Here is a 144,179-nt window from a genome sequence, read left to right as displayed (position 1 = left end):
CTTAATCATACAGTAGTATTGATATAAGAGAAACCAGGACATATTTTAATCAAATTAAAAATGTAAATGGGAACAATATAAAACACAATGAGAACTATATTGAATAACTAAAGAAAAAAAGGGGGTGAGGGAAAAAAAGGGGGGGGTGGGAGGGAAGAAAATGGGAGGGCGGGAAGAAAATTGGAGTGGGGGAGAAAGGGGGAAGGTTACTGATGTAGAAGTGGGACATGACTGTTGATGTGGGGGACATAACAGTTCCAAACCATCACGTGGCTAAAAATAACAATACAAAGGCACACCAACGCAGGATCACAACAGTTGTCAATGAGTCAATCTTACACAAAGTCACATAAAATATCCAGAATAGTATCCAATAAGGGCCCAACATCTTATAACATGAAATCTGATAATATGTATGTATATATACAGTTGTGTGAAAAAGAAAGTACACCCTCTTTGAATTCTATGGTTTTACATTATCAGGACATAAAAACAATCATCTGTTTCTTAAAATTAGGTAAATACAACCTCAGATGAACAACAACACATGACATATTTCACATGCCATGATTTATTTAACAAAAATAAAGCCAAGATTGAGCAGCCTTGTGTGAAAAAATAAGTATACCTTATGATTCAATAGCGTGTTGAAACACCTTTTGCAGCAATAACTTGAAGTAATCGTTTTCTGTATGATTTACCAGTCTCTCACATCACTGTGGAGGAATTTTGGCCCATTCTTCTTTACAACGTTGCTTCAGTTCATTGAGGTTTGTGGGTATTTGTTTATGCAGAGCTCTCTTAAGGTCCAGCCACAGCATTTCAATCAAGTTGAGATCTGGACTTTGACTGGGCCATTGCAACACCTTGATTCTTTTCCAGCCATTCTGTTGTAGATTTGCTGGTGTGCTTGGGATCATTGTCCTGTTGCATGACCCAATTTCGGCCAAGCTTTAGCTGTCGGACAGATGGCCTTACATTTGACTCTAGAATACTTTGGTATACAGAGGAGTTCATGGTCGACTCAATGACTGTAAGGTTCCCAGGTCCTGTGGCTACAAAACAAGCCCAAATCATCATCCCCCTACCACCGTGCTTGACAGTTATTATGAGGTGTTTGTGCTGATATGCTGTGTTTGGTTTTCGCTAAATGTGGTGCTGTGCATTTTGGCCAAACATCTCAACTTTGATCTCATCTGTCCAAAGGACATTGTTCCAGAAGTCTTGTGGTTTGTTCAGATGCAACTTTGCAAACCTAAGCCATGCTGCCATGTTCTTTTTAGAGAGAAGAGGCTTTCTCCTGGCAACCCTTCCAAACAAACCATACTTGTTCAGTCTTTTTCTAATTGTACTGTCATGAACTTTAACATTTAACATGCTAACTGAGGGCTGTAGAATCTGAGATGTAACTCTTGGCTTTTTTGCAATTTCTCTGAGCATTGCACGGTCTGACCTTGGGATGTATTTGCTGGGACATCCACTCCTGGGAAGATTGGCAACTGTCTTCAATGTTTTCCACTTTTGAATAATCTTTCTCACTGTAGAATGATGGACTTTAAATTGTTTGGAAATGGCCTTATAACCCTTCCCAGATTGATGGGCAGCAACAATTGCTTCTCTAAGATCATTGCTGATGTCTTTCCTCATTGGCATTGTGTTAGCACACACCTGAATGCTCCAGAACAGCAAACTGCTAAAACTTTGGCTTTTATAGAGGTGGTCACACTTGCTGATGATCAATTAAACAAGGGCATTTGATTAGCAGCACCTGTCTGCTACTTCGAATCTTAATTCCTATGGAAGCAGTAAGGGTGTACTTAGTTTTTCACACATAGCTTCTCCATTTTGGCTTTATTTTTGTTAAATCATGACACGGTGTAATATGTCACGTGTTGTTGTTCATCTGAGGTTGTATTTACCTAATTTTTAGACCTGCTAAGGAACAGAACTTATGTGACAGGAAGGCAGAAAGATAGTCTGGATAAGCAATGCTATATATATATATATATATATACACATAGGAAAAAAAATAACAAATCCAAAAGACATATGTGGACCCAAGAAAAGGGGTCAAAAGTGGTCAACTCCACGTAGTCATTTAGACCCTCAGGAAATGTGGTTTTAGGGGTGATATCCAATATTGTTCCCTTTTGGATAGGAAGAGTTATTTGTCTCCTGCTCAATAATTTCTAATTATCATCTCTATGCCCATAAATTTGACATGTTCAGAGCTTCACTGATGTATATCTCTAAAATGTTTTTTTGATTGTTCTTGTAATTTTGGAATATTGGTAATGTTTCTTAGGTGTTCCATTATACTGTACGTATTTTAAGATTCCTTTCAGTTCTTCCTACATATTGTAGTCGGCAGTTACACTGCATGACATAGACCACATATGTGGACAGACAATTAATGAAGTTGGTGATTTGATATTAATTGCCTATAACAAAGGAATTAAAAGATTTTTCAGTAATCATCTTATTGTTCAAATTCCAATTCTTCCATACAGATCTGTCTTAAACAGAGAAATGGACTATCTGGAATATTATCAATGCATCTTTGTTGATGATTGCTAGATGGGTGCTGAAATGAATTTACATTCATAGTTTTTACATGTGTTTTAGTATATATATGGTTAGAATCAATATATATATAAGGAGATCGAGGAAACTTATGTGATCTGAATTATTTTATGGTGAATTTTAAATTAGAATCATACACATTGATCTGGTGAACAAAAATATTAAATGACTCCTCGCCACCATTCCAGATAACGAGGATATCATCGATGTATCTCCTCCACCGCATGTTCGGTGGAGGAGACATATCAATTTCCCATATGTGTAAGGACTCCCACCATCCCATGTAAAGATTGTCAAAATAAGGATTAGTGGGCAACAGAAAACACTGTCACCAAAGCTTTTCACAAAAATACTTGGACAATTGTTCAAAACATTGAGTTGGAAAAAAAAAAGGATTTCAAATCAATGGGGAATACTTGAGTCACCTACAATTTGCAACATTATTTTTGCCACAAGTCCAAGACCAAAATGATGTGTCAATTTTACAAGCAACGAAATTAATGAAATAAACTAGAAGTCGAAAACGATGTCTATCTTGGCCAGCAAATATCAATGGATAGGAACCTTTTAAATGAAATCAATAGGATAATTAACATAGTATAGGGCTCATTTGTAAGAAACTAGACAATTTTTCAAGGGAACCTTCCACGGTGCCTCAAGAGGAAAGTGTTCTACAAGTGTATACTACCTGTGCTTATGTATGGATGTTAAACTTGGATCCTAAATGCAAAGATAATTCAGAAGCTTCAGACAGCCCAAAAAAGTATGGTTAGATTTATGTGTGCTGGGAATTACCCGAAGAGACAGGGAAAAAAATGAATGGTTTCAAAAGCAAAAAAAAAGTGTGTTTGTGTGTGCCGAGCACGCACATTTTAAGTGAAACTTCTTTGTCTTTTGTCACTGTTTTGTCACAGAAATTGTATTTGTGATGGTGATGTTTTTAATTAAAAATCAAAACACAATTTCAGTGCCAAAACACAAAGAAGTTTGACTTGAAAAACATGTTTTAGCTGTTTGCACTTCTATATTTAAAGTAACTCTGAATTCCTCATGTGCACATCAGTGTGTGTGTGCGTCAGTCAGTGTATTTAATAAACTTAAATCAAAGATATGATCACTTAACGAAAAAATATATCTGTTTACAAATAAATGGAAGCACTAAACAAATACATCTAAAGTTAGTACTAACTTTAGATGTATGTTTAGTGCTTCCATTTATTTGTAAACAGATATATTTTTTCGTTAAGTGATCATATCTTCATATCTTCGAGTTTATTAAATACTGTATTTCAGTCTCTATTCACCTTGGGTTTGGAACGTGTTTACATTATGGTTAGATCATGTCATAGTCTTTATGAATATTTTTTACAAAATGTATACATACTTAATATATAATCAAGTTCCATACATACCCTTACAAATACTATACAATTCATTATGAAGATCTATTGGATAATATATTTCCCAAGGTTGTTATCTAATTGTTGAATAATTGTTTTTAAATTTTGTTTTTAACTCATTTATTATTCTTGTTTTATCCATATAGTTGTTCATGGGGAGTGCTTTTGTTAAGTTTTAATAAAGTTGTTTTTGTATTGATTCATTCTTTCCTCAAGCCGCATGGAGTCTTGTTGCTTAGCAGCGTGATGCATTGGGCCGCTTTGGTCACATGCCATTTGACGTGATGACGTCACGCGCTTATTACGATCCAGGACCCAGATGGGTTAGCATTGGTGGTTGTTGTGGTCTGTTTTGCAAAGATGCCTTGCTTCCCCGGTTTACCTCTGCGTAGTGATGTCGCGCGTCGGTACTGGCTATGCATTACTATTGCGGTCTCCGACGGGATGGTGTCACAGGTTATGGGTCGTGTACCCGCGTCATGTGACGTACCCGGAAGTCACCGCAACTGGTCCATGCGGTTCTGGGGTAAGTATAAATCGCACTCCCTTTGTATATTGTATATTCACCTTGATAAAGGACTGTATAGGTCCGAAACGCGTTGGTGTGTTTTGTACCATATATTTTTGATCCAATAAATAGCTTTATTATTGGGAACGCACGCCTGGTGGTTTTATAGCTTTCATAGCTGTTACAACAGCACTGGATATAGTGCTTCGTTTTTTCTCCTGTTTTTCTTCTGAAGATTGTCTACAAACGGAGGCACATTCAACCCAGGGGTGCTGGATATATTGGACCTGCTGTCAATCATGGATAAAATATCCCAAGTGAGTCCATTCCAACTCTACCTCATTTATTTTGTCCAGAAGTCAGAGGATGTTTCATGTACTGGTCACCGGCAGGTGTCTTTGATTTATCCTTACCTCCTTGCAATATGGGATAATTCTTAACCAGACTACATCCATTGGGACATTTATATACTATACGGTTGTTTTTCCATTTACAGATATTTACAATTGTTATACACTACAGTTTTGTCTTTAGAGCATTACGCATTTTTTTCTATTTTTCTTTTTTTCTATGTGTGTATCACAGTGTGTCAGTTTGTGTCTAGCAGACTCTCCAAGTGCTATCCCCCCTCCCCCCCGGCGGTGCTCCTGCGGGGACACGATGCGCTGAGCACTCTCTCCCCCCTCCTTCCGGCGGTGCTGTGGGGACACAGGGGGGGAGGGGTTCGGCATATCACTCGGGGGGGGGGTGTTCAGCGGATTACTTGGTGGGGGAGGAGAGGTCCAGCATCCACCATATCCAGTTGCGGGGACACAGCTGTGTGTGGGTCTTCTCTCCCCCCTATGGATACACTATGGATACAGCACTGGTGGACGGATTTTCAGTTTGCCCTCTCTCTGCCCCATGATGGATCCAGCGCTGCCTTCATCCTCAATGTGGTGTGTGTCCTTTCCTGTGACTGTTGGCGGCGCACTCGTGAGAAAGGGGGGGGGGTGTTTGGCAGCTCCCTCTTGGAGGGGGGGTTGTTCGGTAGCTCAACTCGTGGAGGTGTTTGTGTGTTTCCAGCGCTGCCTTCCTCCTCGTCGGTGACTCCTTCGGGTAGAAGCTGTCAAACACTGAAGGCTTCTTCTGCCAGCAGTGACATCACTTCCATCACCAGTGATGTCACTTCCGTCATCATCAACTCCATTTACTGCCAGGGAATTTTTCTCATGAGGTACTGTAGGTGTGCCCAAAGAAGTTTCACTTCAAAAAGTACGCAACATCACATGGGTGAAGCAATTGAATTATCTGTGGACCGGACATATCACAAAAATAAATTACCATTGTTGGACAAACATAGTACTTGACGACCAAATATAAGATTGGGGGATGAAATCAGAAAATTTGCTGGAACAACATGGAAAAGGGAGGCTTGCAACCACAGCACCTGGAAGATCATTGAAGAGGCACTAATACAGCAGTGGATTGACTAGGACTGTAGACTGTGTGTGAGTGTGTGTGTGTGTGTGTGTGTATGGTAGGTTGTTTCAGACGCGAGCTGCACGGTAACTTATCTTTTATGTATCCTGTGATACAAAAGCTATAATGTTCTGTATTTTCTAAACATGACTAAATGTCAGTGATAGTGATCCTCCACCATGACAGGCTTCCGTTCTTGCAGAAGAGAATCTCATTGCTGGTGTAGCCCTGTGTGGTTTGGGCTATAGGTCTGCCCTCCTCCTGGCAGTAATCCCTGCGTAAGGGCATGTTTGCCAGGACCAATCATGGGTTTTCCCCACTTGAGGCAGTACACTGAAGCAGGGAAGGCAGGTCATCAGGCTCTGTGTCCAATCAGAAGAAACAGGGGCGGTGCCTGTTGGAGCTACTTAGGGTATTGCCATTTCCTATTTAGTGTGAGTCTGTCCCTGGAGTGACAGGGACAAGGGTGACAAAGTCCGAGCTGCCAGGACTGGCAGGCTTGAGGCCTCCCTCCGGAGAGTGAGAGTGTGCACCCCATACCACCTACCCTGCCTAGAGGGTAGGGGAAGAGCTAAACCCACTCTTAGTGCCCTAGGCCGGGAGTGAGGTCAGGGACATCCTGAGGGAAGATAGCCTGCAGTGCAACCTGTCTACTGAGAAGAGAAGGGACAAATAAGGATCTTTCGATTTTACCTATAATCCTGCCTGAGAGTGAGGTGTATCGGGAGGAGGGGAAGGAGAACTCTCTTGTAGGTACTTCACCCCATATAGCTGGGGGCTGCAGGAGATGCACCACACCAGTAGAAGAGATGGAGGCACAACCCCAGAAGCCTGTCCTGTTCTTCCCCATGTCATCGCGGGAGACTCAGGGCCCCCTGTTGCCAGCAGGTACGCACCACACAGAGACATGTAGCCTGAGCATTAGACTCCCTAGGAGACCCTATCTGAGATTGGATGGGGGTGGGGAGGGGGTGGGGGGGTAGAGTGACGATTACAATTGGAGGCGCTGTTGAGAGAATCAGGACAGGTTTTCAGCGAAGCAAAACAGACAGAGTTATGTATGCTTCCAGAGCAAGTGCTGAAGAAGGAAGGGCATTAGAAACTACTGGCAGTCAGGAGAGGAAGTCCGCTCGCAAAGCACACCCTAGGTGCCCTGAGAGGGTGATGTAGATCTGGATACAGGGCTATAGCTGTCCTAGTCACCTTGAGGCAGATAGTTGTAGGATGCCTAGGGGGTATCCTGGTTAACTTGGAACAGGAACTTCTGATAGGATCTGCACTATAAGTGCCCAAAAGTAGGTTGAAGCCAAGTACTGCAGGGATGCCCGAGTACACTAGCCAGTGACCAGAATACACACCGCAGAGTACTTGTATTGGTCTACAATTGTTTGCAGTATGCACATAAGAGAGAGTTTTGCCTATCCTGGGGTATGCCATGAGTTTTATCACTGGTTAGAGCTAAAGTTGAGTGTAGTATGTACCAGGGAACGAGTTGCCCTGAAGGCAGTGAGAGTAGCGCTACCGTGAGCTTAGTGAGTTCACAAAAGATGGTGGCTGTAGGTACATGTGCCCCGTGCGGCATTGAAGAGTTTAAAATGGCGACTGCTATGCAAGATCATGCACCGCGTGGTGCAGAGAATCCAAAATGGCGACTCCCGCCATGCCTAGATCGCGCACGTGCTGCATGCCAGCAGGCTGTGCGACAAATGTATGCAGAGATGTGCAAGGGTCTGGTGCCAAAACCAGAACCCCACCTAAAGGAGGGAAGTGGCGCGAAAGCCGTGGCCGTGCCCCCCTGTGCAGTGACTGGCCAAAAGACGAGCCCACGTCACGCAAAGAAATTGAGTACCATCCACCAGAGGGAGGGGGCACGACAAGAGCCAATCACAGTATTCCACCCAAGCTGAAGGAGGAACAGGAAGTGAGCCACAAAACACTCACTCTTGTTTGGCTGGCGACAGAGAAGGAGCAAATTGTCGAGCAAGCAATCTGACTGAATCAACCCCTGCGTAAAAGTTGGTTGATCTGAGCGTATCTACATACCAGCTTCCAGGAGGCTTCCTGGATGTGGAGTTTGAGGGCCGCGAGTACCTTCGGTGCCTGTGTCTACAATGCAGGTCACCTGGGCCTGCGACAAGTGCTACAGCGAGATGCCAACAGTGTGATATATTCTATCTGTGTCCTGCAGAGCCATTCCCCACCATTGTGACTCCGCGAGAGGGATCTCAAGCGACACTGATTGAGGAGGAGGAAGCGGATGCGAACGCTGCCCTGGTCCCATATATCACCCAGGTGGCGCTATCCAGAATTTCCCCAACGTAGAGCGGGAAGCACCCGAAGTGGAGGTATCGGAGCAGTCCCGCTTTATACCCATACCCACTAGTGGTGCAGCAAAGACAAGATGTGGCTCCCCAGCGGAGGTGCCATTGCCGTCATCGTCGGACGACGAGAGAGACAGCCTGTCATCGGTGGTGATGCGCCAGCCGGCGGCCCACCCCAGCGGTGAAAGACAGACGAGTCCACTTACCAGAGAGATGGAGCGGATGAGTCCAGAGACCCCCCCGACAGAAAGCGCTGGTGCAGCCTGAGCCCCGTAGAAGTCCCACGGCCGTGGCGACTCCCAGTGTGGCGGAGATGGGACACGAGACTGCTCCTGGAGAACCGCAGAGTATCGCAAGCCAGCGGAATGGTAAGACACCACCACCCCCTTGCCTGAGCATTAGACTCCCTAGGAGACACTATCTGAGATTTGGGGGAGGGGGGGGGAGAAAGGGAGTGAGCGCTACACTGGTACCAGGATAGTTTTGTGGTTAGACCTCCAACAGATCCCAAGACAAAATGCAAATATATCTCTTTTATCTTCTTTCTGCTGTATTGCTGTGCCCACTGTAATGTGATTGGTTGATTTTACTATAATGCTGTTTTTTTCACACCAGGCAAGTTTATTGTACTCATGTACTAGTTATTAGGAATCCAAAAATTATAATTAAAATCTTCTGCCTTTAACAGTAAGACCTTTTATTAACTAATTTTCTGCAGGGAGCAGTCTAAAACAAAATCATTTTTTTTGTTAAGGGCAAGTTATTTCATTCTTTTAGCACAGACCTGGCATGCTGTAGGTGCCTAGCAAGTAAAATATTGAGAATTACACAGATGATCACTGGGCAATTATCTTCACTTTTAAGTGCATTAAATGAAAAAAAATCATTTGAGTTGGCATTGTGGCTTGTAATGTGCTATGGATATTGTAAGAGATGTGTGCAGAGGTACATTTAATGGAGACCGATTAGGGTGAAATTATATCTTGACTTTATTGAGCCTGTTCCTTTATCCAGGCAAAACATAAAAAACAACAAAATAACAAACCCCTATCTCTTTGTAAGGGCTAACTTACTTCCCCAGACACTATCTGCAGGACTGGAGGGATATTCCCATTACCTGACTATCACCCCAAAGTCTCAGGAGGTACCTTAAGCAGGTGGCCCTCCATGTCAGTCTCTGGCAGGTTCCTGGGTCCTCCGTGTCCAGGAACTATAGGTCTCTGGGTGTGTCTGGATGTCTTGATCTCAGCACAGCCTTTGTGCTCAAGACAGTGTCTGTGTGCAGGCTTCTCTGCTCTCCTTCTGTCAGCCCAAATGTGAGCTAATGAATCTCTCCTGTGTCTCGCATGAGGCTTTTTACAGAACTCTCATTAGTGCAGGTGGAGACTAGTTAAATGAGTAGCTGCAATCAACTATCTCTCTGTTGGTTTCTCAGAGCTCTGAGGCTGCTTTATTTAAACAGGGATATCTGTTACAGATATGGATGGCACTAGCTGTTATAAACTAAGACAAAGGGCCTCATGCAGAGAGCAGCGCTATTTCAAATCTCGGCATTTTTTGGGGAAATTCGCGCAGAAAACTGCCGAAAATGTCGAGTTACGGAAAACGCGCCATTTTTTTTTTCTATTTCAATATCTCGCTTCGTGGCTGGCGAGAACCTACATCTCGCCAGTTTTAAAAATATCCTAATTCAGAGAGCCGCGAACGGCATGTAGCGGCTGTTCGCGCCAATAAAATGGCGCGATTTTCTACTATTTGCCTCGCCAAGAAAAGTTGGCAAGTAGATGGAGCTCGCCGCCTATAGGAAAGGGGAAAAAAAATGCGCAATTTTTTTTAACACATTTCTGCAGCGCGCATCTCCAATTCAAACTCGCCACAAGCATTAATGCCAAACATTGCAGAATTCGCACATTTCTGCATATGGAGAATAAAACTCTCCAAAAAAGCTACTTTTTATTAAACTCGCCAATTTTTAAATTTGCTGCTCTCTGCATGAGGCCCAAAGTGAGGTCAAGTTGTTTTCATGATAGAGCACAAAGGGAAAGCCATGCAGCAGTGATTTAAATAGCAATTCAGTGTTGTAACAATGACACACAAGACTGCATGTGAACAGCTTGTTAGTGAAAAACGATTCTGTTCTGTAGCATCAGCAACAACTCTGGTACATTTTATTCCAGATTAATGCTGAGATTTAAGGAGGGGCAGAGAAGAGAATTTTGTAGTGAATGCAGAGTTTAATAGGGAGTTATCAGAGAGTTTTCAGGAGGGGAGAAGCAGAGACTAATCAATAGGTGAGTGAGGCTATCCATGCAGCAGCATTTTGAATAGATTTATGGGCAGAAAACTGAGAGGCAGAGAGGCCAGTAAGAAGAAGGTTGCAGTATTCCGGACGGGACAGAGTGAGGGCTCACATTTACAGTTTAGTAGTAGAGAAAAAAAGAAAAGGTTGTATTTTAGAAATGTTATGGAGAAAATAGCAGCATGATTTAGCAATAGATTTATACCTTAATAAAAATAGTTACATGATCGCAGGCCACTCTCTGAACATGATGGCACATACAGTATTTACCAGGGCTCAACTGACAGCCTGGGAGCCATATTCTGCCACAAAATCACCTGTGAAATATACTAGTCATATATGCTAAGGTCTCTTATTACATATTTTTCCAGTGCACACTTCTACTTGAAGAGTTCTGATGCACAATATACCACGGGTTTATCTAATAATGGATAAGCAGAGATAGCCACTCTTAGCTCAATGAACTGCATGACAATACTGGAACAAACAAAGTCCTGTAGTGTAGTATATATTTGTATATACTGGGTAATACCAGCAGCAATGGAAATGCAGGTGTGCAAAGTAATAGGAATGTTACACAAGAGAATTGCTTTTGTGCCGGAATCACAAACTGTCTTTGAAGTAGATATCTGCACCTGGATACACATTCCATTGAGATGCAAGAAGTGAGAGAAATTGACAAACAAAAGGTTTATTTACTCCACAGGAAAAAACACTCCAACGCACAGCCCTGAACAGAGTGGGTCCCACACCAAAAAGACTGATAAAATATGTATTATCCTTTATTGATCCATAGTATTAAAAAAACGGAGGTAAGTACTCTCCTACGCGTTTTGGGCAATCCACCCTTTATCAAGGAGTAATATGCCCCCACCAATGTCGGCATTTAAATACCCATCAGAGCAACCCCAATTCGCGCCGAAATCGCCACCAAATGTACCCGCCCACAAACGCAGTGACGTCACACGCAGTGCGTGATGACGTCACGCGTCACGACGAGCTACTACACCGCCCCCCCCGACACAGTCAAGGCAACCAGCCCGCTTCCCATAGCGCAGGAGAGGCGGGCCGTCCCTCGGGCAGCTCAATTCCAGTCCCCGGAAGAAGGGGGTAGGATGGTCCGTGGTTCACAGCAACTTCAGCAGCCAACGCATGGATGTCTAAAAAAACTTTATTGATCGCTAGCAGCAAACATCAGGCAACCACTCTAACATGTTTCGTCCAGGCTATGGACTTTTTCAAAGAGTGCTGATAGTGTATGGCAGCCAAATAGATATAGGAAGTGGTGAGTGTATGCCACCAATAGAAACAGGGAACGTATTTAAACCTCACCTGTGGTAGATTAATCATTAAAGTGGATAACTATCTACACAACAATCCCCATAGCAATGGCTGCACAACAAGGTATTTACAACATACACATGAAAAATCTTAAAAACAAAACAGAACATATAATGGATAAATTTAAAAACACAACTACTGATGTTTTAAGTTACCAGCATCATTATTATTATATAAAGCTGTATCAATTAATGGAAGTATACAGATGTATAACAAAGGATTTCATATATCTAGTACTTATAAAATCTTTTCAGTACTTATAAAGCATTTTCAGTATCAAGATTCACCTTAAAGGGATATAAACATTTTATCAATTTATTCACATAATTCATATCCATGAATACAGTGGCAACCGCATGACAGACAGTAACTTAATATGTCACCTCCCAGATCACAATGTAATTGGGTGAACACTGTGAACCCACCCCAAAACTTAGCCATTACCCCATCAGGAAGTGTTTCAGTTCCCACTCCTGATTGATGCCGGCCGGATGGAGTGTGTTCAGAGTGTACACCCAATACATTTCCTGTTTATTTAATACCCCCTCTCTATGGCCTCCTCTAGCGTTACAAGGGATATGTTCAATTGCCATATAGGAAAAGTTGGCTATTCCCCCTTTAGGGCATCTGGAGAAGTGTTTGGGAACTGGATGAGATACATCATTCTTTTTAATAAGCCTGACATGCTCGGCAATGCGGGTCTTGACTGGCCGAATGGTTCGTCCCACATACAATTTTTTGCAACCACATCTCAAAAGATAAATGGTATAGGATGTATTACAATTCAAAAATTCTTTAATAAAATATTTTTTTCCATTGATGTCAGTTTGGACAAATTTTGTACTATGAACATATTTACACATGGAACAATTTCCACATGCATAAAAACCTTTAGGAATACTACCAATTCTTTTAAGATCAGTTTTAGTTTGAAAGTGACTTGGCGAGAGGTGTGATGCTAGTGTCTTAGCCCTACGGAATGAAAATTTTGGTCCCTTCAAGGTAAACTCAGCAATATCCTTATCAAGGCACAGGGTGTGCCAATGTTTATGCACAATGTCGCATATAAGCTTGGATTGGCGACTATAAGTCGTGATGAATAATGGACTCATATCACTATACTTGCTCTTAGATTGTATGTACCCCTTATGATGTTTGTCTTTTTTCTTTTTATCGAGGATTCCAGGGCGATCCAAAGTCATAGCGTACTCGTATGCTGTCTGGATATCTGTATATTTGTAACCCCTGGCTTGGAATCTCTCAAATAGTGCTTGTGACTGCAAAGAGAAATTCTCGTCATCAGAACATATCCGTCTCAACCTTACAAAATGGATCAATTTATAAAAAACGACAAAACCCTGCTGACTAATATTGAGACCATAGAGGACACAATAAGTGACAAAAAACACAGCAAGTTCGAACGAGACCGTGTAGATTATATAAAAGGACAAATTTATTGTTGGCAGAAACCTCAAACAAGAGAGAATGTGGGATCCAATACAGCAAGGGGGTTTAAACCTCAATCCAAAGGATGGTCTAAAAGCAACCCTAATAAGTCTATCTTAAAGGGAAGATCAGCTGACAACTAAGGTGTGGAGTTAGAATACTCAGAGTGCGAATTGAGATCTCACTCTATCTTTTGAAGGTTCTACTGAGAGTATACGGGATAACCATGGGAGATCTAGGAGCGACAGCAGGTCATCCATCACATCTAATGGGGCCAGATCAAAAAATCAGGAACAGGCTCCCTCTTCGTCTTCTTTTTTATCCACAGGAACACGATCACGCCGCGAACCAGACGATCGCGGGGAAAACATGGAAACTCGCGGGAGACCAAAAAGAAAGAAGTACACATAGATGAGTGTGATAATAACGTCATTAATCTCTCAGGAGTGGAACTCTCCCATGCACAATTATCTCTACTAAATAAGGGACTGGGTTTTGCCCCGGTTCTGGACTTCCACTTGTTCCAGACTGTGATTGACCTCCAAAGGTTTACTCGCAAATTATCCTTAAAAAAGTTTTTTATATCAAGAGGACATTTTCAAACTAATAACTTGTCTGACTCTGATAATGATGTTGTATTACCCAATACTGATGATGAACTACCTAATATTGTTACTAATGATGCATTAACTAATATTTCTCTTTATACCTTTCAGGAAACCTGTGTATTATCAGACTTGGACGCATTACTTGAGCAGCAAGGCGAAGAAATCAATGCTTTCTCCCAACCTTTCTTTGGCACCCACTCCTCAGGATTTAAAAAGAAGTCTATCTTCTGCCCCAATGCCAATAGGGGGCCTTTCATTACGGCATTTGAAAGGTTGGTAGAAAGAGACCTTCAAATTTTATCTAAAGGTTTCTCCTGCTCATCTATGCATGCCAATAACCTGACATACACGGAGATTCATGAACTAGACACCTTGAAGCATAACAAAGACATCATGTTTAGAAATGCTGATAAAGGTGGAGCCCTTGTGGTTTTATCCACCCTACAATACAAACAGGAGGCATTACGGCAGCTAGGGAATCCGGATCAGTATAAACTTCTTAAAAAGGATCCAACACAGGACTTTATTAGTCAACTAGATGAAATTATTGAATTTGGAAAGATACTTTGTACATTAGACAAACATGAGATTGAATTTTTGAGAAGTCCACATCCCGTGATTCCGGTATTCCACCATCTCCCAAAGATCCATAAGTCACTGGTCGACCCTCCTGGTCGTCCTATAGTGGCAGGTATTGGATCTTTGGGAGATGGGTTATCGCGGTATGTGGACTCTTATCTCAAACCATTGGTACTGGCATTATCGTCATTCATTAAGGATTCCATGGACCTCATGGTAGATGTAAAGGATCTGGTCTGGAAAAAGGAATACAGATGGGTCACCCTTGACGTGATCTCTCTGTATTCCATCATTAATCACGATCACGGGTTATTAGCTATCACGCACTTTTTACATTTATCACATCTGTCCACTTCACTTTGCACTTTTCTATTAGAATCTATTAAATTTTTATTAACTCACAATTATTTCTTATTTGATTCACGTTTTTATTTACAATTATTAGGCACTGCAATGGGCACAAGTTTTGCACCATCATATGCAAACTTATTCATGGGGTTATGGGAAGCACAATATATATATCACAGTAATAATTCTTATCGTTCACAAATTATTTACTATAAAAGATTCATCGACGATCTCATTATTATATGGGACGGCGATGAATCATCACTTGTAGCATTTATAAACACACTTAATATCAATAATGTTAATATCAAATTCACTTATGAACAAAATATAAATTGCATCAATTATCTGGACCTGCTCCTTTACATAGACCATGACATGCTAATCCAAACTGACATATTTCGCAAGCCAAACTCCTGAAACACACTACTGTCAGCCAAAAGTTGTCATCCACAATCTTTAATCAAAAGTATTCCGAGGGCCCAATTTGTAAGGTTGAGACGGATATGTTCTGATGACGAGAATTTCTCTTTGCAGTCACAAGCACTATTTGAGAGATTCCAAGCCAGGGGTTACAAATATACAGATATCCAGACAGCATACGAGTACGCTATGACTTTGGATCGCCCTGGAATCCTCGATAAAAAGAAAAAAGACAAACATCATAAGGGGTACATACAATCTAAGAGCAAGTATAGTGATATGAGTCCATTATTCATCACGACTTATAGTCGCCAATCCAAGCTTATATGCGACATTGTGCATAAACATTGGCACACCCTGTGCCTTGATAAGGATATTGCTGAGTTTACCTTTAAGGGACCAAAATTTTCATTCCGTAGGGCTAAGACACTAGCATCACACCTCTCGCCAAGTCACTTTCAAACTAAAACTGATCTTAAAAGAATTGGTAGTATTCCTAAAGGTTTTTATGCATGTGGAAATTGTTCCATGTGTAAATATGTTCATAGTACAAAATTTGTCCAAACTGACATCAATGGAAAAAAATATTTTATTAAAGAATTTTTGAATTGTAATACATCCTATACCATTTATCTTTTGAGATGTGGTTGCAAAAAATTGTATGTGGGACGAACCATTCGGCCAGTCAAGAACCGCATTGCCGAGCATGTCAGGCTTATTAAAAAGAATGATGTATCTCATCCAGTTCCCAAACACTTCTCCAGATGCCCTAAAGGGGGAATAGCCAACTTTTCCTATATGGCAATTGAACATATCCCTTGTAACGCTAGAGGAGGCCATAGAGAGGGGGTATTAAATAAACAGGAAATGTATTGGGTGTACACTCTGAACACACTCCATCCGGCCGGCATCAATCAGGAGTGGGAACTGAAACACTTCCTGATGGGGTAATGGCTAAGTTTTGGGGTGGGTTCACAGTGTTCACCCAATTACATTGTGATCTGGGAGGTGACATATTAAGTTACTGTCTGTCATGCGGTTGCCACTGTATTCATGGATATGAATTATGTGAATAAATTGATAAAATGTTTATATCCCTTTAAGGTGAATCTTGATACTGAAAATGCTTTATAAGTACTGAAAAGATTTTATAAGTACTAGATATATGAAATCCTTTGTTATACATCTGTATACTTCCATTAATTGATACAGCTTTATATAATAATAATGATGCTGGTAACTTAAAACATCAGTAGTTGTGTTTTTAAATTTATCCATTATATGTTCTGTTTTGTTTTTAAGATTTTTCATGTGTATGTTGTAAATACCTTGTTGTGCAGCCATTGCTATGGGGATTGTTGTGGAGATAGTTATCCACTTTAATGATTAATCTACCACAGGTGAGGTTTAAATACGTTCCCTGTTTCTATTGGTGGCATACACTCACCACTCCCTATATCTATTTGGCTGCCATACACTATCAGCACTCTTTGAAAAAGTCCATAGCCTGGACGAAACATGTTAGAGTGGTTGCCTGATGTTTGCTGCTAGCGATCAATAAAGTTTTTTTAGACATCCATGCGTTGGCTGCTGAAGTTGCTGTGAACCACGGACCATCCTACCCCCTTCTTCCTGTGTCATCATTTCCGGAGGAGCACGCTGACACCAGCTACACCAGAGGAGGAAGCCGCTGCAGAATTCCCTGCACCAACAGGGACGGCTTTTTCGTGAGTACTCCTAACCTCCACGCGGTATTTCAGGGAGATTATTGAGGCGGTTAGTGCCGGGCTGTGATTTACTTGGGGGCGCCCCTTAGGGAGGTGTCCCCCTGTACCTCTATCCGGCTTACTATTACCCAACTCCCTGTTTTCAATACCGGAGGCTTATTGTTTCATTAATCATTGCTGGGTCTCTCTTCAATCAAGTTGCCATAAAGTGTGTGCACTACCTGTTAGCAGCCTCGGTATACTGGGTAATTCCAAATTCTCTAGCAATTCCAGTCCCCTCCTGCACTGCAAAGCAGTAAAACAGAGGAGGAACCGGGCTATCGACGCAAGTCCAGGTGGCCCGCCCCCCTCACCACGGAACAAGATGACGCAGGCATGTAGACACATGGGGCAAGGACAAGCTGCGCGCGCATACAAGGCACCATACAGTGGAGGCAATAATGGCTAGGGGGAGCCCTAACCCATTTTCCCCAACATATAACATAAAATACAAACTAGAGAAATAACTAATAACAATAAGGAAGTATAATTAGCACAACTGTGTAATTGCTATCTCTATTGTGTCAATAACTCTCATAAACCAGGGTGTGAATGTGTATCCTATTGGTACACATATCTACACATCTATTTCCTTAAGTAATAGTTTTGCCCATATTATTATATTAATCCTTATAAGCCAGAGATATTTCTGGTTCAGGTAAAAAGAGCCTGGATTCTCTGCATCACACCACGGCAGCTGCGGACTCCTTCCCCAACTATTACAGAATTTCTTACTGCTGAGTTCTCCTCCCTGCAGGCTTCCTATTGGCTCCAGGTAATATATATGCTCAGTCAGCCCCTTGGAAAGATGGCTGAGCATAAGACTTCATTCGTGCGAAGTGCTTACTGCAATCCCTGCCTCCTGATCTTGTTCTTGTTCCTAGTACTAGTCTCTCTCTGTATCTGACCTTGGCTAGCATCTAAACTCCTGACTTCTCTATTCCTGACCCAGGCATTACCTACGATGATCTCTAATCTCAACCATGGTAAGTACCTACGACGATTCGCACCTCTCCAGTCCCGACCACGGCAAGTACCTACGATGATCCCGACCTTTCCAACCCTGACCCGGCTACCCAATCTACACGTGCTCTTGCTGCCGGAGGTCGGTTTTTTAATCCCCACCTCGGCCCGCGGTCGCGCTATGTTTGTGGTGAGCACTCCGTTACAGTGACAGAACAAAGAAGTTCTTTTAAATCAAAGTGCATTTCTAATGTTAATAATTGACTAAGAACATTTTGGCTGACAATCTATAAAGATTGTATTTGGATTTATAGAATCAGAATCATTTACTGCTGCGGCTCATCTGAGTCTAACCTGGCTTTTTCCTGGAATGCGACGCACTTCACCTGGAGCATGCCGCATTCATTTTGCATTCTCAGCCATGGGTCATGCGCGGTTGACGCGCGTTGATGCGTTTATTGAGAATGGTTCGGATTATTTTTTTCAGAGAAAGCAGCACCAGCCATGTACAGTAGTACTACACATCACACAATGTCATAATACAGTACGCACATAACTGCACTAATTTTTTGTTTTCTTGTCTTTTCAGGAAAAAGGGTGGTCTGGGGGGAGGTGGGGTGTTGTGTTCAGTCTAATCTGCTTGTACAGTCAAATGTACAGTATATAAACAGCAGTAATGATGTACACAAAACCTCTCCTCTCTCAATGAACTACTGTACTGTACACAGAATGAGGAACAAGATAAAGATGGAAAAAATAATATTATATATATATATATATATATATATATATTATACATTACAGTATATATTATTAAATAATATTCTTATAAATGTGCATTATTCATGTTTCCCCATGTTTTACAAATGTTTTCTAAATGTTTATCCAATTTCAATCTGCCAGAAGAACTTCATAAAGACAGCATTATGTATTATTCATGATTATTTTTATATTTGTATTTTTTGGTTCCTGATAAAATAAAATGAATATTTATTCACATTCCTTCTAATCATAATCATTGACAACAACCACAAACCACCCCCCCCCCACCCCTTCAGTACACCAATGAAAAAGAATGAATGACAAAACAACATGAATCAGTTAATGGTTTTTTTAACTCTCAATTCTCACAATGCTGTGCAAATCAGATTTACATTTCAAAATCGAGAAGGGATTTTAAAAAGCGTTACCGTAAACTAAGCCTCAAAGGGTTGGGGGGGGGGGGGGTGAGTCATGTGCAGTAATCAGCTAGCTCCCATCTCAAAGAGGATTACACAATGGCAATATTCAGAAAATTTACGACTATGTGGAGAGATGGGGTTGGGTGACTCATGCGCAGTAAGCACCAAGCTCCCATCTCTAAAAGGATTAGAGTACACGCAGGCGCAGTGAGGCGATTGACGCTCAGCTAGGGACGGATTAAAAACACAATGACTAACTAACTTCAGAAAATTAATGACTCTGTGGAGGTGTCTGTTGATAAGGCCTCGTTCAGGGTGCCAGCTGCAGGAGTTGGAGGGAGGGCAAGAGGGCGGCAGTGAGGCAGTTTGCTGGGTGATCTGTGTTTATCCCCCAGCAGACTTTTCAGCGTTGAGGAGGGGGCGGGGTTACACACGGCAGGTTAAGTATCGAGGCTGCAGTCATGAAATCATTCTCAAGAATGATTTCATTGGCTGCCTAGGTCCCTGTGACGCTGCTGCAGCTCCAAAAAACGAAATTTTCGTTTATTGAAACTGTAGCCAGCTTCAACTCCTGGCTTCGGAGACAGGGCAGTTGCTACCCTGACAACCAGTATTCAAATTGAATACTTTGTTTCTCACGGCAGCACGCACGGCAGCACGCCCTCCCTCCGAAGCCAGCACCCTGAACGAGGCCTAAGAGTTTGTGTGTGCGTGGGGGAGGGAGGAAGGATTAGTCGTGCAAAAGTTCAAAGAAATAACATACTGTACTGTAGAGTACAGTAATTTCAAAAGGCAGTTCATCATAATACTGTAATTTGACCCCTACACCCCCCAAATACAGTACATAAAAAGCACACAAATCAACCATGTGCAGGCAAACGCACAGATTTAATATCGTAATATCAAGATTGTTTTTGCAGGCTTGTGGATAAAATAACAGTTAAAAGTTACAGGCGCATGAGCAGGAATAAACTAGCTCCCATCCGAAAGGGGATTACACAAAGGCGCATAGAGAGGTGATGCTCTGTGCAAATCAAATTCGAGAAGGGATTTTCCAAAGCGTTGCCATAAACAAAGCCTCAAAATACCCATCTCAAAGAGAATTACACGCAGGCGCAGTGAGGCTTTATAGCTCGGCTATGGACGGATTCAGAACACAATGGAAAGATTCAGTAAATTAACGACTCTGTGGAGAGGGGGGGTTGGGTGACTTATGCGCAGTAAGCAGCTCCCAACTCAAAAAGGATTACATGCAGGCGCACTGAGGCTTTGTAGCTCGGCTATGGATGGATTCAGAACACAATGGCAAGATTCAGTAAATTAACGACTCTGTGGTGAGGGGGGGGAGGTTGGGTGACTCATGCACAGTAAGCAGCTCCCATCTCAAAAAGGATTACACGCAGGCGCACTGAGGCTTTGTAGCTCAACTATGGACGGATTCAGAACACAATGGCAAGATTCAGTAAATTAACGACTCTGTGGAGAGGGGGGGTTGGGTGACCCATGCGCAGTAAGCAGCTCCCATCTCAAAAAGGATTACACGCAGGCACACTGAGGCTTTGTAGCTCGGCTATGGACGGATTAAGAACACAATGGCAAGATTCAGAAAATTAACAACTCCGTGGAATTTCAAATCCTTGAGCTAGCGTTCGTGGGGGAGGGGGCTACAGGTACAGCTGCATGAAGTTCAAAGCTAAAGACATACTTTAATTTCAAAAGGCAGTTTATCATAATAATACACCCCCAAATACAGTACGTAAAAAGCACACAAATCAACCATGTGCAGTCAAACGCACAGTGTCGCTGTCAAAAGCTTCAGCACAGATTGAATATCGTAATACAGTAAGATGGTTTTTGCAGGCTTGTGGAGATAGAAAAATTACAATAAAAAAAAATTTTTACATTTTTTTTTGGTCACTCACTCAAGCAAGCAGTGGTGGGCAAAGTTACAGGCGCATGCGCAGTAAATTCCTGCTGTCAAGCAGGAATGTGATTGAAACCAGACACACGTTCAAAGGAATTGTGTGGGAGAGATGTACTGCATTGCACAGGAAGATAAGAAGTTGAAATACCCTGCAGTGCAGTTAATTATCCTGAGCGAGGGGAGAGCGCTGTATATGCAGAAATGTGACACTGTTACAGTACTGTACACGCCTATGCGTCTCAACAATTTTCAAATGAGACATACTGTACAGCAGCACAGCACTGCAAATGCATGTATACTTTAAATATGCAAATTTACAATTACTGCGCGCACACACAGACTGTGTATTGACGTAGGTTGAACCGCGAAGGTATTAGACTTCCAAGACAACAGCTCGCAAACGCCCCCTTGAGTTTTTACACGGCATTGCAGTATTGCAGACAGCGAGAATAAAATGCTAATAACGCAGTTCACTCCGGGCGAAAACGACAAAAAAACGCACCTAACCGGGATAATCTGAAAGCCGTGGATCTAGCCGACTTAGACTCAGATCGGCTGCCACTGTAACACCACCAAGCTAACAACAAAGCTAAAGATTCTCCATTAAATTCTATATGCCTGAATGATGTAACCGACTGAAATGATTGTAAGGATCCAGTGCAGACTCCGTCCCCGCCAAGCTTCAGTCACCTGATTGCTGCTGCAGGCAGGAGAGAGCCTTTAACCAATCAGGCATTTGATTCACCAGTCCACCTATTTAGGTTCAGCCCTTCCACCAGGAAGTTGGCTGAGCATAATCCTATGTAACCTGTGCTGGTCGCAAGTACCAAGCCTTGCCTCTCTTTACCATGCCTGATTCCGCTTATACTCTGCTAATATCTTCATACTCGACTTTGGCTAATGACCCCTATGATCCGTACCTCTCCAACGCTGACCCGACTACCCATGACAATGAAACCCGCATTCCGGACGTGGCTTTGCTGCTCCAGGTCGGTGCTTCTACATCCCCACATCCCCTGTGGTCCCATCCAGTTTGTGGTGAGCATTCCGTTACAGTATGCTCAGCCCCACAAACACGGACCCCGCTGAGGTGGGTTGAGTTCTGGACCTGCACGCCAGCTTATTTAAAAAACTGGAACTGTACTTGGACCGTAACGAGAGACACATGGATAAATTTCAGGCCTATGTGCAGCCCACACCCGCTCAGGTACTGCCTGCATCAACAGCCCCTGCCCCCGCCATTGCCTTAGCATCAGAACCACAACTTCCTACGTCCAATCGCTATGGTGGGGATCCACTCGACTGTTGGGGTTTCCTCGACCAGTGTTCCATCCAATTCGAATTATCACCCTCCCGCTTCATATCTCAGCGCTCCTGTGTGGCATACATTATCTCCCTTCTGACGGAGGAGGCCTTGGCCTCACCAATCTGGGAGAACCGAACGGATCTTACTAATGATTTGGCATTATTTACGCAGGAGCACCGGCGCGTATTTGACACACCAGGATGCAAAATGACCGCCTACGAACTGTACCTCTCCAACCCTGACCTGGCTACCCATGATGACAAAACCCACATTCCAGGCCTCGGCTTCATGGCTCCAGATTGGTGCTTCTACATCACTACCTTTTGGCCCTGCAGTCCCGCCCAGTTTGTGGTGAGCACTCTGTTACAATGATGCTGTGAAAGATGTTTTCTATTTATCGCGGTCGGCGTAGCCGGCCTTCCTTAATAAAAGTGGAGCCTGGCTGGCTGCCCCTGAAACCATATGGTATGGGCTGAGAGTGGCAGCTCTTGGGTCTAATATTGTACCTTACTTTGTTGCCTGTAATTTTGTTCCTCTGTTATACTGTCCCTTATAGGGTTATAAACTAGGAACTATGTATTTGGGGTTAACTGTGTAAGCCCAGTGGGCTAGTTAATGCATTATCTGTGTATTCCCTTTGCCTCATGGGCCTGCAACTGCCTGTGTCAGCATGGAAGTTGGTTGCCTTGTATGGGTGGCCTCTTATGAGAAATAGCTGCAGGGCAGAGGCTTCTGGAACATGAGGGAAAGGGGGGGGGGATAATTTAACCTGTCTTGCCTGCCAGCAAGGTATTCTTAGCTGGTGTCTTAGAGAAGAGAAGGTTTTAGAACCCCACATGATAGGTGCAGATGGGGGAATGCAAGCTCTTGTGTCTAAATATTGGTTCTCTGTGTTTTAAAACTGCAATGCATTGTGTTTGTCCTGTGATTTAAACCCAGGTTGGTGACAAAAGGCAGTCTGAATTAGCATGTGAATTACATGTGGATTAGCATTTCAATGCCCCAGCTCAGATAGGGATTCCAAGCCCAAATCTCCCCAATTTATGTCTCTTATAAGTATAAGGTCCCCCAAAGTATATTCTGTAAGGAAGTGTACTTTATATTGTGTTTTAATGTTTACTACTGTATAAGGTTCTATACAGAAAGCACAGGCATATGGAAGATGCTAGCTAGTTTGCATAGATTCCATAGTTCAGAGAGGGGGGAAAACCATTTGGTGAGCAGGATGTTCAGATTAGGAAGTCTGTTTTACGTAGACACAGCGGAGCCAGGGAAAAAACGTCCCTGGATGTCAAAACTGATAAGCAAGGTTTCTATTGGCAAGTTTTGAATTTATCCCTCCTATCAGGGAATGCGTAATTTCAATCCCTGCTTTAATTGGCTAATACACTCCTCAATGATGTAGATAGGAATCCAGCCTATATAAGAGCGTGCAGTAAAAGCAGCTCTCTCTCTCTCTTTTTCCTGTTGGAGATCTGAGGGCAAGCAGCTGCTGGCGGGCCTCTCAAAGGGCTTCTGTGAAAGAGCTATTCACACATGGAAGCATGGGGAGGCCTAGCCAGCAGGCTGGATTTCGGTCCAGGAGTCCAGAACCAGGGTCCTGTCAAGGTAAGCCTTCGCGGAAGCAGGCGCCTTGCAACTAGGAAAGGGTAGATCTCTTCCCCAGACCCCAGTAAGTGTGTATATTCTCTGTTTCTTGTATTTCTGTGTGTTTCTGAGGTCTTATCCGAATAAACCGCAATTTATTTTACTGCCTGTTTTGCCTTGTGACTGATCCCTTAAATATAAAGGTGTATTTGGCCTGCCCTCCCGTGACACTATTGTCTCTGAATAATTTGAGAAAAGAACCGGGCCGTGGACTTTTTGATATATATTGAAAGATGGGACATTTATTTGCACTCATCTAATGAATAAATGTAAATCAGCCAGACCAATCTTTAGACAGCTGTTCTTGTCGCCCATTTCTATACTGCACTTTCATTCATGGCCAGCCAGTATTTACCCACGCAACATCTATATGGCTGGGGGACCAAGCACTTACTTTATGGACTAATCTGATGTGACACACACTTAGCATGCCCTGCTGGCCCTTACAGCCAGGGCCACCAACATTGGGGGAGAGCCGGGACAAGTGTCTTGGGCCTGGTGGCTATGGGGGCCCTGGCTGGCCTGGTGCTAGAAGTTGGGCCAGACCTTCGGCATCCTGCTGCCAGGCCTTTGGTTTCCACTGCCAGGCCCTGTCTCCTGGCTCACCCCAGCTGCTGCCATTTCCCACGCTGGGACTCTCTCTCCCGCCGGTGAGCAACTGTATCTGAATCTGGCTTCTGGGTATACCCAGCTTCTGACAAGCTCCCTGGCAGGAGAGAGAAAATGGCATTGGAATAGGTAGCACCTGGGGAGAGCCAGGGATCGGTGACGGCAACCAGTAGCCGTCTCTCTCCCGCTCAAGCAGCTTTGGGTGTATTCGTAACTCTCAACTGCCTCTAAAATAAGCATAAAAGACAAGGGGAAAAAAATACCCAAAAACATCCTTCTCTGCCTCTTCCACGCTGTAATCCATAAAGTCTTAAGGAACCCCATAAATATCAAAGATGCATGGATTTCCCACGCTTTGGTCGCCACTTTGATGCCATTCAGGGCTGTAATGTATTGCTATGATTTGTACTGCAGTGCCCTTCTGCACAAAATATTTTCCCCTCTATGTGGGAGTTAATATCACATTTGTACTACCTTATGTGGTATCCATTTACATTTTCTTTCCGCCTTATTTTCAAACATACTGTACCAATGTTAGTGAATCCCACATTTAATTGTGGATTATTGTAACACACACAGACACACTTGCTTAAAGAAGCATATGAATAGCACTGTGGATATTCTGAACACAGGATACATAAAGATTGGCCCCCTGCAGACGCACTTACCAGAACTCCCTCCTACTGTCTCTTTACGTTCTACCTACCTACCAATTAGACTGTAAGCTCCTCGGGGTAGGAACTCCTCTTCCGAAATGTTACTTTTATGTCTAAAGCACTTATTCCCATGATCTGTTATTTATATTATCTGTTATTTATTTGATTACCACATGTATTACTACTGTGAAGCGCTATGTACACTAATGGCGCTATATAAATAAAGACATACAATACAATACAACATACTGCTAACTGAAATCTATCCAAAATTCTGCAACAAGAATAATTTCACCTCCCAAAACAGTCTCTGTTCATCTCCTCCTTAAATTCCTCTCCTACCTTTAAAAGCTCTCCACTCATCTGCCTCTTACTACATATGAGCTTCAAACTCTTGTTATGCCCCTGCTTGTCTCTCATCATCATTTATTTTTTGAGTAAAAATTCACCTTCGCTTAAAGGGGGCATCACAATACTTTCCAGTTAAACAAATTAAAATGATACACAATTGTTTTGTTAGACAGGAAAAGTCAGAAACAAGAGGTAAGTCTTAGGCTAGGTCCCCACTGCAGTTGGCGGTGCGCGTGGTAGCGTGTGCGCCTCTCACCAGCCCCTTACCTAGCAGGCCCCGGTGACGCCTCGCTTCCTTCATTGCATACAGTGACACGTCAGCCAGCAGGGGATACAACTGGATTGTGTTTCCGTGTGCGACGCGTCACATGGTGCACCAGGGAGCCAATCAGGAACATGTTTATTTTCATGTTACCAGAGATTCGCCAGAGATTTTCATTGCAAATTAATTTGTTTGATTAATATTATTATGGCTGCTGGGGGGGGGGAATGCTGCAGGCTGTGTCATATCGATGCAGAGAAATTGCATCTGACTGGGCTATAACGGAAGGTTTTTTTTCTTCCCCTTTTCAGCTCGTTTTAAAAGAACAGGGGGGAAGGATGGAATCAAAACTGCAATTTGCATCAAAATGGCATTCTTTTTAGCGTGCTCGGTTTGTCCTTCCTGGGTAGGAATTCTTTTCTCACGGTCCCCGTGCTAATAATAAAGCAGCCGCACTGTGCCTGCTTTTAGGAGAGCCTGATTTGGTGACGTCTGTTTTTTTGCTGCCAAGCCCCCCCCCTGTCATGACTGTGCCCACCCAACCTGTGTTGGCCACACACCCGCGCCTAAAAGCTCCCTACAGACCGCAGATGACGGTGAAGTGCCGTGCATGCGCCGCCAGGACGCAATGCAGGCGCGTGCAGTGGGGCCTTAGCCTTACACTGAGCCGAAACAGTGTTAAAGTACTGTAGATATACACACATTTTATAAATTGTTTAACCAGTTATGTTATTTATGTGATTGACTGTCCCTGTAAGAAACATTACTGCTGCGGCTAAGCTTATTCTCCAGCTTACCCGCAATTGTTTGGGGCTTTTTTTTTAAGCCGCCGAACTCAGCCGCATCTCCGCCGCGCGCCAGCCCATCTCCCGTTCAGCGCTAATGGCACTGAACAATGGAGCAGGCGCGCTGAACAATGGAGCGCCTGCAGCGCCAAAACTAGCGCCAACAGTAAGAAGAAAAAAAAACGCGTCTGACCTCACATTTGAAATACCCGCGGTGGCGGCCGCAGGAGAATAAAGGCGGCCGCCACTGTATATTGGGAATACAATTAGATCTCTAAAAGTCTAATCTGGGGAACATGTTAATGGGATCAAAAATGTGGGACGTTTATTGGAAATGGGCAAGAAAATTCATAATTTTTTGGATCACCATGGAGGGAGACATGGATATTTGAGATTTAGAGGGTTGGAAGTAATCCCTCGAGATCCAAGAAGGGGGGATAGGGATCTCAAGCTGCTGAAGCGTGAGCAGTATTGGATCTTTACTATAAATAGTAAAACACCCCTTGGTTTAAATGAAATCATTGAACTAAATCACTTTTTGAAATGATGATCTAAATGGCTGTCATTATAATTATCCCCTGATTATCAGTTTTCATGTTCCATGCTCATAGTCCCCTGAGGTTATGTTCTGTTTAGACATAGGAGATGTGGGTAATTATTGGGGTTCCCTATTTTTACTTTATATATGGGGGACCCATTATAATCATTGATCATGTCATGTGTTACTAAGTTATGTACATTCTTTGAATATCAGCCTTTCAAATTTTTACGAATTCAAGAATTTTAAAAGTTTTTTTTTTTTTGTAACTTTATCTTAATATATAAAATCGAAAGGTTAGTGCTATCTGCGGTGAATCTGATTGGTCCGTGGCCACCCCGACTCTCATTGGCCCCACTTTGACACACACATAGACACTATGTCCGCCCTCCCATTGTCAGCCTCACACACGACTCTCATTGGCCAAAAGGTACAGTGACATCACTGACACACACCTCCTTCACTCTCACACACTTGCACTGACACCATACACCCACAGAACCCCTGAGGACTCCTTGGTAAGTTTACATGTCACACTCTCACCCTGTCCACACACACTCAACCCTGTCTACACACACACAGTCACTGTCATCCCACACACACAGTCACTGTAATCCCACAACTCCGAGTCATGCGGTCACCCCTGTGTACACACACACACATCCCACACACTCACACTCACCCCTGTCATTCCACAACCCAGTAATGCTGTCACCCCTGTGTACACAGTGTCATCCCATAGCTCAACGGGAGGCCGACAGTCCCTGTGCACATGGCCGCCGCGCACCGCGACACTCCCTGAAAACACTCATGCTATGGCGTGCCTTTCAATTTCTATTACAAAAATGCCCGCACCTACCTTCATTCTCCCTCCGCAACGGCCGCCCGACAGTATCTGTGCACATTGCCGCACCGCGAGCACAGAAATAGGGGAAGAGAAGGGAGCGGGAAATTTAACTCACGGGCAACGCCGGGTCTCTCAGCTAGTTGTATATATATTCATTGGTATAACAATGAGTATATACATTTTATTTAATGTGGCATTAATGGTATGTATTAGATTTGTAAGTATTATGGTATTTTTCATTTAAGAGTGTTAATGTAATTTATGGTATAGGAAATATGATCATGTATGTATGTCTATGTTTATTGTACAGGAGGGCCCTGGTTATACGGCGGGTTCCGTTCCAGGGGCCCGCCGTATAGTGAAAATCGCCGGAAAGCGCATCCAGCGATTTTCAGGTGTTTGCATGCGCAAATCGGCATTTTTGCCATTCTGCGCATGCGCGACCTATGGTCTGCGCGCACAAACTACAGTATGCACACGCAAACTACGGTCTGCGCATGCGTGCCGGGCGCAACTGCCCGTTCTGCGCATGCGCGATTTAAGATCCAAGATGGCAGCCCCCTTCTCGGTGCCGCCGTATCGGCGAATCGCCGAAAAGCGAGGTGCCGAGTAGCGGGGCCCTGCTGTAGTTTGTTTTGAATGGCACCTTAAGCACTTAGCACCTGAGCATTTTATTTCCTAGATTGGAGGGTAACCAATAGTGTGGGACTGTGGGGTATATCTTACAGTCCTTTGCAACCAGTGATTACACCCCTGACAAAGAGTAGTGAACTCGAAACGCGTAGAGGTGATACTGGTTACTTTGGTACCACATGGGATGCTGGGACGTCAGACGCCAGCGTCGGTTCCCTGCTTTGTCTGTTTGTGTTTGGAGGTTGTTTGGAGCTTGGCAGCCACCATACCTATACTCTACACAGCAGTTCCTTCTGTGATCTCTTATTATTATTTGTAATGTAAGTGAATGTATTTTTCATAATTTACATAAAGTGGTATTTTAGAAATTACAACCCCCCTTTTTTTGCACTCTCTGTTATGTATGTTTGTGTTAAAGTAGATATACACCTGAGCTCTGAAGGTACAGTAGCGAGTTATAGACCTCTGAAGCTGAACACGAAAAGGCCCAACCACTCAGCGTAGGGTGTAATACCCTTGGCACGGAGAGGTAGACCCCCCTGAGACCTGAAATCATGGCCAGTAACCCTTTGTGGCTTCAAACGAGACTGCAAATAGACAGCACTTCTCTGTTCGCGAGAATACTGCAGCACACTTGTGGATCTATGAACAGGCATTCTCCGAAGAGAGGCCACTTCATCCATGGCTGCACAGAAAGCCAAGTTGTACTTCTCGATACAGACAGAAATGTTGCTGTCTTGCGCAAATGAGGACAGACAGGTCCCAAGGGCAACCCTAAACCTAATGGTCTCAAGTGGCCTCCTAGGCCATATACCCATGCTGCCTCGAGCACACCACTCCATTTAAGGGGTGGTAGGGCGGCTCCAATCTGAGCCTGATCACGCTATGATCTGTCCATAGGGGGGAGAAAAATGTAACCTCCACAACTGATATCTCCTGCGTGAAGATCAAGTAGAGTGTATGACAGTGCTCATATGTCGGGCCGTGCATATATTAACTAAATCCTATGGATCCCATAGTATCCAAAAGATTCCTAGCCTCTGCATTGTCCAGGTCATCAACCCATATGTTGAGGTCCCCAAGCACCACAGAGCGAGGGAAGTCCAGTAATATAGGAGTGACCACATCAGACAACTGAGACACAAAATCACCCCCGTGTCCAGGCAGCCTATTCACCAGGGTGAAATACAAGGCTTAATTGTCATGCATGGCACAGCGAATTGTTATATACTCAAAAGATTTGACTTTTCTCTACTCTCTTCTCATAACTGTCTCCTCTCCATCCCTTTTACCTCTACTGCTCTCTCTCTCTCTCTCTTGCGTTAAACCCCTTTCTCTCACTGCTCCTTACAGTACGTGTACAACTCCCTCGCTCCCCACCTTTACGACAAACCATAAAACTCGCCTCTTAATTAAGCATTTCAATATCCTTGACTTATGGCTACTGTCTTACAGTCACTCCTACCAACCATTGTAGCTGAGCACTGCCATCTACTACACTTATTCCCTCACCTGCTGTCTCTGTAAGTCTCCCAACATTTAATTTAGATTGTTAGCTCCCTGGGGTACGGATTTATTTTCCTATTATAACACCTCTTCCTCCATCCAACAGAAGAGTGCCACACTAAAGTGTCTAATGTCTGTTCAGGTGCTGCTTTTTGTCTCTCTTACCTTTCTCTCAGGGTTCTGGCATCCGTTCAGGCTGGTAAGGTACACAAATAATAGAAGGGCGCCAGGAACTTTTCAGTAACTTTTATTCACATGAATCATTAAGAAAGTTATTTTGGGGTGCGCAGGCAGCATCCCCCAAAGAGGCACATTGCTTTCATTTTGTTGTCACTATCTGTAGCAATTCATTGCGTAGCTGCAGGCTGCTCCCACCTCCACTGAGACTCATTGGGAGTGTGTCCTCTTGTAAGAGGATTCATACCCTATTACCCTAACAGAGCATCTCTGGGATGATACTCTGAGGCCCTTACTGGTGCCTCCTATGGAGTACCTTGCAATTCCCTCTTGTGGGTAGAATACACTGCAGCCATATAGAGGAACCTTGTTCTTTAGGAGTGACACTTTCCCTGACTGGAAAATAACAGTGATCCTACTGTTAATACACATAGTTGTAGAATAACAGGACTTACACTATATGCAGTGAGATCCCCCATATTTGTCTCCTCCTTGAATTGGAACCTAGAATGTTCCAACCCCACTATATATACAGGCATACCCCAGTTTAAGGACACTCACTTTAAGTACACTCGCGAGTAAGAACATATCGCCCAATAGGCAAACAGCAGCTCACGCATGCGCCTGTCAGCACGTCCTGTACAGCAATACCAGCTCCCAACCTGTACCGAAGCTGTGCGCAAGCGGGGAGACTATAGAGCCTGTTACAAATGCGTTATTTACATCAGTTATGCACGTATAGGACGATTGCAGTACAGTATTTGCAGCGATAAGTGGAAAAAATGTAGTGTTTCACTTTAAGTACATTTTCGCTTTTCATACATGCTCCGGTCCCATTGCGTACGTTAATGCGGGGTATGCCTGTACCTAGTAGTGACATCACTAATCACTATTACTACTAGGGGAGGGGTATGACATTCTACTTAGTATCATTACTTAGTGACATCCCTAGGGACCTTAGATGGTGGGCTTGGCTACGTTGTGTCTAGTCATCCTATCCATATGATGGATAGAGGTGATACACTGTAGCTATAGCAGCAAATAACCGTCTAGGGCCCTTAAGTAAAGTAGTTTTCCCACAGGGGTGCAACACTATTGCCTTACTTTGTTGCACTTGTATTTTAATTCCCTGTACGTTTTTTTGTTTGTCTCTTTTGTAAAGCACTGAGTAGACTGTGGACGCTATATAAATAAAGATATACACACATACATAAAAAACAAAAGAACAAGGCGCACAACGCACATAGTGTATTAAAGTATAAAATGTGACTTTATGGTTAAAAGTAAATAGTTCTGCGTACATCAAGTGAGAATAAACAAGCAGTTGGTATATAGGTTTACCACACCAGGAGATGACACTGTGCGACACCCTCGGATGGATCTCAGCATGCAATGGGTCTGGAGTCGTCTCATCTGTCCCTTACAGCGTCCTCCGTTTAGGGGTGGTAGGTGGATAAGTCCCTTGTATGGAAAGCCCCACAGCACACAGCTCACAGGGTGGTAGAAAAGCCGCAGGAATCAGCGTTCGTGGATCACTGCACCGTTTGCCGCCACTCCTCGTTATGCGCTCGGCGATGACGTCACGAGTCGCTCCTCCGCTTCCGCAATGCCTCTCGTGGAACGCACAGCGTGCGTGGCAGTCCAGTACTGTTCAGCAGCGGGGAGGAATAAAGCGCTAGGCAGGCGGCTTACAGATAGTGTCCAAAATCACACAGGAAGGGGGGAGAAGAGCATAGACACCTCTCTTCCAACGCGTTTCGTAACACTGGGTTACTTCTTCAGGGAATGTATGCATAATGAGGGGGCAGGTACATATATATATACTACACTTCACCCAATCACAAATGCGGTGTCTAATTGCCCCATCATCATTAACAGGTGTGGCAAATTGCTCTTACTCTGTGATACTCTGTCTCACAGAACATATTAACAATCAATATATAAAAAAGCATAAAATTTATTTAATCTAAAACAGATTTATTTCAAAAACATTTTCGGCGCATGAATAGTGGAGCTTCTGGAAAAGAAAAGCCATAATTAGATACAAAGCAGTATTAATACATATAAAAAGGAATGGATGTCTTTATAAACACTCAGATATTTCAGAAACTAATATAATGACCAAATATCAATGTCTTCATTTAACCCCTGTTAATATGTTCTGTGAGACAGAGTATCACAGAGTAAGAGCAATTTGCCACACCTGTTACTGATGATGTGGCAATTAGACACCGCATTTGTGATTGGGTGAAGTGTAGTATATATATATGTACCTGCCCCCTCATTATGCATACATTCCCTGAAGAAGTAACCCAGTGTTACGAAACGCGTTGGAAGAGAGGTGTCTATGCTCTTCTCCCCCTTCCTGTGTGATTTTGGACACTATCTGTAAGCCGCCTGCCTAGCACTTTATTCCTCCCCACTGCTGAACAGTACTGGACTGACACGCACGCTGTGCGTTCCACGAGAGGCATTGCGGAAGCGGAGGAGCGACTCGTGACGTCATCGCCGAGCGCATAACGAGGAGTGGCGGCAAACGGTGCAGTGATCCACGAACGCTGATTCCTGCGGCTTTTCTACCACCCTGTGAGCTGTGTGCTGTGGGGCTTTCCATACAAGGGACTTATCCATCTACCACCCCTAAACGGAGGACGCTGTAAGGGACAGATGAGACGACTCCAGACCCATTGCATGCTGAGATCCATCCGAGGGTGTCGCACAGTGTCATCTCCTGGTGTGGTAAACCTATATACCAACTGCTTGTTTATTCTCACTTGATGTACGCAGAACTATTTACTTTTAACGATAAAGTCACATTTTATACTTTAATACACTATGTGCGTTGTGCGCCTTGTTCTTTTGTTTTTTGTTTAGTTCCTGGGGTGTCGAGCCACCCCCAAGAAAGGCTGCAGACCCACGATTAGTGCCAGATCCACACTCAAGGTCCACAACATTGTTTGTTTAATCACGGTGCACTGTTCACTTGATATTTGTTGTCACTAGTTATTAGCTGCGCACTATCACTCTTTTCTACTGTACACACATACATACTCTTCATTGAATAATCCATTGTGAATAATAATGTAAAACTAAAACCCCCAGCTGATTATGAATTAATTTGCCCACGTTAATTAGTTACCGAAACAGAAGATATGAACAATTAGTATTTTCCCCCCCCTGAATTTTAATTCACTGATAAAGCAAAAAGTACATATATTTAGCCTAACACTCATACTGTACCATGCAACAGGCTATCTGCTCTCTGTCGGCTCCTGTGCTAGGCACACACTGTATTTATACATGGGGAGGCGGAGAGCATTTGCTTTCCTTTTCCAACTGTTTTTTTAGATTACAATCAGCCAAGCCTGAAACACAGGGGGTTATTCCTAACACGGTTACAATACTGCCAGCATGTACTCTCACAGTTCAGTGAATAACCCCCATAGACTCAACACTCCTCTGTCATTCCTTGCACGCAGCAATAAAATTACAGCTGCATAAGCATTGCACATACAGTATGTCACTGCCTAACAACCAACTACATTCAGCAACAAGTACACCAGAGAAACAGGAAGTGAACAGCAACACTTTTTACTAAAGCTCCAGTATTTTCCTCTGATCCTGGATGTACAGTACATGCAGTTCCTGAACACTGCCCAGTGGCCCCTGTATTCGAGAGCACACAAGACATTTCCTGGACAATGGGTTGCAGTTCAAACGGGATGTAGACAGTAAGTCAGCACTGTGTTGCACACATTTTTTTCCCGCCCTCTCTACTGCCTTTCTGGATAATTTTTTGTTCACTAATTAGTGCACTAATTTGTGCAGTAAATACTTGATTGTTAGTTTTTCTTTGTGTGTGACATTCTGTTCCGATGCTTTTCTGTAATTTTCAGCTGACAAGTTACTCATTTGTTGGGGGTAACAAATATCAAAGCACAACATTAACCACTTCGGTGCCATATAAACGTGCAGTGTACGTCATTGAGGCCGTTATGACATACGCTGTGCGTCATCAGGTTTTGCTAGTTTTCTAGGGTGCGTTTGCAATCAGAGCTAGGGTTGCCAGGTGGCTTCTCCAAAAATACTGGACTCAATGGTGAAAGGTGCGTCGGGTCACTATGTCCAGGGAGGGAAATACCGGGGACACACGTCCAGTATTACAGTACCTCTCATTTTCTACTTGACAGTGTCCAAATACAGGACAGTCCGGTTCAATACCGGACACCTGGCAATCCTAATCAGAGCTCATGATGGTGTTCTAAACAGAGGGTGATGGACCTTGCCTTCCATTTACATATCATAAGCAGCAAGCGATCTTGTGAGCGATCAGGAGAGTGATTACATGATCGCCAGCGCCGGAGGGGCCGTGATATGACTTTCAAAGTTTTATCATTTTAATACTTATTCAACCAATATCCATTTAATTTGGAGTTCTTTCAATGGAGAGTAATAACTTGCATGTCTTCACTCAGCTGCATGAGGCGGGGAAAAACAAAGAATTGTACTAGGTTAATAGTAGTGTAGATAATGTTTAACTAGAAAAAGCCACTACAGTGTATACAGTATACACCAGCAGTGTGCAAACTTTTTGAGCTGTGGCCCCCTTCCTGGGAGCCGCAGTGTTCGCGCCCCCCTCTCCCAATGTCTCCGTGTCAAATTATGTCGCGGGTTATGTGACGTCATGTGACCCTACTGCGTTATTTGACGCCGCGTTGCCGAAAACCTAGCAGGCAGGAGGTATGTGGGTTACAGAGGCCTCACGCCTCCCCCGGCATTTAATTTAATGCCGTGGGGAAGAGCGCAGGGCCCCTGTAACTGCCCGCGCCCCCCTAGAAATTCTCCCGCCCCCATAGGGGGATGCTCACTGCTGGTATAGTTACATAGTAGATGAGGTTGAAAAAAGACGTAGGTCCATCAAGTTCAACCTATGCCAAATTTAGACAAATTTAGTTGAAAACAGGAAGAAAGAATGGGCACTGCTGGTGTAGAGATGAGGCTGGCAGTAGATATAAAGTTAAATGTTCTGTATTATGGCATAACAGCCAAAGTTTAAAAATAGCACAGAAATCCTCTGACGCATTTCCCGCCTCGTTGGGCGCTGATAATTATGCCCATTCTTTCTACCTTTTTTTCAACTCTACCGATCACCAGTTTGGAAGCACGCTTTGGGGGACAGACAGACAACCAGGAAGTGAGTATACCCTCCTGGCATGTTCAATGGACTTTATTAGCTTTATTTGCTATATTTTAGCTGTGTGGTGCAGAGTTACCAGCTGCATTTTCCTATGAGATAACGGAGACCCGGGAGGAATTCTCGTGGGGGAGCGTCGCGATTGCTGACGTCATAGTTACGTCGACGGTCCTGGCGACTACAGCACACTCCAAGTACACAGGAGTTAGCGGCATAAGAAACAGTTGTACAGCCTATGTGGGAGTAGTATAGCCTTAACAGTGTTATGTTGCTCTTAACGAGAGACGGGACAATATCCACATGGCTCCAGGTGGAGACACTCAACAGATATATATCTAACACCTTACCTTCCAATGCTGGCTGCACTCTGCTCTGTATATATACGTGACTGGGACTATTCAAGTATTCATTATTCATGCCTGCACCAGGCGGCGATAGGTCCTCACAGACTTTATATACCTGTCCCCACCATCTATAATATACCATCATTATATCCACACAATCTGTATACTATTCGAGCACACACATGGGAGCAATCTCCCATACTCCTCATCACCGCTGGTATACACTACACACATTCAATATGAATTAGACATTTATTACAGCATGGGATTCTTAATTAGTGTGAGTGTAGCCATGCCTGGTTTGGCTACCAGTCTGCCCTCCCTGGCACGCAAGCCCTGGTAAGAGCAGGCAGTGCCAGTACCAATTATGGGGTTTCCCCACACAGGCAGCTTCCTTGAGTGACAGGGGAGGAGGTGGGGCTAGGTCTGTGTTCTGCCCAATCCTGGGTTCAGACCTAGTACCTTCCCCCTACTATACTTAAGGGAGTTGCAACCCAAAATGTATTAGTAACAAAAACAGGCCAGCGCATCATACAAAATGACACAGGGACTCCTCTTCCTTAATGTTATGTTTATGTCTAAAGCACTTATTCCCATGATCTGTTATTTATATTATCTGTTATTTATTCGATTACCACATGTATTACTACTGTGAAGCGCTATGTACATTAATGGCGCTATATAAATAAAGACATACAATACAATACAACATATAGTGCAATACCTCAGTGCTTATCTGCTCATGAAAAAGGGTAATTTAGTTAAACCCTTTGGCGAAAAGGTTATAAGCTTGCAGCCACTTCACGGCATGCCCAATCTGCAGGTCCTAACACTACAAGGCACAATTCTCATGAGCCTCTCTTTTCTGCTGGAGGGAGAAAGACCATACTGGGTCTGTGATACACAGGATCATGATAAAAACTGCTAATTGGAAAGTGGGGCGGGCGAGCTTTAAACCATGGGGAGGAGGGGCCACACCTCCAAGTAACAACAGCTGCATAACCCATCAAGCTCCAGAACCCCAAAACCCACCATCACATCATATACAGCACATACAGTTGTGTGAAAAAGAAAGTGCACCCTCTTTGAATTCTATGGTTTTACATATCAGGACATAATAACAATCATCTGTTCCTTAGCAGGTCTAAAAATTAGGTAAATACAACCTCAGATGAATAAAAACACATGACACATTACACCGTGTCATGATTTATTTAACAAAAATAAAGCCAAAATGGAGAAGTTATGTGGGAAAAACTAAGTACACACTTACTGCTTCCATAGGAATGTTGCTGTTTCTGACAACGTGTAAGGTGTTGTCAGAATACTTACCATATGATTGGCCGATACTTTGGCTTCTCCTATAAGTTCGACTATATCAGGCATACGGACGCTCACTAGATGTGACTCCTCCACCTGAAGAAGCGTGCCGTAGCACGTGAAACGTACGTCAGGTATGGTGACGTCTGGTCTGTGACGTGCACCAGGAGAGACGGCGTTCTTTTAACTGATCCGGAAAATGAGGGGATATCTATGAAGACACGGTTGTATAGCGCCATACAAAGAGAGATACTCTCTTCTCTCTAAGATTAGTACAATTACACAACATATTATGCAGAACATACCTTGGTCACGGGACTCTATATTCAGATAGCACGATTAACATCTGTTATGTGACTTTATTTCCTATGATATTCTGCATATGCAATCCTATGATGCTATGCCACGGGTCCATTTATATTATGACTCTAGGTATTGTACTTTTGAGACAATTGGACCTACACAAACTTTTGTGAAGCGGTGACTCTACTAAGATGTAAACGCAGGACAAATTGCAACTTGCAAACGGTATATTTTTTGCTCTTAGTATACTGTATGTGTGATATATATCCTCTACCTAGGAGACCTTATACCCAGGGTGTATATTGTAATATGTTTTATAGTGAATACACTAAGATAAGAATATAGGACAATTTTCACACTGCATTAATCGTTTTATTTTGATCCTTGATATATGCGCTATACATACCTTCTACTCAGGAGATCTTATATACACTATGTATTTTGCACCAGCACTTAGATAGTGATGAGATCACTATCAATACTATCATCATAGCCAGATCTCCCTATCCCACTCCTGATGAAGGATATCTATTTCGATAGATAATACCTACACCCTCTACGCCATCTCAGCCATTGGGGATTTTAATTATTCACTGTATATATTTTTTCCACGTCTTTCGTCTTTCTATGGATTACAATACATTTTTTTATTTTTTTTTATTTTAATATTTGATTGTTATTAGTTCATCTATAGGTGTTTTTTGGACCGTAACTTTTGGACAGTAACTTTTTATCGACAGAAGTGTATAATATATTAATACCTTACCTACTGTATGGTGTTTAGTGATTTTGAGTGCGACTCTCTAGAGCCTTAGTGACCCCTGGTGGTCACTTGTTTTGTGTACACAAGTGCTTCCATAGGAATTAAGATGCTAAGTAGCAGACAGATGCTGCTAATCAAATGCCCTTGATTAATTGATCATCAGCAAGTGTGACCACCTCTATAAAAGCCAAAGTTTTAGCAGTTTTCTGGTCTGGAGCATTCAGGTGTGTGTTAACACAATGCCAAGGAGGAAAGACTTCAGCAATGATCGAGAAGCAATTGTTGCTGCCCATCAATCTAGGAAGGGTTATAAGGCCATTTCCAAACAATTTCAAGTCCATCATTCTACAGTGAGAAAGATTATTCAAAAGTGGAAAACATTCAAGACAGTTGCCAATCTTCCCAGGAGTGGACGTCCCAGCAAATTCACCCCAAGGTCAAACCGTGCAATGCGCAGAGAAATTGCAAAAAAAACAAGAGTTACAACTCAGACTCTACAGGACACAGTTAGCATATTAAATGTTAAAGTTCATGACAGTACACTTTAGAAAAAGACTGAAGTATGGTTTGTTTGGAAGGGATGCCAGAAGAAAGCCTCTTCTCTCTAAAAAGAACATGGCAGCACGGCTTAGGTTTGCAAATTTGCATCTGAACAAACCTCAAGACTTCTGGAACAATGTCCTTTGGACAGACGAAACCAAAGTGGAGATGTTTGGCCATAATGCATAGCGCCATGTTTGGCGAAAACTAAACACAGCATATCAGCACAAACACCTTATACCAACTGTCAAGCACGGTGGTGGAGGGGTGATGTTTTGGGCTTGTTTTGCAGCCACAGGACCTGGGACTCTTGCAGTCATTGAGTCGACCATGAATTCCTCTGTATACCAAAGTATTCTAGAGTCAAATGTGAGGCCATCTGTCCGACAGCTAAAGCTTGGCCGAAATTGGGTCATGCAACAGGACAATGATCCCAAGCACTCCAGCAAATCTACAACAGAATGGCTGAAAAAGAAAAGAATCTAGGTGTTGCAATGGCCCAGTCAATGTCCAGACCTCAACCCGATTGAAATGCTGTGGCTGGACCTTAAGAGAGCTGTGCATAAACAAATGGCCACAAACCTCAATGAACTGAAGCAATGTTGTAAAGAAGAGTGGGCCAAAATTCCTCCACAACGATGTGAGAGACTGATAAAGTCATACAGAAAATGATTACTTCAAGTTATTGCTGCTAGAGGTGGTTCTACAAGCTATTGTATCATAAGGTATACTTAGTTTTTCACACATGGCTTCTCCATTTTGGCTTTATTTTTGTTAAATAAATCATGACATGGTGTAATTGTAAGGATCTGCGCTGCGGGTATACCTTCTTTACAGGCTGTTCGGGCTCCTCGGCGGTGTTCCCCGCTACTGGCCGCTGACCCCGCACCTCCAGGCCACGTGCGTCATCCCTACGGGCGCGTGCGGACCCAAGCCGCCATTAGTTAGCTCCGGGCGCCTGACTCCACTGACGCGGCGCACGCACCTTGCGTGTCTCTGCCCCTGCCCCGCCAGCTCCACCTCCCAGGTTCCTCTTCCTTACCTGACCCTTCCCCTGTCCATCCCTCTGCTCCTCCCCTTCTTCTGACTACTCCCAAACCCTCCGGTACGGCTCTCCTATTCTCCGCTTCCTCTGACGCGGCACAAGTACCTTACACGCTCCTTCCCCATCAGCTATGCCTCTCAGGTCCTTCTTCCCTTTCTGTCCCTTCCCTTTTCCGTCCCTCCGCTCCTCCCCTTACTCAGACCACTCCCGAAGCCTCTAGTAATTCTCCCATACCTGGGTCTTACTTAGGTCACTCCTCTGTTCCTCCCCTCACTCCCATTGGTCCCAAACTTTCACACTCTGCTCTCCTATCAGGTCCTTCTTCGGGCCGCTCCTCCATCACTCCCCTTCCCCTGATTGGTCCCAGCCCCCTATATAATTCCCCTTCACCATTTCCTCTTTGCTCTGCATAGCTTCTGTACCTTGGTGCTGTCTGCGTTTGCCTGGCCTCTCTTGTCTTTTAGTGCTTGCTCCTGTCCCTGGAAATTCTGCTGACCTCCCTGGATTTGACCTTTTGCTTTGGACTCTACTACGCTGCTCTCTGGAACCCCTTGGACTTCGCTTTGGACTTTCTACGCCGCAGACTTCTACAACCCTAGGACACGGCACACGGACAATCTACTACGCTGCTCTCTCCACTCCACGACCCAGGCTTACGGACAATCAACTACGCTGCTCTCTCCAATCCACGACCCTTGGCTTACGAACGTTACCCTTCTTCGCCGGAGCTTTCAAGTACGGTATCATTTTACATTCTTGTTACCCGGACCATCTACTCTACTTCCACACTCCGGCCGTGCCCCCGTTTACTGTCAGGTGTGTGGTATTACTCCTTTCCACCTCAGTCCCGGGGTCTCGTCTGGCTTGTGGGCAGGCCGAGCGTTACAGTAATATGTCATGTGTTGTTGTTCATCTGAGGTTGTATTTACCTAAGTAAAAGACCTGCTAAGGAACAGATGATTGTTATTATGTCCTGATATGTAAAATCATAGAATTCTAAGAGGGTGTACTTTCTTTTTCACACAACTGTATATTAGTGTCAAAAAGCAGTGCTACTGAGCGTGGCAAGATATAAAAACAAAAACAGAAAGGCCAGCGCATCATACAAAATGACACAACATATAGTGCAAAACCTCAGTGCATATCTTCTCATGAAAAAGGGACCTAGTACCTTCCCACTACTGTACTTAAGGGAGTAGCAACCCCAAATGTATTAGTGTCCCTACTGTTGAGAGACAAGGTATCACACAGTACTGCTGTGCACTGGCAGACCTCTTCCCTGAAGGGGAGAGTGAGTGATTACCTTTTCCCATGGTCCTGCTAGACGGCTAGGGAAGAGCAGGGACTACTGCGGGGGTCCTTGACCCGTAGTGAAGGTCCAGGGACCATCCTAAGTTTGGAGACCAGATCAGTGACTGTATTGGGAAGGGACTGCCTTGAAACTGTGGTTGCACAAAAATAAAACCGGTTCCAGTTAGCTATATATCCCGCCTGGTGTGTAATCTTTCTGGGGGGAGAGGAAACCATTTCTACTGTGGGAGATTGCCTCCATACATCTGGGGCCTACAGCAGATGGAGGCGTTGTGTACCATGGAGTAAATGTCGGGTATATACCCCAGAAGCCTGTCCTGCAGTCCCCAGAACCATCGGCGGACCACTCAGCATTCTGTGAGCCAACAGGTAGCATGAACCATACACCTGGTAACAGGGGAATCTCCCAGAGGTTGGGGGAAGCACCGTTACATGAGGACTTGTAAATACATAACAAATCTTTGAAGATTACAGGAATAATGTTTCTTATGCAGCATGCTTAACGTTTCTCAGTCGTTTTCACTTTGTAATTAACCTATCGTCTTTAATCACTACAATATTTAACCTTTAACTCCGATATGACATTGTAATACAATTCTGCCTGGCATCCTTAACTGAACAGTCATACCAAACACATGATGTCATGACATCCACTTTATTTCTATCGCCCCTATTTTATATATTGTGAAGCTGCTCCTCCATGTAGAAAAGTAGCTTCTCAGAAGGCCTATTCATACTGTTTACTTACACAAGCAAGCATAAGAACATTATGAAAAAATTTGAGAATATTTCTGTCACGGATGCTCACTACAACCTGGACTGGACCGCGGGGCTGAGGTGAAGATATAACACCACCGCCCTAAGCCACGGGGGTGGGTCCGGATTGCAGGGTCGTGAATGTGTTGCCGGGTGAGGGTAGTAGAGTGAAGAGAGTAGCGGGTACTTGCCTATGGTCCGGGGTTGGAGACTGTAGAATGGTCGAGGTCCGTAAGCCGAGGTCGTGGAGTAGAGAGCGTAGACTGGTCGAGGTCTGTAAGCCGTGGTTGTGGAGCAGAGAGCGTAGAAGTCCGTTTAACAAGCCATGGTCCAGGGGAACAAGAAGAGACTGGTCAGGCACAAGCAGGGTCAGAACAGGGATACGGATACCGAGAGAGACAGGTACTCAGGCTGCAATGAGCACGGTGCATAGAAAGGTCTATGCTCAGCAACAACAGAGGGCAGAGTGAACCTAAATACCGGAGAGGGCCAATGAGACGTAAGAGAGGGGGAGTGGTCAGATATACGTAACGGTGATAAGCCGAGGCTGGATGTGGCTCAGGTGTAGCCCACTTGAGATTAGTGCAGGCATTAGTCCAGGCATTGGTCCCTTTAAATTGTTCATGCCAAATAATACAAATACCAGATCATGGGAATAAGTGCTTCAGACATAAAAGTAACATTTCGGAAAAGTAGTCCCTGCTCTGAAGAGCTTACAATCTAATTGGTTGGAGGAACATACAGATACAGTATGAGGGCATACTGGTAAGTGCTCTTTAGGGGGCCACGCTTTATGTATGAGGTGTATAGTATTAGCCATGGTGCTACTCTTATGCTTCGTTAAGCAGGTGTGTTTTAAGGTGGGTCTTAAAGGTGGATAGAGAGGATGCTAGTCTGGTATTGAGGGGAAGGGCATTCCAGAGATGTGAGACAGTCAGTGAGAAAGGTTTAGGGCTGGAGAGGGCTTTGGATTCAAAAGGGGGTAGAGAGAAGACATCCTTGAGCGGAACGCAAGAGTCGGGATGGTGCATAGCGAGAAATTAGGGCCTAGATGTAAGGAGGAGCAGAAGAGTATAACGCTTTAAAAATTAGGAGGAAAATTGAATGTGTGATACGGGATTTGATAGGAAGCCAGAGAGGGAGTTCAGCAGGGGAGGTGCTGAGACAGATTTAGGAAAGAGTGGAGTGATTCTGGCAGCAATGATTAGCACAGATTATAGGGGAGACAGGTGAGAGGCAAGAAGGCTGGAAAGCAGGAAGTTACAGTAATTGAGACGGGAGAGAATGAGGGCCTGTGTCAGAGTTTTAGCAGTCCAGCAACAGAAGAAATGGTGTATCTTTGTGATATTGCAGAGGAAAAAAGTGACAGGTTTTAGAGACGTTTTGAATGTGAGAGGAGAAAGTGAGAGAGGAGTTGAGTGTGACCTCTAGGCAGCGTGCTTGGGCTACTGGGTGTATGATTGAACTTACAACAGTAATGTGGAAGGAGGTATTGGTTCCAAGTTTGGGAGGAAGGAAGAGGAGCTCTGTTTTTGGCATGTTAAGTTTAAGTCGATGGAGGGCCATCCAGGATGATATCGCAAAGAAACATTCAGAAACTTTGGTATGTACAGCAGGTGTAAGGTCATTGGTTGAAAAGTAAATTTGTGTGTTGTCAGCATAGAGGTGATATTTGAACCCAAGAGATGTGATTAGGTTACCTAGAGAGAGTGTGTACAGAGAGAATAGGAGAGGTCCCAGGACAGAGCCCAGAGGTACCCCCACAGAAAGATAGATAGAGGAGGAGGAGGTGTTAGCAGAAGAGATGCTGAAAGTACGATGGGAGAGGTAAGAGGAGATCCAGGATAGAGCTTTGTTATGAATGCCAAGAGTATGGAGAATGTGAAGGAGAAGAGGGTGGCCCACCGTATCAAATGCTGCAGAGAGGTTGAGTAGTATGAGCAGAGTGTAATGACCTCTGTCTTTAGTAGCATGGAGGTCATTGGTTATTTTAGTGAGGGCTGTTTCGGTGGAGTGAGCAGTACGGAAGCCAGATTGTAGCGGGTCTAGGAGAGAATAGGTGTTGAGAAAATGGAGTAAGCAAGAGAATACAAGACATTCAAGGAGTTTAGAGGCAAAAGGCAGGAGGTAGACAGGACAATAGTTAGAAAGACAGGTAGGGCCAACCTTGCTGTTTTTGAGTAATGGTATGACTGTTGCATGTTTGAAGGAGGAGGGAAAGGTACCAGAGTAGAGGGAGGAGTTAAAAATATGTGTGAGCATAGGGATTTTAGTAGGAGCAAGAGGTTTTAGAAGATGGGAGGGAATTGGGTCAAGAGGGCAAGTGAAAGATGGAGAAGAAGAGAACAGCAGTGCCACATCTTCCTCTGTGATAGCGGAAAAAGAGACAAAGAAGGCAGGAGGAGCGTTAGGAAGAGGTGTAGGGTGGGAGGAGGAAACAGAGGGGATGTCCTGACGTATGGATTCCACCTTTTCCTTGAAATAGCCAGAAAAGTCCTGAGGTGAGATGGAGGAGGAAGAAAAGGCAGCTGAGGGTGGTCTGAATAGGGAGTCAAAGACAGAGAAGAGTCGGCTGGGGTTAGATTAGTTGAGAAAAGTAGGTTTGTTAAGCCTGAAAGAGGGCAGAGTTGAAACAGGACAGCATAATTTTGTAGTGAAGAAAGTCTGCGAGAGTGTGAGACTTCCTCCAAAGGCGTTCAGAGGAACGAGTGCAGGAATGCAGCATGCACGTGTGGGAATTTAGCTAGGGTCTGGGGTTAGAAGGGCGAGAATGGCAGTGAGAGAAGTGCATCTTGATAATTCTTTGGTGGTGGCAGCAAGATATATATTGTGACGGATTGAGGAGAGATATTATTAATTTGAGAGACCTAGCGCAAGTGAAAAATAGATCAGCTAGATAGCTACAGTGGCGGGAAAAGGTATGTGAGTGTGTGTATGTAAACCCCTTAGGATTTTCACATATTTCAAAACTAAAATGTTATTCGATCTTAAATCTAAGTCCTAATAGTAGCTAAAGATAACCTGGTCAAACAAAGGACACAAAAACATGATACTTTTTCAACTTTTATGTATCCACAAATGATTCAACATTCAATATCCATGTGTGAAAAAATATGTGAACCTTTAGATTCAGTACCTGGTGGCACCCTCTTGAGCAGCAATGACTTCAACTATGAGTTACTTGTAAATGCTGTTCAGTCTCTCACATCGGTTTTGAGGAATTTTGGCCCATACCTCCTTACATAACTGCTTCAACTCATTTGAGGGCTTTCTTGCATGGATAGCTTGTTTCAGGTACTGCCACAACAATTCAATGGGATTTAGGTGCGGACTTTGGCTAGGCCATTCTAAAATGCAGAATTTTTTCTTCTGCAGCCATTCTTTTGTACATCTAGTTGTATGTTTAGGATCATTGTCTTGCTGCATGACCCACTTTTGCTTCAGCTTCAGCTCACGGACGGATGGCCTGACATTCTCCTCTAAAATCTAGTCAGCCTCACCCACTGTGAATCTTACTTTGGTGATGCCTCTACAATGATCAGACGTCTGGACACTGAACTATCCAGCCTCCTACTCACTCAGTAAGGAACACCAACCTCAAAGCCCCAGCTTCGCCATGATAAGTTAATGGAAATAGTTTTGCATCTTCTGAGTGCTTTTCACCTACAGTATGCCAGGGGTCAGCAACCCATACTGCTCTTTCAGCAACTTCTGGTGGCTCAGTTTGGTACGTCCACGTTCAATAACTCCCTCCCCTGCTTGTTCGTTTCTCTGTGCCCTGCATCAAAAGTTGAGTCAAACCTTAAATGTACGCCTGTGTGGTCACGTCACCCAGACTAGCAGGTCTGGGCGAGACAGGTGTATGTATGTGTAATTGAGTGTGTGTGTGTTTAATGAATGTGGTGGGGGGAGTGGGTGAGATAGAAGTGGGGAGTAAAGAGGAGGGGGGAGTGAGTTGGGAGTGGGGAGCGAGAGGGGAGGGGTGAGAGAGAGAGTAAATAAATACTCGGTGCCAGCATATATTGATTTATTTGGCAATTTTTGCCCAAGTATGGAAATGACAATTGAGAAACAAGTTTTGCACAGAATAACAATAAAAAAATAAAGGGACTTATTATTGTGGTGCATTTTATTCCCTGAAGTATTTGTTTTCCTTTCCCAAGTTTGTTGTATGTTAGTACTTATATACACACACCTATTAGTGTGTATACAGTATATGTATGTATCATGTACAGGCATACCCCGCATTAACGTACGCAATGGGACCGGAACATGTATGTAAAGCGAAAATTTACTTAAAGTGAAGCACTACCTTTTTCCCACTTATCGATGCATGTACTGTACCGCAATCGTCATATACGTGCATAACTGATGTAAATAACGCATTTGTAACAGGCTCTATAGTCTCCCCGCTTGCGCACAGCTTCGGTACAGGTAGGGAGCTGGTATTGCTATTCAGGACATGCTGACCGGCGCATGCTCGAGCTGCCGTTTGCCTATCGAGCGTTATGTACTTACTCGCGAGTGTACTTAAAGTGAGTGTCCTTAAACCGGGGTATGCCTGTATGTGTTTGAGGAGGTGTAACATACAGTACAACAGCTCAACCCCTTTTATAACGCGATCCGTTACAATGCAAATCAACCCCCTTTATAACGCGATGCAAGCGTGGCTCCCAATTTTCGTTTTTATGAATACTTTACAACACGATTTATTGGTGTCTTAAATACTATATTGTACAATGCATGCAATTGTACATTATTTCTAACACGATCCGCTTATAGCACGATGTGATTCTTTAGACTCCAAGCACAGCGTTATAAGGGGTTGAGCTGTATATATCTCTATATCATCTTCTGATAGTGCCTATTGGGGAACTATTGTACAAAAACTCCCAATCGACACAATCACAGTTTCATGAATAACCCCTTCTGTAAGCATAATATAGCTACTTTCCTGCTCACAAGAGAGTTGATACAAGCACTCCAAAATAGGGATAGAATAGGGGTGGTGCACTAGGGGAAGTGGCAAGAATAAATAACAATGCCGACTCACACAGATAAAGTACTTTCCTGCTCATTAAGAGGGCAAGTTCTGGTCATGGCAGACGTCAATGCATAACTGGGATATCATTTTCATAAGAATGAAAAATAGATCTCAATAATTTATTCCATTCACATGCAACTACAATAACATCATCATTAAATACAATAAAGAATATTTATGAACATTCAACACACAGAAAGATTTACTACAACTACTACAGTAGATGGTTTCTGACAATTTATATAGCTGAATCCCACAGTCTACACTAGTGATGATATAGTACTGTGGCCCTTGCATTCTCAAAAGGGCTACACATTAACCCCACACATATATATAGTGCACAGGCAGCAGGGGCATAGCAGCCATGGGTAGGAGCTTGTCCTCGCTCAGGTCAGCTGTTTAATTAAACTGGGAACTAGTGATTAGCACATGAGAGGAGAAGGCCAGTGTTTGTCACTGTACTGTCATTACACAGCTGAGTGGGGAGAAGTTACAAACTATGCCGCCCAGGCCACCGGTTGCCCACCAATGGTCTATCCCATTGGTGGGCAAAAGGCGGCCTTTCAAGGCTTTACCTGACGCCCCCAACCTCTGGCCACCACAACAGCCTGCTCTCCCCTTCTCCTCAGTGCAGGTGTGGAGCAGAAATATTGCTGGCATGGATGGTAGCTTCTCCTCACTCTCTCAGCAGCTTAATGACTGTACACTGATCAATACTGGCCAGCTCCTCTTCTGTACTAATCCTTAGTCCCCAGTGTATGAAGAGGAGCGGAACAGCATTCATCAGCCTTAAGCTGCTGACCAAAGTAGGATAATGATGCACAGCCTTATTGAGAGCTCAAGGGCCACAAATATGAAGTATATAATGTTGCCTACCACTGTTCTACACAGTGCAACCTGCTGCCCCCCAAGCAGCAAAACGGAAAGATTTTATTTATTTTGAAAGTACTGTATTTTATTAGAACGGATGCATTGAGATATCAAGCATGTTTGAAAGTACTGTATGTCCAGAGGTATAGAACAGAAACAGTACAAAAGGCCACATTAACAACTACAGTACAGTACATACATGGTGTATGCTAGTGCTAAGTAAAAGTAAAACGTAATGTAGGGCGTTAACAGTGCTGGCACCATGCTATAGTACACTATACAGAAAACAGCAACTTGTTATTGAAACATAAGCAAGCAGACTTATTTTTTTTAGCTTGGCGCAGCTCAAGGCTCGGAAAAAAAATTGCAACTAGAGAACTTTTCATAACTGCTAGAATAAAAGAGGTAAAGACTAATCCACTTATTATTTGGACATCATCTAAAATTATTATTGCAATTGAAACATACTCTTAATTCCCAGTTGCAAGGGAAATCAGAAATGTATGTGTGTGTATGTGTTTTTTTGTTGCATATATACAGTATATATATATATATATATATATATATATATATATATATATATATATATATATATGTATATAACAAAAATAATACATTCTTATATTAATATCTCAATATACATGAATTTCTCAATCAATTTTTACCTGATGGTGTTACATACTGTATCTTAAAACCCCTTAAAAACTCCCCATAATTTGTGCAGGCAACAGGAAACCTTGAGTTGTTCGGAAGACAAAAATTGTAAAAATCAAAGAAGTTGCACCTATGAATAATTTATACATGTTTTCATAATGGAGACCACTGGAGTCCAAGACTTAAGGCTTACTATTTGGGGTAGGGCTATAGGGCATCTGAAAATAGGTACACTTTAGTCAATCAAATCAAAATTTTATTGGCATGATGAAAGAACAATTGAGTATTGCCAAAGCATGAATAATAAGGGGTAGGGTACAATGATTGCACAGTACATGAATAACAGTTGGTAGGGTACAATGATTGCACAGTACATGAATAACAGGGGGTAGGGTATAATGACTACACAGTACATTGGGTGTACATAGGGATGTGGGTGTTAGTGGGCGTCTCAGCCTGTGGCAGGTGCTGATATAGTGTGCAGCCAGTTCTGTTGTGGTTTTATCTTCTCCCAGCAGGATCGCTATTTTTTGGTTCTCTTCTATATTATGAGAGCTCTGGATAAGAGCTGTGAGTTTCTCCAGGTGGGCACTCCTCACTTCAGAGTATTGTGTGCAGCGCTGCAGGAAGTGTTTCATCTTCTACCTCTCCCAGCTCACATCGCTGGCACAGTCTCATCTCCCGGGGCTTCCAGTTCTGTCTGTGTCTGCATGTTTCTATTTCCAGGCTGTGGGTACTCATTCTGTACTGACACAGGGTCTGTCTCTGTTTTGTTTTGTTTTTGTACCTTCAATAGGTAGGGTGCCAGGTCTCCAGCTTCTTTGAGCACTGGATATCATTTTCCCACATAATCACATATTGCGCCTTCATAAATACATTAACAATTAACAATAAAAATACATTAATAACCCCCCAGTCATGAGCGCCGGTTGTCCTGTATGTACGAGCGCGAAGAGGGGGGGGGGGCATTGCGGGTAGTTGAGCGCTCGGGAAAGTATAGGTTTTTTGTTTACTTAAGCGCCGAGTGCGGGTGAGCGTGTGTGTCCGCGCGCACAGCGTGAGTGGCAACTTACATATAGCTATATATGTAAGTAACCGCCGCAAGCGCCGTCCGCTCAGCATGCTCAGCGCTAGCTGGGACGCAGCCTTACTTTAGTGCAGGGGTGTGCAAACTTTTGTGTGCTCCCTCCTGCATGTTCTCCCCCCTGATCACCCCCCCCTCTTACCCTTTCTCCAGCGTTTTCTAATGTCACAACGTCATGTGATGCCGCGTTGCCATGGCTATGCGTTGCCAGAAGCCGCTGGAGACCAGGTAAGGGATATACACAAGCCTTGCACGCTCCCCATGCATATTAAATGTTGTGGGGAAGAGCGTGGAGGCTTTGTAAACGCCGCGCTACCCCCCAGAAAATGTTGCGCCCTTCAGTTTACACACCCCTGCCTTAGTGGCTAACTGCTAAAGTAATGAAGGGGTTACCTCTCCCGCTAACTAAAGGCCTAACCACCCTCCTTGGGGGCAACCACCTCTTAGGAGGCCTTATCAATCTCCCTAGGGCAATTACCACTATCACCCACCCCTCTTCCCCCATCCCCACACCAAATATGGCTAAAAGCTCTTTTGACCATTTGTGAAGCATAAAAAACCCAACAATAAAATAAAATGAAATACAATGAATCCATTGATTGTCACTGTGGTTACCTATGCCCTCAACATGGGCACAGATGGCCACATTAGCAATCAATATTGGGCACCCTATAGTCAAAAGTGTTTCTTACCCGTGCCGGGGGAAGGCTCAACCTCCTCATCCAACGGTGGCACCAATCAACTCTTGACCCACGAAGCAATGATCCTCACTGACTCCGAAACAATGATCTTTACATTGCAATATAATTAAACAAACCTAAAACCAGAAAAAACAATCCATGCCCGATGGCACAAAAATAAACACCAAAAAAAATAAAAAAATCAGGAAAATATTCATCCAAAAACCATGAAAAATAATCCTTGCCCGATGGCACAAAAATAAATAAAAGCTGACGTGCAGAAATCCAGGATCCTCTGTTGCGTGAAGAAAAGTTACCTGTTTGAAAGGCCTGATAAATACAAATGTAAGGTTTATTTTGAGGCACCTATTTTTGACATAGAGTAGACCTTCAAAGGTCAATATTTGCATGTGGGAATGCAATGTGTCTGTTTTGTGCAGATGTTTTTTTCTGGTAGTATTTGTACAACAGTTAAATTATTATACTAATGAGGAATACCCTCAGATGTAAGGGGAATAAATGAAAGTTAGATCGTATTTAGATTGTTTGCTGGGTGTATTTACTGTAAATTTGAGAGGGGGAGTACAATTGCTGATTACTAAGCTGTCTTATGTGTCAGGTGAAATAAAACATGCTTTGATGAACTACACAATTTCCTGCTTGCAGCAGCATCAAATAATCAAAGCAGATCGTTAATCAAGTGTTTTACATTTGATGCAGATTTTGAGCCAAGGAGGTTTAGGCCAAATATGACCTGGCAAACATTTTTATGCAGACAATAGGGAGACAAAATGATAGAAATGGTGAATTCCCACTATAATACTTCTGTTACTCTTCCAGTGTTGCCAACCTGGCTCTATGTCATTATTATATTGCAGTTTGGACTGAAATCAAGTCTCAAAGTTGACAATGCTTATCCTCCCTACATTATAAGATGATACACATGGGACACAATTGGTACTTTCGTGCATTGAGTAGAGATGTGCTAAATTTTCGTGTAAATATAGAAAAATTTACCTGAGAGAGAAATATTTTTTTCTCTGAAAGTACTTATGTATCTCAACACTTCCAAAAAATCACCTGGGCTGGTGAAAGTTATTATTTTTTTGTTAAATGTCATTTTTGCAAAATATACAGATATGCATGTTGCCAATGAAATGGCAAACTCCATAGTAGTGTTAAAGCAGCAATTCCTGACAAAAAGTAAAGTTACATCATAACACAAGCTGTTTATATTATGCTGTTTCTTGCTTTTTGTATTCCTGAAGCGTTGTTGTAGCCACGTTATACTGTACCTGTTTATTAATTAACTGTCATCAGCTGTCACCATGGCAACCTCTGTTTTCATGCATGTGGCGGGCAGCGGCCATTTTAATTTCCCTGGGAGGCGAAGTTTTAGTAAATTATATCTCCAACTATAGAATTTAAAAAGAATAACATTGCTAAAGGCAGAAACAAAAGGGCTTCATAATTATATAAATATAGGAAACATTTTTTTTATGTTATAAGTAACTACAGGCAATTGCTGCCGGAATGTGTTTGAAAATGAATATATGCACAAATCTCAAACATTTAGTGAGAACTTTTATGACCTGAACTCAGATACATTAATACATTTGTAACATTGAAATTCAGAGACACATGAAGAAAGTTCTTGTATTTGTGTTAATTTAGCACTAAAAATGGCTTGATACAGTACATGGACCTTAAATGTGAAGGCTCAGATCCACAACAGGGTGCTAAGCTTTAGCACGCCTTAGCTTCCATTCATATGGGAGTAAAAGCATGCTAAACTTTAGCACCCTTTTGTGGATCTGGCCCGAGGTGTAATTGGGAGAAATGATGGACATAACAGCTTCTTGGGCTGCCTAGAATTCTTGTAGAATACAGGACACCCTCATATTGCTAGTAGAGGTTCTATTGAGAAAGACGATTGTGGCATTCTAACTCTTTTCTAGTAACATTTTGTTTTTCAGAAAATGCGCGTGGACCAAGTTTATCTCTATCACTATCTGTATGCAATGCTAAATTGCTGGATTCTCAGGTATGTACACGTACAGGCTAAAATATGGGCGTTATTTGTTAAACTGTGATATTGCCAAATGGGAGTAATATCGCAACATAAACTCCCACTGGAGTCAGTGGGAGTTTTTGTGCTTTTGCCCGGATCAGCACGCTTAGTTTAATGAATAACTCCCTATAATGTATGTCTTCATCTGGTAATTTGATTGCATTGCTACTATTACTTATTATTGAGAGTGAAGGGCGGATAAATGAGTTTAACAAGCATTTGGTGGTAATAATAATATTAATCTAAACTATGAGGTGCCTAAGATCCCATAAGAATCAGATATAAATAAAATGACATGCTGAAGAGTCTTATCACCATCATATATAGATTAAAATTGTAAGAACCCTCCAAAACTTTTCTTTACCATGAAAAAGTTAAAAAGCTGAAAGTTAAAAATAAATAAAAAATTCAACAATACTTATAGTACTTGTGCAGTTTTTGTAAGGTTTTTGATCCACTGCATTTAACCAAATAAACATACTCAGCCCTTGGTTTACTTTCATCCCATGAGGGACTGCCCTATTAAAAGTTGTAGATTTCTTCTTTTTACTTTACCCAAGATACCACAATTCTTTAGCTGAGACAATGACATGATCTTGATTTAATCACTAATACTCTCCATGATAGATTACTGTGATGTACTCTTCTCTGGTTTACTGAAGGTCACTCCAACATCATTACAATGAATCATGAACATTGCCATAAAATTAATCTTTAACTTACCTACAGCAATTACTGCTTCCCTTCAACTGGTATACTTTCATTGCCTCTTTTTAAAGTTGCAGCTTCACTAATCACAGGTATTGAAGAAGCAAGAAGGAACACTTACCCCTGACCTCTCTTTTGGGCCCTCACTTAAGACAGCATGAACTCCCCCCCCCCCCCAAGTGTAGCCAGGTCACCTGTGGCTACTATTCTGCCCTTGTACTGGCACTAAGCCCTGGTACAATAAGGTTGCCAGTAGTTGATATGGGATTTTCCCTCTCCTAGCAGCTGCACTTGAGTGACAGCAGGAGGCGGTGACAGCAGGCCTGGGCATGACCAATCATGAGACCGGTCTGGTGCCCTCCTTCTGGCTGTATTTAAATGCAGTGCCGTCCCAAATTCAGTAGTGACTCTACCGACTTGATAGGGGAAGGTCACACAGCCAAGAGCCTGAGTATTGGGCCTACTCTGGTCCTCTTCCCTCCGGGGGAGAGTGAGTGCGTACCATACCCCTGCCTCTGTTAGAGGGGCGGGGAAGAGCTGGGACTGCTGCGGGTGCCCTTGGCCTGTAGTGAAGGTCCAGGGACCATCCTTCAGTGGTAGCTGAGAGACTACGGCTCTATGCAGTAAGTGCCGTAAAGGCTTTTCCCCCCTTTTCTCGCCAAAATAGCCTTTCCGATTCAGTAAGCGCCGAAAAGTGGCAAATTTTTTCCCCGAAAAAACTTTTCAGCATGCGGGTGCCAATAAGCCATTTTCTGCACTTTTCGCCACTTTTTGAAATCGGCTGAATTCTAGTAGCCCCGATCAGCTTTTCGCTGGTGATCGGCACTCTAGAATTGAGATTTTTACGCTAATCCAGCCGCCAACTAAAGTTGGCAAGTTGGTGGTGGAGAAGCATCGGCAAGGTCCACACTTAGAAAAAATCAGGCCTTTTTCCTGCCTGGGATTGATGCCAGGGGTCTCTGGAGCTAACACCCATTAATACCAGCACCGGAGCCCCCCGGCATGCATCCGAGGCAGGAAAAATGCATTTAAAGCCCACTTCATTACCTTAGCGGCTAACCGCTAAGGCAATGAAGGGGTTAACCAGCCGTGCCAGGTTTATTGTGGGTAGCGGGGGTGGGTGAAGGGGGTATTTGGCCCTTGGTGAGTGTTTACGGCTTGCGGGGGTTCATACCGCTAAGGTCATGAAGGGGTTAAGCCCTCCAGCTACCCACCCGCAAGCCCTAAACAACCACCGTTGGGGATAATACCCACTTCGGCCACCCCCGCTACCCACAAAAAAAAAAATACACACACAACAGCCCCACACTAAATAAATAAATAAATATACTGTCCTGGCTAAGCTTATTCTAAAGCTTGCCAGGAGCATAGCGGTCTAGATGCGGGTCTGTTCTCCGTTTAAAAACAGAGTTTTCCGCGCGGCGGCCTCTTCAATAGATAAGCGCTAATGGCGCTTGCTATTGAAAGCGCCCGAGGCGCGGGAAAACCGTCCGGTTTTCGGCCGAATACAGCCGCGCGCCGCTCGCGCTATTTTTAAACTGCGGGGGCAGCCGCATTAGAGTCAACCCGGCCGCTACTGTATATATATATATATATATATATATATATATATATATAATGAAAGGCTCCTGGTATCCAGGGTATCCAAGGGACACACAGCAAAGAAGAGAGATAGCACACTTGGTAATAATGAAAAAAGTGTATTTGAACAGCAGGCACATTCACCGACGTTTCGGTCCTAGGAACAGGAACTTGATAAAGGTCCTGTATATATATATATATATATATATATTACACCAACAACCCCTATACCCCCTATCATACAGTACATATATGCACAGCAATGATACTATAGGCCAGCTGGGGCCCTCGGATGTTACCCGCGGCCCTGCAGTACCAATTCTGTGCCGCCCCAAATTAATTTTAAAATACATACATACTTATAAAGAAATAACCCCCCCCACCCCCCTAACACATACAGTTTAGTAATGGGCACAATTATTATTATCCACAAATGGATAATAGTGCATTTGCCCATTTGAAATACATAAAGAACAATAAAAACATTAAATACATATTGCACTCACCCTTGTCGGCTGCCACGATGAAGGCCATCCTCATCTTCATAACCGTCCATGGCCCCTTCGATGCTGCAAAACATAAACAAGAATAAAAACAGCCAATGTATTGTCTCCTAATCCCTTAATCACCATAGCGGTTATTAACCACTACAGTCATTAAGGGTTAACCCACCCTCACCCACCACTCGAGAGGCCTAAACCCTCCCCCACTACCCCCCCCCCACGCCGTGAGGCCTAACCACCCTCACTCACCCAATACCCAGCCGGGAGGCCTACCCACATACCCTTGGGGCCAATACCCCCTTCCCCCCCCCACAGTACCTACAATAAAAACAATACACAGCCCCACAATAAACATCATTATATTTATTAAATACATAACCCACCCCCTGTGCCTCCCCATAAATACATGATTTATTATTTTATATACAGGGTTAATACCCCAGGCCCACAGGAGTCCCCGGTGGGCCTGACGGGTCACCTCACAGACCTACAGTAGCCCAGCACATGGTTTCAAACAGGGTCTGGAGGGCTGCGGGTGGTCCCCGCCAGGCGCCATGGTCCACCAGGTGGTCTCCGCGGGTCACAATGAGGTCCCCACGGGTAGGCCCGCAGCTGTCTGGTGGGCCCCGGGTCAGACCAACAGGTGTCTGAGGGGCCTCGGGTGCTTCACATGGGGTCTGGGGGCCCTCGGGTGGTTCCTATGGGTCCGCGGTGCCCCCACAGATATAGGGCCACCGGTTCTTCCCCACAGGTGTCCCCTGTGGACCCGGCAGCCGTTTACCCGTGAGAAGTCCGAGGAGACCTCAGGTGATCTCCATAGGTCTCCCGCAGACCTGAGGAAACAACCCTGTATGTAAAAATAAATAAACATGTCCTATACATTAAATACATCAATCCCCCCCCCCCCCCCAACACATACAGTACAATAATGTGCAAAATAACTATTATCCAGATAGGGATAATAGATTTTTTGCCCATTATTAAACACATTAAGTAGCATAATAAAAGAAATCAAGTTCTACTGACCTGATCAATATGAAGCCCCCTCAACAGCAAAATCCGTGTCCTCCGTTGCCAACAATATACATAGCCAATACATTGCTATTACATTCTGATATCAATTAACCCCTTAATCACCTTATCGGAAATAACCGCAAAGTTAATTAAGGGTTAACCCACCATTCACCTATTCATTTGTACAGTGGCTTCATCATGCAACTATATATAGATAATTATATATAATATATATATATAAGAAATCACGTGAAAACCATGTGATTGTGGGGGAAAAATAATAATTTTGATGACGTCATTTAAAGGCAATGACGCCAGCCAATCAGAATGACTGTGCTTCAATTGCCTTTAAGACAACGTCATGAAAAGAAAGATGGCCGGCCTCACATGGTATGGTAGCCAATCAGAGCATGGGAACTACATCCCTACTCTGATTGGCTCTAGTAGACCATGTGACAGAGGCTTTGGAGAGAACGGATGTGACGTCATTCAAAATTAATTAATTAATTAATTAATTAATTAGTAAAGTGCAGGATTTTCAGCGCTCGTGCTGCAGATGTTTTGATAGGATTAATCCCTGTGCTGCACGTGCATGGAGCGTCTCCCCAAGAGCTCCCACTTCAGAGGTGATCCCCCCTCGAAGGGGGGGAGGACACCCTGAGAAACAGAGAAGAAAAAAATGCACAAGAGCGCACAAGGGAAGGGATTAGTATTAATTTATTAAAACAAACACATAAACAGCTGAGGGGATCCAACCCCTCCTCAGCTCAATGGATTAGCTGCCCAGAAATATAAACCATATATATGGTCTCTAAACATATAAAAATCTAACACAGTAAACCATACACAACATAAGAAAAAACACACAATCAATGTAAAATAAACAGAGAAAGTATTAACAGCCCAAGGGAGTTAAGGTTAAAACCGCCATAGAGAGCTACTGTATAATACTGCTGACAGGGGGAAACGAACACTCACACTGAGGCAGAGAAGGGGGACCTCTGATGACCGTATAAGATCCGGATCACGGCATCAAGGAAGATGGAAACAGCCGCCTCTGGAGCCTCAGGCAAGCTCCGTTTCAGCCTCTCAGCAAACACGCGCAGGATGACCTGTCGTGACCTCTACGCGTTTCGCACCACGTGCTTCGTCAGGAGGTCACGTACAGCGTCATCTGCGCGTATTTGTAGGAAGAAGGGAATCAGTTAGGACGGCCCCCTTCCGACGCCAAACCCAATGCCCTTAGAATGCCAGTAGTATGTTTAAAGTGATGCTACCTCTTTCCCTTGCAATGTCATGTGTTACAGCGGTCACGTGTTGCAGGTTTAACAGACACATATACGAATCCGAACCTGCAATGCTTACATAGACATGAACATAACATAACTTGAGATCATCAACTTATATATATACACTGAATTAGAGCCAAAACAAATATATATTTTACATATTAATTGCACATGATGAGACTATAATTCATCTTTAAAATACCCAATAAATTAAAATAGATGCATATAGTGCTTTAATTAAAACATATAATGTTAATACATATACCATAAAAATGAGAGACGAATATAATATTAAACAATTAATGAAAATGAAGATGAAATTAAACATACATTAAGCCAAATATTTTATCTCAAAAATGGAGTGAGCTCAATAAGTTCATTAAAACCAATCGGATGTCTAGTTTGCATTTCATAGATCCAATACTGTTCACGTTTTAATAGATGATTATCTCTATTGCCTTGTCTGCTGTTCATTTGGATATGTTCAAGCCCTTTAAATGTGATGCAACTGGGGTCATTGTTGTGGATCTCTTTAAAGTGTTTTAAAAGTGGTGTAAGCGGCATACCTTTAGCTGTAATTTTCGGTATGTTTTTTACGTTTCTCAAATGTTCTAACATACGCATTTTTAGTGGCCGTTTTGTCTTACCGATGTACTGTAAATTACAGTTACACTGTAAGACGTAAACCACATGCGTAGTCTGACAGTTAATGAAACTATTGGTATTGTAACTCCGCTTAGTGGCACAAGACGTGACTGTATTTCCTTTACAGATATGTTTACATGCCTTGCACTTCCCACATTTATATGTGCCTTTAATACCCAAGCGATCTTTAATGTCACCAGATGCGATGGCTTTTCTGGTGATTTGGCTTGGGGCCAACATGTTTTTTATATTTGGCGCACGTTTAAACACTATCCCAGGTTGTGAATTTAACTGAGGGCCCAATACAGGGTCCATTTTCAGTATTCCCCAGTGTTTTTTTAAGATTTTCCTGACCCCATTATGCATGTCACTGAACTGAGTTATAAAAGCAGGGATTTTTGTATTTTTACTTTTGTCCCTCTTATTTTTATTATATTTCATCAGTGATTTCCTTTCTATTTTTTCCAGTTTCTTTATTGAGGAATCTATCAGTTCCTCATTATACTTCTTATCGAGAAATCTTGTTTTGAGGAACTTAGATTGTATATCGAATTCCTCAACCTTGGAATCATTTCTCTTTAGTCTTAGAAACTGGTTAAAGGGAATGTTCTGAACCCATCTTTTGTCATGACAGCTAAGAGGGTCAAGATAAGAATTGACGTTAGTAGCTTTAAAGTGTGTTTTGGTCTGAACTGTATTGGATTCAATATATATTTCCAAATCGAGGAAATTAATGCTAACTGGACTGTTAACACCACTAAATTTTAGATTAAATTGATTTGCATTTAGTTGATCAACAAATCCAAGATAGGATTCCTCAGTTCCCTCCCACACAATGATGATGTCATCGATATATCTCCTCCACAGCCTCAGCTGTGGAGGAGAACATCGAAATACCTCAAGCGACTCCCACAGTCCCATATATAGGTTAGCGAACGATGGGGCAAACGTAGTCCCCATCGCCGTCCCCAAGATTTGTAAAAAATAAAGGGAATCAAACATAAAATAATTGTGACCCAAAATGAATTCAATTGATGTGAGAATAAAATCAATTTGGGTTATAGGTAATAATTGTGGGTTCATAAGAAAATATCTTGTTGCCTCTATACCTTTTTGGTGGGGGATGCTCGTGTATAATGCTTGCACATCTAAAGTGGCTAATCTACAACTATCATTCCAAACAAAATTATCCAAAACCTGTAAAACCATATAATTGGTAACCAATAACTTCTATTGTTCCTATTATCCAAACTAGACAAAAATAAGGTGGTGAAATCAAGTGGTACAGCCATCTTATTGTCTAAGTAGTATCAAAATACAATAGAAAAATACAATTGATAAAAAAGCCCCTCAGTAAAAGGTCTCTCAAATGTAAAATAAATGCACTTATACACAATTAATTGATAATTATTATAACGCAAAATACAGTCTTATCTATGCAGCTAAAAATCCAGGGGAGAAAAGGTAAACCAAAGTCCCAAGTCCAACTAAATGAATCTGGAAACAGTTCTTTATCTTGAAAGTAAAGTGCAGGATTTTCAGCGCTCGTGCTGCAGATGTTTTGATAGGATTAATCCCTGTGCTGCACGTGCATGGAGCGTCTCCCCAAGAGCTCCCACTTCAGAGGTGATCCCCCCTCGAAGGGGGGGAGGACACCCTGAGAAACAGAGAAGAAAAAAATGCACAAGAGCGCACAAGGGAATTTTGTCTAAGTCAGAATATGAATATATACTCATTGAGACACCCACAGTCCCTATCTTTTACTACATCCCCAAGATTCACAAATCCCTCACTTCCCCACCTGGACGCCCTATTATTTCAGGAATCGATTCTATTACATCTAATTTGTCCACATATATTGATTTTTACCTACAATCACTAGTCACATCACTTCCATCTCACCTTAAACACACCACTATGGTTTTACAGGTTTTGGATAATTTTGTTTGGAATGATAGTTGTAGATTAGCCACTTTAGATGTGCAAGCATTATACACGAGCATCCCCCACCAAAAAGGTATAGAGGCAACAAGATATTTTCTTATGAACCCACAATTATTACCTATAACCCAAATTGATTTTATTCTCACATCAATTGAATTCATTTTGGGTCACAATTATTTTATGTTTGATTCCCTTTATTTTTTACAAATCTTGGGGACGGCGATGGGGACTACGTTTGCCCCATCGTTCGCTAACCTATATATGGGACTGTGGGAGTCGCTTGAGGTATTTCGATGTTCTCCTCCACAGCTGAGGCTGTGGAGGAGATATATCGATGACATCATCATTGTGTGGGAGGGAACTGAGGAATCCTATCTTGGATTTGTTGATCAACTAAATGCAAATCAATTTAATCTAAAATTTAGTGGTGTTAACAGTCCAGTTAGCATTAATTTCCTCGATTTGGAAATATATATTGAATCCAATACAGTTCAGACCAAAACACACTTTAAAGCTACTAACGTCAATTCTTATCTTGACCCTCTTAGCTGTCATGACAAAAGATGGGTTCAGAACATTCCCTTTAACCAGTTTCTAAGACTAAAGAGAAATGATTCCAAGGTTGAGGAATTCGATATACAATCTAAGTTCCTCAAAACAAGATTTCTCGATAAGAAGTATAATGAGGAACTGATAGATTCCTCAATAAAGAAACTGGAAAAAATAGAAAGGAAATCACTGATGAAATATAATAAAAATAAGAGGGACAAAAGTAAAAATACAAAAATCCCTGCTTTTATAACTCAGTTCAGTGACATGCATAATGGGGTCAGGAAAATCTTAAAAAAACACTGGGGAATACTGAAAATGGACCCTGTATTGGGCCCTCAGTTAAATTCACAACCTGGGATAGTGTTTAAACGTGCGCCAAATATAAAAAACATGTTGGCCCCAAGCCAAATCACCAGAAAAGCCATCGCATCTGGTGACATTAAAGATCGCTTGGGTATTAAAGGCACATATAAATGTGGGAAGTGCAAGGCATGTAAACATATCTGTAAAGGAAATACAGTCACGTCTTGTGCCACTAAGCGGAGTTACAATACCAATAGTTTCATTAACTGTCAGACTACGCATGTGGTTTACGTCTTACAGTGTAACTGTAATTTACAGTACATCGGTAAGACAAAACGGCCACTAAAAATGCGTATGTTAGAACATTTGAGAAACGTAAAAAACATACCGAAAATTACAGCTAAAGGTATGCCGCTTACACCACTTTTAAAACACTTTAAAGAGATCCACAACAATGACCCCAGTTGCATCACATTTAAAGGGCTTGAACATATCCAAATGAACAGCAGACAAGGCAATAGAGATAATCATCTATTAAAACGTGAACAGTATTGGATCTATGAAATGCAAACTAGACATCCGATTGGTTTTAATGAACTTATTGAGCTCACTCCATTTTTGAGATAAAATATTTGGCTTAATGTATGTTTAATTTCATCTTCATTTTCATTAATTGTTTAATATTATATTCGTCTCTCATTTTTATGGTATATGTATTAACATTATATGTTTTAATTAAAGCACTATATGCATCTATTTTAATTTATTGGGTATTTTAAAGATGAATTATAGTCTCATCATGTGCAATTAATATGTAAAATATATATTTGTTTTGGCTCTAATTCAGTGTATATATATAAGTTGATGATCTCAAGTTATGTTATGTTCATGTCTACGTAAGCATTGCAGGTTCGGATTCGTATATGTGTCTGTTAAACCTGCAACACGTGACCGCTGTAACACATGACATTGCAAGGGAAAGAGGTAGCATCACTTTAAACATACTACTGGCATTCTAAGGGCATTGGGTTTGGCGTCGGAAGGGGGCCGTCCTAACTGATTCCCTTCTTCCTACAAATACGCGCAGATGACGCTGTACGTGACCTCCTGACGAAGCACGTGGTGCGAAACGCGTAGAGGTCACGACAGGTCATCCTGCGCGTGTTTGCTGAGAGGCTGAAACGGAGCTTGCCTGAGGCTCCAGAGGCGGCTGTTTCCATCTTCCTTGATGCCGTGATCCGGATCTTATACGGTCATCAGAGGTCCCCCTTCTCTGCCTCAGTGTGAGTGTTCGTTTCCCCCTGTCAGCAGTATTATAGCTCTCTATGGCGGTTTTAACCTTAACTCCCTTGGGCTGTTAATACTTTCTCTGTTTATTTTACATTGATTGTGTGTTTTTTCTTATGTTGTGTATGGTTTACTGTGTTAGATTTTTATATGTTTAGAGACCATATATATGGTTTATATTTCTGGGCAGCTAATCCATTGAGCTGAGGAGGGGTTGGATCCCCTCAGCTGTTTATGTGTTTGTTTTAATAAATTAATACTAATCCCTTCCCTTGTGCGCTCTTGTGCATTTTTTTCTTCTCTAATTAATTAATTAGCCTTCAAAATTAATTTTCCCCCCACAATCACATGGTTTTCACGGCCCAATCAGGACCTTGGGAACCATATAACGATAATGTGACGTCATAGGCCTATAAAAGCCTATGTCGTCTCATTTTGAAGGCAGACACCAAGGAGGACGAACCTCCGGAAGGAAGAAGAGGACTGGGGCGTTGCAGCAGATGGTAAGAAGACCCCCAGCAGACCCCAGAAGACCCTGAAAGAAGAAGGAAGAACACAGATGAAGATACTGTAGACGTTTTGGATTTAAAAAAAAGTCTTAGTTTATTTTGTTATGGTTTCTTATTTTATGGGTTCCTGTTGCAGTGCGTGCATTGGTTGGAGAGCTTGGTGTTCAACGGGAGTCGGTGAGTGGGCCAGCTAATGGTAAGTTAAGTAAAGAAATTTACTTTTTTGGAACTTTAACTGTTTTTTGTAATTTATTCTATGTGATACAATTTTTTTCCATTCTCATTTCTTGCCACTGTATGTATATATGTATGTATATATGTATGTATGTATGTCTCTATCGATACAGTATATACATACAGGGTAAGAAATGATTTTGTTGGAAATGCTTGTTTTGCACTATTTAAATGTATTTTGATATGCTGCTATTGTTAAATGGGTGTAATGTAATGTTTAATTAGATAGATGTAATTTTTGGTGTTCTATGGTGTACTTTAGGTCAGGGTGAGGCTTGCTTTGTTATAGTGGTTTTATTTTGGTACTACTATTTTGTCAGATGTTAACTTTTTTGGAGAATGGGTTTGTTTAACGATTAAAAGAGTTAATTGTGTAATTGGGATGGTATTTTAATTGTTTTGGGATGTCATTAATTAATGGTAATTTATTTGGCTTGCCTTGCTTGGTTTAAATAGTATACTTGTTTGGATTTCATTGTATTTTCTTTAGAATATTTTATTGTTAACATCGATTGGCAGAATGTACTTGATGCACAGATTTTATGCATCATATATACAATGTCAATTCAATCTTTTGATTAGCATTTGATGCTTTTGATTGCCACATGAGAATGATTTTATTAGGAAATAGGATTTTGTTTTACTGTGGCAGATATGGAGAACTGGTATTTTTATTTATGCATGTTTTACTAAACCCTTAAACATTTCTTTGTATATTTGTTCATCATGTGTGTGTATATATAAATATATATGATATATTTATATATTTGCATGATGAAGCCACTGTACAAATGAATGGGTGAAGGGTGGGTTAACCCCTTAATTGCCTTTGCGGTTATTATCCAATAAGGTGATTACGGGGTTAATTGATATCAGAATGTAATAGCAATGTATTGGCTATGTATTTTATTGGCAACAGAGTACACGGATTTTGCTGTCGAGGGGGCTTCATATTGATCAGGTCAGTAGAACTTGATTTCTTTTATTATGCTACTTAATGTGTTTAATAATGGGCAAATAATCTATTATCCCTATCTGGATAATAGTTATTTTGCACATTATTGTACTGTATGTGTTGGGGGGGGGGGGGGGAATTGATGTATTTAATGTATAGGACATGTTTATTTATTTTTACATACAGGGTTGTTTCCTCAGGTCTGCGGGAGACCTATGGAGACCACTTGAGGTCTCCTCGGACTTCTCACAGGTAAACGGCTGCCGGGTCCACGGGGGACACCTGCGGGGAAGAACCGGTGGCCCCATATCTGTGGGGGCACCACGGACCCGTAGGAACCACCCGAGGGCCCCCAGACCCCCGTGTGAAGCACCCGAGGCCCCTCAGACACCTGTGGGTCTGACCCAGGGCCCACCAGACAGCCGCGGACCTACCCGGGGGGACCCCATTGTGGCCCACAGTGACTCGCGGAGACCACCTGGTGGACCCTGGCGCCTGGCGGGGACCACCCGCAGCCCTCCAGACCCTGTTTGAAACCAGGTGCTGGGCTAGTGTTGGTCTGTTAGTTGACCCGTCAGGCCCACCCGGGGTATTAACCCTGTATGTAAAATAATAAAACATGTATTTATGGGGTGGCACAGGGGGTGGGTTATGTATTTAATAAATATAATGATGTTAATTGTGGGGCTATGTATTGTTTTTATTGTGGGTACTGGGGGTGGGGGAAGGGGTATTGGTCCCAAAGGTATGTGGGTAGGCCTCACGGCTGGGTAGTGTGTGAGGGTGGTTAGGCCTCACGGGGTGGGGGATAGTGGGGGAGGGTATTTAGGCCTCCCGAGTGGTGGGTGAGGGTGGGTTAACCCCTTAATGACTGTAGCGGTTAATAACCGCTATGGTGATTATGGGGTTAGGGGACATTACATTGGCTGTTTTTATTCTTGTTTATGTTTTCCAGCATCGGAGGGGGCATGGACGGTTATGAAGATGAGGATGGCCTTCATCGTGGCAGCCGGACATGGGTGAGTGCAATATGTATTTAATGTAATTATTGTTCTTTAAGTATTTAAAATGGGCACATTCACTATTATCCATATGTGGATAATAGTAATTTTGCACATTACTGTACTGTATGTGTTAGGGGGGGTGTATTTATTGTAAAGTATTTGTGTTGTTGGATTTTTTTGGGGGGGGCACAGAATTGGTACTGCAGGCCTGCGAGGAACACCCGAGAGCCCCCTCCGGCCTCTAGTATCATTGCTGTGCATCCCAAAAATGTAATATATGTAATGGGGGTATAGGGGTTTTTGGGGGCACAGGGGGTGTATGTTGTTTATTGCAATGTTTATTGGGGGCAATTGTCCCCAATAAACATACTATTATGCCTTAACCCCTTCATTGCCTTAGCGGCTATCTGCTATGGTAATGAAGCAGCATTAATGTATTTTAATAATATTGTGCGGGAGAAGGGGGTCCCCTGAGCTGAACCGCATTGATTTGTGGCTCAGGGACCCCCTGCTTCCCGAGTTACAGGCCCCTGTATGGGGCATCGGAGGCCAATGTCGCCGCCATCTTTATAGCGTCCAAGACGCGACGTGGGCTCTATAAAGATGGCGGCGACACTGGCACCCGATGACCCATACCGGGGTCCCTGATCCACAAATCATTGTGGTTCATCTCAGGGGACCCCCTGCTCCCGTACACTATTATTAAAAATACATTAATGCTGCTTCATTACCATAACAGATAGCCGCAAAGGTAAGGAATGATTGTTTATTTATATGTGTGTTTTACTCATAGTGTAGATGTGCAGAGGGTCTCCGAAGCTGAACCACTTTGGTTTTAGGTCTGGGGACCCCCTGCTTTCCGAGATACAGGCCACTTTATGGGGTGCCGGTATCCCTCTGCTTTGTTTACATTCTGCGGTCACGTGATCAGGACATTTAAATGCAGAGGGATACCGGAACCTCATAAAGGGGCCTGTATCTCGGGAACCAGGGGGTCCCCGGACTTGAAACCAATGCGGTTCAGCTCCGGAGACCCCCTGCACATCTACACTATGAGTAAAAATTGTTTTGATATATTTTTATTTTTGCCGATGTTTGCGCAGAGAGAGTAGCGGATCTCTCTCTGCTGACATCTCGGCAGGGGACGGCATATCGCCAGGTTATCGGGAGACAGACTGTCTCGCCACAGGCTACACAGCGTTTTGCTTTCACAGGGATTCGCCAGTGATTCGGCCCATCCTGGATACTGCGAGGGCAAATCGCCAAAATCATGCCGATGTTGAACCCCTGCCGAGAGCACTTTTTCGGCGCTTACTGCATGAGGCCCTACATCGGGCAGAAGCCTTGTTACTGTGCTGTACAATGAGGACAATAAACTGTTCCTGTTTGCTTATACCACCGGCCTGGTGTGTGATCTTACGGGGGGAGAGGTAATTGTTCTACCGTGGGAAATCACCTTCAGTTCCCTGAAGCCTACAGCAGATGGAGGCATTGCACTGCTAAAGAGATATGTAGGGTATGAACCCCAGAAGCCTAGTCCTGTGTCCCCACTACCACGGACGACTCAGCCCTCCTGTTACCAGCAGGTATATGCACCACACATGCTGATGGCCAAATCTCCCACTGGGTGGGGGGAACATGTTACACAAGTAAGAAAGAATAGTAGGATCTCTCACAAACTAAGTACAGATGGCATGGTAGAAGCACATATGCAAGTTTAATACTTTGAACCTGCATCTCCTAATTCGGACCCACTGACATATTGATAGGTGAAAATACAATTGTGTCCCAAACTGGAAAGTGTGACACTGGCGTAACTTCAGTAAGGGACCCCCTGGGCAGTTCTCTTACCTGCCGGCCCTTGTGTCGCGACATCATGACATTGCAGTGCCAGGTGATGACTCATTGTCATGGCAATGCGTCCCCATGTGATGTCGCTGCATCACATGACGTGTTGCCTTGACGACGCAATATCATATGACATTGCACCATCGATGGATCAGAGCTGCTCTCTTAGAGAGGCCCCGCTCTCTACCCCAGTAATCAGTTCAATTGCTGTGGGGCAGAGTGTGGGGCCTCTGTAACCTCTTGGGGGGGTTCACCTCGAATCCGAAGGGAGGATCCCGACTACCTTCATGCCCCCCCACCTCCCCCTCCCCCCCAGCTGAGGCCCCTATGATGTGCCCGGGTATCCAGGGTGGTAGTTATGCCCCTGCAACTTTTGTCTGCAATCATTGTCCCTAGCATGTCCTGCTCCTGTTCTTACTGCTGAACCTGTTCTGTTTACCCACTGCTCAGAACAGTCCAGTCTTGTCCAGGACCTGTCCTCAGAACAGTCCAGTCCTGTCCAGGACCTGTCCTCAAACAGTCCAGTTCTGTTGACTACTTTGACTAAGGTGTTTACACCTGTTCTGCTGCCTGCTCTGACCTCAGCTTGGCAAATCACTTCAAGTTGTGGCAGAAGAACGCCTCACCTATCAGTTGGGCTGTCTTAAAGGGTTATTTAGATCTGCTGGTTCAGATCAAAATAACCAGTTTATCTAATGCAAGTGCAGAGAAACGTTTATTATTCAAGATTAATGAGTACTGACTGTATTTCCTCATTTCCATGCTACCAACCATGGAAAAGGAGGCAGATTAAGCAGATACTGTGATATAAGTATATAAAGTAAGTGGAATAAATAAGAACATAGGTTTCCCCAAATTTATTTATTTATAAAATGTTTTACCAGGAAATAAAGATGACATACATGGTTACAAATATAGTTACATAAGTGAACAGGGTAGGGTGCACATGGGGAGGGTTAAGTCTTTAGGGGCTTATTAATTTGTACGGCAGAAGTTTATAGAGTACATTATATACAAGACATAGCATGCAAAGTTAGGCCTCGGGCATAGACACTTTGCCCGTGCGGAGGCGCTCTGAGGCTCAGGGAAAGCGGTGCTTTCCCTGGCCTTAAAGCGCGTGTAGTCCGTGGGCGTGTGTGGGGGCGGGCCAGCGCCAAATCTGAAATGTTAAGACACACTCTTCCGCAAGCGTGCGGAAGCGTGCGCGAGCCCCTGCTAAAGCCGCTCTAATTCCGGCTGCAGGGGCTCAGTGCTGAGCGTGAGCGCGCCTCAGCACGGATCAGCAAGGCTGATCCTACTATGTCCCAGGCCTAAGAGATAATATATATTATTGACGTATGTAGCAGCTACAGACCAGGTTAAAATGTGAGACAGCTTTATTTTTTAAAGAACTTAGACTTGTGGGGGCTGTGAGAGTCGCTGGTAGATTGTTCCAGTTTTGGGGTGCATGGTAAGAGAAAGAGGAGCGTCCGGATACTTTGCTGAACCTTGGGACCATAATTAGTCTTTTGGAGTCAGATCTCAGATGATAAGTGTTGAATGTGGTGGGGGTGAGGAGCTTGTTCAGATAGACGGGTAGCTTGCCCAGAAAGTATTTGAAGACAAGACAGGAAAGATGGACTTTGTGCCTAGACTCAAGTAATGACCAATCTAGTTCTTTGAGCGTTTATCAGTGATGTGTGTTGTAGTTATCAGTGATGTGTGTTGTAGTTGCTTTGGAGAACAAAATGGCATATTGAATTGTAGAGGGTATCAAGTTTGCTAAGGTGGGTTTGGGGTACCAAGCATATACTCTGTCACCCATAGTCGATAATTCGTATTAGCATCTGCTGTGTGATACGCTTTCTGACTAGCAGACTTAGGAAGGATTTGTTCCGGTAAAGTACACCTAGTTTGGCATAAGTTTTGGATGTCAGGGTATCAATGTGCACCCTGAATGTTAAATGGGAGTCAAACCATATGCCCAAGTATTTGAAACTAGTAGCAGGAGTTATGGTGGTTTTAGAGCTGGTTCTGATCTGGAGCTCAGTCATTGGAAGCTTAAAAAATTTAGCCTTGGTCCCGAATACCATTGTTAGTCTTGTCAGTGTTTAAAAACAGTTTTGTTTTGGGAAATCCAATTTTTAAGTCTCAAAAAGTCAGATTGAATTATGTATTCCAGGTCGGAGAGGCTAGGGCTGTGTTACTATCAGATTGTGTCATCTACATACATGTGTATTGAAGCTCCCTTGCTACCGGTAGGAAGATCATTGATGAACACTGAGAAGAGTATGGACCCCAGAACAGAGCCTTGCGGGACGCCACAGGTGATATCCAAAGGGTTGGAGTTAGAGCGTGACATGGGCACATGTTGAGATCTATCTGATAGGTAGGAATGAAACTAGTTTAAAGCATGATTCCCTATTCCAGAGCACTGGAGTTTTTTTAAGCAAGATAACGTGATCAACAGTATCAAAAGCCTTTGCAAAATCTAGGACTATTGCACCAGTGAGTTGTCCCCGTTCCATTCCACTCTGGATTTCATTGCAAACTTTTAGCAGGATAGTTACCGTGGAGTGTTTGAGGGAAAAGCCATATTGGAATTGGCTAGGGAAATTTGTCTTGGTATAGTAATCGCTTAATTGGGAATGAACACATTTTTCCATGACTTTGGATAGAATTGGGAGAAGTGAGATTGGCCTGTAGTTTGAGACAATCTTTTTGTCCCCACTTTGAAGATTGGGACAACTCTGGCAGTTTTCCAAGTCTTAGGGATATGGCCTGCAGACAGAATTAAGTTGACTATGGAAGCAATTGGTTTGGCAATGGTTGGGGCACCAAGTCTTAGGACCTTAGATTGCAGTAAGTCAGGTCCACATTGGCTGCTTAGTTTTAGTTTGAGGAGCGCTTGTGTAATCTCCTCTTCGGATACTGGGACAAATTGAAAATTGTGAGCAGTGTTGGGAGAGGGTGTGGCTATAGAGTACTCTCAGAATGAGGTTCATGTTTGTGATTTGGGTTGCGTTTCGCTACTAAGTAAGTAGCACATCCCATAAAGTAATCATTGAATGCATTTGCAATGTCAGTGGGATTTGTCAGAGTAATACCCACCTTAGTGATATAACTTGGTTATTGGTGGCTGGAAGGCTGGAATTTATTCTTGATAACCTTTCAGAAGTTAGTTGGGTTTGATGTATTCTGGCGAAGATTGTCAGATTGTGCTTTTGCGTGTCTTGTTTGCCTTGTGCACATGTTCCGCCGGCTTCTGTAATGATTAAGATCCTTGGTAGTTACTTTGTAGCTTTTCCACAAGGCATCCCTGAACTGGTAGAGTGCTATAAGGTCAGTTGTAACCCATGGAAGGTGGACCCCCCGTACCCTTATTTTGCGTAGTGGAGCATGGGTATCACAGAGTTTTAAGAGCTCAGATTGGAAATAGTCGAGCGCAGAATCAGGGTCGGGAATTAAATCGATTCTGTGTCAAGGGCAGTTGGTTAGGTCATCCAGAAACTGTTGTGTGTTAAAGTTTCTAAATGTCCTAGTGAGGAGAACTTTAGGGCTTGATTGGGGCGGTTTAATTTTCCTTACACAGTACACTATTGCATGGTCACTGAAAATGTCAGGAAGGATGCCAGAGGATTGGATTCTGCTGTGATTTGAGGAGAGAATCCAGTCTAGCAAGTAATGGTTATGCGATTTCAGGTTTGTCCGTGTGGGTTGGGAAATGAGTTGCGATAGGTTAAGCGACTTGATTTGTATCTGGATTTTGTGGTTTCTAGGGTCAAGCCAATTGAATTTGAAATCCCCAAGAACTAGCAGCTCACTCTTCTCATTCAGAGAGGAAATGGAGCCAAGACACTGGGTGATATCAGTCAGGGATTATGGAGGGGTTTTAGGGGGGCGGTAGATAGGCGTAGAAAAGGTGAGGCTGATTTTGCCAACTAGGATTTCAAAAGAGGGTGGGCATGGGGGTCAATTTAACAGTGTAAATTGTAAGGTGTTTGCAATATAAAAGAACACCCTCCTCCTCTCTTTGACCTATTTTTCCTAGAAATTGAGTATCCTTGAATGGCGATATTTGCATCGGGGTTTTAGGGGTTAGCCATGTTTCTGTGAAAACAATGGCTTTGGGTTTATGCATAAGGACTATGCCCTTAGTTCATCCAGTTTGGGCAGCAGGCTCTGGATAATTATATTTATATGGGCGACAGCTAGACCTTTTTGGAATTTGAAGGGGGTAATCTCATGGGTATAGGACAGAGTTGAAAAGGGAGGGCCTGGGTTAAGTTCAATATCACCTGCTAAAGAGAGTAACAGTATGAATAGAAATTTGAGTCGTTGTTTGCAAGCTGTAAATTTGTGATGTTTGCCATTATAGTGAGCGTTGGTTGGTGTGCTGGATTTCAGAGTTCTCCACCAACATTTAGTAGATAGTGGAAGGCTTTTGAGCAATCCAGGGTGTATGGTGATGGCTGGGATGATGGTAGACAGAGCATTGTCAGTCATGACAATGGCATTGTCAATTGCATTTCAACATCTGTGATGGCATCTTACACATGACACGCCACTTGCTGTAGTAGTATTGCTAATCTCCTCTATATTATCCACATTTTCCATACACTTTATTTGCTTCAACACCGGTATACAGCATAGTGTATAAACAAAATGATTTAACGTTGCAATCCCATGCAGACAGCCAGATATCAACCTTTTGTCTAGAATTCTATAATGTCATTGGCTCGCTTAAACAAATCTAACCGTGATAATAGCCCATATGTGTCTGCTTTTGTTTCCCTTAACCATGTCAATGTCAATTTTACAGAATGGTCCTAGAAGGGGGATCACATCAATGGGAAAGGCAAACACTTTATTTCTTGACTAATCAGAAAGCCAGCACCACCAAAACATCTTCCATCTTCCAAACCATTAGTGGCTCACCTTGCAGTTCCAACCCACCAGATTTAGCTTCAAATAAATAATTAATCAAAGGGAAGTAAGGCACATTGCTAATCCAAGATACTGTATACATTACAATAGATTAATATGGCTGTAATTATTGCTTTGGTTAAACATGACATACAATAAGTGTGGTGGCCATATCTATAGAAGGTAGGGGGGGGGAAAGGGGAGAATCCTGCTCAGCTCAGACAATAATAACTTGCTAGAGAGGTGCTATCAGGGATAAAGCATGTGTGTAGGAGGGGGAAAGACAAGAACCCTAAGTGATGCAAGATACTAGATCTCTAGTAGAGTTGAGTGCATCACTTAGGGCCATATCTATAGTTTCAAGTACTCTGTTGATTGATTATGTATATTTTGTTTTATTTTCAGACTTTTTTTTCTTCCGTTAATCTTATGATCCTCTTTTTTACTCTTTCTATATTGAGGTACATGAAATCACTAAAGTTTCCATACATTCTTGCATTGACATAAGAGTAGCATGTTTCCGGGAAATACTTCAGTCCAACTTTATGTTCATGATCACCATTTTTGTGAATCACCAATGAGTATAGACATTGGTTTATCAAATGCATCAGCTTCTTCTGATGTGGCATATTCTACTGAGTGCTGTTAGTGCTTGGGAAATTGCCATGTTTTGGTTGCTCTACAAAAAGGCATTCTCTGCCTGAGGTGCTGACACTGCACTGTGACTGACATCAGTAAGATCTATCTGTCAAGAAGAACATTCTTGCATATCTCTTCCAGCTCAGTGGAGTGTTGAGATGTCTTTGGGTCTGACTGAGGACCTTAATGCCCAGAGATAAAAATGTTTACTGACATACTGTGCTAACTTTATACATAGCCCTATGACAGAAAGACACATTCTCTGCAGATGAAGACTTGGAAGAAGTTGGACCATATAAATTGTCCCTCATGATCCATGATGTCATGCACAAGTATATGGATCTTCAACTTCTTTTTCCTTGACTTTGGGTCAGTAGAAGACTTAGCCTTGCTCTAGCCATGATTGTGGTTTTCTGCACACTAATACAACGTGTGTTGTCATGTTTATTATACTATATTATTGTTTACATAAAAATTATACAGAACAGAAGACTGGGTATCATAAGAGTTTAGTTTATAGAATACTCAGCTTACAAAAAAATACTATGAATAAAAATGAATTCTAAATCAGCATTATGTTACATGTAGAATCAGGGTCATCATTGAATGAACTGGGCTAGCTGAGCGCTAAAGATAACCCAGAGGGGAATTCATACAGCTTTCTCTGTGTTAAACACTGCATAGAACAAGGCTCAGAAACCACGTCAAATAGATGAAATACTAATGCAATGAACTTCAAACTAAAACATCGCTCTGTTATTGGGTAAGCACAACAGTATCTCAGTTTATCTTAAATTATATCCAAGTTTAAATTCATTTTCAAAGTTGTTGTGATTATGTATCACACACGCATATATATGTGTACTGATGTAATATATGAGAATATAATGTTAATACTGTACATGTAATAGTAGCACCCTAAACAAAGAGATCATCATATTTTACAGTTGCCATGTTTTCAGCATATCGTTTCCAGTTTGAGAACCATTTGGCCTGATAATATGGGGCCTGGTCTAATAGCTGTGGTATACTGCACCGACACACTTTATTCGAGCAAATACCCGGTATGTACCTGGCAGATACCTGGAATGCGCCGCTCCTCACCTCTGACAAGCCCCGTTGCATTTGCCTTCCCAGCCTGGGTTCATGCCTGGCTGATGGGCGGCTGATCTGTTAAATGATAATGATTTGGATTTAATAGGCTGCAATGCTTCGCGTGTCTACCAGATGGCATAAATTCATGAATTGTAATGCAGTATATATATATGTACTGTGCAGTATTGCAGCCAGCGGGAATAAAATGCTTCAATCCCTGCTGGAAAATAACTCAATGCACTCGGGCAGAAAACAGTCACAAACCTCAATACACCCGGGTATACCCGAATTCGTGGGACTAGCCGAGCTCGAATAAAGTGTGTCGCCAGTGTAGTACAGAGGTACAATTGACAAATTGACAAAGCTCCAATTCACATCCAATATGATAAATTATTTGATTCAGCCACATTATATATACCTGTGATTTTACAATTTCTGAAGTGGGTAATGAGCTTTTTTTTAAATGTTGAAATGTGTATTTTAGATCATCGTTATCATCTTCAATCGTTGTCCAGGTAGTGTAATTGCAAGCCTCTCTTCTCCACGATGCTGCAACACATTTTCTAATTTTATCCTCTCCTCTTACTTTTGGTTGTTGTCTTGGTCTTTTAATCTCCCTTAGAATCCAGTCGAGTGCCATGTTTGTCCAACGATGGTAATTTCTTCTTGCAATATGTCTGGCGCACTGCCATTTTAACTTATTCACCCGTGTGATGATGTCACAGACTTTTGTTTGGTTTCTAAGCAATTTACTATTTTTCCTGTCCCTTAGAGTGATACCCAACATAGATTCCTTCATTCATCTTTGAGTTGTCTGAAGCTTCTACATTCTCTTCTCATTTAGGGTCCAAGTTTCACATTAATCACTTGAGAACAGGCACGATACAGTGGTTGAAAACTTGACTATTGAGGCATAGTGGACGGTTCTATCAAATGTGCTCCATCCCATCTTCATTCTCCTATTGATTTTATTTGCAAGGTTCCCATCCTTTGTTACTTACCGGCCAAGGTAGACAAGTCTTCATCAACTTCTAGATCTATTCCATTTATTTAGATCTTTGTGGAGTTAACACTTTGGTCTTGCTGAGATTCATATGGAGGCCCACATTCTTATTTGGTTTAGCAAGTTCTCTGATTTGTTGCTGGAGGTCTTCTGGAGTTCTGGCAAAAATAACAATATCCTCTGTAAATCGTAGGTGACTCAAGTATTCACCATTGATTTTGATTCCTTTTTACTTCCATTTCCATGTCTTGCACAATTCATCCAATGTTGCTGTGAAATGCTTTGGTGATGTGGTATCTTCTTGTTCAAGTAATCTAATGTTTTATGTGGCATTCTTGTAAATGTTCCATATAATATCAATGTACGCTTCTTCAACACTGTCTTCTTAATGCATTTTAAACCACTGAGGCGTAGACAGATTCAAATGCTTTTTCGTAATCTACGAATCCTAAAATTAATGGTAGATCTTATTCCTTACTTCTGGAAATCATTTTTATATACCTTGGATGTGGTCCATTGTTTTATATCCTCTTCAAAATCATGCTTGTTCTCTAGGCTAGGTGAAGTCCAGGGTCTATTGCAGCAGATAGCGAGTATTTTCGTAAAAATCTTTGAAGTAATTGTAAGTACTGTAGACTGGTTGGTCTGTAGTTCTTGAGGTTATCTTTGTCTCCTCTCTTATGGATGAAGATAACTATGGCTAAGTCGCTGCTTCATCTTCTTTAAGCTTTTGTTATCTTGATAGCCTTCCTCACCACATCACAGATACATTTTCTTATATCTTCAGTTATATGTTTGGGGATCATCTTGCACAGCTCTGCATAATCAATTCTTGTTCTTGCGTCTTGGGATTGCTTCATTTCCGTATTGTCTCTCCAGTAACTGCTTTGTCTCATCTGATTTTGCCTAATCCTTTTTGAAGTGAAACTTCTTTAGTGGCACTTCTGATGGGATAAAACTGGATGGATGTGGGGCGAAATGTAAAACGGAAGTGACGTCACGTAATGGACGCCGCTCCGCTCACACCGCCCCTGTCACATGTTGCGGCGGCGGCGGCAGCGATAGCCGCCGGCGCCGCTCCTAATCACCCCCCCCCCGAGCCCCACACCCCCCACACACCGTGACATATGCGGCGGCGATAGCCGCCGCTCCTAACGGCCGCTGCCATGCCGTGCAGCCTCTCTCCTCCCTACCTCCGCTTTCCTGCATCCCGCTGACTGAGCGCCGCCGGGGTCGGAGGAGGAGAGGAGCCCAGGGATCATGGAGGGTAACCGGGAGGAAGCAGAGTGGTGTGTGCGGATCGGGCGGGCAGCGCTGGAGGCCGGAGATTGGAAGAGAGAGCCCGGCGCTTCCTGAGTGTGAGGGCATTTGTGGGTGAAGGGGGAGGGAGCTGCTTACCTTATGGCAGACCGCAGCAGCTCCCTCCCGCAGCCCGAGCCGAGGGGAGGGGGGGAGGAAGGGTAAGAGTAGCGTGTCCCGGGTCCCTTCGCTCAAGCCGCGCCCTCCCGCTGACTGAGGGAGCGGTTCCTGATTAGCCTCACGGAGCAGAGCAGGAGGAGGCCGGCGTTCTGCTCTGCCGCCGTGATCTGATGTGCAGGGGTGAGGGGAGGTGATGTGAGGTGGTGCAGGGGGGGATGTAAGGTGCAGGGGGGGTGATGTAAGGTGCAGGGGGGGTGATGTAAGGTGCAGGGGGGGTGATGTGCAGGGGGGGGGATATGTGATATGCAGGGGGGGATGTGTGATGTGCAGGGGGGGATGTGTGATGTGCAGGGGGGATGTGTGATGTGCAGGGGGGATGTGTGATGTGCAAGGGGATATATAAGGTGAAGGAGGGTGATGTGGAGGAGGGGTGATGTGGAGGAGGGGTGATGTGGAGGAGGGGTGATGTGGAGGGGGGGGTGATGTGCAGGGGGATATGCAAGGTGCAGGAGGGGTGATGTGCAGGAGGGGTGATGTGCAAGGGGATATGTAAGGTCACACTCAGTCACAGTCACACGCACAGTCGCACGCTCGCTCACACGTGCGCACACTCGGTCACACGCGCGCACACTCGGTCACACGCGCGCACACTCGGTCACACGTGCGCACACTCGGTCACACGCGCGCACACTCGGTCACACGCGCGCACACTCTCGGTCACACGCGCACACACTCGGTCACACGCGCGCACACTCGGTCACACGCGCGCACTCTCGTTCACACGCGCGCACTCTCGTTCACACGCGCGCACTCTCGTTCACACGCGCGCACTCTCGTTCACACGCGCGCACTCTCGGTCACACGCGCGCACACTCGGTCACACGCCAACAATCAGTGCAAATAGCTAATACAGGGGATGTGTGCCGAGCACGCGCATTCTGTCAAATTTATTTGCGTTTTGTCAATGAACTTGTATTTTGATTTTTAATTAAAACATCACCAACACAAATACAATTTCTGTGACAAAAGTCAAAGAAGTTTCACTTACTATGCGCGTGCACAGCACACACAGCTTTTTTTTTTTTTCAGCGATTACTCCAGTTTTCCATACATCTTCATCTACAATCTTTGTAAATTCGTCATAATTGTTTGTTAAAGTGTCCCCATGCATTTCGTGTAATCTGAGGTGATTTTTCAGCTCTGGTTAAAATTCTCCGCTGTTATTCTTGTTCTTGATTTTGATTGTTTTCATCTTTGCATTTAGATGTTATTTGCAGTGAACCAATCAGTAATCACTCCATGCGTCAAAACGGTTAAGGACTGTGCAGTCTTCAATCGTGTTTATTATCTAGGATATAGTCCATTTCATTCTTAATTCCATTGCGTCCACTCCATGTCCATTTTCTATTTGGATTCTTCTTGAATAATGAATTCATAATTTAAAAGTTTTCACATTCTGCAAATTATATCAATCTGTCTCCACATTTATTCCTGTTATCATAACCATACTTACCAACTGATGCTTCATCTTTCTGCTGGGCACGAATCTGCATTGAAGTCTCCCTTAATGATCTTGAGATGACAATTTCATTTGTTGTTAAGTTGGTTGATTTCGTAGTAGACGTCTTACACTTTATTGTCTCTGTGACTTGATGTTGGGGCATACACTTAAATTTGAATCCTGTATCTCTTTGTCAACCGAATGCCAATTCGTGCTACTCTTTCCAATGAGCTTTCATACTCCACTATGTTGTTTCTCCATCTCTTTTTAATGATGAAGCCTACTCCACTGATTCTTCTATTTTCTGTACCTCTGTTGTAATAGGTGTCCACTTTTGAGCTCAATGAGACCGTCATATTTTTTCTTCTGACATTGTTCTGTCTTCAGCTCTGTGTTTTTTGCTCCTGTTTCTCAGTTACCTTTACCCTAGTTTCTGTCTCCTTTTATGCTATGTAAAGTTTATGATAACTGTCATTCAGCCTGTTGCCTCAGCAACTACTCTTCCCAGATCTCTAGCATTTTGGTATGTTCCTCCCTCCATAGCACTTGGCCAGGCCTGTCCTGTTTCCTGCTTGGCCAGCCTGCATTAGTTCTTTCAAGCTTACAGCCACAGATAAGTGGTCTCCCCCAACTGTTCTCCCTGTGACAATACAGGCAGTCCTCGGTTATCCAATGGAATCCGTTCTGGAAGTAGCGTTGGATAGTGAAACCGTTATAAAGTGAGTCCCATGTTAATCAGGGGCGGTGAGCATTGGATAACGCATTCAGGTGTCGGATAACGCATTCCGGCGTCGAAAAACGGACCATAGGGTTGAATTGTAAAGCGTTGGATATGCCATTTGTTGTAAAGTGAAACGTTGGATAGCGAGTACTACCTGTATTGTTTTTTCACCTTCTCCTAATTTATGCATCCCCAAAAGATTTCTATTACATTTCTGTTTGTACTTGTAAATAAAGTTTATCAGAAATTCAAAGAGGACTCTATTTTGCAGAAGGGGGTGAGTTTAAGGGCCTGTCAAAGCTTACTGAGCCTCAGGAAGCCTAGGATAGAACATATATCATGAAGACCAACAATATCCCTTTTAATCTTTTCAAGTTTGTATTTCAGTTCTTGCAGTGCTGCTTCACTGGAGAGAATTTGGCAGCTGTAGGTAGCCCGATTGAGAATTGAATGATTTTCGTTTAACCTCCAGGGATTCCTTACACCCTCTGTCTTCGTGTCTTCTTCCTGAACGCTGTCAAAACACGGGGACAATCCAGCATCCGGAGAATAAGGGCCATTGTTTTTCGGAGTATTACATAATTTGAGGTTGAGGCCTTAATGGCCCTGCTGCCCTCCTTTGTATGTTGGCAAATACATTTCCCACTTAGCCGGGTATATTGTTCCAGCTTCCATAGTATGGTTAAACCAACCAGCAGAGGTGCCACTATACATCTTCCTGAATACCCATTGCCACCTTCCTGCCACTTTGAGGCAGTGAGATAAGGATTTGAGGGTATAGTGTGTATGTGTATATACTGTATATAAACATTTAATTGATTGCACTGAAAAACAAATCCTATGTAGTCAGAACGACTTTTCAAATAGTTCTCTTTTTCAGAGAAAACACAACGTTTTGCGGGTCACACCCCCTTTGTCAGGTGGGTGATGGCTGTAATTGCACCTGACGAATGGTCTTCAACCGCCGAAACGTTGATTGTTAACTCTCCAGAATTTGTTTTTGTTAATTTTAGGGGAGGAAAAAATCATACAAAATCATACACTATTATATCAATAATCCACACAGAAAGATTAAAGGCCCTCAGGTCAGGAAAAAGTTAGAAAAGTGCATGTGTATGAAGCACAGACAATGCTGATCATTTAACATACATAATGTACAAACAAATGACAACCTATTCACTACATCCATATCATTTGAAAGTTTGACAAGTGCATTAAAAAGGTAATTCAATTAATTGAATTAGGGAGTTCTTGCCCAACAGCGTAAAAACAGGCAACCTCACATCTATAGGGACAATCTCGCCACCCTTGAGGTGGTGAGATAACATTTGCAAGTATTTTCACGCGCTGTTGCATTTTTGTCTTAACCGTGGTGCTAGAACAGCAGTGAATGATCAAATGTGAGAGATTGAGACATTTTGACAATATTTTTTTTTTTTTTTTTTTAGCATGTTCTTGTATAGCGCTGCTAATTGTATGCAGCGCTTTACAGAGACATTTTGCAGGCACAGTCCCTGCCCCGTAGAGCTTACAATCTATGTTTTTGGTGCCTGAGGCACAGGGAGATAAAGTGACTTGCCCAAGGTCACAAAGAGCTGACACCGGGAATTGAACCAGGCTCCCCTGCAGCAATCTCAGTGTCAGTCAGTGTCTTTACTCACTGAGCCACTCCTTCTCCCGGATATTGCACGGATTTGCAGAGCCGTAAGGAAATTGCGTAAAAAAAAAGTATTTCTCACTTGGTTTGGACATGCAAGAAAGGTTTTTAGAATACAGCCACATGCTATTCTGTGTGAAAAGCACTACTTTCCACATGGCTATGCACTTATCGCAGCTGCTAGAATAGGCCCTTCTTTGTTTTCCTGTAGCATCTGCTTCAAATGTAGCAAGTATTCAATAGAATTTATGTAATATTCTTAGATGAGCTAAAATAATGTCAGCTCATGCCCAGAAATATAAATGTTTTTTTTCTTTAAAAGAGGGAGAAAGAGCAGGGAGGACATGCAGAATAACAAATTCAAATTAGGCCCGATGAGACACACATGGGAGAAATGGACGAAATGCAAATTTAAGTTTAAGCTCACAGTACCTCATTCTCAACTTACACCAATTTATAAAAATCCAAAATTCCCACCTGGATGTGAGCCCAGACAATTCGACCAATTTAAAACAAAAAACATCAAGGTAATTGCCGACCTCCTGAGTTTTGGGCAGTTCCTGAGTTTCCAAAGTTTACAAACCAAATATGAAATAGTAGGGTTGAACGTCTTCAAATACCTAAAAATGCCACACTTTATTCAAACATTATCCCCAACGTTGGAATTTCCCCCTCTCACTGGTTTTGAGCGGCTCTGTAGAGAAACAGGCCACCAGAAAGGTCTCATAACGCAAATTTGTGCAGAACTAGAGAGGGCAATAGAAGCCCCCACCCAAGAATACATGCTGCATTGGGCAGCAGAATTGAATATAGTTATAGACCGAGAGGATTGGGAAAGTATTTGGGAAACAGCCTCGGGAACTTCCATATGTACCACAATCAAAGAAAACATATATAAAATACTGTTTCGCTGGTATCTTACCCCAGTTAGAATAAATCAAATCTACCCCCTGGCTTCCGATCTATGTTGGACAGGCTGCGGTCAAAAGGGGGACATGGCCCATATCTGGTGGACATGTCCGGAAATTCAGAAATACTGGGAAACTATACAAAAATTTATAAAAGAAGTCACAGACCTCACAATACCCATTGACCCGCTGACCTACCTGTTGGCCAAGCCCTTAGAAACACTGGACCGACCAACAGGCAAATTAGTCTCCTTCATTCTCACAGTGGCTAGGTGTGCGGTGGCAGCCGCCTGGAAGAAGGTGTCTCCCCCCTCTAAACAAACAGTAAAAAAAAGGGTTCAAGAGGTGATGGAAATGGAGAGACTTTCAGCCTTTTTGAAAAGGTCCACTGCCTCTTTCTATAAGACATGGGACTCATTGTTGACCCAAATGGCACTCCAGCGCTGAAACACCTCATAACAATAGAAAAGGAATCAAGATAGAACAGGGACCCTAGTCGTGGAAGCCGAGGAGAAGGGGGGCAATGCCCCCTGCCGCCGCCCCCCCCTCCACCCTCTCTACCCCCTCTTTCCCTTTTCTGTTTCTACACTCACGCCATCCCTGCAGACCCCGGAGGGTCAGGGGGACGTTGAGGCTTTTCCCCAACACCAACTAAAATGTGAAAAACTTGTATTAGGCCAAAATATTTTATGCACCTGTAATTTTGTGAAATGTTCTAATGCCTAATAAAAAAAATTTGAAACAAAAAAAAAAAGAGGGAGAAATGTTCCCCGTATCATCTTATATTGCTCCACATAATCAATCCCCATATGGATTACTGATGTAAATAATGTCAATAAAGACAACAATTATACAACGCGCTTCAATACATTGAAATTAAGTGAAACACCCTTTGCATCACTCAGGTCAGTTTTGGAGCTGCCCTAGTCTGTCTTAGTTTGGCATTTTGTCTACGTGCACACTTGTGCTTTTATGTGCACCTTTGTTTTATTTACAGCTGTATGTCCGGGACTCCGACCCGTAGGGTACATTGGCCAGAATGTCTGGATCAGTTGGAGAAAATTAAACACAATGTAAGTAATTTTTAGAACTTGCTCTCTCTTTTTTTCTCAGGGAATTAATGTCTTTTATTGTATACATGATAACACAGTTAGTACAGGTACAGTAGTTGGTAGTAGTAATACTGTTGGTGTGAAAGAACTGTTTCTGTATCTTTCAGATGTTTATTGTTATAAAATATTAAAGCATTGGTATACACGAAAAAGTTAAATACAAATATATGAATAGATTAAATAATAGTAGAATGGACTAGGGTTCATTCCTGCTGTGCACCTTCTGACAGACTTACAAGTGGTGCAGTACAGATGCTCCAGCAAGGAAGGAGTAAAAGCCTGTGGAGCTGTAGGGGGTTGAGGTCAAAAGCACAGCAGCAAGAAAATGTACAATGTTATAAGTGTAGCGCAGTTCCCCCCCCTATGGGAGGTATGGCGGCTACTACGTGTGTGTGGTGCGTTACCTGTGGCTCACAGGAGGCCTGAACCTCCGCTGCTGGGAGTCTGGGGTGTACCGTATCCATCTGGTGACAGCGCCTTCACCTGTGCGGGATCCTACTATGTTGGATAACCCCGTCACAGGACCCAATGCAATAATACACACACTGATATAGATAATAGTTTACTGCATTCATATGAAAAAGGAATATGCGATAAGGAAGATGCGATATCCCCCCAAAGTACTGAGGTGCCCATGGGCACCCAACCACCCTGATGTCTACAAGAGTCAACCCACCCAATGTATGCTACAGCGCTGCCCACAACTAAAGTGTGATTTGTTGGTGCACTTGAAGATACCTGCCAGAAGCTCAAGCGCCCGGTTGCGCCAACTGAAGACAAGGGGGCCATCCGGTCCCACACCGTCGTCGTCAGCGAAGAGTCCGCCTCCACGTGGGGTGGTATCCAGATGGAGGGTCACACCGTGAAGATAGTCTCTGCTCTGTGCCTTGCGGTGGTCTGGTCACCGACCACAGGCAGCAACTGCTGCAGGGCATCTTTCTGTGTCCCTGACACTATAATTGCTAAATGGGGCAGTGTCCATGTCTAAGGGCCTGTCCCTGTAGCAACCACAAACTTTATAGGGGAGTCGGGGCCACATAAACCCTGCACACACACCCTACCCTTTCCTTGTCCCAGCTCTGACTGGCGTGGTCTCTTCAGCGTGCCAAATGTATCAATTCCCTGACAGGAGCATCCTGGTGCCCTATTGGCTGCTGTGTGTTGTAGTCCCCAGCGGATCTATTCTCCTAATGGCCGCCGTGCATGCCGAACACTGCACATGCGCAGATACTACAAAGATGGCGACTCCCTGCAAAGGGAGCCGCCAGGAGCCTCCAGCGACCCGGTCGCCCCTCCGGACGCACACGCAACTCACCTGCACTCACTCGGGTGCACACAGCCCGCCACCGCGCTACTGCAGCCTTCCAGACACGCCGCACTCTCCCCGGTCGCAGCAGGGGGAAGCGGAGCCAACGGGGGACCCAAGGGGGAACATGGTCACATAAGCAGTCCAAAATAGGTGCACTCACGATACCAGGTAAGAAACCGCCATGGGTGCACAGGAACAATGCCCCCGCTGGAAGCGGTGCCACAGGTAGATCAAAACTGGTGTTCCAAAGATAATAACATGTATTGCACATGCATCAATGTTTTGATCCGCTTGCGAACCTTTGTCAAGATAAACTCTAATTTACAGTGCATGTCTTACTGATTATGCCCTCTATGGACGCAGCATATGCAAAACGGTGCCAAAAAACTGCAATGGGACTTATGCTGCAAAATGCAGCAAAAAGAATCATAAAGTGTTCAAGTTGCCATAAAGTGAGTGTCACGGGAGACCAGTACTTTTAACGCTTTTTACCATTAAGGATTCATTAGGCAGACAAGATAGTGGAATAAAATGAGGTTTATTCGGGTGAAACACGCAGACTTACAAAAGATACACAAAATACAGGTAAAACACACTTAACTGGGGCACTGGGGTGAATATCTAGCCTCAACCAGGTGCAGGGCGCCCGCTTCAGGAAGGCTTACCCTGTCCGACTCATGTCCCGGAACACGCGGTACTGTTTTTGTGAGAGCCGCAGTGCTTTCCTGCTTCGTTCTCCGCTCAGAACTTGGCCGCATCTTTAAAACTTGGTATCAGCTAGGCAGGCTTCTCCGTCTAAAAACGAAGCTGGTTGCTCTGCTATTCGCAACAGAGCAACTTTGAAATGCCCGCCAGCGCCTCACCGACCCAAGCCTGAAATCGTCTTGTTCTCTGATCGGGCAGTCTCCTTACACATAGACCCAGCTGTCCTATGCTTAACATGGAAAGGAGACTGGTGACCAAACAGAACGGATCGTAACTCCACCAGCCAATCAGAATAGAGGCTCGTCAGGCTGGCTACGTACAAGGATGGGGACGTGTCAAGCTGGCTCAAAAAGCCAAGCGAGCGGGAAATATGAACTGGCCAATGGGAACAGTGCCTACGAGCAGCAGCTTTCCCCAGCCAGCCCATTGCCTCTTGCTGGGAAGGCTCTACTAGGTCTGGCAAACCAAGTATCTTCCCGGTGGGGAGTCCTAGTACTCTGCCCTTCCCCGCTCACCAAACTGTTTCAACACCTCTGGACTTCCCTTCTCCTCTTTGATCCCCAATCTCTGTGCAGACATCCCGGCTCCTACTTACATTGCCTGGAATGTCTGTATAGAGATTAATACACAATGTATAAAACATATTACACTGCTTTATAAACTTATTAACCTTATGGGAACATTATACATGTGGCGGAAATGGGACTGGGATACTTGGGGCCGACAACCAGGATTCTGGGGGACACTGTGTGTCACGGTAGACCAAGCTTATTAAGACTTTTAATTACCGGGAGCATTGATTGAGAAAAGCAGAGAGATTAAAAATAAATTGCGTTTATTCACATAACGAACGTACCTAACCATGTTACACAAATTACAGGAAAAAGACACACTTACTTTGGAAACTGGATAACAAAACTAATCTTTTCTAGTTGCAAACACACAGCAAAATAATTCCCGGTCACTTTTCCTTCCTGTGGCCTCTTGCTGTTGAATTCAGGTCACTTGGCCTCTGAGAAATTTAGGAGATTTACTCAGAGCTGGAACTTCTCAAATGGAACTGAATCTCAGGTGAATCACACAAGATGGAACTGATGGACTCATGAAAAACTTAGATGGAACTCTTAGATGGAACTGATGAATCTAACTCTCTGACTAACTGCATTACTTTAAAAACTCCCAAAAGTCCATCCTGTCAGTCTGCAGCGAATCACTGCATGGGAATTTTATCCCAGGCCAATGGGCATGCTCCGCCAGCACCATAGGTAGCCTGGCAGAAGCTTCAGAACAGTGACTGAGCATGTGCAACAAAGCTGTCATCTTCCCCCCACTGACACATCCAGGATATGAAGCGAGCATATGTCAGGAACACCCCAAAAGAAAAGAAAGATATCTAGTGCAATACTGTCACACAAAAGATAGATGAAAAGGGAACAAGTCTTGGCCCATGTGAAGAACCTACTTACAAGAGGTAAGTTGTAAACCAGCGATAACAGGAGACAAGACAACAGGTACTCTGGAGGATGTAGGTAGTCTCGAGGTATGACTCAGGAAAGGAGAAAAAAAATGGAGAGAACCAATAGTGCAGACCAATAAAAATGTTTATAAAAGGATGAAAAAACTACAATATATGTACTCACAATGTGTACAATATAAACAGGCACATCAGAAAATAGTAAGCTGTACAAGGATCTCACGCGAGAGAGGTATGGTAGCGGGCCGTCTGTCTTCAATGTCTCCCACAGTTGGATAGCATCGGATGGCGTCTTACGTCACATCCGCCGGTGTCTTGACTATTTCTGGTTTCTCAGGGGAGGAGACAGCTGTACGGCAGGTGGTCCTCTCAGCTTGGGATAGCAGCTCACTGTTCAGGCTCTACGCATTTCGCTGATCTCTGTCAGGAGCAGTGCCACTGAAACCGGGGCCTTAGGAGAGAGGGGAATTGCGGTTGGAGGCCCGCTGCGTGGGTCCTGCTTCAGCACACGTCCACAAGCTGCACCTGGATTCTGGAGTACCCAGGAAGGTACCCAACATGTACCATCAGGCCAAGGGAGGGTAGTGCTGCCCTGGGACATATAGCTGGGGAAGGTAGTGTTGTTGGACACCAGTATACAGGTGCACAGGCACCTCATGGTTATTTGGTGCTAGCTACCCCAGGGTGTGTGTGTTATCATTTGTGTGTGTGATTGTTGCATTGCACTGTGTATAGTAAATACAAGTTATATGATACCTTGGTGTGATAGTATTATTGCTATTGTATTGGTTCCTATGGAGAGCAAATCCCGCCTACGCTGGGATCCTCATAGGTGAGAAAGAGGGCTCACCCCAGGCTCTCAGAAGCAGAATCTCAGGCCTCCTGTGAGGTTACAGGTATTAGTAACAGGGGGTTACATTTGGATACATGTATTTGACATGTATTTTAGTTTTTCCATAGTCTAATTAGGGATTGATTAGGGATGACAATGCCCATTAGCTTTAATGCGCTTTGATATTTATACACATATCTCTGGCCCTTTTTGTTATTATTTTCAGGTGGGTTCTTTATGTTATTTTATTTTTTTATTTCATTCTAGTATCGGAGATGGTTTTCATATACTATAGTTGAGGTACACTTATTGCATCATATAAATGCTTAATGTTGTTTTTATAGATTGCTACATATTTTGCTCCTGAACTACTGCGTTTCCAGCAGAATGCACGCCTCAGACTCCCCCCTGAACAAATACTTTCTATGAGTACAGCCATTCCATTTCCCGTGTTGGGACATTACAGTACATACATTATACTATCACTCCTTGAAGATATTTGTCTCTAAAAGGCTCATTTTGTGGTTCAGAGCATTATCATTGGGGCACTAGCCAGAAGAACCTGGGTTTATTGCTATCTCAGCGAGTCCCGGTTTCTGGCTGAGTCACACCCCTTCACAGGCTCACTATAGACTTGCATCCCTGCCTTACTCATGTACTGGACGTAATATTATTTCTTTGCTTCACCTGGAAGGACTTGATTTATTATATCATATACTGTATCCATATCGATTTTGTCAAAGTTTTTTCTTTAACCATGAATGTTTTGTAGCATTGATTTTTTTTTTAACCTTCGTCCAATGTTAGAGCTGCTTCCCCGAATGGCAGTGTTGTTGGGTCTAATCCTGTTGGGTCTGACACTGATACCCCCTTCATTACGATAATGGCTTATAGAATAGCAAAACGTGAAAAATCATTTGTAAAGTGTACTTTAGATGCGTTAAGTCAAATGTAGAAGCTACTAGAATAAGCCCACTGACTGCAAACAATGACACTGAGTTTGAAGCAAGGTGGCCTGGTTCAAATATCAGTGTCAGCTCCTTGTGACTTTTAGCAAATCACTTTATCTCCCTGTGCCTCAGGCACCAAAAAGAAATAATATATTGTAAGCTCATCTTGGCATGGCCTGTGCCTGTACAATGCTGCATACCGCGTGCTATAGTGTAATTGTGAAGCACTTTGAGTCCCATTGGGAGAAAAGTTCTATATGAAATAAAGTTTTTATTAAAGTTGTTATTATTTAATTAAAAACAAAATGCTGGTCTTGGGGCATACTTTCTTATTTGAGTTACTGACCAGGCTTTGCTACTCAAGTGCAAATGTTTTTAGAAAGAAATGTACAGTACTGCTGTGATTTTCCAAATTTAAACCTGGGCAAATTTCTAGCCATTGTTTTGAGTGCACATATTGTACATATAATGGGGCCTATGCAGAGAGCAGCGAATTTTCGAAATTCGCCATTTTTTGGAGATAATCGCGCAGAAAACAGCAGAAAATGGAGATTTCCGAAAAACGCGCCAATTTTTCTTTTCTATTTGTAAAACTCGCCTCGCGGCTGGCGAAAACCTCAATCTCGCCAGTTTTACAAATATCCTAATGCAGAGAGCCGCGAACGGCATCTAGCGGCTGTTCGCGCCAATAAAATGGCGCTATTGTCTCCTTTTTCCCTCGCCAGAAAAAATTGGCAAGAAGCTGCCGCTCGCGGCCATTGCAAAGGGAAAAAAAAAGGCGCGCATTTGTTTTTACAAGTTTCTGAAGCGCGCATCTCGCCAATTTAAACTCGCCAGACGCATCCATGTTAAACATAGCAGAATTCACACTTTTCTGCATATGGAGAATAAAACTCTCCAAAAAAGCTACTTTTTAATAAATTCGCCAATTTTAAAATTCGCTGCTCTCTGCATGAGGCCCAATGTCTACTGCCTAGTGGTTTTACTCATTGTCTCCCCTTTTTTTAGGACACCACTTTAATGCTATATACTGCCGAGGCCAATTCTATTGTAAGTACTTGTATTGAACATATTATCACTAAGTGCATAGAGTAGCTATTATTATTTCAATTAGGGATCATTTCAAGGGTGCATTCGCTATCACGAGCATGATCAAGTGACTTTTATACTATAGATTCTTCCATACTTCCAATTAGCTTCTTTTACAGCTAATGTCTTATGCTATTTAATGTTAAATATTTTTAGTAGTAGTCCTTAAACCAATATTCAGGCATCTTCATGGATACCATAATATTTGCTTCTTCTCTCACCTTCCATTGTACTGTATCTCATGCCATTGCCTGCTCTGGCATTATATACACTGTATTGGGATAAATGCCAATATTTTCATTAAATCCTATGAGAGTTTGTGATATTCTGTATTAAATGGTTAGGGCGTTGCAGGCAAATATCTGCAATATTTCTCAAACTTCTACACCACATTAATGAGAGAGGTCAGTGTCTCAAACATGTTAAAAATTGAATGAAAACATTTGTACATCTGTATTGTATTGTATGTCTTTATTTATATAGCGCCATTAATGTACATATCGCTTCACAGTAGTAATACATGTGGTAATCAAATAAATAACAGATAATATAAATAACAGATCATGGGAATAAGTGCTTCAGACATAAAAGTAAAGACATCTGCTTTAATAAATTGAGTTCAAAAGTTCTCTCTCAAACAATACCCATTCCACTGGGCCTAGTAATCACGAACACTCCAAGGAGGGCATTTATGTCTACATGCAATGCTATGCTTTGCATGATGGGGTTTGTTGTTGGTTGTGGACATAGGGTTGCCAGGTGGTGATGCTTCTTGCTGACACAATGCTCCATCACTTTAGTATCCTACCCAAAGTACAGTGCAATAACTAGTACTATAAGGGGACTTGCATCAAATCAGTCCCAGGGCTTTATGCAGTGCAGCCCTCTTGTGATAGCGTTCTTCTTTAGCTCCTTTCCTAAGGTCTCCGTTGTGAGGGACACTTCCCTGATCTGCTTTAGCTTCCCATACTAATCGCCTCTCTATAAAGCCGCGCTTATAGTGCGCGCGAAGGATGACGTCACCTGTCGCCGCGAGCGAAAGTTGTAATTCGCTTTCCGTCGCGTTGCGCTTACTATAAGTGCACGCAACGGCGGCAATACATTTGTTTTGTCGTGATGTCGCCAGCACTATAAGTGCTGCCTAAGGGACACTTCCTCGTTTTGCTTTCACTCCCTATACTAAGGGCCTCGCTATAAGGGACACTTCCCTGTACTGTAGAATAATAACAATACTTCCTTTCTAAATCTAACTAATCACAGCTTAGATCCTTACTTGATCTCTGCTTTCAGCATCTCTCTGTTTCCAACGGCTCTGGAATCCTCCAGCTCTTCTCTCTTTTGTCACCCCCCTCCCCCCTTGTCTCTGGACAAGAAAAGGGGCGGAGATAGGCTCCTGTCTGGTCATTGGCAGATAACTATCTTCCTCTTTAACCCTCTACAGTAACCCCAATAGGAGGAGGGTTACATAAACAAAGTTTATGTACCTTCTCTTAATAAAATAATGGCTTTGAGATTTCCATAATGTATCTTTTTGTACAGAGACCATTTTGAAGATGAAAAACACTAGTACACGTGCAGTGGATTTGAACATATCAATGTGTTTACTAATCCCTGTCAGAAGCATTGCATGCCTCTGTAGCACCACACAGGTTAATTATGTTTAATTCCTACAGTTAGACACAGGTTTTGTGTGTATTCAAAGCTAAGGCCGCTACTACAGTGGCCGAATGGGCGACAGAGCGCATGATGTCACGAGCGCCTATCGCTCGCGCGAAACATGCACTGAGGTCCGAGGTGTGGGAGAGGCGTGGTGGAGACATGGCTGTGACGTTACGTGAGTGGTTCGCCCTCATTGGCTGAACCCCACACGTGACCCAGCCATTGCAAGACAAGCACAAAAGTGTCTTCTCAAGAATTGCACGCACGGTCATGTTTCTTCGCTCGCGCACTCTATGGGCGGCCTCATAGAGAAGAGGTCTGTTGTTCGAACCGTGCATGCACGTCGCTGCCACTATAATTGCGGCCTAACTTCGCATGGGATAGGAAAGTACTGTTTGAAAGGTTTTGTTATCCTGATGCTTGTTAGACCATCGGTTATACAGTTGTGTGAAAAAGTAAGTAGACCCTCTTTGAATTCTATGTTTTTTTATATAGGACATAATAACAATCATCTGTTCCTTAGCAGGTCTTAAAATGAGGTAAATACAACCACAGATGAACAACAACACATGACATATTATACCGTGTCATGATTTACTTAACAAAAATAAAGCAAAAATGAAGAAGCCATGTGTGAAAAACTAAGTACTGTATACCTTATGATTCAATAGCTTGTAGAATCACCTCTAGCAGCAATAACTTGAAGTAATCGTTTTCTGTATGACTTTATCAGTCTCTCACATCGTTATGCAGGAATTGTGGCCCACTCTTCTTTACAACGTTGCTTCAGATCATTGAGATTTGTGGGCATTTTTTTATGCACAGCTCTCTTAAGGTCCAGCCACAGCATTTCAATCGGGTTGAGGTCTGGACATTGACTGGGTCACTGCAACACCTTGATTATTTTCTTTTTCAGCCATTCTGTTGTAGATTTGCTGGTGTGATTGGGATCGTTGTTCTGTTGCATGACCCAATTTCGGCCAAGCTTTAGCTGTTGGACAGATGGCCTCACATTTGACTCTAGAATACTTTGGTATACCGAGGAGTTCATGGTCGACTCAATGACTGCAAGGTTCCCAGGTCCTGTGGCTGCAAAACAAGCCCAAATCATCACCCCTACACCACCGTGCTTGACAGTTGGTATGAGGTGTTTGTGCTGATATGCTGTGTTTGGTTTTCACCAAACGTGGTGCTGTGCATTATGGCCAAACATCTCCACTTTGGTCTCGTCTGTCCAAAGGACATTGTTCCAGAAGTCTTGAGGTTTGTTCAGATGCAAATTTGCAAACCTAAGCCGTGCTGCCATGTTCTTTTTAGAGAGAAGAGGCTTTCTGCTGGCAATCCTTCCAAACAAACCATACTTGTTCAGTCTTTTTCTAATTGTACTCATGAACTTTAACATTTAACATGCTAACTGAGGCCTCTAGAGTCTGAGATGTAACTCTTGGGTTTTTTGCAATTTCTCTGAGCATTGCACGGTCTGACCTTTGGGTGAATTTGCTGGGACGTCCACTCCTGGGAAGATTGGCAACTGTCTTGAATGTTTTCCACTTTTGAATAATCTCTCTCACTGTAGAATGATGGACTTTAAATTGTTTGGAAATGGCCTTATAACCCTTCCCAGATTGATGGGCAGCAACAATTGCTTCTCTAATATCATTGCTGATGTCTTTCCTCCTTGGCATTGTGTTAACACACACCTGAATGCTCCAGACAAGCAAACTGCAAAAACTTCAGCTTTTATAAAGGTGGTCACACTTGCTGATGATCAATTAATCAAGGGCATTTGTTTAGCAGCATCTGTCTGCAAATTAGCATCTTAATTCCTATGGAAGCAGTAAGGGTGTACTTAGTTTTTCACACATAGCTTCTCCATTTTGGCTTTATTTTTGTTAAATAAATCATGACACGGTGTAATATGTCATGTGTTGTTGTTCATCTGAGTCTGTATTTACCTACTGTAATTTTAGGCCTGCTAAGGAACAGGTGATTGTTATTATGTCCTGATATGTAAAACCGTAGAATTCAAAGAGGGTGTACTTTCTTTTTCACACAACTGTAGGTTCTTATTTTTTATATAATGAATGAGTAGTTCTGTTTATGTGCAGGAAAATATGTCATTAGTACAGTTACTGACAATTTGGGAATGAAGATCATTATTAATTCTCTTACCCTTTATATTTCAGGATAATTGCAGTAAATTTGTACTTCTATGTTATGTTCGGGAGCTGGAAGTGCTTGTACAAGAGATAGGTATTTTGAAGACCGAGGTTGCACAAAAGGAAGTGAAACATAATTTGAAACAATTGCGTTTGAATTTAAATGTGTCAAAGAAGGTACGTGTCATGCTTTATTTAGTCTACTCCACTGTATATTAACAAAATAATATTTATAATGAAATAGCCGACAATTAGATATTAAAATAGACTTACACTGTAATCTTCTGTGTATCATTATTTTAATTATCTCTTCCAGTCTACAGTACTGTATATTTGATTGAAAGTCTAAACTAAATTAACATTGGTATTTATTCCATGCTTCAATACTTCAGAATATATTCAGTATTAGAAGGACTAAGCTTCCAAGACTAAAAAAGTTTATGCTAATTATGTGTGTAGCCCTGGGTAGTTTGGGGCTATAGGTCGGCCCTCTACCTGGCTGATACCTGGTAAGGGCAGGTTGCCAGGAGTAATCACAGGTTTTCCCCACACAAGCAGTGCAGTGAGTCTGTGAAGGTAGTGTCATCAGGCCTTGTGTTCAATTAGACACAGGGGTGGTGCTTACTGGAGCTGTACTTAATGCACTGTGCTTCCTGATTTAGACAGTCTGTCCCTACCGTGAGAGGAGCATGGTTACCCGTACCAAGCTGTCAGGGCTCTGTCAGGCTTGAGGCCTCCCTCCAGGGAGTGTGGGTTAACCATACCTCCTATTCCTCCAGGGAATAGGTGAAGTGTAAGAACCACTCTTGGTGCCCTTGGCTGGGAGTGAGTTCAGGGACATCCTAAGGGTGGATACCCTTAGAAAAACTGCTGTGATTGTGGCTGCTGAAGAAGGAAAATAAAATAAAGCATCCGTACATTTTTTTAAATACCTCCTGCCTGAGACTGAAGTATATTTGGAAGAGGAGGATGTGTTCTTTTGCAGAGACCTTACCCCATACAGCTGGGAGCTGCACAAGATGGAGGAGCTGCACCTATGAGTAGAATTTGGGCAAGATCCCAGAAGCCTGTCCTGTCAGTCCCCTATAACACCATGCGGGAGACTCAGGGCCCCCTGTTACCAGCAGGTTTGCACCACACAGAGCCATGTAACTGGAGTAGCATTTCCCCTAGGAGACCCTATGTGAGATTGGGGGGAAAGGGGGGTGGACACGGGGTTACATGTGTTATTTTTGCAAAATAAAATGTTCAAATGCTATTTAACAGTGACTAGTTAAGGTTCTCCTCTAGTGAGGAGATAGGCAGGAAAGCCGCTTTAAAATGCACTCAGTTACCCAAATGTGGAATGCTTAGTTGTCAGGTATGTCAGGCCAAGTACCTTATATGTATAACCCCCTGTGTGATGCAATGCACATACTCACACTGCTCCCCAGCAGGTTCCCCTCCAATGTGCTATGGACATGTGACTATTGATGGACATGATAGCAGCCAATGATAAAGACTGTGGCAGAGGTGGGACTAAGAGGGAGAGGAGCTATTAAAAGGGGGACGGCCATGATGGAGTCATATCTGCACGAAGTTGAGGGCAATTAGGTTCGTCTGCAAATTGTCGAGAGTGCACAAGTACACGTGGCAGTAGAATCAGCTGATCCCAGTCAGGATGTGACTAGGTGTTTTGAGTACTGTCAGAAGGGACCCCCAACGGCTACAAAGCACAGCGGTATTGAAGCACTCTTTGACGTACAGGCCTGCAACAGTTTGTACACAACAAGCTCCCACTGTGTTCTGGCACCATTACAAAGCCAACATACTGTACCCAGGATTGGGTGGCTCAGTAAATACTGACACTGACATACTGTATACCTGCGCAGTGTTACTATTGAATGTAATTGTATTATTACTGTACATGTGATGTGTAGGGGTCCTCTACCGAGGACCACCGTGTCTTAAGGTTGACCAAGAATAAAGATACCACTGATATACTGTGTTCTGATTTGTCACTGTCTGACAGTAGGCCGTGTGGCACCTTAAGTATTCATAGGGACTCAGACCCCCAACTCAGCATTAGTTGTAAGATTGAAGGGCGGAAAAGAGGAGTTACATGTGCATGGAATCTAATTGTACCTGGGCCTGTGTGACCTGAGAATATAACCGAATAGTCCCCTGTTACTGGTCTTGCAGCAAGACTACTGATCATCTTCCCTATCAGTGCAGACACAGTGTGATGCATGGTTCGGACGTAGCTTTCTCAAAGGGTAAGGTAACCCATTGCAGCTGCTCACAGTAAACAGCTGTGACTTGACATATCAAGATCTTAACTAGGGCAAGATGAGCCATAGTTGATAGAGCTACATTTTTCTATCCGCCTCTACCTCCCTCTTACTGTAGGGTTATGTATGTAGGGTGAGCTGATTCAATTACTTATAACAGGATATGTTCCCTAAGTACCTTTTTCTCTCCACATAGTGTATCTGCTATGTAAGTCCTGTTAATATCCAGGCGTTAGCAGGTTAATCTATAGGCCAATGACCCCCCTTCTTTTTTCCTTGAAAGTGAAGGCAGGTACAGTAGGTGGTGACACATGGCCTGTGTACAGCCCCATTGTAGGTGGGTACAGTCCATGAGCCCCCCCTTCCAGAGTTTTCTATGGGAGTAGCCAAAAGTTAGTAGTTTTTCCCCTCAGCTCCTCAGGGAGTGAGGAGGGAGAGATGGTCCTTGTCCTCTGCTCCCAAGTGAGAGAGGACGGAGCTGTAAGCCTTCCCCATGTGGCCGGAGATCGGCGATATCCCGTGCGTGTAGGCAAAACGACAAGGGAATCCAAGACGCAGCCGGTGAGATGGTGATATACAATTTGTCGGATTATTCACTATCGAGTGCTGAGACTAGTGTTTTACAAAAGGGCCTATCCTTTGTGCCTACCCACACCCAAGATGCCTTCAAGTGGGAGGTTGATATGTACAGATTGCACAGACATCTAAGGCTGAAAGATTTCTTCTCCAAGAGTGGCCTGAACGATCTATCCAGTGGCACAGAGATGAATCCATTTAAGCCTAGGAGTACCTTTGATCCTCACTCCACTAATCCGAACATTGCCACGTTTATGAATCTGGTAACTAAGGACTCTCGCAACAGCCTAAAGAACCATAAGACGAGTTTCAATAACCTGTCCAGAGATGAACGATCAGCCCTCAAAACACTACGGGACAACAAAGAGATCATTGTGAGGGCTGCGGATAAAGGTGGGGGGATAGTTATACTCAACTATCAATATTATAGAAAAGAAATTGAACAGCAGCTCTTGGTAGCACATCACTATAGACGACTGCCTGGTGACCCGACGACAGCCTATAAAAGGGAAATTGATGGGATTATCCAGCTTGGCTTTAATAACACCTGGATTACAGAGGAGACCTGTACATTTTTGACTCAAGATCATCCAGTGATGCCAGTGCTGTACACTCTCCCTAAGATACACAAGTCCTTTGCGGCACCGCCGAGCAGACCCATCATCTCAGCCCGAGGGTCGTTATGCCATCCTCTCTCACAACTTGTGGATTTTTATCTGCAGCCACTGGTGGCCAGCATGGGTTCATATATTAAGGACACTACAGACTTCATCAAACAGCTTGGTGACATATCCGTTGATACATCAGATTACATTTTTGCCACACTGGATGTGTCTAGTCTGTACACCAATATCCCCCATGCGGAGGGCTTGGAAGCAGTTCGCGCTAAATTTGAAATATTTGGTGTACAACAAGGTCCTCCTGTGGAATTTCTCATGTTATTGATTGAAGTCATTCTACACAAAAACTTTTTCAGGTTCGAGAAACATCATTATTTACAGCTTACCGGGACGGCCATGGGTTCAAACATGGCGCCATCTTACGCGAATCTGTTCATGGACTTGTACGAGCGGACACATATACTTCATGATGTGTTTTATATCCAACACATTGTCAAATATCTACGCTATATTGATGATGTGTTAATTTTGTGGGATGGCAGCGAAGAGGATCTGGTAGCGTTTGTGGCTTCTTTGAACAATATTCCTTCTACAATACGCTTCACTCTTAGTTACAGCACTAATGAGATTGCTTTCTTAGACACAATTGTGTACAAGTCTGGTGGCATGTTGGCTACCAAACTATACCAGAAGAGCACTGATAAGAATTCATTACTGTGTGCAGCCAGTCACCATCCCTTGCCACTCAAAAGGGGTCTCCCCTACTCACAGCTATTAAGAGTGAAGAGGATTACAACTGATCCAGAGGAGACCGAAAGGGCCTTGGGACAGATGGCTGCCCGTTTCCGAGAGAGGGGCTACTGTGAAAAGGACATCCAATACGCCTTACAAAAGGTGGGACAGATTGATAGGAGTGTATTGCTGACACCAGTGTCCAGAAAGCCGGAGACCAACAGACTCAACATAGTCAGCACCTTCAGCACCGCCTCTAATGACATCAAGCGATGCATCCGGGGGAATTTGCGGATTTTGCAGAATGATGAGAGGATAGGCACATGCGCCAAGGAACCACCGTTATTCTGTTTTCGTCGTGGCCCTAGTATCGGGGATATGGTGACAGGATCTGATCCCATAGAGAAATATGCCACCTCTAAAACCTGGCTGGCCAAGAAACCAGGCTCATATCGTTGTCATGGCTGCACAAATTGCCAGTTCATGCAATTGGGCCCAAGTTACAATCATCCCCACAGTGGCATTCCTATCAAAATTCAACAGGCACTTAATTGCAATTCTAAATTCGTTGTGTATTACATCCGATGCCCTTGTGGATTCCTGTATATTGGTAAAACTGTGAGGATATTGAAAGAGCGGATGGCCATGCACCGCACTACAATTAGGAAAGCCCTAGTGAGTGGTGGTGATGACATGGACCTTAAATGTCTCCCCGTCGCGAGACACTTTAAAGAACAGAGACATTCTTTGGCAACGCATAGATGCATGCCTATCCTTCAGGTCCCTGTTCCCACGCGTGGTGGGGACAGGGGTAAGATCTTGCTACAACAGGAGGCCAGACTCATTTATGAACTACGTACTTTGGCACCAGGAGGACTGAATGAAGAGTTAAAACTGGGCTGTTTTTTGTAAATGGTTTATTATACCTTGCATATTGAATATTGCTTGCTTTGGTGTTTGATCATGTTTTTTATTTATTTCTTTGTGTGTGGTCACTATTCTTCCATAGCTTCACTTCCCTTGCACATTGTCACTCCCATGGCTTTTTTATTGTCATTATTTATTATGTTTGGTGCAGCTGGGTCTCCTGGTACCTTTATTACTGTTTATAGTGGCTTTATTTAACATTAGTTTAAACCACAGGCTTCTGTGTATGTATTGGCAAGTGGATCATCAGGAAGCGCATACCATGTGGAAACACATAAGAAAATACTTATGGTGCAATATTGTGCAAACAGTGATTAAATGAAATGTCTAGCACAGAATGTGGACACAAAATACTCACAAACGTGAGGTAGGATACAGACACATAAAGGTATCTTTACGAACTGATGTCAGTCTGTAGGATATGTTGATGCCAGGGGAGTGTGGTTCTCAGCTGACCTTAGGATATAGAAACACTGGACATAGCGTAGACTGTTTGGCAATTTAATAAATGAAGTAGTTAAAATCCAATCTACTCACATGTAGCTAGATAAAAAACAGCATTTTAGATCTCAATGATCTCTGCACATATCGCTTGATGCTGCCACCGGATGGAGTCTCTCTCTCGGATCTTTCTCCTTCTCTGCTGTGCGTGTCACGGGTGCGTGTCAGCGACCGGAAGTGACGTCATCAGCATCCGAGGGTTCCGGTGGGTAGAGACAGCGTCACTCTACGCGTTTCACCTTTCTTGGCGTCCTCAGGAGTGACGTTGTAGGCAGTGTAGCTAGTATTTATACACCCTCTAATTAGCAATTGATTAGTTAACTGAAAATGCTGGTAGACAATTATCTTTAGGGTTGCGATGACCCGGATAGCTGCTCTGGTATATAGCATGAGTGTTTAAACACGATCTTGCAGGGCAGTCAGTGAGACTTTAATACTGTATACTGCAGATGGTGATCGTTTTTGGACTCTTGCTATATCTCTCTTGTGCATAAGTGAAAAAGCATTAACGGATACCAGAATCTGTACATTAGCCAAATCGCCTATATAGGCAAGGACAGTTGTATAACACATATATCTACAGAATCCTGGCCTATTAATCAAACATGTATCAGTGGTAATCTACTTTGTAAAATGCTTAGTGCATTGGATACTGTTCGCTACTGTTGGCATCATGATAGAGGTAATATATTGCCACATGTGCTGGGCAATTCATTAGCAAAGATACACAATAAATTAATCCTCTGTATCATACATATGCAGAGTTCAAAAAACATTTAATAAAACAACTACACCTAATCTATAGTGATCTAGTAATCTACCTTTAAAAAAATTAATAAGAGATATAAAAATATATAAAATATAAAATGTCCTGGGGGGGGAATAGAGACAAAATGTTAATGCAGGAAATATAAGAATAAACTTATAAAATCTAAAAAATCTGATAAAAACTCATAAGAAAGGTTTAATGTCAAATTCTAAATTCAGGCCTGAGGGGGGCATGGTATTAAGTTCAAACATCCAGAAAGACTCTCTCTTTAGAAGAGCTGAATGTCTGTTGCCACCCCTCCAATGTGGCATAACCTGTTCTATGGCCTTAAAAGTTAACCCTATTGGATCCGAATTATGTTTCAACAGGAAATGATTGGAAACACTATGGGTAGTAAGTTTTCTCCTAATGTTTCCAATATGTTCCAGTATGCGTGTCTTCAAAGGGCGAATCGTTTTCCCAACATATTGGAGACCGCAACTGCACTCAAGAAGATATATTACGAAATTTGATCTACAGTTGAGATGCTGTTTTATGTTATACATTTTTTTAGTTGCATAAGACGTAAAATTGTTGGTGACTTTAGACCTAAAATTGCAGGCTGTACACATTTTACAGCCATAAAAACCTTGTGTCGGATTCAACCAGCCAGAGTTATTAGCAGTATTTTCCCTTAGTGCGCTAGGGGCCACAATGTTTTTAATATTTGGGGCTTTCCTATAGACCATTTTCACCTTGTCCGGTAGATGTTTCCCAATGATTGGATCATTTTTTAGGATGGACCAATGTGAATTGATAATGTTGTTAATTTTAAATGCGTCCTTGTTATATTGTGTGATAAATGGCACATTAATATTTGTACAAGGTTGATCTTTTGGTTTGGGTACCAACATAGATTCTCTAGATGTATTGACAGTTCTTTCTAAAGCATTGTGGATGACATCCTCTCTATACTTCCTTTCCCTGAACTTCCTCGACAGGACCATCGATTGTTCCTGAAATACATTGTTGTCAGAACAATTACGCTTCAAACGTCTATACTGTCCATATGGAATGTTAGTGATCCATCTATTAAGATGGCAGCTTGACCGTAGAATATAATTATTTGCGTCAACATCTTTAAAATAATTTTTTGTTTTGATGGTGTTGTTTTCTAAGTATATGGTGAGGTCGAGGAAGTTCACCGTGGAGGCACTGGAAATAGAGGTGAATTTCAGATTAAATTCATTAATGTCCAGATTTTTGAGAAATGTATCTAGATCTCCTTGTGGACCCTTCCACACAAAGAGGATGTCATCTATATATCTACGCCATGTGACCAAATTTGCGCTATGACCTGCCCATGACCATATGTATTGATCTTCCCACATGGCCATGAGGAGGTTCGCGTAACTAGGCGCAAATTTGGTCCCCATGGCGGTTCCACATAATTGGAGGAAAAATTCATCACAAAACCAGAAGAAATTCCTATTGAGGACAAATTCTATGCATTTAATTAAAAATTCTATTTGGTTAATGGGCATAATTCTCTCCTTTTCCATAAACAGGTTGGCGGCTCTGCATCCATCCTCATGTCTAATCGATGTGTACAGAGCCGTCACGTCTGTAGTGACTAATATAAAGTTTTTTTCCCACTGGATATCCCTCAGCATCAGGATCACATCGGTGGTATCCTTTAAGTAAGATTTTTGTTTTTTCACAATCTCTTGGAGATAGTGATCTATGTATTCCGATAAGTTTGCTGTAAGGGATCCTATACCGGAGATTATTGGTCTCCCTGGGGGTTGCGTCAGATTTTTATGGATCTTTGGTAGGAAATAGAAGACAGGGAATATCGGATCCTGTACATTAAGAAATAGGAATTCATATTCTTCCAATATTCCCTGTCCTCTACCATCCTCCAGAAGGGACTGCAATTCCTTTTTAAATTCAGTTGTTGGATTGCTGCCTAGTTTCCGATATGTAATATTGTCCCCTAGGATCCTATTGGCCTCCCTAATGTAATAATTGTGATCCATGATGACCACACCCCCTCCTTTGTCTGCTGGCTTTATTATAATAGTTTTATCCAGTGATAATTCTTCTAACGCTATTTTTTCATCTTTTGTTAGATTCGTATGCTGGCTACTTCTCCTATATGGGAGAGCCTCCAGATCTTTGGTCACTAAAGATATATAGATGACATCCTCTTTGTGTGGAAGGGTCCACAAGGAGATCTAGATACATTTCTCAAAAATCTGGACATTAATGAATTTAATCTGAAATTCACCTCTATTTCCAGTGCCTCCATGGTGAACTTCCTCGACCTCACCATATACTTAGAAAACAACACCATCAAAACAAAAAATTATTTTAAAGATGTTGACGCAAATAATTATATTCTACGGTCAAGCTGCCATCTTAATAGATGGATCACTAACATTCCATATGGACAGTATAGACGTTTGATGCGTAATTGTTCTGACAACAATGTATTTCAGGAACAATCGATGGTCCTGTCGAGGAAGTTCAGGGAAAGGAAGTATAGAGAGGATGTCATCCACAATGCTTTAGAAAGAACTGTCAATACATCTAGAGAATCTATGTTGGTACCCAAACCAAAAGATCAACCTTGTACAAATATTAATGTGCCATTTATCACACAATATAACAAGGACGCATTTAAAATTAACAACATTATCAATTCACATTGGTCCATCCTAAAAAATGATCCAATCATTGGGAAACATCTACCGGACAAGGTGAAAATGGTCTATAGGAAAGCCCCAAATATTAAAAACATTGTGGCCCCTAGCGCACTAAGGGAAAATACTGCTAATAACTCTGGCTGGTTGAATCCGACACAAGGTTTTTATGGCTGTAAAATGTGTACAGCCTGCAATTTTAGGTCTAAAGTCACCAACAATTTTACGTCTTATGCAACTAAAAAAATGTATAACATAAAACAGCATCTCAACTGTAGATCAAACTTCGTAATATATCTTCTTGAGTGCAGTTGCGGTCTCCAATATGTTGGGAAAACGATTCGCCCTTTGAAGACACGCATACTGGAACATATTGGAAACATTAGGAGAAAACTTACTACCCATAGTGTTTCCAATCATTTCCTGTTGAAACATAATTCGGATCCAATAGGGTTAACTTTTAAGGCCATAGAACAGGTTATGCCACATTGGAGGGGTGGCAACAGACATTCAGCTCTTCTAAAGAGAGAGTCTTTCTGGATGTTTGAACTTAATACCATGTCCCCCTCAGGCCTGAATTTAGAATTTGACATTAAACCTTTCTTATGAGTTTTTATCAGATTTTTTAGATTTTATAAGTTTATTCTTATATTTCCTGCATTAACATTTTGTCTCTATTCCCCCCCCCAGGACATTTTATATTTTATATATTTTTATATCTCTTATTAATTTTATTAAAGGTAGATTACTAGATCACTATAGATTAGGTGTAGTTGTTTTATTAAATGTTTTTTGAACTCTGCATATGTATGATACAGAGGATTAATTAATTGTGTATATTTGTTAATGAATTGCCCAGCACATGTGGCAATATATTACCTCTATCATGATGCCAACAGTAGCGAACAGTATCCAATGCACTAAGCATTTTACAAAGTAGATTACCACTGATACATGTTTGATTAATAGGCCAGGATTCTGTAGATATATGTGTTATACAACTGTCCTTGCCTATATAGGCGATTTGGCTAATGTACAGATTCTGGTATCCGTTAATGCTTTTTCACTTATGCACAAGAGAGATATAGCAAGAGTCCAAAAACGATCACCATCTGCAGTATACAGTATTAAAGTCTCACTGACTGCCCTGCAAGATCGTGTTTAAACACTCATGCTATATACCAGAGCAGCTATCCGGGTCATCGCAACCCTAAAGATAATTGTCTACCAGCATTTTCAGTTAACTAATCAATTGCTAATTAGAGGGTGTATAAATACTAGCTACACTGCCTACAACGTCACTCCTGAGGACGCCAAGAAAGGTGAAACGCATAGAGTGACGCTGTCTCTACCCACCGGAACCCTCGGATGCTGATGACGTCACTTCCGGTCGCTGACACGCACCCGTGACACGCACAGCAGAGAAGGAGAAAGATCCGAGAGAGAGACTCCATCCGGTGGCAGCATCAAGCGATATGTGCAGAGATCATTGAGATCTAAAATGCTGTTTTTTATCTAGCTACATGTGAGTAGATTGGATTTTAACTACTTCATTTATTAAATTGCCAAACAGTCTACGCTATGTCCAGTGTTTCTATATCCTAAGGTCAGCTGAGAACCACACTCCCCTGGCATCAACATATCCTACAGACTGACATCAGTTCGTAAAGATACCTTTATGTGTCTGTATCCTACCTCACGTTTGTGAGTATTTTGTGTCCACATTCTGTGCTAGACATTTCATTTAATCACTGCTTGCACAATATTGCACCATAAGTATTTTCTTATGTGTTTCCACATGGTATGCGCTTCCTGATGATCCACTTGCCACTTCTTCAAACAAGGATTGAGAAAGAAATCCTACACCAGGTTACAGCTGCAATCAACCACTGTGTTTGTTTAAGTATCACCTTATCATTATTTTATTGATTATATTACTGTTGTTTTAATGTCAATGAGCGCCATTTTTGGTTAAACACCTCACCTACACTATTCTGTGTATGTATGTCTGCCTTGTGTTGGTGCCGTGGGTGCAGCGTCGCCCTTTCAAACAGTGTCTACTACTGCGCCTGCGCGGACTGTGTGCTGGCGTCCTAGGTTGCCAGGGTTACTCCATACGGGTTCTTTGACAGTGCACAATGCTGTTCCCCATTGGCTCCCCGGCTCACTCTTTGCCCTATGACGCGCAGGCTGGTCAGATGACGCGCTGCATCTCCCGGCACCGGTCGCAAGTTGCGGACATCAGAGCAGGCTGCCCTGATCACGATATGGATCCCCCTGCTCGTGGATTTAGGACGTTAGTCGCGGACGTCAGAGCAGGCTGCCTGGATCACGAGATTGATTTCCTCTGCTCGTGGATCCAGATGGCTCCTTCCTGGTCCAGGTATTGGTTATTCATGTGTGGTGCTCAGCTGCTTAACATGTGTCTAATGACAGGTTGTTGGTGATTGGTTAAACTTTATCTGTTTGCACTTGGGGTGTGGGTATATAAGTATGGTCACTGTTAGTTTTGTGTTTGCACGGCCCTGAGGAAGGTCTCCCTGTGAGACCGAAACGTTGGCTTTCGTGTATCTGTTTGCTTCAATACAGTTTATTTTGGATTACTCCTTGCTGGTTGCTGTCTAATATAGCTACTAAGTCGATTGATTTCACTACTAACTTTCCACCTGATACACCTCCACTCAGGGAATCATTTTTATTCCTTTTTTAACTCACCTGTACATACTTACACTTGTTTCGGCGTGACTACTTGTCAACATTAAAGTTTTGTTATTTTCTGTTTTTATACAGACTGTGTGTCTGTTACTGTTGATATACTCTCATTGGGGTAGTAGGAATTTTGGTTGAAATTAATGGATATGTATCCTTGTTAATTATACTTGTGCATCATGAGTGCGTGCCAATAGGGACCTGGGTGATTCTGTTCGCCATTTGTGTTTTTGCTTTTTCTCCTCCCTACGCACCTGCAGCCTTATACTTGATTGTTTGTTTTTGGTACTGAGCGATAACTGTATTTTTGTGTGTTCATCTGGCAGACCACTCAGACCTCCTGCAAACCTGCAGGTAGAGCACCATACACACGTGGTAATACGCTTACTCCCAAACACTGGTCCCTAAGTGAGGTTGGGGTGGGAAACCGTGTTACAGTACATATTGGTCTGTACCTGACAATCTACCAGAGACTACAAGGCTTCCTTTTATCCAATGCAAAGATATACTGGTAATCAGTGGATCGCACAGCTGAGCAGACACTTACCTAAGACTCATAGGGGCCTATGCAGAGAGCAGCGCTATTTCGAAATTCGCCATTTTTTGGAGAAAATCGCGCAGAAAACAGCAGAAAATGGCGAGTTCCGAAAAACGCGCCAATTTTTCTTTTCTATTTGTAAAACTCGCCTCGCGGCTGGCGAGAACCTCAATCTCGCCAGTTTTAAAAATATCCTAATGCAGAGAGCCGCGAACGGCATCTAGCGGCTGTTCGCGCCAATAAAATGGCGCGATTGTCTCCTTTTTGCCTCGCCAGAAAAAATTGGCAAGAAGCTACCGCTCGCGGCCATTGCAATGGGAAAAAAAAGGCGCGAATTTGTTTTTACACGTTTCTGAAGCGCGCATCTCGCCAATTTAAACTCGCCACACGCATCCATGTTAAACATAGCAGAATTCGCACTTTTCTGCATATGGAGAATAAAACTCTCCAAAAAAGCTACTTTTTACTAAATTCGCCATTTTTAAAATTCGCTGCTCTCTGCATAGGCCCCATAGGCTGCAGGAAATTGCACACCGCATCAAAGTTATCTTATACACCACTGGGACTATAAGCCTATAGTTAGTGTATAGCTACACTGTCCACTGGGTTGTATTACTACAACTATATCTTGTCCAACAAACCACTAATGCACCCACTGCTCCTACCCCCAAGCTACACAGCGAGTGTTCCTTATCCATTTGGGCTGGGGCTGCACCCTATAGATTGCATTGATCTATTCTTCCCATTGATCTTTACCGTTTCTGAAAGGCTAAGGTACTCATCACAGTCGCCATACATTGTGGTTTTTCTCACTAAGCAGTGGGCTCATACAGACCTACTCTTAGTGGCGTTATTATTGATGGAATGCAAACACACTGTAACTTTTGAACTCGGGGAATATGCATTTTCAATCCTCCCTGATCTATTTTAATTGAGGTAAATATAAAAATTGTTATTATTGCTATTAAAAACACTTATCTACCAGTAACAGAGGGACAATTCGGTTATATTCACAAGGGCATACAGGCCCAGGTACAATTAGATTCCATGCATATGTAACCCTTTTATCCCATCCCCCCCTAAGTGAGAGGGGGGGTACTCTCCTTCTCTGGTTACTCAGGTGTAATGGTGCTGCAACCTGCTGGTAACAGGAGGGCTGAGGGCTCCGCGGTGGTGTGGGGAGAGCCAGGACAGGGACAGGGGACAGATTACCTTGTTTCTCCAGATGGTGCAGTGCCTCCAGCCAGTGAGGATCCTCTGGGGTCTTCAGGGGATAGACCCTCACTGACACTCCTCATGCAGAGACCAGAAAGCCACACAGCAATGTCTTTTTCTTTGCAGCTTTATTGCAGATACTGCATGTCACAGCAGTTTTGTCTACCTAGTTCAGAGCCCTGACTAGTAGCATGGTCTTCTTCCCCCCTCCTTCCCCTCAGCATGGGGGGGAAGGGAAGAGACATCTTTCTTCTTGTGTTGTCTCCTCTATCTCAGCTCACTCTCTAATCTAACTCACTAACTGAATAACTGATTACTTAATTTAGGAGGTGTGTCCCAATTTGAACATTTCAGGGGAGTGTCTCTGACTTTGACTCATTACAAGCCAAAGCCGGATACAGATTGGCCCACACACCGCAGGGGGCATTCCAAACAATATCCACCCCTTTGATTGACAACCTCAGAGTTGCAAGGCCCGCCCTCAAATATTGCTACACATTCAAGGCTGAAATACACATACAGACCTCTTGAAGGAATTAACCTTTCCACTGCCTGCTCTTAACAGGACTGACAGAGGAAAAGCCCAGAAAAGGAAGTAACTGCCGGGAGGCTATGTTACACATATAAGGTACTCAGCCTGACATATACCTGACAACTAATCATGACATATTTTGGTAATTGAGTGCATGTAAAAGGGACTTTCCTGCCTATCTCCTCACTAGAGGAGAACCTTCTATGACAGGGCTTTTTGTTTCTGCTTCTATTTAACAAACTACAATAACATTAACAGTGTCTTTTTGCACTGACAACAACTCAGTGTAAGGAATAACCCCACATTTTGTGAGTATAATTTGCACAAAGTAGGCTCTGTATAAAAGGGTAAAGACACTGTCTGTTTTTTTTAGAAAATACTGTATCTGGTGAAGAGGTTTGACCTTGTCAGAAAAGCCACCTTTTCTTTGTCTCTTTAAATAATCTTAAAATAATGTCAGTGCTTCATAAATGCTTTCTAGGCACATTTGGCCACAGCAACTACATACCGTAGATGTTTTTGTTAAGAAAAAAAATTCTCTATTTACTGTAGCTATGGTCTTAGAAGTAAATAGAAAAAAAGGATGGTGCAAAAAGCGCTAAAGCTAATGGACACAATAGGGCCTATGCACTAAGCGTTCATAAGCCACTTATCAAGCACTTATCGCGTAAAATGCCTACTTCGATTCTGTAAGCGGCGATAAAAGACTGAATCACCCCCCAAAATTTTGTTTAAAAAAAAATCGCAGAGTGAGCGACGAGAAGCCACTTTTCACCACTTTTTGTCAGGTTCATAAACCCGTGCAATTCTAGTAGCAGCGATTAGGTTATCGTCGCCTATCACGGCTCTAGAATAGCAATTTTCAGTCCAAATCATCATGCCAGGAAAATTTGGCGTGAGGGTGTTGGAAACCTGCTTAGAAGCGGCGAGACGGGACTTAGGGGAAAAAAATGCATTTTTTCCTGCATCGGATTGATGCCGGGGGTCTCCGGAGCTAATATCCATTAACATCAGCAACGGAGAGACACCCGGCATGAACCCGATGCATGAAAAATGCATTTACAGGCAACTTCATTATCTTAGCCGCTTACCGTGTCTAGGGGTCCCCGGGTCATCCCCACGGGTGTCTGGGGGCCCTCGGGTGGTACCCACGGGTGTCTGGGGGTCCTCGGGTGGTTCCCACGGGTGTCTGGGGGCCTTCAGGTGGTCCCTGGGGTCCCCACAGTGGTCTCCGGGTCCTCCCCGCAGGTGTCTGTGTGTCCTAAAATGGTCCCCGTGGGCATCTGGGGGTCGTCGGGTGGTCCCCGTGGGTGTCCGTGGGTCCTCGGGTGCTCCCCATGGGTCCCCGCTGGCCTGCGGTACGATTCCTGTATTTAAAAAAAAATAACCATGGCCTACATTTCAATAAGTACACCTCCCCCCCAATCGCCAATCTGATTGGTTGTACTAGACCATGTGACTCCCTTTGTATGACGTCACATCCTTTCCCACAAATTACTCAGTCACATGTTCTACTACAACCAATCAGATTGGCGATATAGTTCTCACAATCTGATTGGCTGAAGTACCACGTGAGAGCAGCCATTTTAGATTTAGTGATGTCATGTTAAAGGGAAATGAAGTACAGCCATTCTGATTGACTGGCTTCACTTCCTTTACATGATGTCACATCCTAAAAAAAAAAAAAAAGGCACATGATTCTAACAGCCATATTTAAGGCTGTGACATCACAGCGCTGGGGCGTGCTCTTCTCCAGTACCTCTGAAGCCCCGTGTGTGCGCACACACCATCACGTGGCCGCTACCTGCACTATCCTGTTCGGCTGCCTGCATACATCTTCTTCGGCTGGCCGCCCACGCACAGCTTCTTGGCCGCCCGAGCAAAGCTTTTTCATCCTCCCGCTCACAGCGTCTTCCGTCCCGCGCACACCAGGTTTTTCTGCACACTGCCTGCACTACCCTAAATAATCTTGGGGGCGCGCCCACCAGATTGTGCACCGCTAGCCTGGATGATATCTACAGGTGTATCTGTTTAGATATACCATTGTATGACAATTTGCGCACCACTGCATTCAATCACAACACCCACACACAAACTCAATCACAACACAGACACAGCACACATACTCAATCACAATACACAACACACACATATCACAACACACACAGACACAACATACTCAATCACAACCAACACAGACACAACACACACTCATCACAACACACACACTCAGTAACAACACACACACATACACAACACACACTCAATCACAACCAACACACACTCAATCACATCACACAAAGACACAACACACAATCATAACAATCACACACTTTCACCTGGGGGGGAAGTAGTAAGCATGCTCTGGTCCCCCGTGTTCTGCTGCAAACTGGGGCGTGTAAACAGACAGGAGAAGGAGGGGTTGTTTGTATGTAGTGAAGGCCCCACCCCGCAGCAAGGCCCCACCCCCACAGCAAGCAGAGAGTACAGAGAAGCAGCCAGCATGGAGCTTTAGCTTGTTCAGCTGCGCACAGCGTCTGCCGGCCCACGCGCACCAGGTGTCGTCGCACGCCTCCTGCGCCCCACCTAAATAATCTTGGGGGCACGCCCTCCAGTTTGCGCACTGCTAGTCTAGATGATATCTACAGGTGTGTCTGTTCAGATATACCTTTGTATGACTTAATAAAGTTTTTTTATTTTTCAATGAATTTCAAGCACAATTCAATATGAATGGACAATGAAGGAATTTTGAGACCCTGGGATATTAAATTTCCCAAGTAATTTTTTGTCTTCCATGAGTGCAACCTATAAGGGATTCTTTTTGGCTGATTTCTCTTAATCAATCATTTGTGTACAGATATTCATTACCTTCCCTTTATGCAGTGTGAATATTACCCATTATACCTTTATGCTGTATTTGGTTGAGCGGCAGGTATATTTCTTGTATACATTGTAATACAGCTGTCATGTTCTAAGTTGTCGTCTGTTTTTATTTCCACAGGATGAAGAATGGGGTAACTGTACAAAATGTGAGCAATATCAAGAAAAAAGCTTCCCAGAATTTATGGATAGATTTAAAGGTCTTATAAGAAAGTTCAATAATGCGAACCATGATTATCTGACATAGCAACTACTGTGCCCTGCATCATATCCCAAACATGAAACTTTGCTTTAAATTTGTATCCTGAAAAAGTAGCTGAGGCTGAAGAAGTAGCTTCGTGGTAATAAAGTACGGTATGGGTCGTTTGGGATACCTGCCATCTGAACACCCCTCCTCCTCAAACTTTGACAGGTCAGAATTCCTCAAATCCAAATGCAGGCACATCCATGGTTCTGATTATTTTGTTCCACGGGTTCAGATCTCTGTGCTCAAGCAGACTCCACACTGGCTTTTTTTTCCTATTCTCACTCAATCTTGGATTTCATGACATTTCTCTTCCAATAAAGTGACCTTTTCCTTCCATTGCCGCCATTTAGTGTTTGTGTCAGCAAAGTAATGGAGGGTGGGAGTGAGAAGGCATGAAGAGGGAGAGACGCAGAGGATAAAAGCAAAGAGAGACACATAGAGCGAAGGTGCAGAGAGATAGACAGACACAGGGCAGAGAGAGCGACAAACGCAAGCAGACAGGTCATCTGTTGGATGTGTGTGTGTGTGTGTGTGTGTGTGTGTGTGTGTGTGTGTGTATATATAATATATATACAGTGTTCGACAAATCACCCAAAAATCTACTCGCCCAACCAAAAAATCTACTCGCCACCTAGTCCCGCACCCAACCCTGCCCCTAGTTCTGCCCCCAACCCTAGTCCCGCCCCCGCTTTAAAAATATATATAAATAAAATAAATTGAATAAATTCCTAGTAAGAACATTCGTTTTTGACATAAGTTTATTTATTTTATTACATTATACTACAATTAGTCCTTGTTACGTGTGTGTGTAAATGTTGGATCTAGAAAAAAAAGCCAGATGTGAATGACTAGTTTCCTGAACCCCTTAACCAGTGTCTGGATGCCCCCACTTCACAGTATGTAAAGCAGCAATCCCGCCTGGGATCTTACCTGATCCGCAGTCCCTCAATGTCCAGGTGCACTCATTCCCGCAATGTTATACATTGGAGGGGAGGTGTTCCCTACCTGTCTTCTGGGTTAGGGGGGTTTCTGATGTCTCCCGTGTGAAGCTTGAGTCAGATCTGGAAGAAAGCAGTACAGGTTATTTCGGTGTAGTATAAGGCAGTTACGAGATACAGGGTAAATACGATATCCAGATCGAGAGTGTGAGACAGAGAGAGTGTGGGTGAGAGACAGACAGTGAGAGAGAGAGAGACAGAGAGGGGAGAGAGACAGAGAGGGGGTGAGAGACAGAGACAGAGAGGGGGTGAGAGACAGAGACAGAGAGGGGTGAGAGACAGAGACGGGGGGGGGAGAGACAGAGAGGGGGGAGAGACAGAGGGGAGAGAGATGGGGAGGCAACTGACTGACAGGGGGAGACAACTGACTGACCTGGGGGGAGGCAACTGAATGACGAGGGGGAGGCAACTGACTGACCTGGGGGGAAGGCAACTGACTGACCTGGGGGGGAGGCAACTGACTGACCTGGGGGGTGTAACTGACTGACTGGGGGGTGTAACTGACTGAGGGGTGTAACTGACTGACTGGGGGGGGGTAACTGACAGACTGGGGGGGGTAACTGACTGACTGGGGGGTACATCACAGGGTGTGTGTCAGTCTGTGTATGTGTCAGTCAGTGTATGTGTGTGAGTCAGTCAGTGTGTGTGTGTGAGTCAGTCAGTCAGTGTGTGTGTGCGTGTCAGTCAGTGTATGTGTCTCTCTTTGTTTGTGTGTGTGTGTATTTCTCTTTGTGTCCTTCCCCCCTTTCTCTCCTGACTCCCCCCACCCCCTGCGGAGCTGCGGACATGGGGGGGCTTTGTCTGAGTCTCCTGAGCAGCCCCCACTCTCTCCCCCTGGCAGAGCTGCGGACACGGCTGTGCGGCAAATGGGGGGAACGGCGCCGCTGCTAGCCGCTTCTGCGCATGCGTTGCGTACGTCAGCGGCGCCATCACTACTGGGCATGCGCGGCATATGTCAGTGGGCGTGTGGGGGGAACGGTGGCCGTTAGGAGCGGCGCCGGTGGCTGTCGCCGCCGCCGCATACAGTATGTCAACGGGCGTGTGGGGGGAGCGCCGGCTTTTAAGAGCTGCCGCATGTGACAACGGGCGTGTGGGGGGAGCGGCGGCCATTACGTGACGTGATTTCCATTTCACATTTTCGTCTCCATGAAGGAGTTTTGTTCCATCAAAATTGACGAGGTGCCACTAAAGAAGTTTCACTTCAAAAAAATCCTGGCAGCAGGCCAGCAAGTCGCGTTAGTCCAATCAGGTAGGGGGATTTTTTTTGTTGCTTCAGCATGAGCAGGGGGAAAAAACGCATGGCTGCTTGGCAAGTCGCCAGCCGTCAATATCCTGTAGCCCGGGACGACCGGGCAACCGGATTTGTCGAGCACTATATATATATATATATATATATATATATATATATATATATATATATATATATATACAGGTGATTGCTGCACCAACTTGTAAATATAAATATTTGAATATATATATTCAATATCAGTGCTGTACATTAGCCAGTGCGTATCATTGCACATCAATTAGGCATAATATATTTGTCCAAGGACATTCATTGCTATATCAGTACTTCTAATTAGTTTAATGGCAGGAGTTCGGCATTGATTTTCAATACGATCAAACCACTAGGGGGCGTTATCGTACTCCCTAGTTTTGGTTTAGTGTGCTTTATACGTATACCCACTACTAGTGACCAGGTTTGAGAAGACTTATGAAGCAGGGTTCCCCCTGGGCCCCCTACCTCCAGTTGAGTGTGCACATCCAGGCAAGGTGCGGGCAGCACTAGGGGGGTGTAGGGCAGCAATCAGATTGCCGGAGGCTATGGAGGCTCCCTTTGAAGGGCGCCGCCATCTTTGTTATGCGTGCGCAGTGCGGATGAGCATGCGCAGAGAAGTGCAGGGAGTTGCGGCTACCATTAGGGGGCTTCGCGCATGCGCAGAAGCTGATGCAGAGATACCGGCTACACCACTGGACGGTGAGCCGGAACAATCCTAAACCAGCCAAGAGACTATAAATTAAATTATCTCTGAGACCACCCCGGATCACACACATGGTGAAGATACCATCCACCAAACCGTAGAGGACCCTATGGAGGGACCCTCTCAAAGGGGACCCCAAAATCACGAAGCACCTCCCGGAGGAGCTACAGGTAAAGGGCCCCGACACACAACGCCTACAAGGGTGGCTCCAATGAGTCAACCTTTGATCCCCGAAGCCCGTGCTTCGTACCCCAGAGAGACTTTGTAGAGACTTTTATACCCTCAATTGGAGAGGCTGAGCCTTAGGACTGTGTGTATTACTCCCCAAAGGGAGTAGCAGAAGAATTGCTCCAGAGAAGCCAAAGAGTTAGGCATCCTCCAAATCGGATGGCCTATGACCAAATTGGGGCACCCCATTATGAGGCTCAGCAGTTGTCTCGGAACAAAATACAGTCTGTGATCACGTTGTTCACGGCACTGTAGAATCTGGTTTAAAGTTATGTATTGTGCTAAGTTGTTCCCAGAGAAATGCATTTTTATTATATAATTTCTATGTATAGTGTTATGTTATACGTTTCCAAGCGAGGACGTTGGGGTTTTTACCAAGTGGAGAGTGATGCAGGGTTCTCCCTGGGCCCCCTTATCTCTGATTGAGTGAGCGCACCCAGGCGAGGTGCGGGGCAGCACTGCGGTGGGTGTGGAGTGGCAAGTGGATTGCCGGAGGCTCTGGCAGCTCCATGTGAAGGTCGCCGCCATCTTTATTATGCATGCGCATGTGCAGTGCGGTTGAGCATGCGCAGAGAAGTGCCGTGAGTTGCGGCGGCCATCAGGGAGCTGATGCAGGGCGGCCATTATATATAGAAGTCCCGCATAGGTACTAAAAGTCCCAGCAGCCCTCGGGGCTGAAGCAGCACAAGAGCAGGCGTAGCCAATAGGGTTGCAGCCTTTCTCCTGGACCCAAGTTGATACTTTTCACATGCTGCAAGCCACGGCAGTCGGAGCTGGGATAAGGACAGGGTAAGAGGTATGTGCAGGTGTCTGTGGCGCTTGCACTACGCCAGAGGCCCACGCTAAGCCCCGACTCCTATATAGCTTGTGGCTGCTATAGGGACTTGCCCCTCAGATAGGGACACTGCCCTCAGATAGCATCTGCGCGCTTAGCAACATTAGTGTCAGGGACACAGTGAGATGCCGCACGGTGAATGCGGCCTGTGGTCCAGGACCGGACCACCCTCTATTGAAAGAGACATTGTATGGTGGTACACTCTACGTGGGATGCACTCAACATAGAGGCGGAGGCTTCGCAGAGGACCATCTTGGATCCGTGGATCACATCTTCAGCATCTGCGAGCCCGAGTGGGAACACCCTCGGCAGGTACCCAACTCTGCAAGTGGACCATCAAACACTATAGTGGGCAACGCTGTACCACATTGGGTGGGGCATAGACTTTGTGGACACCGGGTTGGTTCGGTGCCCAAGGGCCCCTAGGTACTGTGGGGACGGTGACTCCAGTGGGAATGTATGGCCGTGCGTGGCCTGGTGGGTAGGCTATATATTATATTCCTCTGCACATAGTAAAACTGTTCCATTATACCATGTGCGTATTTCTTATGTGTCCTTTTACGGGGGAATTCTACACAATAGAATTCCGTACAGGTGGAGGCACTACCGATCATCACTCAGGTGCACCCCAGGTTCCCAGCAGCGGAGGCTCAGATCTCCTGGGCACCAGCAGGTATTGCACCACATTCACACACCGTATCCACACATCTCCCAGGGGGTGGGGGAAAGTACGCCACACTTATTTAATACGTTTTAACTTAGTGTCACTATAAATGTGACCATTTGTTATGTGTGGTTTGTCATTTGTGTTTTGTCCAACCGTATTTTAGCTATACAATCATTAAAGGTTATGTTTGAATATTTTCATTATCTCCAATTTGGCGAGTGCTAGTTTTTAAAGGGGTCTCTCTACTTGCTTCAGCGAGTTTCTGTTGTTGCTGTACTCATCTTACCCCTGGCACCACCTATCTAGCATAGATTGTAGCAAGAGCCTCTCGTCTCTCTCCCCCAACCCCCCTACCAACTGCTTAACTGATTTCTGATCTCTTGTTACACCCCTACATGTATCTTAAGCTCAACCTAAGCATGTTTCATCTTTGCATCTACTGTACTGTACCTATGGAACTCTCTTCCACTCAATATTCATCAAACATCTTTTAATTTTGAAAGCTCAGCCAAAAATTAACCTTGTAAAGGACACATTTCATTAAATTATCTAAGTCTACACGACTGACGCCAGATGCACTTGACCTCCCTGACTTGCACTTTTAATAAATGCAGTTTTACTCCAACTGCGTCTGAAATTCAGTTTATTTTTGTACTAGAAGGATATTACAATTTAAGTCAGATAAGAAACTGGTCCTCTAGACCGAACTAGAAATGCATGTGCCCCACAAGAAGATCTTAACATGTTGGTTTAATTGCTCAAAAGTCTTGTGATATTGGCAAATTGTACAAAAGTGTACAAGTTACTAGGAATTGCAGTTTATGGAGGCATATAAATTAGTCAAGATAAGACTTCAAAGGTTTTACAGAGCAAGCATTGATTTTAGTCAAATGAGTTGGGTTTTCAAACATTCGATGAGTAATTGGTAGGAAAATTGCAATAGCAATGTCATGGGCATCTGAACATAGGCAAGTTTAGATTTAGCATATATAATTGTTTCATTTCATATTTAATTTGTACAATTTATACACTCCAAAGTTACTGTTCAGGCTATTTTGGGCCAAAAAGCCCTATTGGTCTATGGGGAATTTTGGTTGAAAATGGCCAGAACATCCACCCTGGCAGATATAGAATTACCCCTATTTCAACAATCAACCCAACAGAGAACATGGCTCCACAAGCCTGGTGCTGAACAATGAAAAGTTCCCCAAATTGGTAAGAAGTGAGAAATGTTTTAATGGATTTTCAGTTTGTTTCTGTCATGTTGCCATATGCCAAGAGTGTTATAAATGTAAAAGCACAAAGTACTCAGATTGGACCTGAGGAGAAATTCCCTTAGTATACTGTACTGATGTAGCAAGACTTACTGTCCCTGGCACCGTGGACCAACACGCTGAAAACCGTAGCCTGTCCACGGCCCCGAAAACAGTACATTTTGCGGTCTGGGAGAATTAAAGCAGAACCACCACAGCGTTAATCCTACAGGGCCAGCCAGTTTGTAAGAGCTGCGTAGAGGAATCTCAGAGAGAACCAGTGTCTGTCTCCCCGAGCAGTTCTTAAAGGAGCAATTCATGCACTTTTTACTATTATATTTTACACTAGCTGAGAGACCCGGCGTTGCCCGTGAGTTAAATTTCCCGCTAGAAGGAGGGGGAGAGCGGACGGGAGGAGGAAGGGGGGGAGAGAGCGGACGGGAGGAGGAGGGGGGGAGAGAGCGGATGGGAGGAGGAGGGGGTGGAGAGAGCGGACGGGAGGAGGAGGGGGGGAGAGAGCGGACGGGAGGAGGAGGGGGTGGAGAGAGCGGACGGGAGGAGGAGGGGGGGAGAGAGCGGACGGGAGGAGGAGGGGGGGGAGAGAGCGGACGGGAGGAGGAGGGGGGGAGAGAGCGGACGGGAGGAGGAGGGGGGGGAGTGGACGGGAGGAGGAAGGGGGGGGGAGAGCGGATGGGAGGAGGAAGGGGGGGGAGAGCGGACGGGAGGAGGAAGGGGGGGAGAGCAGACGGGAGGAGGAAGGGGGGGGAGAGCAGACGGGAGGAGGAAGGGGGGGGGAGAGCGGACGGGAGGAGGAAGGGGGGGGGAGAGCGGACAGGAGGAGGAAGGGGGGGGAGAGCGGACGGGAGGAGGAAGGGGGGGAGAGCGGACGGGAGGAGGAAGGGGGGGAGAGCGGACGGGAGGAGGAAGGGGGGGGAGAGCGGACGGGAGGAGTAAGGGGGGGGAGAGTGGACGGGAGGAGGAAGGGGGGGAGAGCGGACGGGAGGAGGGGGGGAGAGCGGACGGGAGGAGGGGGGAGAGCAGATGGGAGGAGGGGGGGGAGAGCGGATGGGAGGAGGGGGGGGAGAGCGCGGATGGGAGGAGAAGGGGGGGGGAGAGTGGACAGGATGGGGGTGGGTTGGTTAAAATTTCCGGGTCTCTCCTCTCCACTCCCCCTGTATGTTTCTCTGCTCCCCCCTCTCTCTCCCCTCCTGCCCCCCCATGTGACACAGACACACAGTGACACACACAGTGTGAGAGACACACACACAGAGAGAGACACACACACAGTGAGAGACACACACACAGTGTCACACACACACACAGTGAGACACACACACAAAGTGACACACACACAAACACAGTGAGACACACACACACAGTGACACACACACACGTCACCTCTCCTTCGGGGCGTCGCCATCTTAGGTGCCACGTGTCCCCCCGCCGGGGAGGGAGGTGAGTGCGGGAGGGAGGTGAGTGCGGGAGTGAGTGGAGCGGCTTCCGGGCGCGTCTTAGGTGCCGCATGTCCCCCCGCTGGGGAGGGAGTGGAGCGGGATGGAGGTGAGTGCGGGAGTGGAGCGGGAGGGAGGTGAGTGCGGGAGTGGAGCGGGAGGGAGGTGAGTGCGGGAGTGGAGCGGGAGTGAGTGGAGCGGCTTCCGGGTGCGTCTTAGGTGCCGCGTGTCCCCCCGCCGGGGAGGGAGTGGAGCTGGAGGGAGTGGAGCGGCTTCCGGGCGCCTCTTAGGTGGCCGCGTGTGCCCCCGCCGTGGAGGGAGTGGAGCTGGAGGGAGTGGAGTGGCTTCCGGGCGTGTCTTAGGTGCCGCGTGTCCCCCCGCCGGGGAGGGAGTGGAGCTGGAGGGAGTGGAGCGTCTTCCGGGCGCCTCTTAAGGGGCCGCGTGTGCCCCCGCCGTGGGAGGGAGTGGAGCAGGAGGGAATGGAGTGGGAGGTGAGTGGAGCGGGAGGTGAGTGAAGCGGGAGGGAATGGAGTGGGAGGGAGGTGAGTGCGGGAGGGAGTGGAGCGGGAGGGAGGTGAGTGGAGCGGCTTCTGGGCGCCTCTTAGGTGGGCGCGTGTCCCCCAAACGGGGAGGGAGTGGAGCGGGAGGGAGGTGAGTGGAGCACCGGGGAGGGGGGAGGTGAGTGTGATGGGGGGGAGAGGACAGAGAGAGGTGTGTGTTTTTTTTTTTTTTTTTTGGACCTTTGGCCCGTCACTCCGCCTCAGGCCAATGAGAGGTGTGGGGGGCGGGCCAAGGGGGTGGTGTGAGTGTGTGAGGCCAATGAGAGGTGTGCGGGGGCGGGCGGGCCAAGGGACCAATGAGATTTCCGCTAGGGACACCGGACATCCAGGCATACAGTGCTTTCAATAATATATTATAAGATAGGTTTGAAGCAAGGGGCTCCAGGATGAAGGGCATCCTCTTCATCCTCAGAGGTACCAACAGATAAATTCAATAAATCCCATTGCCCCAAAAATATGGAAAAAACAAAAAATTATTCCTGCCCGATGGCACAAAATAAAACAATCAGGTAAAATAGATCCTTCCTGACTGAAGGTTGATGGATCCTCAACTTGACCAAAAGCAATAGATTCTCTCATTGATAGAAGTCTGCGGTGAAGCGCTGTTACAGGGCCTTAACTCCTTTCTAAATTGGGTTCCAAATTGGAAGCCTATTAGCTGATTAGTCTAGCAGGGAGTTGGTTAATTGCAGCTAGACAATTAGCCAGTCCCCAACTGGCTCATCAGTCAGGTAGAAAAGCCCCCTGCTTAAACTGCCAGGGATCTCTCTAACACTACAGAGAAGTATATTATCAGAGAGGGATGGAAGGGAGCCAGACCCTCTATTCCAGGATACAGTAGTCCCTGGAACCTGCCAGAGAATGCATCCCATGGACACCAACCCAGACTGAGAGAAAGAGCCCCTGGTAACAGCTACCTCTTTGGACTTTGGTTTAGAAGCTGGTAAGAGGCCTATTCTCCCTGTCCTGCAGATAGGGACTGGGAAGTGTAAGACAGCCCTTACAAAGGGATAGGCCTGTTTTGTGTATTTTTTGTTTATTTTTCTGCCTTAATAACGGTGCAAATAATTCTAGCTGAACACAGACGATGTGCGTGTAGCTCGACCGCGGACAAGTTGTGGACAACAAAGTGCTAATGCTGCACCTCAGTGCCCCTGGTATAAGAAAATGATGCTACATCGGTATCTATACTATAATTCTAAGTTTTCTGTTTGTTTGTATGTCAGAAGCATCGATATCTCACAAACTGCACCACGTAGCACAACAAAACTTTCACTGTACATTCTGCTGCGGATTTGTAGGTCAACGCAACTACAGTATTTTGAGCTTCCAATGTGACTCACCTCCCAAATTATGACATTCTAATGTCCAGCAAATCTCTTAGTGCAGGAGCAGGGGGCGGGGCTATTAAGGGAGGGGGAGTGTCAGTGCTTCAGTGCTCTGTGTGTCTGATGTGAGATGTGCAGGGGAGATGTGGTGCAGGGGAGATGTGCTGAAGAGGGAGGGGGAGAAAATGGAGTGAGGGGGAAGAAAACAGAGTGAGTGAGGGGGGGAAGAAAACGGTGTGAGTGAGAGGGGAAGAAAATGGAGTAAGAGGGAGAGAGAAAACGGAGTGAGATGGGGGAAGAAAACAGTGAGTGAGGGGGGGAAGAAAACTGAGTGGGGGGGGAATAGAGTGAGTGAGGGGGGAAGAAAACAGAGTGAGTGAGGGGGATGAAAACTGAGTGAGTGGGGGGAGAAAACAGAGTGAGTGGGGGGAGGAAATGGAGTGAGTGGAGGGGAGAAAACGGAGTGAGTGGGGGAGAAAAAAGAGTGAGTGGGGGGGTAGAAAACAGTAGGGGGGAGAAAATGGAGTGAGTGGGGGGAGAAAACGGAGTGAGGGGGGAGAAAAGGAGTGAGTGAGGGGGGAGAAAATGGAGTGAGAGGGGGGGAGAAAATGGAGTGAGTGAGGGGGAGACAATGGAGTGAGTGAGGGGGGAGAAAACAGAATGAGTGAGGGGGTAAAGAAAACGGAGTGAGGTGGGGGAAGAAAACAGAGTGAGGTGGGGGAAGAAAACAGTGAGTGAGTTGGGGAAGAAAACAGAATGAGTGAGGGGGGAAGAAAACAGAGTGAGTGAGGGGGGAAGAAAACGGAGTGCGTGAGGGGGGGAGAAAACAGAGTGAGTGGGGGGGGAAGAAAATGGAGTGAGTGGTGGTGTTGAAAACAGAATGAGTGAGGGGGTAAAGAAAACGGAGTGAGGCGGGGGAAGAAAACAGAGTGAGGTGGGGGAAGAAAACAGAGTGAGGTGGGGGAAGAAAACAGAGTGAGTGGCGGGGAGAAAATGGCATGAGTGGGGGGGGAGAAAACGGAGTGAGTGAGGGGGGAATGGATTGAGTTGGGAGGGAGAAAATTGAGTGAGTGGGGGGGGGGATAAAATGGATTGAGTGGGGGTGAGAAAACAGAGTGAGTGAGGGGGAGAATACAGAGTGAGTGAGGGGGGAGAAAATGGAGGGAGGTGAGAAAACAGAGTGGGGGGAGAAAACGGAGTGGGGGGAAGAAAATGGAGTGAGTGAGGGGGGACATGGAATGAGTGAGGGGGGATAAAACTGAGTGAGTGAGGGGGAGAAAACTGAGTGAGTGCGGGGGGAGAAAACAGAGTGAGTGGGGAGGAGAGAAAACGGAATGAGTGAGGTGGGAGAAAACAGTGAGGGAGAGAGGGGAGAGAAAACATAGTGAGTGGGGGGGAGAAAACGGAGTGAGTGAGGGGGGAGAACATGGAGTTAGGGAGAAATGGATTAATTGAGGGGGTAGAAAACAGAGTGAGGGTGGGGGGAAACGGAGTGAGTAAGGGGGGAACTGAGTGAGGGGGGGAAACTGAGGGAGGGGGGAGAAAATGGAGTGAGTGAGCAAGGGGGGGAATTGAGTGAGGGAGGGGGGGAGAAAATCGAGTGAGGGAGGGGGGGAGAAAATGGAGTGATGGGGGAAACGGAGTGAGGGGGGAACTGAGTGAGTGGAGAAGACAGAGTGAGGGGGAACAGATTGAGGGGGAGAATGGAGTGGGAGGAGGGACACAGAGTAGGAGGGGGGTCACGGAGTGGGAGGGGGGAGAAAGGAGAGAAGGGATAGAGAGAGAGGGTAAGGGAGAGAAAGGTGAGGGGAAGGGAGAGAGAGAGGGGGAAGAGGGGGCGGGAGAGAGAGCGAGCAGTGGGGGGAGGAAGAAAACAGAGTGAGTGAGGGGGGAGAAAATGGACTGCGTGTGGGGGGGAGAAAATGGAGTGAGTGGGGGGGTAGAAAATGGAGTGAGTGGGGGGGAGAAAACTGAGTGAGTGGGGGGAGAAAATGGAGTGAGTGGGGGGGGAGAAAACAGTGAGTTGGGGGAATGGAGTGAGTTGGGAGGGAGAAAATGGAGTGAGTGGGGGGGAGAAAAAGGATTGAATGGGGGGAGAAAACAGAGTGAGTGAGGGGGAGAATACAGAGGGAGGGGGGAGAAAACAGAGTGAGTGTGAGGGGGGAGAAAATGGAGGGAGAGTGTGAAAACAGAGTGGGGGGAGAAAACAGAGTGGGGGGAAGAAAATGGAGTGAGTGGGGGGCAGAAAACAGAGTGAGTGAGGGGGGAATTGAATGAGTGAGGGGGAGAAAACTGAGTGAGTGAGGGGGAGAAAACTGAGTGAGTGCGGGGGGAGAAAATGGAGTCAGGGAGGGAGGGGGGTGAAAACTGAGTGAGTGGGGGGGAGAACTTGGAGTTAGGGAGAAAACAAAGTAAGTGAGGGGGGTAGAAAATGGAGTAAGTGAGGGGGGGAGAAAACGGAGTGAGTAAGGGGGTGGAAACTGAGTGAGGGGAGGAGAAAACAGTGTGAGGGGGGAGGAAACTGAGGGAGGGGGGAAGAAAATGGAGTGAGTGAGCAAGGGAGAGGGGAGAAAATTGAGTGAGGGAGGGGGGGAGAAAATGGAGTGATGGAGGGAGGGGGAGAAAACAGAGTGATGGGGGAAACAGAGCGAGGGGGGAACTGAGTGAGTGGAGAAAATGGAGTGAGGGGAGGAACAGATTGAGGGGGAGAATGGAGTGGGAGGGGGGACACAGAGTGGGAGGGGGGAGAAAGGAGAGAAGGGATAGAGAGAGAGGGTAAGGGAGAGAAAGGGGAGGGGGGGGAAGGGAGAGAGGGGGAAGAGGTGGCAGGGATACAGGGGGTGGGAGACAGAGCGAGCAATGGGGGGGAAGGTTGTAGAGGGAAAATGGATACACAGAGAGACCCACACAGAGACAGACACACATAGACACACACAGACACACAGAGACAGACAGACAGACAGACACACACACACATACAGACACAGAGACAGCCCCCTCCCCTAATAGCCACCACCCCCCCCGCTCCTGCTCTAAAAAAAATTGCAGGACAGCTGATCGCTCATGCTTGGAGAGCTAGTGACGTCACTGCTCTCAAGCATGAGCGAGCTCAGCAGCAACGTGGGGAAGTGTGCCGGCAGTGGGGGGGAGGGGGGCGGGGAGATGTGCCGGCAGCGAGGGGAGATGCGGTAGAGGCGGCGAGGAGGGGGGGGCGGGGAGATATGTTGACAGCGAGGGGAGATGAGGCAGCAGCGTGGGGAGATGTGCCGGCAGTGGGGGGGGGGGGAAGGGGGAGATGTGCTGGCAGCGGGGGGAGATGTACCAATGGGGGGGGGGGAGAAACATTCCCCGGGTACAAAAGCTAGTATCATATAAAGATGTATCTGAACAGAGTTCAACAACTATGATGTGTCTTCAAATGGTTAACAATGAAGTAGTGTAATAAGTAAATATGCTTTTTGGGAACTGAATATATTAAATCTGAAAAACAAATTTATTGCATATTTCAGAAAATAAGATAGATGATATAGATATTGTGACGGATGTCCGTCACAGAAAGGTTTGGTCACAACGGAATGACACACCACCGGTACCCAAAACAGCGGGGGCCCGGTATACTAAGTCTATCCAGACCTTGCCTGCATGAAAAGCGCCTCGGTCCTGTAAATGGTATTCATGTGATTTAGAATCCATGTTGTCTTTTAGAATCCATTTTGTTTCCCCAGTCTCTATTCAGATTGATCGGGAAATATTGTGTAACATAAGATAAAACACATTTAAGGGAAAGTCAGTAAAGAATGGATTTGTAGGAAAGTTAGTACAAGTGAATTGTTTATAGTACATTTTGGGTGCCAGATTAAGTTTTTCCAAGGCAAGATAAGAATATACAGTAGGCTTTGTGCCCAGACTTTTCCAAGGATTGTATTATTGTTTCATGCTAACAAGCCATGCATATGTTAAATTAATAACTAGGATTTACTACTGTATATGAATCTGTTTTTAGATTAGATAAGTCAGATCATAAAGAACAAACCAACAATACCATCGAGCAATCAAGAATGCTCTGTTATCAATCCATAATATGTTTTACTTCAGCCTGTACCTGTACTGTAGATGAAGCATATCGTTATGTTATAATAAATAAATTAACTGTTAAGAGATCTGTTTTCAGATATTTCCTTTGATATTGAATAAGAGGAAATGCATGATTAGAAACATAAGGAACTTTTTTCTTCACAAGGATATCGCCATCTTTGATTAATCTTTCATAATATTATTTTCAATAGACTATGTTATTTTCATGTCCTACTGACAGAGAGATTCCCGCTTAGGCTAGGGCAAAAAAGGCATCCAAAAACACCCACTACTGTCCCTAGCTTTGCTTTGCTGGAATGGTAACATCACCACCAAGAACCACTAGGGGAACCACCCCATTAGCTATGCTCTTAGAACAGGGATACTGCCCACCCAAGCCTGGGGTCACTGACTCAAACTACACACTGCGAATCCTAGCCTGACTTTGCTTGGATGGTAGAGTTACCACCCAGAAGCACTAGGGGGCCCACCCCAAGAACCACACTCTTATATCTGGGACACCACGGTGACGGTGAGGGGGTACCCAGGCCATTTTAATGGTATTTGACCCGGCTGGGTGCCTCTGAGCCTTATGGGGGAATTGTGATTGTCAACACTTCAGCCCAATTATGGCATGTAACTGCATTTTTAATAAAGGTGTATGTGTATTTTTACTGTTCCAGGAGTGCCAACCAGCGGAGATGTGCAGGGCGTGAGTTTCAGGGGTGATTTTATGGTAAAATGTTGTCAGCGTGTGTTTGGGTAGAAGGGGGCCAGTGTTGTGGGTTGCCCCGAAACATGTACTTAGGAATCCCCCCAGATTCCTGAGGACATGAGGAACACAGACCACCGGATAAAATCCTCCCTAGAAAGCTGTGTGCATCTCACTGCCAAATCTCCCTGCTTCAGCACAGGCCAGGACAGTAAGAATGGGCAGGGAACTGAATTACATTACAGGTCCCGGTATATGCCCAAACCCCAGAAACCAGTGTGGGGTTCAGTAAATCTCTCTCCAAGTATAAGGTGAAGAGAGTTATAGGTGTTTTAAGCTAAAGTGTCAGTTCTGCGACCCAGTGATGGCTGTAATACTGTAAAACCATCTGTGTGTCTTCAACCCGGGATAAGGTGACGAGAATCATATGTTTTAAATGTATGGTTTATTGGAACAGTGTTTCCCTGTAAACCGTGCAAAGGAAAAGGTTTTAAAAAGCAGCAGCTTACAGCACAGCGCATAGCGTTTAGCTAACCTCGGCTAGGAAGGTCCAGGAGCACTGAATTTTGCTGTGAGTGCTGCTGGAGTAAAATCATTATAAAGGTTATGCCGCAATTTTTATAAAAATAGATGTATAGAAGTCCTCAAGGGTTATGTTTTTGGTAAAGTATTGTTCAGAGGAAGTCATTCAGTGTGGATACAGGTCCATTTGCATAGGATTTCCTGTTATTATTAACCAATAGACTAGACCTAGTAGATGACAAAGCCCTATAATATGCCTTTTTGATAAGTTTGTTACTATACCCTCTATCTTTGAACCTTTGTGACATATCCTTAGATTGTGTAATAAATTCAGATGTGGTGGAGCAGTTACGGCGTAGTCTTAGGAACTGTCCAATTGGTATGTTTTCTGTGATATGCTTAGGGTGGTGGCTGTTAGCCATCAAAAGGGTATTCGTGGCAGTTGGTTTCCTATAGATACTGCTTTCAATGTTTTCTTCTGCTGATTTGGAGATACAAATGTCAAGGAATTCTATTTTACATTTGTCTATTTGAATTGTCAACTTCAAATTATGTGTGTTATGATGCAAATTAGTAATAAATTCCTGAAGTAACTCTTCAGTACCTTTCCAGATCAGCAGGATGTCATCAAAACACTGCCGTGTGGTACTGTATACTCTATGACCTGTGATTGTGGTTTGATTTATATCGGTAAAACCCATAGACAATTAAAAACAAGAGTCCTAGAACACATAGGAAATGTACGAAATGCAACAGATACACCTATAGCACGACATGTCATTCAATACCATAAAGGTGACCCTAAGGTCATGCACTTTTATGGCATCGAACACGTCCCTAGAGATCCCAGAGGGGGGGATTGGGATAAAAGGCTTATACAAAAAGAATGCCGGTAGATTTACCAATTACAAACCCTCTCACCCCTGGGACTCAATGAGGGATTTATTTATTCGATAGCGGCCTGTATCGACGCAAAATTTTATCGCTATCCGAAATTCGCTGACTGAGCGGCGATCAGCCGCTTATCTACCATTTTCGGATGGTTGATAAACTTGCACGATTCAGAGACCCGTGAGTCAGTTCTCGCGGCCTATTGCAGCCTATCGCTGGTCAAAATGACGATTTTTTTCCCCAAATCCAATCACCACAAAAAAGTTGGCAGATTGGTGGTGAGATGGGTCGATGAGCTGCGATATGTCTGGACTTAGAAAAAAACAAGCACTTTTCCTGCCTCTGATTCATGGCCGTGGGTCTCCTGAGATGGTATCCATTAATACCATCCCTGTAGTTTCCCAACATGCATCCGATGCATGTAAAATGCATTTACAGGCAACTTTGTAACTTGATGTGTATGCACGTGTTTGTGTGTGTCCCCATGACATTATCCCTGGTTTGTGTGTGTGCCGTGGAAATGCTGTGACAACCCGAGTGCCAGCAGTCACACGTTGGCATGTGTTATTATTTATGTGTCTGAACGAATAAATAATGTTTGTATGTGTGTTTTGTTTGTGTGTCTTAGCTTTTGTAATGTTTATTGTTGCCTTATGAGCGACATTTGTATCTGTTATTTTCATTTTGTAGTGAGTAGCAGGTATAATGTACACGTGTGTGTTGACACCTTGTAGCTGTTGCCTGATGTTGGTAACCTCTTAATTACCTTTATGCATGCTCAATTCTTTGCTCAGTATCAATGAACAACAAATGTATTCCTTTTTGCTGATGTAGTGATATACATAATGTGAAAGTTGTGAATAAAAAACACAAGTCTGAGGATATGTTTTGCAGAATGACAAATAAGTTTATTGCAGTGTACGGTTCACACGCAGAGGAGAGTTTCAAAATAAAACCCTCCCAACAACATGATGGCATACAGGCCTTATTAATACACAAAATACTAAGCCCACGCCCCCTATACGAGGTTACGTGTCGTCACTACGTAAACAAAATATGAATATGAACACATTGAGTTAAAGCATTATTATGGGATGCATAAATGAAATGAAATGACTCAGCTAATATTCCTTATACAAGCCATTGACTTTTTCTCTACATATGGAACTTCATGGGCACCTCCCTCGGAATGCGAGACAGTGCCTATCTGTCTCTTATTTTCATAACATTGGCACTTTGCTCTTCTCCAAGGTTTTGTGGCTTAGCTGAACCGCTCAATATCAATTGGAACTTCAGCAGAAAAAAATGTCTTTTAAACTAACTTCCATACCAACTTTCATACAGACAATAGACAATATCAGGCACCTAAGATGGATGCTGATTCAAAATGGCGGCTTAGATCCCAGTGCTGTTTATGTCAGACCTCCCCCCCCTTAATTCATATTCTCACTTTGTCACTCCCTCCTTTTTTTATTCTTAAAACATAGCTTTTGAGAATTAAGTTTATGATGATAGTCTAGGGATAACTCAGAGGACAAGGGCGCGTGCCCTTCACTGTCATAGTCTCGTAAGGCGCTGCAGCCAATATGTCTTTTGGAGTTGAATAACTGTGATCGGCATCTTCTTTCTTCAAGGGACTGCTGTTTCTGGCATCTGTAAAGAGTGGCATCACATTTGGGGAGGGGGTCGCACACTTGTGGATCATACCTTTGCAACACATGACACCCACATATATGACAACAAGTAACACCCCCACACACACCAAAACATTCAAAAAATTTGCTCCAAGTGATTTAAGCCATTCACCTAACTCCAACGGTGATATTCTGTCACTTCCATTTGTAAGCCTTTTTTGCTTTAATCAAAGTACATACCCCTCCTTTTGAAGCTAAAACATAGTCTAAAGCAATTCTGTTTTGTAAGGCCATAAGCCTAATCTGAACCTGTTCTTGGTTTAATGATGAAATTAAAACTGCAAAATTAAGGCCACATCCTTCTTGTAAATTGTTATCTGACTAAACATACATTTTTACACAGGTTTCATTGGTTGGTGGAGACACTTGACCCATAAATTGATTCTTGTTCCTAGTGTGTGATACACCCTTTAAAGAGGTTACCTTAAAAAAATGGAAAAATACAGAAATTATACACATAATACTAAAAACCTTATTTTATGCAAGCAACCTTTCTTTGGATATGCAGTTGCTAGATAAAGGAAATGGCATCTTTCTCTATCATCATATATTTTTAGAATCATCACAACATTCTATTACTGAGAATTGAGGGGGTTTGGTATCTGTGGAAGCAAAATGCATGATCCTCACCCCTGCACGCATTATATACATCATTCACTCAGAATATCAGAACAGACAATGTCTGCGATGGTCAACATGGCTGACTTATGATCCTTTCCTTGTGGCTGACACACGCCCCTGGGTGACCCCCTCCTTTCGTTGGAGGTGCAACACACTTCTAGATCAAAGTTTTGCTGCATATGACACATACATAGAGAGTGATGAGTACTGCCAAAACACATACAAGAGCTTTCACAAGCCACACTTCCAGGAAACCAATCCTCCCATCAAGGCTCAATTATACATACACCTTAAATTTCTAACTTAAACACACTCTAAAGAATAAAAATATTGAGTCTTTGAAAAAATTAAATGTTCTGATAAAACCGGGCCTTAGCCTGGTGTCTTATTTTCCTCGTTGGTTAACGGTTAGAGTTTTGACTCGGCAAGACGTTAACTAGCTGCGGCTGTGCTTTAGGTGACTTTGGTCTTTGGTGGCGCTGGAACGTTTGGTGGAGCTGGAACGAGCTTTACGTGCTTTGGGTCCAGGAAAAGAACTGCCACTTTACTTGCTGTATTGGTGGTTACTTTAGGCCTTTTCACCTGGGATGAAGAGCATGCTTGCGCAGGAAATATGTGACTATTAACCCCATCTCGAGTAGGTGCACTTTCAACTTTGCCTAGAGAGACTCAAAAAATGTATTAGTTGCATATAACTTATGGTTTTATTACCAATAACATGGTCCTTAATTCGTTCCTTTGGACTGCTGATAGTCACAAGTCATCCCATATGTGTCTCATAGGGAGATAATTTATACCTAGGAATAAATTATTGTATCAATGTGTTTACTCCTGTCTTAGCATCCACATATAGACAGAGGTATTCCCTATTAATGTTCCTAATTCGTTGCTCAAATTAAAACTAAGTAGCCAATGTGAACCTGACTTTGATACAATCTAAGTTCCTGAAACTTTGGGGCCTCATCCCTTGCCAAACCACTTGCTTCCATAATTAATTCTATCATGTCTGCAGGCCATATCCCTAAGACCTGGGAAACTGCCATAGTTTGTCCCAATCTTCAAAAGTGGGGACAAAAAACACTGTTTCAAACTACAGGCCAATCTCTCTTCTCCCAATACTATCCACAGTCATGGAAAAAATATTCACTCCCAATTAAGCAATTATTTTACCCATACAAATTTCCCTAGCCAATCCCTATCTGGCTTTTACCCCAAACACTCCACTGTAACGATTCTGCTAAAAATTTTGAAATGCCTTGTATATTATGCATACCCTATTCACTTATGTAACTGCTTTTGCAACTATGTATCCCCTGTATTTAACCCTATGCAAAAGACACACCCACAAATGAGAGGTGACTCCCAAATTCACCCCTTCCTGGCAAACCCATTCTAGATTACACAGCAATTTTGACAATAACCACTGCTTACGGACACCTTTGGAAAAAAAAAAATGGTTAAAAGTTATAACATACATCACATTCAGTTAATAGACAAATGTTGTTGTATAAGACTTCACACTAATTTCTTGCTTTATATAATCTCTTTGCACAGTGCTGAGCACACGGTCAGCTTTATAATTTTAAATACACTCTGCATATTCATCTGACTAAAGACAAATGATTTGATAAGCTTGTTTCTGGGCGTTTCGCCAATTGACCCTGAACAGATAAGATAACGGCACACCACGGCTTCTTCCTGAAAAATAATAATTATTGGATTGGAACTTTTGCTTAAAGTTTAAATACATGGAACTTTATCCAGAGCCCTAAGAACTACATTTTTTATGGCCTCTCAAAAATTAACCAACGGGCATTTATATAGCTGAGGTTTATATAACTTCTTAACACACAAATAACTCCACACGCTCATGCTATTTCCCTCCACTCAGTTCTTTTTAATGCCTTCTGTTTGAACTTTCATAGTTTCACTGACTTCATTCACTGCAAACTTATGCTATCCTGTTGCAATTCTGTCCTTTCTCAAGCTACACAAATCTATTTCTCTCCATTAATCAACACTCACAAGTCTAACCCACACGAACTCTTCCTTCACCTCACCTCAGGACTTTGCTGACTATTTTAAGAAAGAGGTTGAATCCATACACCAGAACATTCCCTCTTTTCCCTCCTATCCTACTTTGCTTCCTACTCTCTTCCTGCTTTCCTTGACTCTTTTTCCACTGTATCAGAAGAGAATGTCACATTCACTGTTGATCTCCTCTTCTCCCTCTAATCTGCTACATTTCCATTCTCCTTAAAACATGTAATAGTTATACCATGACAAAAAAATAGCAAGCTTGACCCTATCTGTCTTTCTAACTACTGAACTTGTCTTGTATTCTCTTGCTTGCTCCATTTTCTCAACACCCATTCTCTCCTTAACCCTCTACAATCTGACTTCTGCACTGCTCCCTCAACAGAGACAATTCTCACTAAAATAACTGATGACCTATATGCTGCCCAAGACAGAGGTCATTACACTCCGTTCATATTACTCCACCTCTCTGAAGCATTTGACTCTGTGGACCACACTCTTCGCTTTTCTCTGTACACACTCTCTCTAGGTGACCTAATGACATCTCCTGGGTTTAAATATCACCATTATGCTGACGACACCCTCATTTACTTTTCAACCCCTGACCTTACACCTGCCATACAAACCTAAGTTTCTGAATGTCCTTCTGTTATCTCATCCTGGAAGGCCCTCTTTTGCCTTAAACTTAACATGGCAAAAACAGAGTTCCTCATACTTCCTCCCCAAACCTGACCATATTATCTCCTTCCACATTACTCTTGAATCTTCCATCCAGTAGCCCAAGCACGCTGCTTAGGGGTCACTCCCTACTCCTCTCTAATATTCTCCTCTTTCATTCAAAACATTTCTATAACTGTCGCTTTTTCCTCCACAATATCACAAAGATACACCTGTTCCTCTGTTGCTCAAGTATTAAAAACTCTGAAACAGACCCTCATTCTCTCCCATCTTGATAACTGTAATCCCCTGCTATCCCGCCTTCCTGACTTTCACCTGTCGCAATTCTGCGTTTCCCCTCCTGAAATTCCTCTCCTGGCTTCTAATCAAATCCTACTGTTTCTGTATGCTCTCCCTACCTACCAATTAGATTGTAAGCTCCTCAGAGCAGGGATTTCGCTTCCTTAATGTTACTTTTATGTCTGGATCACTTATTTCATGACCTCTTACCTTTACCATTTGACGTGCACCACTCCTGTGAAGCGCTGTGCATATTAATGGCGTTATACATAAAAACATACAATACAATATATACTTCAAACAATGCTTGTGAGTTTTTACCCGCATTTTTAAACACAAAATATTCCCAAACATATCCTAATCCCATAGAAATAAAATTGAAATGTGTTTTTACTGGTTACACACAATACAGAACACCCACACAATACAAAAAACTTCTCTCATACACAGCCAAACAACATCACAAAAATAACGAACAAATAAAAGAAAAAACATTTCTCCCCTATTACCAAACAATTTCACCCTGCAACTATATTAATAAAAATTCCCTTCTCTTTCTTTATTTTCATAAATAACCTGAATTTAAAACTACTCTGATGCTACAGAGCTTTTGAGTTAACTTTCGTATCTTGGCACATTCCTCGCGCTGGAGAAAAAGGTGGGGCACGCTCTGTGCTGCTGCGATTCTGATTCTCTTTCTTGCAGACCTTTGACTTCATTGTGAGCAAATAATATTCATGTTTTTGTATGTACTTGCAAGTTTTTGGATGGTGATTTGTGCATACGTGATACTTAGCATGGTTTATCTTTCACACAGGTAATCATTCAGGGAAAATTCATTAGGGTATCAAATCCATCTAGCAACTCTCCATTAAGTGCGCAACAATTTTACTTTCCGGCACCGAAACTTGAGTTTATATCAGGAAATGATTTATAACCACTTATTGCATGTGGGGCAATGGAAGGAAAAGCTGATACATTCACAACTGATTTCTGTGGCATCCAGTCAGCCGGGACTGCCATGCATAACTTTAGCCACAAAAACCTCATAAAATCCAAATATTTATACTGCCACAGACACACAGGGATCACTGAAAGTTAGAAGGTTCCACTATGAGCACTTGCGTTCGCATTCTTACGAATAAGAAAAACGGTGCAGCTGCCCATAGGTTCACGCTTCCTTCCATAGTAATTTATTGCAAACAAACTTTTTTTTTTTCATTGGGGTGGCGTGTTTTTCACTGGGACTTGCATGTGTTTTTTTCATTGGCCTTGCATGTGTTTTTCATTGGCCAACAAAACATATTTATATTGTCTCTTCTTGTTCTCTGTATCCATTCTTTATTATTTTTGTCTGCAGACACACAACCTCTAACGGCAAATTTTGAGAACTTTGGTTTCCCATTATTCTCCTGATACAGTAATCACATTTAATTGACCTGTACAATACTCGTGATACAATAATCAGCGCAAGCTGATTGCGTACAACTCTTTTGGCATGTTATTGTTCTGATTTTTTCACCATAACTATACCCAAGAAAACACTTGACTTACTTCAGCGGGTCCAACCCAGTCCTGATAAACCTTATACTTTTATAACATGGATACAGATAAGACCTTCTAAACAGATATCCATACAGTAGAGGCAACTCTTATTCGAACAAAAAGCAGTGGCAATTCCCCAAAAAACCCAGGAAACACCCAGGTACATTCTGAATACATGCCTTAAACTTTCCTTAAACTAGCCCCAGCATTTCTGCATTGATTAATGGCCTATCAGATTAACAGCGGGGGTCCCTGGCAGTCCCATTCAAACTGAATTGGAATGCCAGGGATCCCTGCTGTGTTAATCCTATGTGTCGTTAGTCAATGCAGAAATGCCTTAAACATGCCTCAAGCTAGCCCAGAACATACCCAGCACATACCCAGCACATACCCAGAATGTAACCCGGCTAGTTTACGGCAAATGTTAGAATAAACGTTGCCTCTACTGTAAATAAACTCACTTGGTATGTTAATGACAAGACAGAGCAAATGTACAATCAGGGACCCTGCCTGCTCAGACAACAAAAATATTTATCACAACCCAGGACAGTCTGAAAAACAATCCCTTAAGCATACAAACACTCACCTTCATCACCAAAACACCAAAACTTTTAACGGGACTCTCACCTTAATCCCAATAAAATTTAACATCTATAATACTTTAAAATGGATACAGGAACAGACAAATAAACTTATTTGAAACTGCTAGGTAAACCCGTCAACCAGATTGAGACAGCCTTCAAAACATATCTCTCTACACACCACTCAAAACAACTTTTTAAACTCAGGCTTTCCTCAAAAGGTGCCTTTTACCTTGATTCTTACGAGCGCTCAGATTTGAGTGACCGAGGAGTGTTTTTTTCAGGTGCTCAGCTTCCGGTAAATCTGTGTCCCTATTCGGGCGCCATCTGTGAAAGTTGTGAATAAAAAACACAAGTCTGAGGATATGTTTTGCAGAATGACAAATAAGTTTATTGCAGTGTACGGTGCACACGCAGAGGAGAGTTTCAAAATAAAACCCTCCCAACGACATGATGGCATACAGGCCTTATTTATACACAAAATACTAAGCCCACGCCACCTATACGAGGTTGCATGTCGTCACTACATAAACAAAATATGAATATGAACACATTGAGTTAAAGCATTATTATGGGATGCATAAATGAAATGAAATAACTCAGCTAATATTCCTTATACAAGCCGTTGACCTTTTCTCTACATACGGAACTTCATGGGCACCTCTCTCAGAATGTGAGACAGTGCCTATTTGTCTCTTATTTTCATAACATTGGCACTTTGCTCTTCTCCAAGGTTTTGTGGCTTAGCTGAACCGCTCAATATCAATTGGAACTTCAGCAGAAAAAAATGTCTTTTAAACTAACTTCCATACCAACTTTCAAACAGACAATAGACAATATCAGGCACCTAAGATGGATGCTGACTCAAAATGGCGGCTTAGATCCCAGTGCTGTTTATGTCAGACCTCCCCCCTTACGTTATATTCTCACTTTGTCAATAAAAACAGGCCTTGTTTTGCCCATCGAGAACTGCTGTTATGAAGGGCTATATTCCTGCAATGAACCCATAAGGTGATGAAGGGCTTATTTCAAACAAGTTCATTATGTTTAGAAGAATAAATACATTTGAGGATCAACATAATTTTGTGAGTAAATTAGGATCTCTATTTTTGTTGATGATAATTGTAAATGGTACCTCACACACCCTTCATCATGGTCTCTGGGAATTCAGGTGTGTTCTCTCTGTAGCAGTCCACCAATTACATAATATGTTTGATCTTCCTGATATAACAGTGCTACAGACAGTGCATGGATCAAGAGAGAAAGCCTTTCACAAGAGTAAGGCGTTCCACAATCTACAATCTAGTCAATAGCGATAACAACACACTTTGTAATGTATTATAACAAAAAAAACATATCTAAAATAATAGCAGCGACTTTTATGTTATAGGTACTTTGTAACTAGAACTAAATTTTTAATTACAAATATAAAACATGTATAATAGTGTTAATTAATTAGTTTGATTAACACCTGTTCTGATTTTGAGTCATGTGACTTAATTAGATCCATATTTAAAGGAAGCTAATGACAAACTTACTTCCAGGTAGAGATGGCGGCTTACGATAGTGACAGTGATTTTTGTTTTTTTATGTGTGCACATAGAAATTTGGCTTTAGGGGACACAGGAGAGAGAGGGGGCAGAGGGGAGGAAGAGAGAGAGGGGAGGAAGAGAGAGAGGGGGGGGGAGAGGGGAGGAAGAGAGAGAGGGGAGAGGGGAGGAAGAGAGAGAGGGGGGAGAGGGGAGGAAGAGAGAGAGGGGGAGATAGGGGAGGAAGAGAGATAGGGGAGATAGGGGAGAAAGAGAGAGAGGGGGAGATAGGGGAGGAAGAGAGAGAGGGGGTGGGGAGAGGGTGCCCCGACAATGATTATTCCGTGATCGAACATATTTGGAGGGGCTGAGCGAGGCTGAAATAATTACTCGTTATCATTTGAGTTCATCAGCAATATTGGCTCTTTATGCAGAGTTAAGAGAAGATTTAGAGCTCTTAACAGACAGAGTTCATGCAGTACCTGGTCTTGTTAAAATGCTGATCTCATTACATTTTCTTGATTCTACATCTTATCAGTCAACTGTGGGTATAGTAGGTGGGGTGTCGCAGCCATCAATCTCGCGGGCGCTTACCCAGTTTCTATGTGCACTGAATAGACGTGCTAGGAATTATATACATTTTCCTAGTGAGCAGAAAGAGTGGTTGGAACTCAAGAATGCTTTTTATAGCATAGCTGGTCTACCATGCGTGATGCGTGCAATAGATTGCACACATGTTGCTCTGAGCCCACCTGGTGAAATGGAATATGCGTACCGTAATAGGAAACACTTTCACTCCATGAATGTGCAGGTTGTATGCAATGACAACATGAAAATTCTGAATGTGGTAGCCAGATTTCCGGGTTCCAACCACGATTCCTATATTATGAAACAATCATCAGTCTTCCATGCATTTGAGGCTGGTATTTATGGGCATGGTTGACTGGTGGGTGAGTAAATATGATGTCAAGAACCGTGTGTCTGAAGGTTTTTATATGTATGTGTTGTGGACACATAATCATTACATACATTGTTAGAATTTAAAATGTATTATACTATATGAAATCTGATATTCACCATTGTTATATGTTAAAATTTTATTCAAGTAAAAGTGTGAATATAAATGTCATGTCATATACTGAGATATACACATTAATTTAATAATGCAGCACTTATGTGTGACATAATGTGAAGCATAGCTGGAGGCGACATAAGTAACATTGAATTGTTATGAACATGTCTGCCTGTAACATCACACATCCTTGTATCCAAGAAACGTTGGGAATGTATATATCGAAATAACATATATGCATGTTAGCTGTACCTTACAATTAGACTACAATATTTCACATGTACTACAACCACATTGTCTGTCTAATGTATGTTGTGATGTCACAGAATATTTACATGTCTGTCACGCAATAGTTATACTGATTGTCAATCATGTTTTCTCGCACTGTATTATAGGTGATTCAGGATATGGGATTCGAACGTGGCTCCTAACCCCACTGCTTAACGCTCAATCCCCTGCCGAGGAGCGTTATAATACGGCACACATATCCACTCGCTCAGTTATTGTGAGGACGTTTGACTGTTAAAAATTCGATTCAGATGTCTGGATAGATCAGGTGGTGCCCTACAGTACAAGCCTGAAAAGGTCGCTGACATAGTGATGAGTTGTTGCATTCTGCATAACATAGCACAACGTAACAATATTCTAGGCAACATACGTGAGGGTCTCGAGGAGGAATCTCCTGTACATGCTGCAGGGGATCATGAGCAGACTGCCAGTGGGGTGGAGACACGGCGTAAAGTGATTGCCACCTATTTCTCAGGTCATTAACATTTAACATGTAAAAAGGGTTGTATACTGTCTCATGTTTTTGCATGTAACCTGTACTATTTTTTTCTAAACATAGGATAGTGTTGGCTGAACACCTTCTGTATAGAAGGTACGCTGTGTGTACATGGCCACATGTGTATGGTATGTAAATCTCACTGTTATTTATTATAACCGTCTGAAAAGTTCAACATTCTACAATGTGTCATGTGGGCATGATCGTTACATGTTGTACATGTTCATAATGTTCTTTCATGTTTTCATGTTGTTCAGTTTAATGTCCTAATGATCATTGATGCATTATTACCACATCATGTTTACTAAGGTACTAACAAAGTGAACATGTACAACATAGGACATAATATGTATTATTGTATGTGACATAACTTCATCATCTTACATGTAAAACTGACTACATAACACCATGTTACTTAATCATGAACTTACACCAGACCAAGTTTACATTGTCCATTATCAAATTAGAAGGTTAATTATCTAATCCTGTAGATTGATTATATATTCATTATGTTTTTTCACACAATTATCACACAAACTGTTGTACGAGAGTTATGTGCAGTTTAATGAAGCTTTGCATGCATCTCAATATATCTAATCATGAATGATAATCATTATAGTCATTCAGTATTTAATGTATCTAACTAAAAACTATTGATTTGTTATATGCTAGATCAACATTCTATTAAAATGTTGTATAAAGTGAAAAAACTCATACTAAAATAGTGTACATTTAATTATACACATACACACTTCATAATATAATGTAATGTATTTAACGTTTATGTGTGTCTTATATAATCAAAAATACATTCACACACGTGCATCAGGCACAAAGTTTTTGACTTTACAAAGTAGTGTAGTTGGAATATAGTGCATAATATCTAATGAAGCTTTCACATTTATTAAGCAAGCTAACTACATGATGTGTCCGCATCACTTTCCAATCTTCCATTCTCATTTGATGGTTCTCCATGTCTAAAGAAGTTATCTGAAATGACATTACATAAAGACAGCGTAAATATCATGCTATAGTAATTATGTATTCAGTGATGCGTGCGGGAATAAAATTTCAGAAAATTGGTGTATCTGTTAACACAAAGTATGCGTGCAGGCATGTATCCACAGCTATGGCACTTGTGCGCAGTGAGGTAATCAGCCATGATTTTGCATGCGGATTTGATTATGATATGTTCCCGCGCAGGGGGGCATGTGGAGTGGCTTGCGTTCAATACGTAAATGATGTTGGGCTGCACCATTATGCGAAACACTCACGTGTTTTCACAGTTCTTGTTGAAAAATATTATGACATTATGACTTATAATTGGCTGTGCAAGGCGTACGTTTTTATAGTTTTGACACGGGCACACTTCCGTGACCATTGTCAATCAAGACAACGGCAAGTCCAACTGTATATTTGTGTATTCATCCGCGCCATTACAGTGTAGTCAAATACCGCTATGTAATGCATGCGGACGTGCTAATGGCGCATTATTTAACATGTTATTGAGCCATTAGATGCATGAACGTAGTGTGTAAAGTCATATATTTCATTGTGTTATGTTTCAAAAAGATGTTGTAACATTTTGCATTCAATATGCAAAATCATTAACGCATACATACATTTATACTAGCGCCGGTTAGGGTGCCACATCATATTTGTCGCTGCCAGACGGCTCAACACTCCCTGGCGTGCGCGCGCGGACATTGTATAGAAGTGCTGGCTAACCTGACGCTACTCCTCCTAGCTGCGCGCGCATTGCATTGTGCTATATGAACTCAGCGCGCAGTTTATGTTCACGTGCGGCGCAGGACGCACAACACTATGCAATATCACACAATCCTTGCTATCGCTACGTGTGTGATATATGTGCACGAGTAATGGCTTTCTGAACTGCTTAGCGTAATAATAGTGTTGTGGAGTACGGGGAGAGCGAGCAGGAGAGGGCATGTGTGTTGTTTCGCAGCACCCTTTTGCAGGCCGGGACAACACCGCTTCCGAACTACGCTCAAACTACGCCCCGCTAATGATCACTATGGAATGCATGAAACGGTCAATAGTCGCACAACAAACATACCGCTGTATTGTTGCTTGTGGGCGCATAAACGGAAGGTGGATCCTAAAGAAATGATGATTGTAAAGTCAATACGTCACGTGAACGTTTCCTCCAATGACGGCGAACTAGGTCCGTGGTGGCAATATGAACGTGCCGCACGGTTGTTAGGGACAGGGATAGCATGTGCTTTGCCTATGCACGCTTCCGCAAGTAGTGCGGACCCATGTCGACAGCCTACAAGTACGCGCTAAGGCTGTGGTCACTGCTATGTGCGCACGGCTCGGTGTGCGCTGTGCGTGTAAATCCCGGCCCTCAGTGTGGAAAGGCCCAGTACACACCTTCCCGCTGAATGTGCATCCGTGCTGTGATGATAGATTGTTGTAACTCCATCAAATTGTTTTGAAAAGTTGCGAAGGAGGCGTGGCCACGCCCCCACCCACGGTTCACCCAATTATGGTGAACCAGACGCGTGATGTCATGGCTACGCCCCCGCAAATTCCACAACACGCCCCCTCCCGGCGCAAGCTCCCTCTCTCACTCAGCCCGCAGATCGCGGTTAGCGCTGTGCACGCGCCACCCCCACTTACGAACATAATAACAATGTTTATATCCAAAACTCCCATTCCTTACTCAGTATGATTGTTGAAATGCAAATCGTGTGCCTAAACAATACCTCAAAGCATCATTTTGTTTCATATGTATGTTTCAGTGTAATATACAAATATTAAATAAATTTGACACACCATTACATATGTTGTTGTCAAACGACATTAGGTCCATTATAGCCAGACACTGGGAAACACTTAAACTAGACTGTGACCTAGGAAACATCACAAAGGAAAGGCCCAAATTGGTCTTTCGTAGAGCAAAACCTTTATCATCTTATTTGTCACCCAGTCTCTTTTCATCCCAAAGTGTGGAAAAAATTAGTAATATACCTAAAGGGTTCTTCCCATGTGGACGGTGTAATGTGTGCCAGTATGCTAGACCAACTAAGGTAATTGATTGTCTAAAACCAAAGATTAAAAAACCCATACATATGTTCATCAACTGCAACAGTAGTCATGTAGTCTACATGATCAAATGCGGATTCAACAAGACCTATATTGGCCGTACAATTAGAGCGCTAAAAACGAGAATACAGGAACATGTACGGCTAATTAAGAAAAAGGACTTGTTGCACCCGGTCTCTCGACACTTTTCCTCCTGTCGACAAGGTGGCCTACATGGCTTTTCCTTTTTGGGACTTGAACATGTCCCTAATATGATAAGGGGTGGTAATAGACTTAAGATATTGAACCAAAAAGAGATGTCATGGATCTTTTGTACGGACAGTCTCCACCCACAAGGTCTTAATGTGGATTGGGAGCTGTCCCATTTTTTATAGACTGCTAGCCCTGTGTATCACAGTCAACTGTTTGCTGAATAGAGAGAGATATATGTATATATGGGCTGATGAACTGTTTGTCCCCTGGTTGAAGTACCTAGGGTCTACTAAAATACTAAAATACTAAAATCTGAAATATTGAAACAAAAAACGGAAAATTATATATTAGGTGTTTGAATATAAGACCGGTACTTATGATATTTCTCTGCCGTTGTTCTGCTGCTCTTTTGCTTTCTTGCCTTTATTGTTTTTAGAGGCTTCAAAATTATTGTTTAAAAAATTATTGTTATAACTTTGGCTGTACTAATATAATCTTCTGTATCACAATAATATGAGGTTATGCCCAAAATTATTGGGTGGTCTGTTGCTACGATACAAAATAGAATGCAAAATAGAATGCAACAGTGTCAGTCTTCTATGTATCCATCATTGTCTGATGCCTGAACTTTCATCTAGGATGATGTGACAATTTATATATTCTCTCTGTGTGGCTGTTCTTATTTTATTATTTTTTAATGTTTAGATTTGTGACATGTCTTAAACATGTTTTTTGTTTTGTATTATTTTTATGCATAATAGGTGAATTAAGTACATCTAGCTCTCTAGGATAATCTCTTGCAAGCTAAATGGTCATTCTAAATATGCTTAATATTATCAGATGATGCATTACCTATTAATGTATATTAATATGTATATATTTTAAATAAGATTAAATGTCATGTTATGTTCTCCACATATCAGTTTGCTATGGCAGCCAGAGGATAGACCTGCTACCCTTACAGTATTAGTTTCCCAAAATGTATTCAGGAACCATATGGTTAAAACTCCCCTCCATTGGATTTGATGGGCAGCACCCTTCTAATTTACATAATTATCCAGTGGCCTGTAAATTACCGGCCAGGGGCGGGGATTTCTAATTGATCACGTGGGTGTCTGTGGGTATTTAAGGAACATCCCTGGCTGCAGTATAGCACTCTTTGAAAAAGTCTCTTAGACGAAACGCGTCAGAGAACCTGTCCTGTTTTTAATGGCAATGTTGCCGGAATAAAGCTTTTGCACGCAGTCACTGCCGCAAGCCTGTCTTTTTGCTGTGCTCCAATGTCCTTGTTTCTCCCCTCCTCTTACTCACCTGCTCTGGGACGGATGTACGCTCCAGGAGAGCAGCGGTGAGGCCCCCTCCTCTGGAACGGACAGCCATCAGGCACTACACGAGCCAGCTACACGAGTCCCTGCACTCCCTGCTCGAGGACCCGCCGGGAACACATGATCCACCACAGAAGGAACCGCCGGATGGGAGAAGCACTCCGGTCAGGTTAGAGATCATCATTTTTCTTACACGGCTATCCAGATTGTGCCTTATTGTGCCCAAAAGAAGTTATTATTTCCTATCTAGGGGTACACACTCCGCTGCTCTCCTCTATCACCTCAAACATTGGCAAATCTGCCCTACCACTGCTACACTGAGGATTAAACAGTCCTCAATACCGACACCAATTTGAAGCACCACATTAGGGGTTTATTCCCTTATCTACCTATATAAATGGATTTAAGTGATGTAGTACAATTTATTAACATGTACTTGTTAGTTAATCAAAGTGTGCTTCTAAAACATTTAACAATAAAATTAACTATGGTAATGTATGTATTTTCAACACATACAATGTTCTGTTTGTATGAGGCAATAATAAGTTCACAAGTACTTTGAACATGACAATATTTATTAATTTTCAGATAGCAATGTTTGAGATCTAGTCAATGGACGTTGCGTTGAAGGTGTGTGTTGTAGCCGTGTGCGACCTCTGCCACGACCACGTAACATTATGGGTCTCACTATAGCAGTTTCTGGTGTTAGCAGTGGCATAGTTTGAAATGGCATCGTTTGAAATGGCTTTGTAGTTGACAATTGCATCCTTTCTGTGTAGTTGGTCCTGGCATCCTTTCACATGGCTTTGAAGTTGGCCCTGGCTTTGTTTCACATGGGTGTGTAGTTGGTACTGGCATCCTTTCACATGCCTGTGCAGTGGGCACTGGCTTTGTTTCACATGGTTGTGAAGTTGGTACTGGCATGTTTCACATGGCTGTGCAGTTGGTACTGCCATCCTTTCACATGGCTGTTAAGTTGGCCCTGGCATTGTTTCACATGGCTGTTAAGTTGGCCCTGGCATGGTTTCACATGGCTGTTTAGTTGGCACTAACATCGTTTGAGCTTGCTATGTCGAGTGTAATGTACCTGACATGTGTGTATATGGTTGTGTCTGTGCCAAAGCAGAGACATGCTCAGTTCCCTTTGTTGTGTTACCTTGACTCTGCTTTTTCCATGTACCCAACACAGGGCACCAGTATTTGCGTAACACTGTTCTCTTACTTGTTCCTAATCGTTTTTTTGGCTAGCAGAAGTAGCTGGCACCAATGTTGCAGGAGCAGAAGAAGCTACAAAGCTTGTCGGAGAAGCTGCTAGGAATTGTGCTGCAGCAGCGGGATTGAAGTTTGCAGGAGAAGCTGCTAGGAATTGTGCTGCAGCAGCGGGATTGAAGGTTGCAGGAGAAGCTGCTAGGAATTGTGCTGCAGCAGCGGGATTGAAGGTTGCAGGAGAAGCTGCTATGAATTGTTCTGCAGCAGCAGGATTGAAGGTTGCAGGAGAAGCTGCTACAAATTGTGCTGCAGCAGCAGGATTGAAGGTTGCAGGAGAAGCTGCTAGGAATTGTGCTGCAGCAGCGGGATTGAAGGTTGTAGGAGAAGCTGCTAGGAATTGTGCTGCAGCAGCGGGATTGAAGGTTGCAGGAGAAGCTGCTAGGAATTGTGCTGCAGCAGCGGGATTGAAGGTTGCAGGAGAAGCTGCTACGAATTGTGCTGCAGCAGCGGGATTGAAGGTTGCAGGAGAAGCTGCTACGAATTGTGCTGCAGCAGCGGGATTGAAGGTTGCAGGAGAAGCTGCTATGAATTGTGCTGCAGCAGCGGGATTGAAGATTGTAGGAGAAGCTGCTAGGAATTGTGCTGCAGCAGCGGGATTGAAAGTTGCAGGAGAAGCTGCTAGGAATTGTGCTGCAGCAGCGGGATTGAAGGTTGCAGGAGAAGCTGCTAGGAATTGTGCTGCAGCAGCGGGATTAAAGGTTGCAGGAGAAGCTGCTAGGAATTGTGCTGATGCATTCAAGGTTGCAGGAGAAGCCGCTACAAATTGTGCTGAAGCATTCAAGGTTGCAGGAGAAGTCGATACCAATTTTGCTGAAGCATTCAAGGTTGCAGGAGAAGCCGATACCAATTGTGCTGAAGCATTCAAGGTTGCAGGAGAAGCCGCTACAAATTGTGCTGAAGCATTCAAGGTTGCAGGAGAAGCCGATACCAATTGTGCTGAAGCATTCAAGGTTGCAGGAGAAGCCGCTACAAATTGTGCTGAAGCATTCAAGGTTGCAGGAGAAGCCGCTACCAATTGTGCTGAAGCATTCAAGGTTGCAGGAGAAGCCGCTACAAATTGTGCAGAAGCATTCAAGGTTGCAGGAGAAGCCGCTACCAATTATGCTGAAGCATTCAAGGTTGCAGGAGAAGCCGCTACCAATTGTGCTGAAGCATTCAAGGTTGCAGGAGAAGCCGCTACAAATTGTGCTGAAGCATTCAAGGTTGCAGGAGAATCTGCTACGAATGACGCAAAAGCAGGTGTCTTGAAGGTTGCAGGAGAAGCTGCTAAGAATTGTGCTGGAGAGGAGACAATCAATGTTGCAGGAGAAGCTGCCAATAATGGTGTCTGAAATGATGGCAAAGATGTTGCCGGAGAGGAGGACAATGGTGGAGATTCATGCTTTGAAGTTGGTGTGGAAAAAATGCCTACACCACGATCAAATGTAGATGAACCAACATCATGTTTTCTCGACAGTATTGCACAGGCCCGTAGCTCGTTCTGTTTTATCAGACTTTCATCTATGGATGTAAAGAAGAATTGTGTAAGTCGAATGCAGTACTATTCCTGTTTAAAATGTTTTTAATGCTGAACAGCTCTGCTACGATTTCCTTTTGCACAGCCATCATGTCTTGGTGACGTTTGTTTTGAGAATTGAAAAAACGCTGCTCAGTGTCACGGTAGCTTGAGACAGGCTGTAATCTACACCAAAACTATATATAAATATATATATACCTGGGTTTGAACTGGGACGAGACTTAGATATGATAAAATATAATTTATTCCTTGATAAAGGTGAACACAACAGATTATACAATAACAGGCAAAATATAGACACTTACGTAAAATGGAAATGATGAAGCAGTCACAGCTGGACTGGCAGTTCATACAGCACTCTTCATAGTCATCAAGACACCCAAAAGCATGAAAAGACCTCTGGCAGGAAGACAGTGCATAGCGTTTCTCTCAGCAAAAAAGATGGTATAGAACAGACTGAACACATTGAAGAACTTGCAAAACATGAAAAACCTGGATAAAAGGGTGGCTCTGACTTATATATCATTTAAACCCTTGCATCCCAGCTTACGGCGCCGTGCCGTCTAGTAAAATCCCCTTTGAAGCTTTTGAAGCTGACTTTGGGCTTCCAGGGTCCAGTATGAAAAGTTTCACTTACTCTGGTTAATTCCTTTTGTCCGTTGGGCCAAGGATAAGCAATTAGCAACTTAGCCTTTGATGACCAGGCTTGTAAATTCTAGCATTCCTGCTCATTATCATAGCAGGGGGTTGCAGTTTCTCAGAACTCAACCAAAATTTCATATTTACTGCAAATCACCTCATAACTTGAGTTCAGTAATACATACAGTCAGGTGAGATATATTAATACATTCCGTCCCACCTGACGCTCGCAGAGAGACCAAACATTACAGTGTAATATGAAAATTAATAGAGATATTAATATCTGGCAGCCACTAAGGGCCAGATATTAAGTGTTTGTAACGGTTGGTGGCGGGGAAGTCCCACGAATACAAATATGTAGGTCTTAGCCTGTTCAGCCAAGGACATCTCATAGTATTCTTATATTTAATACGGTTACTCATTTTGATATCCTGCTTGGGGTGCTCCACCCCTACCCCCATCATTAAACCCTTTGAAGCAGGATACCTTTTGCTGGAAGGTGTGAATAACAAACACTTCCATTCCTGGGTCTCGCATAGCAATACCCCTGTGAAGCCAGGCTAAATTCTAGCAGTATGTCCTATTTAGCATACAGAGGTAACCCAGCTTTAAGGTGTCAAGACCATTTGGTTCCTCATGCATTACAAAAGGGCAGGCATTCTGCCTGTACATTAGCATTAGCACACCA

The 144,179-nt window shown here is 43.5% G+C and overlaps 1 protein-coding gene across 6 annotated transcripts; it reads left to right on the top strand.

Annotated features, from left to right (window-relative positions):
* Positions 1–33,943: 33,943 nt before the first annotated feature.
* Positions 33,944–109,494, top strand: IL15 (interleukin 15). Of its 6 annotated transcripts, XR_012803901.1 has the most exons (8): positions 33,948–34,199; positions 35,623–35,662; positions 52,353–52,420; positions 81,669–81,744; positions 88,062–88,103; positions 91,988–92,137; positions 106,067–106,129; positions 109,035–109,171. XR_012803901.1 is itself a non-coding variant. In XM_075614685.1 (7 exons), the coding sequence occupies exons 1-7, from the start codon at positions 34,105–34,107 to the stop codon at positions 109,158–109,160; spliced, it is 597 nt and encodes a 198-aa protein (XP_075470800.1). In that variant the 5' UTR covers positions 33,949–34,104; the 3' UTR covers positions 109,161–109,494. The 6 variants fall into 6 exon arrangements, 5 of the variants coding, with proteins under 5 accessions (XP_075470807.1, XP_075470800.1, XP_075470817.1 ...); XM_075614685.1 differs by lacking the exon at positions 106,067–106,129 and having other exon boundaries at positions 33,949–34,199; positions 109,035–109,494; XM_075614692.1 differs by lacking the exons at positions 88,062–88,103; positions 106,067–106,129 and having other exon boundaries at positions 33,944–34,199; positions 109,035–109,494.
* Positions 109,495–144,179: the final 34,685 nt, after the last annotated feature.

This window comes from Ascaphus truei, chromosome 1 (assembly GCF_040206685.1).
Source record: "Ascaphus truei isolate aAscTru1 chromosome 1, aAscTru1.hap1, whole genome shotgun sequence".
NCBI lineage: Eukaryota > Metazoa > Chordata > Amphibia > Anura > Ascaphidae > Ascaphus > Ascaphus truei.
Note: the sequence above shows the minus strand (reverse complement) of the source record. Positions and strands in the feature narration are given on the sequence as shown.

Excerpts from the sequence above, each read along its gene's own strand:
- IL15 (XM_075614685.1), top strand. The coding sequence starts at position 34,105 with ATGCAGTTCCTGAACACTGCCCAGTGGCCCCTGTATTCGAGAGCACAC. Across the intron at positions 34,200-35,622 it reads GTTCAAACGGGATGTAGACA|TTTGGAAGCACGCTTTGGGG; the intron begins GTAAGTCAGCAC and ends ACCGATCACCAG. Across the intron at positions 88,104-91,987 it reads CTGCCGAGGCCAATTCTATT|GATAATTGCAGTAAATTTGT; the intron begins GTAAGTACTTGT and ends TTTATATTTCAG.